General features: G+C 54.2%; 9 protein-coding genes and 1 pseudogene across 16 annotated transcripts in view; 5 read left to right on the forward strand and 5 right to left on the reverse strand.

The window, feature by feature from the left end:
• Positions 1 to 6,550, forward strand: part of PLAT (plasminogen activator, tissue type) — a 7,302-nt gene extending 752 nt beyond the window's left edge. Inside the window, exons 3-13 of one of the 3 annotated variants that reach the window (XM_010212791.2) lie at positions 305 to 436; positions 595 to 708; positions 1,031 to 1,205; positions 1,622 to 1,713; positions 1,971 to 2,145; positions 2,512 to 2,597; positions 2,966 to 3,161; positions 3,617 to 3,753; positions 3,844 to 3,984; positions 5,368 to 5,516; positions 6,363 to 6,550. In XM_010212791.2, coding sequence (XP_010211093.2) covers positions 305 to 436; positions 595 to 708; positions 1,031 to 1,205; positions 1,622 to 1,713; positions 1,971 to 2,145; positions 2,512 to 2,597; positions 2,966 to 3,161; positions 3,617 to 3,753; positions 3,844 to 3,984; positions 5,368 to 5,516; positions 6,363 to 6,521 — 1,556 coding nt within the window. In that variant the 3' untranslated portion in view covers positions 6,522 to 6,550. The remainder of the gene's footprint in view (positions 1 to 304; positions 437 to 594; positions 709 to 1,030; positions 1,206 to 1,621; positions 1,714 to 1,970; positions 2,146 to 2,511; positions 2,598 to 2,965; positions 3,162 to 3,616; positions 3,754 to 3,843; positions 3,985 to 5,367; positions 5,517 to 6,362) is intronic. The other 2 variants (XM_088521456.1, XM_088521457.1) reach the window with 2 other exon arrangements.
• A 3,267-nt stretch (positions 6,551 to 9,817) lies between these two features.
• Positions 9,818 to 15,746, reverse strand: AP3M2 (adaptor related protein complex 3 subunit mu 2). The gene is made up of 8 exons (XM_010212793.2): positions 15,438 to 15,746; positions 14,057 to 14,228; positions 13,547 to 13,684; positions 12,939 to 13,024; positions 12,277 to 12,410; positions 11,252 to 11,459; positions 10,793 to 10,937; positions 9,818 to 10,383 (listed from the first exon to the last, which is right to left on the reverse strand). The coding sequence occupies exons 1-8, from the start codon at positions 15,708 to 15,710 to the stop codon at positions 10,283 to 10,285; spliced, it is 1,257 nt and encodes a 418-aa protein (XP_010211095.2). The 5' UTR covers positions 15,711 to 15,746; the 3' UTR covers positions 9,818 to 10,282.
• A 2,483-nt stretch (positions 15,747 to 18,229) lies between these two features.
• Positions 18,230 to 46,249, forward strand: KAT6A (lysine acetyltransferase 6A). The gene is made up of 18 exons (XM_088521448.1): positions 18,230 to 18,331; positions 19,848 to 19,897; positions 20,011 to 20,781; positions 30,894 to 31,002; positions 31,341 to 31,456; positions 31,694 to 31,775; positions 32,237 to 32,372; positions 33,323 to 33,636; positions 33,926 to 34,044; positions 34,508 to 34,623; positions 35,087 to 35,228; positions 35,362 to 35,523; positions 35,919 to 36,012; positions 36,984 to 37,215; positions 37,630 to 37,840; positions 38,854 to 39,540; positions 39,772 to 40,084; positions 43,620 to 46,249. The coding sequence occupies exons 3-18, from the start codon at positions 20,179 to 20,181 to the stop codon at positions 46,202 to 46,204; spliced, it is 6,021 nt and encodes a 2,006-aa protein (XP_088377574.1). The 5' UTR covers positions 18,230 to 18,331; positions 19,848 to 19,897; positions 20,011 to 20,178; the 3' UTR covers positions 46,205 to 46,249.
• Positions 46,250 to 52,811: 6,562 nt separating this feature from the next.
• Positions 52,812 to 86,872, forward strand: ANK1 (ankyrin 1). Of its 2 annotated transcripts, none has more exons than XM_088521449.1 (43): positions 52,812 to 52,949; positions 68,758 to 68,859; positions 71,336 to 71,434; positions 71,773 to 71,871; positions 71,998 to 72,096; positions 72,171 to 72,356; positions 72,437 to 72,535; positions 72,707 to 72,805; positions 73,070 to 73,168; positions 73,276 to 73,473; positions 73,557 to 73,655; positions 73,857 to 73,955; positions 74,178 to 74,276; positions 74,403 to 74,600; positions 74,710 to 74,808; positions 74,891 to 74,989; positions 75,128 to 75,325; positions 75,410 to 75,508; positions 75,782 to 75,880; positions 76,076 to 76,174; positions 76,263 to 76,355; positions 76,492 to 76,564; positions 76,814 to 76,837; positions 77,287 to 77,389; positions 77,551 to 77,689; positions 78,222 to 78,319; positions 78,411 to 78,635; positions 78,748 to 78,902; positions 78,997 to 79,208; positions 79,282 to 79,486; positions 79,621 to 79,717; positions 79,956 to 80,184; positions 80,333 to 80,458; positions 80,545 to 80,664; positions 80,867 to 80,951; positions 81,219 to 81,293; positions 81,512 to 81,643; positions 81,910 to 82,056; positions 83,290 to 83,845; positions 84,475 to 84,751; positions 85,834 to 85,917; positions 86,389 to 86,556; positions 86,736 to 86,872. In XM_088521449.1, the coding sequence occupies exons 1-43, from the start codon at positions 52,824 to 52,826 to the stop codon at positions 86,832 to 86,834; spliced, it is 5,916 nt and encodes a 1,971-aa protein (XP_088377575.1). In that variant the 5' UTR covers positions 52,812 to 52,823; the 3' UTR covers positions 86,835 to 86,872. The 2 variants fall into 2 exon arrangements, with proteins under 2 accessions (XP_088377575.1, XP_088377576.1); XM_088521450.1 differs by lacking the exon at positions 52,812 to 52,949 and adding an exon at positions 63,158 to 63,199.
• Positions 86,873 to 89,494: 2,622 nt separating this feature from the next.
• NKX6-3 (NK6 homeobox 3) lies at positions 89,495 to 91,147 on the forward strand. The gene is made up of 3 exons (XM_088521435.1): positions 89,495 to 89,915; positions 90,684 to 90,853; positions 90,923 to 91,147. Exons 1-3 carry the CDS (start codon positions 89,555 to 89,557, stop codon positions 91,145 to 91,147), a joined length of 756 nt encoding a protein of 251 aa, XP_088377561.1. The 5' UTR covers positions 89,495 to 89,554.
• Positions 91,148 to 95,539: 4,392 nt separating this feature from the next.
• On the reverse strand, positions 95,540 to 100,238 carry GPAT4 (glycerol-3-phosphate acyltransferase 4). Its single transcript, XM_088521434.1, has 12 exons — positions 100,058 to 100,238; positions 98,559 to 98,628; positions 98,050 to 98,347; positions 97,560 to 97,634; positions 97,307 to 97,396; positions 97,116 to 97,209; positions 96,929 to 97,044; positions 96,722 to 96,777; positions 96,439 to 96,524; positions 96,218 to 96,346; positions 96,068 to 96,147; positions 95,540 to 95,771 (listed from the first exon to the last, which is right to left on the reverse strand). Exons 1-12 carry the CDS (start codon positions 100,220 to 100,222, stop codon positions 95,663 to 95,665), a joined length of 1,368 nt encoding a protein of 455 aa, XP_088377560.1. The 5' UTR covers positions 100,223 to 100,238; the 3' UTR covers positions 95,540 to 95,662.
• Positions 100,239 to 102,923: 2,685 nt separating this feature from the next.
• On the reverse strand, positions 102,924 to 103,745 carry LOC104574821 (protein phosphatase 1 regulatory subunit 3C pseudogene; annotated as a pseudogene).
• On the reverse strand, positions 103,736 to 109,068 carry GINS4 (GINS complex subunit 4). Of its 2 annotated transcripts, none has more exons than XM_088521437.1 (8): positions 108,948 to 109,068; positions 108,758 to 108,844; positions 108,429 to 108,542; positions 107,870 to 107,967; positions 107,447 to 107,535; positions 107,011 to 107,101; positions 106,808 to 106,909; positions 103,736 to 103,773 (listed from the first exon to the last, which is right to left on the reverse strand). In XM_088521437.1, the coding sequence occupies exons 1-7, from the start codon at positions 109,056 to 109,058 to the stop codon at positions 106,813 to 106,815; spliced, it is 687 nt and encodes a 228-aa protein (XP_088377563.1). In that variant the 5' UTR covers positions 109,059 to 109,068; the 3' UTR covers positions 103,736 to 103,773; positions 106,808 to 106,812. The 2 variants fall into 2 exon arrangements, with proteins under 2 accessions (XP_088377563.1, XP_088377562.1); XM_088521436.1 differs by having other exon boundaries at positions 106,799 to 106,909.
• Positions 109,069 to 110,354: 1,286 nt separating this feature from the next.
• Positions 110,355 to 112,741, reverse strand: GOLGA7 (golgin A7). 4 transcript variants are annotated; one of them, XM_010222126.2, is made up of 5 exons: positions 112,602 to 112,741; positions 111,840 to 111,992; positions 111,399 to 111,500; positions 111,167 to 111,230; positions 110,355 to 110,530 (listed from the first exon to the last, which is right to left on the reverse strand). In XM_010222126.2, the coding sequence occupies exons 1-4, from the start codon at positions 112,710 to 112,712 to the stop codon at positions 111,183 to 111,185; spliced, it is 414 nt and encodes a 137-aa protein (XP_010220428.2). In that variant the 5' UTR covers positions 112,713 to 112,741; the 3' UTR covers positions 110,355 to 110,530; positions 111,167 to 111,182. The 4 variants fall into 4 exon arrangements, with proteins under 4 accessions (XP_010220428.2, XP_088377567.1, XP_088377566.1 ...); XM_088521441.1 differs by having other exon boundaries at positions 110,355 to 110,527; positions 112,602 to 112,729; XM_088521440.1 differs by having other exon boundaries at positions 110,355 to 110,527; positions 111,167 to 111,259; positions 111,366 to 111,500; positions 112,602 to 112,729.
• Positions 112,742 to 117,177: 4,436 nt separating this feature from the next.
• Positions 117,178 to 121,196, forward strand: SFRP1 (secreted frizzled related protein 1). Its single transcript, XM_088521407.1, has 3 exons — positions 117,178 to 117,694; positions 118,892 to 118,969; positions 120,838 to 121,196. The coding sequence occupies exons 1-3, from the start codon at positions 117,178 to 117,180 to the stop codon at positions 121,158 to 121,160; spliced, it is 918 nt and encodes a 305-aa protein (XP_088377533.1). The 3' UTR covers positions 121,161 to 121,196.
• Positions 121,197 to 121,896: the final 700 nt, after the last annotated feature.

Raw genomic sequence — 121,896 nt, forward strand, 5'->3', positions numbered from 1 at the left:
TGAGCATGGGGGACAGAGGAGACAAAACAGAGGAATATTAATACCTCGCACCACTCAGAATGAAGTTTCCCCTCTCCCTTTAATTCAAAGACCAAAGAGGCTGTGAATAGCAGAATTGTGCATCCAGCAGCTTAGCAGTAAGACAGAAGCGACAGGTCTGCTCTGGCAAGACAAAAAGCTGGCCCAGTAGATAGATACTGGCCGATCCTGGATCCTCCTCTCCTGGAAAGAGAGATGTCTTCCTTTGCTCAGCCGTTTCTGTTCCAGGAATCTCTAAAAGAGGCTTCCCTGTCTCCGATTACAGCCATTTGCACAGACCACTCATCTGGAGAGATTTACCAGCACAGGGGGACCTGGCTGAGACTCTCAGGGAGCAGAATAGAATACTGTAGGTGTGACAGCGGTTGGAGTCGCTGCCACAGCGTGCCCATCAGAGGTGAGTACGGAGCGAGTGCTGCACTAAAAAGGACTGTAAACACAGGATAACAACGAGTAGGCAGGGCAAAACAGAACAGAGCTCTCAGGAGGAGAGAGATGGATGCGTGTGTTGCTCCTGCGCAGACTAATGCATTTCCTGGCTTCTCTGCTCCACAGACTGCACTAGAAACAAATGCTTCAACGGAGGACAGTGTTCCCAGGCGTATTACTCCCCCCAGCTCTTCGTTTGCCAGTGCCGCCAAGGCTTCTCGGGGAAGCAGTGTGAAACAGGTGACTATATAGATCCCATACGATCTCCTCCTAGGTGGCCATGCTGCTGGCTTTGGTTCTAGTGTAGAGGGAAGAGATCTTCAGAAGATGCTTCTGTTCTGGAGCTAATTCTGCTAAGAATGCATTAAAAGGACAGTTGCTGGTGTTTCTTGCTAAAGCTTTAAATTTTGGAGCTGAGGACTTTTGTGCTTGTTTACAATCTGTCACACAAAGTGTTTTCAGTGACTGTATGAGACACCTGGGAGCTCATTTTAAACAGAGGAAAGGGAAAGAGAGTTTGGGATGATGGCCTTTTAGTGACATTTTGTTCCCTTCTGTTCAGACACTGCAGTTAAGTGCTACCAAGACACTGGAGCAACATACAGGGGCACATGGAGCACAACGAAGAGCGGGGCTGAATGCTTAAACTGGAATACGAATGGACTGAGGGACTGGAAGTACAGCGGCCAAAGAGAGGACGCTGCTGAGCTGGGACTGGGCAACCACAACTACTGCAGGTGAGGGACTGATGGCACCGCAGGGTCCCCTGCCTGGAGCACAAGGCCCAGGAAGGGCTTGAGCACTGGTGAAAGCACCGGCAATTGCAACTGCTCGCTCCTTCTCTGTGCCTAGAACTCCCTTTGGAAGCCAGTTTCCTCCCAACTCTGCCTGCTCCTCTGGAGGCTCAAAACACTTTCTAAAATATACTGTTTCCTGCACACGAACTAAACTGCAAATAAGCTCTTCCTTCCTGCTCCTGCCTGTCTCATCCTCATCTCCCTGTACTCCACACTTAAAATAGTAAGGGACATTATTTCTCATGGCTCAGTCTACCTTCCTCCTGCATGGCAGGATCAAGCTATTGAAGGAGATGGCACCCCTGGAACTAATACTGAGAGCCTCCTAATAATACAAACTCTTGTAACTCTTGCAGAAACCCCGATGAGGACTCCAAACCTTGGTGCTACATCTACAAAGGGGGAAAGTACAGCTGGGAATATTGCAGTGTGCCTTCCTGTTCAAAAGGTACGTGCAGAGAGACAGGGAAAGGACATTAGAGACTCCCCCCTTCACTGCATTTTTCAGAATTCTCTGTGGACTTGTTCTATTGCTGTCATTTGAAAATGCTGAACAATGTTCAAGTTAAACACTGTTTAAACTTTTAATATTTATGACACAGACAGAAATGAGAATAGCTGATCTAGAGCTGTCTCAACACAAATTACAATAGGAAGAGCTGACAGTCGTGTTTTATCAGTTAACGTGCAACTTTCTTATTGAAGTTGGGAACATCAACTGCAGAGCTGGAAGAGGCACAGATTACAGAGGCAGCCACAGTGTCACCAGCTCTGGAGCTACCTGTTTGAGGTGGAATTCTCGAATCCTTGCCAACAAATTATATACCGCTTGGAGAAGAGATGCTTACCAGCTGGGCCTTGGTAGTCACAATTTCTGCCGGTATGTAGGCAGTTATAGTATGAATTTTATATATACATATATGTGGTGTGTGTGTGTGTGTATGCATAGAGTTCCCTGGGGTACTCTTGAGGCAGAGTTCTGGCCTTTTATATGAATTACTAAAGCGCAGGAAACGCAGTAGTGCTGGGAATGAAGCTCAGTGCCACTAGGGCAAGTGAAATGAAGATGAGTATCTATGTTTCTCCCTAACACCAGCTGCCACAGATGCAAATTACACATGTTGCTAGTGCCCATCTCCAGGAAGATCTAAAATGGTGCATTCGATCTCAGTCCCCACTTTAGTTGGGTATCTCCTTCTCCCCAGACCTGATAATGCAACTAGCTTTTCTTGTTCCTGTGCTGCAGGAATCCTGACAATGACAGCAAGCCTTGGTGCCATGTGCTGAAAGGAAACCAGCTCACCTGGGAGTTCTGCAACGTGCCTACTTGCTGTAAGAAACCTAGTGCTCCTGCTTCATCCCTTTCCTTAAGGCACTACTGCCCTGCATGTCCTGCATGTTCAACTCAAGCCTCTTACAGAAAAATAAGAACTGCAGAAAGGCTTCCTGGGGTTAGAAAGGGATTCTGTGGTTTGGCTCTCGGAGAAGAGCCTTTCCCTCTGCCAGCAAAGATGACTGCAGAATTGGGAATGGAGAGAAAAGGCAGGGCTTCCTTGCTGTGGTTTGCAGAACACAGTACTAGTTTCCTAGGAAAGAGGAACAAGTCAGATCCTGCGAAGTTCATGCCAGGCTTACTCAGCACGCACTGATAACTGACCGACTTTTCACGCGAAGCCTTTTTTGGGGTTTGTCACCCACAGCCACCTGCGGCTTAAGGCAGCGCCGCGTCCGCCAATTCCGGATCCAGGGCGGCTCCCGCGCGGACATCGCCGCTCACCCCTGGCAAGCTGCCATCTTCGTCAGGTACCGCCGCGCGCCCGGCGAGCACTTCCTCTGCGGGGGAATCCTCATCGGCTCCTGCTGGGTGCTCTCAGCGGCTCACTGCTTTCAGGACGGGTGAGTGAAAAACTCAGCGCTGCCTGCAGGGAAGAGCGGGAGAATGGAAGCACCTGGCACAGCCTTGGTGGAAGGATGAGGCTTGGATAACATATTTGGCTTAAGTCATACAGTAAAAAGATAATCAAGCCTGATGAATGTTGTATGTAGGCATTTACTGGGCGAACTAGGTGGGTGGCATTAGGATACCTCAGCAGGATAGCAAACTGCATAAAGCAGAAGTCTGCCAGCACAGAATGCAGAGCTGTCAAACTCGAGGGCAGGAAGGGTCTGACGGAGGAGCTCTGTCCTGATTGCTGTAAGCAATTTGTCTGTTTGGAGGACTAATAAGACACCCGAGGTCAATCTGTCCTGTAGTAAGAGTCCTAAATTGGAGGAGGTGAAGCTCCAACAGCATCTTCAAAGGAAGGATTCACTTCAGTGCTAGAAGAACACTAACCTCTTTTGTTCTTCAGCTTCAGTGCAAGTCAGCTGAAGATTGTGCTGGGCAGGAATTCTCGAGCAACTCCTGAGGAGAACGAACAAAAATTTGAAGTGAAGAGATACACCATGCATCCAAAATTTGACTCCGAAAACTTTGACAATGATATTGGTAAGAATTCCTCTGACCTGATGACTAGGAAGGTTGTGGTTGGCCCAAGCTTGTTGTTAAATCATGGGGTTTTCTTTATTAACTCTTCAGCTCTGCTGCAGTTGAAGTCGGACGCGGAGGAATGCGCTGCTGAGACGAACGTTGTCCGGGCTGCCTGCCTGCCCACACCAGAACTGCAGCTGCCCGACTGGACCGAATGCGAGATCTCTGGTTATGGCAAAGATGAGGAGTGTAAGTACAGATGCAATTTGCTCCAAGTTTACCTCCCTGCTCAAGAATTTATGTCTCTAGTGTTGCCAAATGTATGATCCCTTAAATATGGTATGGATCTTAATGAGCACTGCAAAAGGAACATCCACAAGAGCAATTGTTTCTGTAAGTTATTTCACCTATCTGAGTTCTGTCAGCTGCGTGGGCTAGCACAGTTTCCTCGACACTCTCCAATAGTAGAAAGATTGCAGAAGGTGAATTGGATAAGAGGCATATTCTTGCTGTCAAATGTTTAGGTATTGTCATTCTGCTGCAAATCCATTTTGCCAGGGTTTCCTGCACTGTACAATTGCAGATTGTTGTATTATTATACAAGATTCATAAGCTGTGCAGTAATTGGCAAAGAAAAGCTGAAGTCAGTCAGAAGCTGAAAAGCTGAACCATCCCAATTATATAGAGGCCAGCTGCTTATTAAATGAGTTAATAAAAAGCTAAGTAATGAATAGGGAGAAAAAACCTGAAAGTACACACAGATCAGCCTATATAAAGAAGACACTGCCACATTCTACTAATTTATTTTTATGTTTTCTAAATTGTAAACTCCTTGATGCAAGGACTTTAGTTGTGAAGTATCCACTGTAAAATGGAAACCTAATCATGAGTTGAACTCCTTTCAGGTTTTTGGAATAGACTCAAAGATGTAACATTAAAAATAGCATAAATTGTTTTTTAAGTGTTGGAAGTAGCTCATCTTCAGCCGTGCTTACAGTGAACACATGATAAACTATCTGAGAGGGGAAGGATGCCGCAATTATAATTCAAAAGTAGACAGAAAAAACAACAAGCCTGCCAACTTTGAGCTTTGTGCAGCTGCACAGCAAAATAAAGCCAAGCTCCCCCCACCCCCCAAAAAGCCATTTCAGTCCAGCGCAGCACAAGACTGCATTCCTGTCCAGTTACAACGTTTTCTATGCCACGAGACTTTGCTATACACAGAACGTCTGTTTTTGAAAGATCTTTCTACTAGACTGCTCTCTTTTCATACAGTTTGTGATTTTTCCAAGGCATTTCCCATGATTTTATGTAGATTGCTCAAACTGTACAAAGTACTCTCGGAGAAACTCACCAGTCACAGGCTGCAAAAGCCTCTCGAACAGTTAAGCTCGTGCAGTTTTGACCGTGTAGCTAATTTAAAGAAGCAATGCTCTTTCAACTGGATTTCAAGTTCTTCTCAAGTAACAAAGCAGAACCCCCATGGATTAAAAAGACCCTTTGGAAAGGAAATAGGAGTTATCTTTCTCCCAATCCCCACCCTGCTACTCGTGTGTCCTCTCCCCGAACCCATCAACAGGAAAACGGAAGCTGAACTTCAAAATTCAAAACGTATATTAATTTCCCTTCCAGTTTCTCCCTTTTACTCAGAGCATTTGAAGGAGGGTCACGTCAGACTGTTTCCAGCCAGGCGGTGCACAACACAGCATCTGGACAACCGGACAGTTACAGAGAACATGTTGTGCGCCGGAGACACGAGGAACCTTGATGATGCCTGCAAGGTGAACCCAATTCCGTTTGCCTTTTATTTCCAATTCTAGACTTGACAGGTCAAGCTAATCAAGCAAAAAAGACTCAGAAATAAAATTAATGAAGCCAAATGATAGGCTACACGCAAGTTCTAGTAGACTTCTGTTTAACAAAATAGCATTGATGGCTTCTCTCTGATTTTTTTTTTCCTCTTTCCACCCCCTGTAGCTGGGAAAACAGGCCACACTTGACCAAAACAATCCAGGACAATACAGATCAAAAATCTCAAATATAGGAAATGCCGCAAAACCAAGTAGGAAACTCCACCTCATCAGGGTTTCCTAATATTCTCTCTTAGTGAGCACATAAAACATACAGCATGAGATCCTGTAAGAGGAAAGGGGTGCTGCTGTATTGAAAAGCAAAGAACTGAACAAGCTGTGACATGAGAAACAGGAGGGCACACATTCTACTGTCACACCTAAAGCAAAGATCAACATTTTTCCAGTTTCAACAGCTCTTTAATAATTATACTTGCATATTACTCACAGCAATATGAAGTATTCTGGACCTTTAGAGTTTAAACAAGGATATTTCTCGGTTTGCTCCTAACGTCTCACCTAAATTTCCTAACACCTGAGCACCAGGCAGTTGGAAAGTGATAATTTTGGTTCTCTTCCCTGATATTGAAGGGGATCACTAAAGATTCTGTCTGGAATACAAAAGTGCTGCTATCAAGAACACTGCAAACTGCTGTCTCCTGATGCATACCACATATGATATTTGTCTGGACATTGTAGATGACATCTAGAGCATCCTTAGAGCCAGTGAGAAAAGGAAACAAGGGAGATTCTTACTAACCTGCTGCTTCTCTGCAGGGTGACTCTGGAGGGCCGCTGGTCTGCATGAAGGACGAGCGCATGTATCTGATCGGCATCGTCAGCTGGGGAATAGGCTGCGGCCGCAAGGACATGCCCGGCGTTTATACAAACGTGACTCGCTACCTCGACTGGATTCAGGACAACACCAAACCCTGAGGACAAAAAACAAACTCTCCAAAGTCTCACGGCCGCATGTCCTTGTGGATCCCCTTGGGAAACAATTTTCTGCCTCTCTAGAGCAGACTGGCAAGACTTGAACACTATGTAGTGTGTTCTGAAACACACAGGCATAGGTCTTCCAGAACACGGGCCTAGGGCAGAACGGGACGTATTTCACAAATAATTGGTTATCATTTAAATTATTTCCCCCAAACCCCTCTCTAGCTTTGGCTGTTTCTGTTTGGGTCTCTCAGCAAAAAGAACACACTTGTCTAATATTATAAACACACTGCAAGGTCACTTTTGTAGGAAAAAAAAGGTTTTATGTATTTATTTACACAATCCTGAAAGAATATTTTACACTCTACAGACATTTTAAGTTTTCTGTGCTTGTTTTGTTCTTTGGTGTTATTTTCCTTCTTGTTTAACAGCAAAACTTCTACCACTGCGAGAACTGACAAGCCTGAACTTGTCTACCAAAACATATAAATCTACATTGACCCACTTTAGATCTGTAATTTTCTTAATACATCAATGGATTTGTTAATAAAGGTGTCATTTCTTATTTGGCTGTAAAGGTGGAAGACATTCCAATCTGGATCAAACTTGTTCTCATACCATGCTACTTTGGTTATTATCTACAGGGCAGAGCAACTGGCCAGTGCAATGACAGCAGGCTCAGGCCTGCTAGATTTACATGCACAACTAGAGAGCAAGGTGAATTATACTCAGCTGGATTTATCCTTAACAGGAATCAGGACAATTAATCAGGATCTCAATAATTAATATTGAACAATGCTTACTTGCATGGCAATTGTAATGCAATGCTAAGGGGTATTTAGACAGCCACTAAGAGTTAGGCCTCTTAATAAAAGATTTTTTTTTCAATTATTAAAATGAGGAAAAGAAGGTGTGACTGCCCTTTTACAAAGGGAAGAGTGGACATGGAGGCTACAAAAGGAATTTAGCTTCAGTATGAGTCACATTAGCTGGAAAGCTGATCTATTTTGGAAAACTCAGCATGTGTTTACTTTTATAACTGTAGGAAGCTCTCTGATGATCTGCTAGAACAGCCCTTAATCAAACAGAAGTCTATACAATAAATAAATATGTGCAAGGGATTTGGTAAGGCTCCTCAGCACTTCCTCAAATGAGGACTCTAAATATCAACTTTAAATCTTTTAGGGAGTGGTTTATGTCTATCTACCAGCCTGCAAAGGAACCACACCTCTTCATCCCTGTTTTTGTAATAGATTCCTCATCTGGGAGATTGACCAAATCTCAGTTCAGTAACAAGATCTAATGCTCTTCAGACTTACTTTAACATCTTGCATTTCACTTCTTAAAAGTTCCTGGCACCGAGTTCTAGCATATTTGAGTAATCTTGGAAGTATTACACAGTTATCTGCTTGTTTATTCAGTGCATTCTCTCCCTCTCCTCCCTGCCTCAACGTGAACATCCTCAAGTCCCTCTCTACCACATCAGCTTTCAGATACCTGATAAGGCCACATCCAGACTCTCCAAATCTACATGCAAACATCTGCATTTATTGCAACTAAAGTAGCCAGCTGCACCTCACATCGCCCTCCAAAATTCCTTAAATCAAGTTCTACCAAGTTAGCTCATTCAAGTCACCTCCTACTCTTCCCTTCTGTGCTATGGGAATTTGCAGTCATTCATTTCAGATTAAGATTTATAAAGTTATATTTATATATTTTATCATGAGACAGACATCCTTATGCATATAGAACCCTTCAAAATTGAGTAACATTAAGTCACCTCTGCAAGAGAAAAAGTTATTTTACAAAACAAAGCAAAAAAGCCAAAGGGCAATATCAGTACTTGAGGAACAGGAAGGTAAGGAGGTGTTTCTATGTCTTCATGATTAAAGCACGGCCTTCAGCCTGCTGCTAAAATCCCTACCTAATAAACAAAAGCAGTTCATCTACATTTCTAAAGACATAGTTTCACAGAAGTTCTAGGAAGAGTTCAGCGTTGCTTCTGGAAGCATTAAGAATTATTTTAAGAAAACAAGTTCAGTTTTTGCAGAAAGAAAAGTATCCTCAGGCTTGTAATTTCCATTGCATAACCATATTCACCTCCCTATGGCACCCACTACTCAAGGTTCAGGAGACAGGATTTACCTTTATCCTTGAATACCAACTGTGCATCTTGTAAACCCCACACAAATCACTGAAATGACACAGGGGACAGGTAAAAATGAATTTTATTGATGCCCTGCTCAAAGGTAATATTTGCAACAAACATGCCCAGCACAAAGGCCACCTGCAGTGGCATTCAGCAGTTGCACTGGAACCTGCAATCATGGAATTGAGATGCCACCCACCTGCTGCAAATATCCATCACACGCAAACCAGAATATGTGTTATCCGTCATGCTGTTCTGTTCACAAGCACAAACTACACATGCTGAACTCCACAGCCACCTCACAGACGCTGTAGTTTCATGCACAGCAGCTTACGGACAGGTTGTGCTACCACAAAAATAAACACAATGGCATCTAGTGGCCAAAGAGCACATTACAGACAATATGGAACAGCACATAGGCCTTTCACTTTGTAGTTTTGCTGTACAGAGAGAGACGGAGCACAGACCGAGATGGGCAGATGCAGCAGCATCTCCTACAGAAGAGATGGCCCTAGGGAAAAATCCAGTGTAGGCTACAATTCACCTGCATAGCAGCTGACTGAGAAAGGAAGGAGAATGAGGTAGGACAGCCAAAACAAACAAACAAACAAACAAACAAACAAAAAAACCCCACACAGGTAGCAGGACACAGTTATCTCATATAAAGACAGCAGTGAGCAGAAGAACAGCAGTATCACCCTCATCCCTAAAAGGCAGGCAGAGGCAAAAAGAGGTTCTAAACGTTACTAGGAACATCATCAGCTGCCTCAGCTTCGGTTTCCATCAGTGCTATGATTCCATGTTTGTTCTTTACAACCTATGGCTTTTCTCTGACCCCCTGAAAGAAGCTACAAGAAACCCCATACCAATTATCAAGCAAAAATATGAGGCAGAATTGTATTCAGAGATCCTCACCCATTAGTTACAAAATAATTTGTGCTTCTGCTAGCTCTTCATAGGATATTATATTAAGATTTTGATGAGTTTCCAGACTATCCCCCAGAGATACTTAGATTATTTAACAAAGAGGATTTCTGAAATCTCCAGACATTCATTCCTTCCCTTCCTCCCTCTGGGGCACCCTACACAATCTAACTTTCCACTTCTTCAGGCTCCTTGCAGCAGAACGGCCAGTTGAGCACCCTGCCTGCAGGGACTTTAGCTCTCCAAGCTCCCAGGGAAGGAGAGGAGCCAGTGCCACATCATCACACCAAGGTGAGCTTTAAGGAAGTTCAACTTTATGTCAGCTGCATAGAGGATGAAAGCCAACAAAAACATAAGGAACAGATGTAAATGGAGTGAATCCCTAGAATTTCCTTGAAGACAGCAAAGTGAAGGTGATACAGGCTTGCACATCTGACTCACTAATCCCAAGGGACCTGAACATCTCTCCCATTTGCCACTGCTCTATTTCAGATGCAGTTAGGGACGAGATATTTCAGGTCAGCCCTGCTTTTCCCTGCTCCCCAGCACCCCAAGCATTGGCTCTCCAGCAGATGCTAGTAGAGAGAAGGGAGAACCCCTGAATGCGTGGTGGTGGGGAGAGGTTGCATTCAACAGCTAGGAATAAGACAGAGAGGAAAGTGTTCTTCCTCACTATGAGGCTCCTCTAGGTTCGGACTTGGAACTTGCCAGCTTTAGTCATGTATTTTATCCCCTTGAAGGGCTTGTACTTCTCCCCATACATGTCCAAGCGATTCACCTTCAGTCCTAAAAGCAAACAAAGACAGTGTGAGACCAAGAGCTGCCACAACGCTGACAAGCCTTCAGAATAAAGGAGCAGAAAAGCCATGCTAGAGGCATAAAACACATAGGGGAAGTTTTAGCAAGCAGAAAATGGAATAGAGAAAAGCTGGCAAATGCAAGTGGTCATCAGCATTCTTCACAAACACATTCCTATTCTAAAAATTATTTAGTGGGCAGCAAGCAAGAAATTCAGGAGGAAATGGGCAGGCTGTTTTACAAAGCAATAGAGAGAACAACAAACCTGTATATGGTTCTATAAACACATTTCAGACAAACCATACTTCAAAGGGCAAGCACAGCTACATCAGCTACTTGCTCATCAGCACATGGACACAGCACAAAACATTCATCTTCTCCACCTAACACCACTTACCAGATATAGCCAGCTGCTGAATTTTAAACTGCAAGTTAATGGTGGGATTCTCATCAGGCTTGGATGCCCCAGCTTGAAGACTCATTGTCCCTTTCAAGCTTGGCAGCTTCTGGGGGTTTATTTTCCCAACATCCCATGAGAGCAACTTCAAGGACAGAAAATCCAGCAGTGAAACACAGGAATGTAACAACACCCTCTGGAGAGGGCTGCCCTTCCAATGACAGTGTTTAACATTTCCCTAAACAAAGTGTTTGTCTCAGTATCCTCTCCTCTATATTGGATAGACAGCACCCCTTCCTCCTTCGAAAGGAGATTGGGGGCCTCTGCTTCAGCGACAGCACACCCTTAAGGAGGCTTCTCTGCCTCCTTAGTTCTCTCTCTCTCTTTCTATGAAGCTCCCCCCCATATCTATCATATTGCTGAAAGGTTAAAATTTCTTATTTCACTTATTCTTTTCACCTTTGTAACTGGATCGAACACGTGTGTTCCCTGTGACGGTGTGAGGCTCATGTTTAAGACACCTTTTGGCATCTGGCTGGAGACCATCACTCCCTCTATGGTCTTTCCCATGGTCTGCTTGGGTCCCACAGTGATCTCGAAGCGTCCCAGTGAGCTGCCATCACGGAAGCTTATGTTGTGTTTAACGTAGACAGGAATTGCCACAAGACTGGAATAAAAGTAAAAACTAAGAAAACAGCACCCTTACGAATCCTTCCCTTCACTTTTCCTGATGCAGCCCGTGCCACGTTCCACACTGAAAACTGCACACAACAATCTCTGCAAAAGGAGAAAGTTAACCTATGCTGATTTTGGTGTTAATTACACCTTTTTAGCATGATTTTTATGTCCTAATTTTCTATTTTACATCACAGGAAGGGTTAAGGACTTTCAGTAGAGCAGAAGATCAAAAGAGGTGGAATCCTCTTGCACGTTACAACCAAACTAGCAAGTAGTTTCAGATAGTACATGTGTCTGCTTTAAATTGGATTTCTTTTACTGCTTTTCACCTACTTGAAATACATATGATAGAATCTAACCAAGTGTTTTAGAATCTATAACCCAAACTGCTAATGGCTAGACAGTTTCTGGGATGTGTGTATGCAAACAATTGGCAAAAAATATAGTTCTATTAAAAGACACATCCAAAAATAACTGTATTACAGAATTATCTCATCTTTTTTTTTTTTTTTGAAAAAAAAAAAGTAAGCATAGAAAATCAGCAGGCTGGTAACTTCCTACTGCCTAATTAATTCCTGCCTTAATTCATTCACCTGCTATCGGACTTCAAATTGATGGCAAAACTTACAAAATGACTGCTCCTAACAAGAAGAAAGCAGGCATTTTTAAAATGAGAAAGTGAAAATTATCATGCACTTCTACTTCAATTGGCAAAGAAAGCCACCTAACCTATACTAGCAATTCCTTCTTTTCCCAGCCAAGAAGATCCAAATTACAGAATTTGCAGCATTAAATTCACCACTTACTTCTGAGCGCTGACATGATAGGACAACAAGCGAAAATTCCCATCAGGTGGAATGAAGGAGAGTATTCGCTCTGATTCCCAGCGCTTAAAACGCACGCATGGATGAAAACTGACATCATCCAGCAATCGGGGGTTCTGAAATAAGAGAAGAGCACGAAGTTGAACAAAGCAGTATTAGTTACAATAATCTTTCTCCTCAGCTTCCATGCATGAACTGTATACCACTCAATACCCTCTATCCGGTTGAAGGTGCATACATTAAGATATGTTAAACTACTTCATGTTGCCACGTCTGTGCAACAACTATACTCAAAATACTCTATGATATTTGAACAAATTTAGTCGTGTCAAATAATTACATTGATGAATACTCATGGAAAGATATTCCTTTAGCATATATGTATTAACATCACTTTATATCAGAAATTTATCACGTGAACAGTACTTTTAAACAAAGCATCCAAAATAAAACCCTTCGGCTCAAAGTTGCTGAAGTTCACTAGGAGCTTTCAGTCCCAGTCCTTTCCTCCTTTGGAAGATCTAGGTTCTGATAAACTGGAAACTATCTCAGTGAAACAAAAATCCTAGTAGCAGGATTGGGAAAAGCCATTAAAGATATCTGAGCAAAATCACAGTATATTATGCCCCTTCTTTAAGCTTTACCATAAAGGACAGTGTAAGGTCTGGCATGCCAGTCAGCTTGACACAAGCATCAATCACCCCTTGGATTTCAGCAGTAATTGTGGACCCTGCAAATATAAACAAAGGAGGTTATATGAGCCTGAACAAAACTCATCAGGACATGAAAAAGATACCAAGGCAAGGGGGAGAAAATCTAACACCTTTATGTGGCTGTTCAATGTTTTTTTCACTCCTAATCACTTCTAGCGAAGACGCATACAAACAACCGCTGTCATCAGCAACATCCATTTTGATTACCAATGCCCAAAGATCCCAATTATAATAAGATTAAGAAACACTGAAACTAAGAGAATAGCCCCAGGAGACAGACTACTCACTCTCTAAATTTCCCATATAGAATTACATGCAAAAAAATCTCATCAATGGTCAAAGGAAAAGGACCAAGTCCATTTCTTGATGCTTCACTAACATACCTGACTAAATAGCAGCTACAGTTGGCAAGACCCTGGAGGAAAAACAGGCAAAGAACTTCCCATATTTGAGGAGAAAGCAACTCCTTGGCAAACCTTCTTTCTTCAAGCACTATCAGAACAGGCTTCTCTAGTCTTAGGTAGAAGCAACTTCCATACCTGACTTGTCAATGATTGCATCTATCTCCTCAATCACATCAAAATATGCTTCGTTGTTGGTGTATTTCACACCAGTACGTCTCCAAGGCACCACTGAGAGCTGTCCAGTGGGGAGCTGGTCACCCACATTTGTGCTTCCTAGGAAAGGAGAGGTGATCAGAAAAAAAACACAAGTGTCAGCCAGTGCTCCAGGAGTCATCCCGGGCCTCATCTAACTAAGCTGCAATTAATTCCAGTGAAGTACAGGAAGGAGTTACTTCAAACAAACGAGCACAAACAAAACAAAATCCCATTCATCCAGGTAGTCGCATCATGGCTATAAGTAGAAATATAGTCTGTGTATTCAATGGTTTTATTTTTGATAAAGAGATGCAAACAGTACTGGCACTGGGACAAGTCCAAAAGCAAGGCATTGTCACAGAAGATCTAGCTGTGCTGAATTTCAGAGGCTATCAGGCAACACAGATTCTTGCCTTGACCCCAGCTTATCTGCTTTTTGTTTCCCTGTACCTGTGATGGTGTTGACAACTGTTCGCAGGATAGTGGGAGGTTTTATCAGCTCCTTGAGAATATTAGATTCCGTTGCCAATGGAAAGCCATTGTCGAGCATTTCCTCCAGTACCTCATAAACCACCACAACATTGTCCTTGATCATCACCTCTGAACAGATCCCAAAATAATCCTGTGCAAAAGAAATAATTACTCAACAACTTCTAGAAGCTGAAAAGCCCTTCTGATCATTTACTGTTCTGCTACATAGGAACGGCCAAGTCTCTGTTAGGAGGAGGTGAAATAACTCTGAAACTCCACATATCCATGGAAGTCCATTAAGCAGACTGAGCACTCCACCAGATGTGTACTAAGTTCTAAGCATATTTCCACCACGGCCCTTGCAAGCTGGCAAATTAGCGCATCATTACATGTTCCTATTTTCTCTCTATAAAAAGGACTCTCTCTTACAGCTAAGAGACTTTTTAAAATTAGCGCTCACAAAATGGCTCGGGTGCAACCAATTAAGCAGCAGCATTAATATAAAAAGCTTATTTCCTTCACTCATTACTCTGACTTGCGTATACTGATGCATTTTATTAGAACCCAGTATTAAACACACAGCCATCCTCATTTGCTCTAGTCTTTACCTGCAGGATTTTCAATATCTTAACTGCGCAGCACCAGCATCTCCTGTTCAAAGCTTTCTATTTAGTTTTGTTATAGTGCAAAACACTGTGCAGTGTTTTTGTGTTCCCTTTACTCTAGAGGGACTTTGTGCACCTTTCTGGAGAAAACAAAACAAAACAACCTGATTTCACTCAAAACATTTAATCCAAAGGCTCAGTGGGGCATGAGATCTTTAGAGCAACCTAAAAAAAAAAATGAGTGGGTCTCACCAACAGAAAGGCAAACTTAAGATCTCCTTGGGTTTGGACTCTGACATTAAATGAATGAGTTGATTCACTCCCCGTATGCCATGGAAACCACTCAGAACCTACATCCACATGCCAGACTAGCATGCGGAAGCAAAGCTCACATGACGCTCTTTTTTTTGACCAAAGCCCATACTTCTTGAATTCTGGCAGGCTGTTGGTCACAGGACACTCTACAGCCTACACAACCCTGTTAACAGCCAACCGAGACCAGACTCCTCGCTAGTTGCCCAGACTGACCTGCAGTCATGTCAAGATGACATGCAGGGGACTGTGGTTGCTCTGAGGCAACTCTTGTGACTCGCTTCTTTAGGGGAAAAAGAAAAATTACTGTAGATCAATCCTGCATGTGAGAGGGAGTTATTAAAGAGCAGGAAATAAGAAAAGAGAAAACCAAGCACCAGGCGCTCCTGTTCTCCTCTATAGAGAAGCCCTGGCCGGGGGCTTTTCCCGCCTCGCAGGCGCACCTGGAAGGTGTCGACGACGCGGTGCAGGAACTCAATGACGAAGAGCGGCGGCACCTCGCTCTGGATGACAGCCACGAAGAAGATCTTGTGGCGGTAGACGCTGAGGAGGTAGTGGTGCGGCGTGGGGATGACGGGAGGCACATTCTCCGCCTCCGAGGCCCTCTCCTGCGCCTCGAAGAAGTAGTCGCAGACGGAGCGGCTCACGACGCTCTTCCAGTGCTTCTCCAGGAAGATGTCGCCGGCGGCGTTGATGAGGAACAGGCTGTGGATCATGATGGCGGCGCCGCGGCAGCGCCCTCGCCTCAGCGCTGCGCCCCGCCCGCCGCGCGCACGAGCCCCTCAGCACCCCGCAGGGCGGGCGCTAGCAGCGAGCGCTGATTGGCTGACCCACTAACGGAGGCTTCCTATTGAGCGCGCAGAGGCGCGGGGGCGATGACGCGCCGCAAGCCGACGCTGTTCTCGGCTCCCATTGGAGGCGCTGCACGTCACTCAACGCCCCAACGGGGTGGGGCAACGCGCGTCACTCCTCCCTCCTGGCCCCCCTCCCGCATTTTAGCTCCTGATTTTTGTCCGTGAGGAGACCCGAGTCCTTCGGGCCCTTTAACCACCGAGAGCAGAAAATTCTCGCGTCAGAATGCAGAGAAAAAAGAAAAAGTACAGCTTAAAGTTTGTATTTCATTTTGCATTTATGTTTTCTGACGACTTCTCCCTATATATATATGTTGGTTTATTCTGACATCACCTTTTTACCCCCACTTTATTTAAGGTATTAGATGAGTCAACGTGTGTCAAAACAGATTTTTACTATGATGGGAAAGAACACAGGAGAAATGACCCGTTATAAAATCACCTTTAACAGTCATGAATTGTATCAAATGCATTTATAAAAATAAAGCAGCAAAAACTGTTTTAAAACATCTTTAATTCTAGTTAAAGTAATGGATTATACAATTAAGATCAGGATACCAGCCATTTATGGCAGTATTTTATATTTTTAAAGCATTTTACCTGGTGTTTTAGTGTTAATAGTGTTTTCTCATGAAACACTATTCAGGCTTGGCTGTATTACACATTGCTTAAAGAACTGCCATGTCTTTCTGGCTGCTTACACTCCTCATCAAAAATGTGAATATTCCCTCAGTTCCTGATGTTGTTGATTCTGTAGCTTTCTTCTGGTAACATCATTTTTTTTTTTAGCCTTCCGGAATGTTGGTTCTGAGGCAAGAGCAACCATAGACCAATAAATTGTTTGTGTCCACCAAAGTTAAAAGTTGTTGAGGGAAGAGAGGGAATACATGTTTCTTCAAAAAATTTATGAAAAAGTAATCACGAGAGATAATTTGTCAAAGTCCTTTGAGCAGTTCTGACCTTTAAAGAGTTCCCGTGTAGCTGGGACACTGCTCTGAAGTTTAAACTTTTTCAAAAAAAAAGAAAAAGAAAAAAAAAACACAACACTATTTTCCTGGCAACTGCAGAGAGTAATTTGCAGTTATGTGGCTGTTTACTCCTACAGAAATGCTGCCTGGCTGCTTCCAAACCGTTAGCACAAAGATCATATTTTTGTTCAGAAACTGAATAAATGCTTTTCTCCACAGTGGCTCATTACAAAGTGGAAAATAAAAGGAGAACGTTGCAGCTGATGCTGCCAGTGGAGGATTTTGCAGCGCTGGATAACTCAGCAGCAGCCTCAGAGCAGCTCAGTGTACCCTCCCCTGCAGGTACACAACCCCCTGGGAAGCCCGGGTACAGTCAAAGAACCACGTTACAAAACGGTGTTGCCAAACTGCACCCTGTCTTTACGATAAAACAATTCCTTACCATCTGTAGTTGGCCATATGCAGGAATCCTGATGATTTAGCTGTCAGCCTGTGCTGTGAAAATAAAAAAAGAGGGTGAGTAGAAGAAAACAGGCTATTTTTTATGTGTAAAGTACCGTGCAACATCTATTAATTTTGCAAGGGTGCTAATAATAACCTACTGTGAATGCTGAGACAGAAAGCAGTTTATAGGCTGATGCTCTAAGGAATGCAGGAAGTTGCATTGCGCTGTTATATAGTGAATATTCCCAACACTTGCTACGCTTACTTGTATCTTCTGTTTAAGTTATACCTATATCTTCATGAACTTTTATGAATTTAGCACCACAGCCTCCCCATTTACCGTCCTAGAGGCCACACAGCTCTGAATTTTGGAGGTGAGGGAAGAGGTGGGAGAGGTGTCGGGCACCTCCAACAGTCCTGAACCCACATCGTCCTCAATGGCCCAAGCAGTAAGTGACCAAAAACTTACTTCTTATCAAAAAGTCTGTTGTGTTAGAAGAAGCCCATGTCAATATTTCATACTGAAAAGTCTGTCGTGTTAGAAATCTATCTCAAAAGAGTTCCTCTTGCTCAGCAAATGAACCTTTGGTGACCAAGTTTATTAGTTCTGTCTGAATATCCCTTTGGATTTTTTAACGTTCTTTCCAAAATTAAAGCGACGCAAACACGACGTTTAACACAATACTTACACCATAGCTCTCCTGCAACCCAGCGGCGAAAACTGCCTCTCCAGCGCGCAGGTGGAAGCAGAGCTGGAAAGAAAGGCTCAAGAGATTACGGTTAATGGGATTATCGCGATCCGCGCTGCTATTTTAGCCCAATATCGCGGCCGGGGAGCGGGGCGGCTCGCGCTTCCCGCCGCGGCCCCGGCGCTCTCCCCGCGGCCGCCTCAGCGGCGGCGCCCGCCGCGCTCTTCCCCGCGCGCGCCCGCCCGCCCGCCGCGGGCTCTTCCCCTCGCGCGCCCCACCTCCCCCCGCTCCGCAGCGCTCCGGACCCAAGATGGCCGCCGTGTCAGTCTGGGGCTTCGCCGCCGTCCGGCCTCGGCCGCCCGCTCCTCGCCGCCCGCGGGCCTCGGTGAGTGGCGCCGCCTCGGCGGGGCCGCGCCGCCTCGGCGGGGGCGCGCGGCGGGCGGGCGGCGCCGTGGCGGGGGAGGCCCCGGCGGGCGCTCCAGGCTCGCGGCCTGCTCCGGCCCCGCCGCCGCTCTGCGCCAGGCCCGGCGCGGCCGCCCGCCCGCCCGCTCGCGCTGGGCCTGCGGGCGGGCGGCGCGGATGGCGCGGGCGGCGCAGGCCGCCGCGCCGCGCTCGGCCGCCGGCCGCGCCGCCGAGGCGGGCGCGGGCCCCGCCGCGGGGAGCCGGGGGGCGGCCGCGCGGGCTGCGCCGCCTTCGCCGGGGCCTCCCCGCAGCGGCTCCCGGCAACGCGGCGGCGGATGGGGCCGAGCGGCGGCAGGTGCGGGCCGCGCGGGGAGCCCGCGGCGCCGCCTGCGGGCCCGGGCCCGGCGGGCGGTTGCGTAACGACCGGGGGGGGCCCCGAGCCGCGGCCGCCCCCGGAGCCGGCGCCTCCGGCCCCGCGCTCCCCGCCGCGGTGCCCGGGCAGCAGCCGCGGCGCCGCCGGCCCTCCCGCCGAGCGCGTTTCGCGTGCGGGGAGATTCGCCGGCGCTTCCTCGAAAGCAGGAGCGCCGGAGCGCCGTGTTGACAACTTAACTCCGAGCTGAAACTTCCCTCCTAAGAAGCCTTTATTCCTGTAAACAGTTTATAAATCCTCCAGGGTTAGCGTGCCTCCACTGTGGAGCTGTGGCCTGGTGTATTAGCACGAGCAGAAAAAGCAGCCCCCCCCCTATTTCTTTCTTTCTTTCTTCCAAAGACAGCGAAGTAGAGCCTGGGAGCCATCTGCACCTTTAGTTAGTGGTGACACAAACGTCCCCCCTTCATTGTGTATGGTCACTTGTTACTTTGTCCCCAAGTGTTCTCAGTTTGTCTTGCCTGTGGAAGATTGCACTGTTGTGTTCTTTTTGTCTATGGTTTCTGGAAGTGGAATGTTTAATTACAATCTCGAGTTGTGTTCTTTCTTTTCCCTGTGGTGTTTTTTTTTTTTTTTTTTTTTTTTTCTCCCCTTGATGGAACAACTGTCATAGCTTTTCTTAGCAGGAGGGACCCAGACCTATGATTACGTTCCTGGAAGAGTTCTGAAAGTTTCCCCCTTGCTGTTTGCTCAGGGCTCTTGACAATTTCTGCTCCTTTCCATTTAAATTCTGGGTATTGTCTTCAGTATACAAAAATTGTGAGAGCGGCTGCTTTTTAAAAATCCGTGAATTTGTTTCCCCTCCTTCCCCCATTAATGTAGGTTATGGTCATCTAATTCTGCACTGAGTTTTATGTTGAGTGACTTCTGATCCTTATTTTTTCCTCTCCACTACAATGTATTGATTTAGTTATTTCAAGTTGTGTTTGATTTGCATTAAATATATAACCTTAGCTATATACAGTGTTTTAGAACTGGGATAGTGGATGAAAAACTCTGTCTTTGGTGACTTATTGTAGGCTTTTTTATGATTATTTATTCTTTGGAAATGACTCTTGTTGTTTTCTTCCAGGCTTAATGCTACAGTTACTCTGACTGTGAGTGTAAAGACCCAAAGTTGAGGTGAGATGTGCTGAAATCTTTGTATCTTTGTGGGAAAACTTCCTCTGAAGCTGTTACGGGATTTCCTAGAAAGAATGAGGAAACTTATAATTCTTTTGCTTTCTTCTCTTCAGTGTGAAAACAATTCATGTTTGAGAAAGGAGGAGTAATTCAGGACAGAAAACGTGTATGCTATGGTTAACTGTTTCCCATCATCCGAGAATCTGTTTTCCCACGGTGTGAAACTTATTCAGCATCGGGATAAAGGATAACGACTCTATGGATATACAGAATTCTTCACCATGGTAAAACTCGCCAACCCCCTGTATACGGAGTGGATTTTGGAGGCGATCAAAAAGGTAAAGAAACAAAAACAGCGTCCTTCAGAGGAGAGGATATGCAATGCAGTATCTTCATCACACGGTTTGGACCGCAAAACTGTTCTGGAACAGTTAGAGTTGAGTGTTAAGGATGGAACTATTTTAAAAGTCTCCAACAAAGGTCTCAATTCCTACAAGGATCCTGATAATCCTGGGAGAATAGCACTTCCAAAGCCTCGCAACCATGGAAAGTTGGATGGTAAACCAAACGTGGACTGGAATAAACTTATCAAACGCGCCATCGAGGGCTTGGCCGAGTCTAGTGGCTCGTCCTTGAAGAACATCGAGCGCTTTCTGAAGGGGCAGAAAGATGTGTCTGCGTTGTTTGGAGGTAGCGCTGCCTCCATTTTCCACCAGCAATTAAGATTAGCCGTCAAGCGTGCGGTTGGCCATGGGAGGCTGCTCAAAGATGGACCTCTGTATCAGCTCAACACTAAGGCAACCACTAATGCTGACGGGAAGGAGAGCTGCGAGTCTCTTTCCTGTCTCCCTCCAGTGTGTCTCCTTCCCCACGAAAAGGATAAGGTAAGACCCCATTTGCACCGGGTTTTTCTTGGGGTTGATTAAATGCATCAATACGGAGTTACAATTTGAGGTTGTTTTGTTTATGTTGCGCCTTTTGAGTTCAAAATACGCTTTGAGGATCCTCCTCCCTCCAAATTTCTGACCAGGACCAAAGGAAACTTAATGGGTGAAAACCTGCACTTTGGAAACTGCAGATGACCTAGTAGGGGGAATTTAATGCTTATGTTTCTCTACGATGGAATTGAATAGATGATGAGAGACGTATTATATTAGCAAAGCACGGGAAGTTATCGTTCACACTTTAAGCTGAGGTGGATTTGCAAATCAGACTTGAGCTCATCTTATTTTCACACTTTTATCTGACTGCCAGCTCAGCTTCTTATCTGAATGTGGATAACGTGGTGGAGCTGTGATTAGCAGTTAGGGCCTAATACTGTGTCAGAGGCTTTCTGCATTAACAGTAAAAAAAACAAAAAACAAAAAAACAAAAAACAAAAAAAAAAACCCAAATTGGTCTCTATCACAGTACGGATTTGTTGTATAATATGAAGAAAACATACTTAAGATATAGCAGGTAAAATGAGGACTGAAATCGGGGGTGGCGGAGAGCAAAGAAGTGTTGGAATGAGCGTTCGTGAACTTCTCCTCTTCTGCGTGCACTGCAACCTTTGGGTGTGGTTCATGAGAAAAAATAAAACATTTTGCTATTGTTTTCTCTTATGCTTTTTTTTTTTCTTCCTGACATCTTTTTTTGCGTGTGAAAGATCTTTTACTCCCCACCACAACCCTGAGATCAAGTTGTCTGAGTGAAACTGATACCCACTCAGTATCTTTCCTGTCTCTGCTGCTGTGGAAGTAAAGCTGAAGTCTGTTCTTTGTTTATTAATTTGACTAAGTTCTTGGTAGTTCACACCTCTGCATTACAAGTCCAGGATTTGTGGAACATTAAAATTTTGTCAGTCCATGATACTTGATATATTTTCCAGCCATAATGCAGACTTTTTGTTGGAAATAACCTCCTTGGTGCTCAGTTCAAGTGTGCACTGCTGATGCTTTTTCGATCAGCTTTGCTTTCCCAGAGAGAGTTTATTGTAGTTTATTAAAGTTTGAAAACTTAAGTACTGTAGCAATCTTCCTAAAAAATCTACAAAGCTGCTATATCACTAGTAAAGGTTCTTTTGTACTTTAATTTTGGGAGCACTGCAGTGGACGCAGTATTTACTAGCTACAGTCATGTATTGTGGACTGTTGGGATTTAAGATTAAATGTTACTATACTGAAAGTATATTCAGAAAGTATGTTCATAAGCTGACTATTCTGTCAGCTTCTTGCATCCTTTTCTAAGGGCTCTGACTACATATGTTTCTTACCGACTGCTCCAGCAATATAGGTACCCAAACTGGTAAAGTCATAAAATGGTATAAAAACAGCTTGTAAACAAGCCTGGCACATGTGGCAACTGGCTTGAGAGTGGTGGTAACAGTGGAAAATATTAGCTCTGCATATTATTATTTCCACATTATGTTTCACAGCCTATCCAGTCTTTTCGTAGCGTGCCAAAATTTAGGACCTCTGTGTGTGTAAATGCACATATATATATTTTCCTCCTGTTCCATTCATGTTTTCTTCATCCTAAGATGGGGTATGTCAAGTGGTGAATGATAGTATGGGGTACCATATACATAGCCAAAACATTTATCTGGGTGCCAAACACATACCGTGCAGCATTTATTTTCTTGGATGCTCGAGAATGGCGTGCGTTTTTTTTTTTTTTTTTTTTTTTTTTTTTTTTTTTTTTTTCTGTTCCATTGGACTCGCACTGTGTGGGTTCTTCAGGAGAGTGGTAATGATCTTAACTTGGATTTTTAGACCAATCTTAGCATCTGTATCAGCATAACAGCAGCCTCCCAAAACTGTGAACAAGAAAAATGTCATTATGACTTGTGAAGTTCAGTTTTAGTATTGCGTAGTCTTTGGTCCTTAAAATCTATTCAACAACTCTCATGCTTTCATATGATGCAAATTTGGGATCCTCAAAAGACTAATATTTTCCTGTTTAAATACAGCTTCCGCTGAGCTGCAGGTGCTCACCTGGCAGTGCTTGATAGTAGTGTTAGTTTTGCCCAGATGCCTGAAAACAAATATTCAACCCTGAGTATTCTCCCTTTTATTATGATTAGTTTGCAAGAAGTCTATGCAAGTTGTAGCCTTAAGCTTTGCACATAAAATAAATGTAAAGAAAAACCCAAAGAACCAAAAACCACCACCACCTCCATTTTTTTTTCCATGCTTAGTAAATCTTCCTTTCTTCAAAAGCCTTCATGCCTCTGTGTTCTCTGTTGCAGCAGTCAGTGCCAAAGAGCCTGGCAAGTTGTCGTGGATTCCCTGCCTGATGCCGTAGTGGCATGTTGTTGACAGTAAGATTTTCAGATCCTGAGTTTAGAAACACTGGTGGGGTTAAAGCAAGCAAAAAAAAAAATAAATAAAAACAACAACACTGGTGATGGGCTGAGCTCATTGCTGGAATTTGGTTATCCATTAAGTCCAGCGGTAGCAAAAAAGGAGTTCTCTGCTTCAGTTTTAAGTACTGTATGTGCTTTTACTCATGCATGGGCTTTTGGGAAGTGTGGCCTTTTCTTCAGTTTCCTGTAGTTTAGAAGCTAAAATAGGAAATGTAGTTAAGAGCTATTTTTACCTTCCTTGTGACGTCCTGGGCCAAACGCTGGAATTTAATTTGATATTGTTTGCGTGGTAGGTGACAGACTGATGGGATCCGTGATGTTATCCCCTCTGGTGGAAAGGGAGGAGGTGGATGGGGGGTGGCCAAACTGTTGCAATAACTAGGAGTGAATAGAGATTGTGCTGAAATTGTAATGAAAGAGAACAGCCGATTGCCACCTCTTGATTGAGTATCAGGCAAGAACTAACCCTTCAACAAATCCAGCATCCTTCAGTGGTGTTTTGTTTTCCTCCCATATCTGTAGGGAATGAGCAATACTGTACAGTACTCTAAAATAATGTAATTGTGCTATTACAGACCACTTTCTATAGCAAAGCTCTGATTAAATATACATGACAGATTTCTTTAAAGTGTAACTATCACTTTTATTTCATGTGCAATTAATCTACTTGCAGAGTGAAATATTTTTTTTCCTGGAATTCATTTCTGTAGGTTAGCCCTTGTTCAGAGGATCACTTTTATTCCTTGAAAACTCTTTGCTGTTCTCGAAATCATGACTTATAATGAATGCCATGGGTCTTTAGATAGAACAAAATCAGTAGTCAACAGTGTTTGAGCATGTACTGGGTATTAGGGTGTGTTAGAGAATAGAAAGCCTTAACAGAAGGGTGTGCAGAAAAAAAATGTGGGACATTTTGTGGGACATTTCCCTGCTGCTTGATTAGACTCGCCTTTTCACTGGTCATGTTGTTGCTCGTGGTTTGGGTGGCTACCGTAGGGACGATTTAGGGACTGATTTTTTGCTGCCAACACCTTGCACCTCTGCCAGGGGTTATTGTGGCTGTTGCACAGGCAGTACAAGCGCCTGTTGCTTCCCAGCAGCTGCAGATTGTAGCTCCGTGTGTTTGTGTCAAATGAAGTGGGTGGTTTTGCGCTTTGTGTAGCAAAAGGCTACAGGTATTGGAGGGAAGAAGCCTTCCTGGTGGGGCAGGGGACATCAGAGGGCAGTAGCCTCTTCAATCAGCCCCGTTGTGGCTTGGTTGCCCACGTTTGAGTCTGCCATGCAACCTGCTGTGCCTATATTTTACCAACATCACCCCCACTTCTCTTTCTTGGCTTACCTTCTGGCATCAAAAGTTGTATTTGCAAGATAATAAAGACTGATTTCTCTCGTTTATGGTCACTTAGTCTCAAATACCCTATCCATTGAAAGCAAGGAAAGTAAATGATGTTATATTGACTTATGGCTATCAAACACATCTGTTTAATTGTGAGAAACGGCTCCCGCAGCTCCATGCTGCATCTTTAGCAGCCCAGGGAAAGGATTACAATGCACGAATGGAGCTTGGAGCAGAAATGTGGAAATAGGGTCTCTGTGCAGTCTGTATCCTCCTTTAGAACTGTTTACCTGCGTCTCAAACTTGTGTTATGTGGTGGTCCTTCTAGAAGGAAGAACGCAGGCTCAATTTGAATCCCAGTTGTAGACACAAACCAATGGAGATGGAGAATATTTTAATAAAAACCTTGGCAAACTGTTATCTTGCCAATATAGATTTTTTTTTGAGAAATGCAAAAATTGTTATCCTGCCAGTGCCAGAATATGATGTGCTACTACCCTATATATTCTCTTTATTCACTGCAAACAAAGATAGTAATGACAAGTAACAAATAGGCCACACGAATAGTAAATTTGATTGCTATGTAAGACATTTTTCCTGAATTACTGCAACTAACTAACTACTTAGTGCTATTAAATATTTAATACAGTATTATTGCAATCCAATAATAGTACAATACTAAAATATAACCATATTTAGTACTGTTTAAAGAGATGTTTTGTTTTATATTATTGTCAGGAGCTAGGCAGTAGTAAGATGCAGGTGTTAAGTTTACAGTTTTTTTTTTTTTTTTTTTTTACAAAATAAATAATAGTGAGCTATTTCCAACTGGACTCTCCAAACTTAATATTACCACAGTTATGGTAAATCAGCTAAGAAGAAGAAACAAAAAAGAAACATGTTTCAAAAGAAGCATTGAAATAGTTGCTGTGCATGGTAGATGTTTCAAAATCATTTGAAGTGGGATCTCAGGGCAAAGAATAAGACTTTTTGATAATTGATTTCAATTTGAGCCCTTTCCCGTTGCTGGTAAGGAAGGGATTTGTAGATTGGATTGTTTTGGGTGGATCCAAACCTGAAGGATCTGCAAGCAGAGCTCTGTAATTATACTTGGAGAGCTCACCCTTGCTCTCCAAGGTGCTTTTCCAGCATTAGCTCCGTGCTGGAATAGGATTAGGATCCACACTCTTCCAGATGGATCCTTGGAAGACCAGACTGCACTTCCCTGTCTAAAAAGCCATGGTCAAGAGCAGATGGGCTCCGTCTGTATCCGGGCATTTGTGGAACCCCAAGTGCTGAAGAATTGCCCTGAGCTTGAGTCGCTTGATTAGTGAACACTTAAATGAAGCGGTTCATAGTAACAGACTCTAAGTGGGCTGTCAGGGTTACTGTCATGGTCAGCTGTGAACGGATGCTATAAGGCCATGCATTTGGGGGGAAAATGCACCAGAGAGGCCAAGAGGAGGTCTGGCAGAGTCTGGAATATTGGGAATAAAAAAATAAAAATAATTACAGTGGAAAGACATCAGATGTCACTGGGACAGAACAACTCTGCGGTGTACGAGTGGGGAGGAAGTGTTTGTAACCACACGCTCCGACACAGCTTCGGTAGCAATATAGGATCCGAGTCTTTAATGACATGAAACTGGTCCAATGTGTTGGCTGCATCCCCGCTGTTAGCGCTTTCTGTCCTGGAGGCTGTTGGCAGATACGGAATGACACATCTCAGAAGTGTGGTTAATAAAGGAACCTTATTTATTGCAGAGCTTTAAAATATGGTCAGGCTGGGAGGGTGCATGGAGAGCATTGTTAAATAAACAACAGCCTGGTTCCAGTGTTAGCTTAGTTATATAACAGGGGTGAAAAAACAGCCAAGAAGGACAATATTTAATTTTTTCCCTGCCCTTCTTCCAGTTATGTTTGATGCAATGCCCTTTTTTTCCTGCTATCACATTTTTTTTTAAGCCATCATGGTGGAAGAAAAAAAGTTAAAAATGCATTCATATTAAATGAAGTAATACCTTTTTATTATTATTATTCAGGAGAGGATTTATTTCCCAGATTTTCTATTGATTGATATTTAGTCTTTATTTTAAGAAGGTGGAACCTGTGCGTGACACTGCTGATTCCTTTGACCTCTGTGGAGTATGTGGGTTGATAGGGGTTATTGCTACTTGTCTCTTTAAAGGGTTGCAAACTAAATTGATCCTAATGAGCTTTAATAAGTCCTGTTAGTTTTAATTCCAGCTCTGCAGGCCTTCTCCTTACCTATTGTGTAAATTGGGCTTCAACTTGCCTGTTCTCTCATGCTTTTCTAGCTATGTGAAGGCTTTTCCTTGGAACTAAACTAATATGGATTCATGCCTTGGTGGGAAAACTGTAGTCCCCTGCTAGTTTGACCACCCAAAAATCTGTCTGTCTTTTGCTCCTTGTTGCTGTTGTGGTTAACCTGAACCCATGGTGAGATTTGAAATGAGAGAAACCCCAAAGTACTGACCCTCATGCAGGAAACAGAATCCCACAGGGAACATATTCCCTTGCTTTGAGTCACTTTTGTGGAACAGTTAGCTAGTCTGTGGGCCTGTGTATTAGTGAACTACACCTTAAAATACTGTTTTTTTCCAAGCTTGTTGCTATGAAGATCCATGAATCACCAGGACTTTAAATTGTCAGTGCCTCAGTCAGTTCACCGGATTCTTAAAAATCAGATAGAACGAATTATGAATCTTGTTATATAGCTAAATATCTGCATAAGTGTTAAAAAGTGATAAGAGTTTTTCCTCTTTGGGAATCTTTGCTTTTAAATCTCAGTATGCACAAATTGAATGAGCAATCCATCTCCAATTTCTGATAAGGAAAATGGGAATTATAATTCAAAACATAAAATCACCTTTGCTTCTTGCTTTCTCTTAATTTATTAAATTTTCCAATCTTTATTTTTAAGAGAAATCTTTAAGAGAAAAAAAATGTTGCAGTGATCTCAGGAAAAAAACTAGATGCCTTTGGTGGAAAAAGCTTTATCTGGGCCTGTTTGGGTTTGTGCCAGACTCGCTGTTGCAGCCTGTGTCCGATGGAAGAATGTTCCGTGCCGGCTGTCCGGGGAAGAGGAATTGCTCTTGGAGCCTTTGTGCCATTCCACGTATTAATGAGGAGTGTGCATCAGGAGCATGAGACTCTGTTAAACCTTTCTGGTTTGTTTATGTTTTTCCCAATTAATTAAATCTAGCTTTCTAGGTGCTTGCAAAACCTTCTGCTAGATAAAACCTCCCTTTTGGAACTGAAAGTTGCTTCTTTTCTGCGCAAAGCAGAAGTATCGCGGCCTGCAGGCCGTGCCCCGTGGGAGGAGCTCAGCTTTCAGCTTGGTGTTTTCGCTTGGTTCCATGGGTGTGTTTTGCTCCCGCAGCTGTGGAAGTCTCGCTTGGAAATATTATTGCATCCAGCATTGTGATGGGGTCATCTTTGGCTCATAAGATAACATTGATTGCGTTATTGCAAATTAGCAAACCGGGCTAAAGTAGTTAGTTCCAGGAGAGAGTGTGAAGGAGGCAGGTTTGGGTAAGAAAACTCAGTCACTTTGAACTGCCAGGTTCCTGAATTGGGGGTCAAATGACATGGATTTTTTTAAGCTGCAAATGAAGGAATTTGAGTCTTCCTCCGTATGTTACCCCCTGCCCTGCAGGGTGCAGTTTTGTTGCCCTGGAGCATGTAGGGGACGGATAGCGCATTCCGATTACCAGCGACTGCCGGTGGGATGGCGTTCCTGGGACTTTGGAAGAGTTTCCTACCTCAAGCTTCCTGAATCCAGAAGGCTGCAAAGCAGGATTGGTCAAAAGTGGAAACGAACTGAAATGTTTAGTATTTATTTCCTTCCCTTTGCTTTCTCATAGTCTTTGTAGTTGCTTTTAGGGGGGGCACAATCTGTAAATCTGTACAGCACGTTGCGTTTCTAGACATCCTTTGTATAGTAACAGCATGTGCCGAGAGGCTGGCAGCCTCCGAGCCTGTCATTCCCATTCGCTCCGACTCCCTCCCTCCCTGGATCTGGTGACATTACATAGATGGATGTGCTTGCGAGAAAAACAGCAGAAGGAGTTGAATGCCTGCCAAAAATTTGCAGTATGAAACCGAGCTGGCTGCTTCCAGTCTTGTTTTCCCGGATCTCTCATTGTGTGCTTGCGTTCTTCGCTTGCCAGGATGTTCTTTGCTGAACAAACACCCCAGCAGTGAGATCTCTCCATCCTCAGCGTAACACCGGCTCCCACAGCAGCTCTGCGTCGGGACTACCCTTATCCCTCCTTTCTCAACTATCCTAATTTATTCAGTTGCTCTAAAACGTTTTTTTTTCCAGCTACTAGTGTCTTATTCCATATTTTCCCTAATTGGAGCTGGTTTGTTTTATGAAAGCAGTTGGGTATTTGTTTACAGCTTCAGAAGGGGTAAACACAGGAAACAGTCAAGCTGTGAAGGATAAAATCTTCTTGTCCTTTTGAAGCTAAACTCTATCTACCCGGTAGGTCTCCAATAGCATAGCTGCAAAGTTTGTCTAAAATTAATGCAGAAATTGAAACCTTTTGCATATAAACTGCTAGTGCACTTTATTCTCCATGACTTGTATATGGGCCTGTAGGCCATAGTTACTCCTACCTCTTTAAGCCAAGTAAAAGGTGTTTTACATTACAACCAGTGAAGCAAAATCCTAGAAGTCCCCGTGGCGCTATAAGGAGCGGCAATTCTGAGAGTATTGCTGCAATTTGCTTATTTGCTTATTGGAATATCCCTCAGTAAAATGATCAGCTGCCTCGCAGTGCACAACTGCTTAAAGTTTTCCCTCGGAGTCAAGCTGGTGAAAGACAAAAGAACTCTCATCATAGCAGTTAACACCCAGTTTTAGTACACACACACACAGATGAATGAAAGTAGCTGAAATGACGGTGAAGTCGATGCTTTTAAGATGATTATTGGTATCCAGAAATGTCTCCTGTTACTCCTGAAGTGCAGCTGTGCCCCATTTTATTATATGAATGAATTGCATAAAATTGGTAGCAAATTCAAGTCCATAGAAATGTGCTAGTCTCATCAAACTGTATCAAGCAGTACTACTGACCAAAGAGTTTAGTACATTTAACATAATTTAAATGAAAGCTTGGACCAGGAGGGAGGCTTTTTTGCTTCCTTCTGTTACTCTAAATATTTAATAAGTGTTCTTATCTGTAAATAAGAATAATGGTGCTGATATGTGGGTAATCGAAAGAAAATAAAGATACTGTTCTTGTGGGAAGGATCAAGGTTAATTAAAAATAACTTGTTGTGAGGCATAATAAACACAAGAGGAGACTGCAGGTAAGGAGCCAAGGGAATGGGAATGCTTCTGAGAATGTAAAAGGCGGAAATAACTCCCCAAATCATGATTCCAAGGAAAATAAAGCACTGACGGGCCCTGAATACACAATTTTACCCCAGTAATGCTTTTACTGCCTGCCAGCAGCTGGCTGTAGGGCATCCAGGGCACAAGCAGGGACCAAAGTCATAAACATCACCGGGGATTTACCCAAAAGCTAAGTAAGGCAAACACAGGATGAGGGATTTTAGGCTTTCTTTCCAAGATAGTCGTTCCACAGTGCATACCTTAATTTTGAAATAGTCTTCTGAGAAATTTCTAAGGTGTTTCTTCTGGTTGCTTCCATCTAGTGGATGTTTTGAAGAATATAACTCAGTCCATAAGTGTACAGCATCCATGCCTTCTTGCAAGCTATGTTATTGCGGTGTAAAACAGGCTGATTTCTGGGGAAAAACAATATTCTGGGTATAACTGCATTGCTTAGCCAGAACGAGGATTTCTAGACGTTCTCTGGCATATGCTTATGTTCAGTAATTAGCCATACATGTGCATGGGATTGCATAGTTCCATCTATCTTTGTTCCTAAACTGGGAAGTTATGGACTTGTTTTAGGAAAATACAGGCTTGGATTAGAGGCAACATGCTAGATTAGGAAATACAACACCAAATGTTAGTCAGTTAGTTCATCAATAGCCATTTTAAAGCTACTCCATTTGTTTCATTCATTACTTTTCTGGAGAGGCTGTTGTAGAATTTAATTTAAAAGCTTCCTGTGTATCCCAGTACACTTGGCTGCTTAGTGGATTGTTTGCTGTTTTGTTAATATTGCGCCTCATCTAAAGCACCTCTTTTCCCTTCCTTGTGTTTAAGCCCCCTGACTTTTTTTTTTTTTTTTTTTTTTTAATAGATAACATCCAAGCAGCAGAAGAAAAATGCTGAATACTAAACAGCATCTTTTTCCGCTTTTCTTTTATAGCCAGTGGCAGAGCCCATTCCAATCTGCAGTTTCTGCCTTGGTACAAAGGAACAAAATCGAGAGAAGAAACCTGAAGAGCTCATCTCTTGTGCTGACTGCGGCAACAGCGGTAGGTGACCACAGGGACTAAAACATTTGAGTAGTAGATAGTAAATAATACTAATAAATAGTAAAACTATTTGACACAATGGTCAAGTGTAGTGACTAGTTTTGACCCATACATATGAGGAGTGTGTATCTGTGACATATAATACACTTAGGAGCTCAATCTCATGCTTCTAGGTGGACACAATTAAGTTAAACTTAACATGCAAATAGTTCATTGGGCTCCTGGGGATTTTCTTAAGAGTGCAGTAATGATGACCAGTTTTATCATATCACACTGTTTGTAAGTGTTAGCAACACTCAAATAATTTTGCTATTATTTTTTGTCATCTTTTTCAATAGGTCATCCATCCTGTTTGAAGTTTTCTCCCGAGTTAACAGTGCGAGTGAAAGCCTTGCGATGGCAATGCATCGAGTGCAAAACGTGCAGCTCCTGTCGAGATCAGGGCAAGAACGCGGTGAGTTTACTAGGCCATGGCCTAGAATGCCAACCGTGTGGATCTGTTAAAACAGGAAATTGTGGAAACGCAGTGTGGAAACAAACAGAAGCTGCAAATATTTATGTCTGCTAGTCTTTCTGTGAAATATGGTGCTGTATCTGTGTTTTAAGAAGCAATGTTCTCTGAAATGGTGACAAATTAATGGAGGGCTTGATGCAGATCTCAAGACAGATGATTTTTCTCTTTGTTCCACAGGATAACATGCTATTTTGTGACTCATGCGACCGTGGCTTTCACATGGAGTGCTGTGACCCCCCTCTTACCAGGATGCCAAAAGGTGAGGACTTTGTCATGAAAGGGATAATTAAGGATGATGTTGGAAGAGATTGGTGAGTGGAAATTGTACAATAACGTGTTCTGGAATATAACCAAACTTCTCTCTCCCTTCAGATAGGGATCAGGTTATTTGTGGAGGATTCTCCTTAGCTGGAAAAAAATTCCTCTAGGAGATGGTTGGATGTAGTGCATCCTTAAGCAGAATATGTGACTGATACTGCTGGATTATATGTGATTTTTCATGTGTGTGGTACAGGTGATAATCAGGGCCTGTGAGACTTCTTCTGACCTTTTTGTTGTTGTTGCTGGAAGGCCTGTGTTCCCTAGGATCTGAAATTCTCTTTTCATGCTACAGATCCCTAGGATCTGAAATTCTCTTTTCATGCTACAGATCCCTAGGATCTGAAATGCTCTTTTATCCTGTTGCATCCAGCGATGATCCAGTGCGTTGTGTCTTTGCAGGTATGTGGATATGTCAGATATGTCGACCACGGAAGAAAGGAAGGAAACTTTTACACAAGAAGGCAGCACAGATAAAACGGCGATATACAAACCCAATAGGACGTCCCAAAAATAGGTTAAAGAACCAAAACACGACGTAAGTCTCTTATAAAGAGGAGTAAATTGTGTCATTTTTGTAGGATAGCAGGTGTTTCTGAAGTCTTATCTGTTCTCTGGAAGAAAATTTCTTTTGCAATGAGGAGCTTTTCGTTATTCCTTAATGTAGAAGGTAACTTCTGAAGAGTGCAGTCAAAAAAAGAGCTTTTTCTCAGTGCTTCTTTGTAACTGTATTTTTGACTCATTGTAGTAATTTACTATTTAATTCTGAATTGTACTTTTAACAATTAGATTTTTTTTTTTTGCTGTTAGATTGAGGCTCTTCTGCCAGGTGGCTGCTTTTCCTGACATAGCTGTTTTTATTTTGCATTTTCCTAAGAATTATTATTGATGGTAAAGAAGCTAAATAATCTGAAGCTCCCGAGGCTGCAGTTTAATATGTTCAATCTGACACTGCTGCCAACAGATATTTGTCCCTTCCGTTGCTTATAGCCCCACGTTTCTAAACTTGCACAGCCCTCCACATGGGGAAATCTGTGGTTTTTTCGAGGCTGTTGTGGAGGGTTTGCATTAGGGTTTGGCCAGGGGAAATTGTTTGTATTACTTCTCAGCCAGAGCATTTTCTTGAGTTATGGAGTACTTGTCATGTAGCACTGTTCACAGAGCAGGCAAGGAAATGACCAAGGAGCGTGCCACAACAACCTCTGCTTTGGGCATCAAGCCAGCTTAGAGTATTGAGCCAACACTTGATTCTAAGGAGCACCAGCAGAGATACTCTGCAAAAGGTCTTACGAGGTTTAATGGCTGAAAAAGTAGAGTAGACTTTTAAAATTTCTAGTATTAAATCCAATACATTCTGCTCTTAATTTATCCTAAATTAATTGCACATAATGCTCAGTGTGTGGGGAAAGGTGCTAGCCCACTGTGCAGCTTAGAAGACCCCGCTTTGCCAAAGCATCTGAACGTATCTTTCCTCTTCTGATCCTTCAGATCAAAAGGCCCCTTCAGCAAAGTTCGAACTGGCCCTGGTCGGGGTCGGAAGCGAAAGATCACCCTATCCAGCCAGTCAGCTTCCTCAGAAGGAGGATACCTGGAGCAGACGGATGTCTTGGACTTCTGCAGAGATGGCAGCACCACCTTGAAGTTTAACAAGAAAACCAAAGGGCTCATAGATGGCCTTACTAAATTCTTCACTCCCTCCCCTGATGGACGGAAAGCTCGGGGGGAAGTGGTGGACTATTCTCAGCAATACAGGATCAGGAAAAAGGGTACCAGGAAATCCAGCACTTCAGAATGGCCCACAGGTAAAGATTTTTCACCTTGCCAATGTTTAAGATATCCTCCACTCCAGTGTTCAAAGCCTAGGATATCAAAATGACTGGAATTGGCAGAAGTTAGGAAGTTGGAGCTGGAATTAACACTCAAATGCAGCGATCGCTCATGGCTCTGCAGGCCATTTCTTGAGTGAGAACAAACTGTCCTGGCTTTGGCAGTGGCAGAGTAACTGAACACGTCTAAATTTAATTGCTGCTATACCAAAAAAGAAAAAAATATATATAAATGGTAAATGAAACATCTTTCTCTTATTTACAGACAATCAGGATGGCTGGGATGGAAAACAGGAAAACGAGGAGCGTTTCTTTGGGAGCCAGGATGTCTTAACTGAAAAAGACATGGAGCTGTTCAGAGATATTCAGGAGCAAGCATTGCAGGTACAGTCAGATTTTCAGTATACTAAATAGGTACTTGACCTGACAAATAAAAATACCAAGGGAAAAAAACTCCGGGTGAGTCAGTCCATCAAGGACTAAAGAATTTTGTTTTTGCTGGTTGAGAGTAGTGAAGAACTGACCTCATGAGAAACGAAGGTAATATAAGAGTACTTCACATCAAGTACTTTCCTTTTGGAGGGGAAAGGGTTAGCCAGGGTTTGGACCTGGTGCAGGTAGTAAGTTGTAACTGCTGAGACCTTTGGCTGACTGCTGAAATATCCTGATTATCCTCCGAGTAAGAATAGAAGGAAACATGAATCACTCTGGCTCCATTTGGAGCTCTTGAGTTAAGTATTACAGCAGGAGATTACTGTTCCTTTTTGCCTCTAAATAAAGTTCCTTAGAGCATATATGCCTTCTCACAAAAAAATAAAAATACCTATTTTTTTTTCCCCTCATACAGAAAGTAGGGGTGACTGGGCCTCCTGATCCGCAAGTCCGCTGCCCTTCTGTCATCGAATTTGGCAAGTATGAAATCCAGACCTGGTACTCCTCCCCATATCCACAGGAGTACTCAAGGTAGGACTGAACACTGCTCTCCTTTATTCTACTTCTAATGGTCTTGAAAAAAGGGGCATCAATTCCCAAGCTACAGTATGTAATTGGAGTTAAATCAGAAAATATTGGGACACTTATGTACTATATTGACTTATTTAACTACTGTATCCATAGTTTGGATATAAAATGATTCTATAGCTAAAAGCAACAACAAACCCAAACTAAACCAAAAAAATTATGACTTGTTGTCATGCCTATTCTTGGGTATAGGGATTGGGAGTTTCCTTATAGAGTAAGTAAATGCTGTGGCTATAAGTATTGAAGTGTTTATTATATATTTATTTTAAAGCTTTTTTTATCACATGTTTAATTTCAGTAGATACTAGGTTTGTTTTCATCAAGTTCTGTATCCGCAGAACTTGGAAGTTGTATGCAAAAGAATGTTATTTTGAGCTTTGGTATTTATTTATTTCTTTACTTACAGGCTACCCAAGCTGTATCTTTGTGAATTCTGTCTAAAATACATGAAAAGCAGAACTATTCTCCAGCAGCATATGAAAAAATGTGGCTGGTTTCATCCTCCAGCCAATGAAATTTACCGAAAAAACAATGTTTCAGTCTTTGAGGTAAGTTAGGAAAATGAGATGTTACCTTTGGTGTTGAAGTCATGTTAGAAGCTTCAGAGCTACACGGGTACTCAGATAAAGCAGGTCCTTGCATGACAGCAAATGAAATGACATTTTTCTTCATTTCCATAAGGTCGATGGCAATGTCAGCACTATTTACTGCCAGAATTTGTGCTTGTTAGCCAAACTCTTCCTGGACCATAAGACCCTCTACTACGACGTGGAGCCATTTCTTTTCTACGTGCTGACACAGAATGATGTCAAGGGCTGTCACCTTGTTGGCTACTTCTCCAAGGCAAGTATTAGAGTAATTTGGACTTTTTTTTTTTAATGTTCAGAACAGCAGATCTGAGAAAATATATTCCTTTGTTACGATTTTAAATCTGCAATACTTAAAGATTCACTGTAATACTGTAATATAGCCCATGTCCTTTACGGTAGTGGGTCTAAGTGGAAGGTAGTTAATGTCAGTCTCATTTGTTTTGTTTTCCTGAACTAGTGGTTTTAATGATGGTAACGGATTTGATACTGTTCTACCTTTTCTATTGCAGCCTTTCCTCTTGACTTTGGCTTTCATTTTCACTTTCTGCCATAAAAGTATTTATGCCCTTGCACAGAAAAACTTCTCCTGCTTCTCACTGGTCTTTTGTTTTTAAAATCCGCTTCTTTTTTTTCTTGCTTTTCCAACAGGAGAAACACTGCCAACAGAAGTACAATGTTTCCTGTATAATGATTCTTCCACAATACCAGCGTAAGGGCTATGGCAGATTCCTAATTGACTTCAGTAAGGATCTCTTTCTTCCCTTTTTTTGGTCTTTGTCTCTTTGTCTTAAATAAAAGGTTAACCATGGAAAAGGTTATATGTATTTTATAATTAAAAGCATCTCAATACAAAGGATGTGAAAACTCACAAAATCATGTTAACTTATAACTTCTTCTTTGGTAGAAGACTTAAATTCTGAAGACAAATTGCCTTTTTTTCTGTAATTTTCATGTTCATTGTGCAAACACCTTGTTGTGGAAACCATAGATATGCTACTGTAGCGTGTTTAGCAGAAGCTTGCCTTCTGTACATAGTTCTTGCTACAAAAAATCAAATCTATCCCGTCTGAAACCTTCAGCAGCTAAATTTAAACTGAATGCGTGTCTTTAAGCAAGACACTCACTTTGAGTCTTTTTGATTTAGCCTTTGAGACTAACAAGAACAGCTATTTTTAGGCTCTAAATGCTTGGACCATTCTGAGATTCATACATGCATTTCAGTGACTTCCCTGGAAAACTTATCACTGCTTTCAAATCTTTTACTATTTTCTAAAACCACAATAGCCCCTCGCTGTCAGAAAGGCCAGATTTCTTTTGAATGACTTAATGTCTACAGGGGCAGAATTGAAAAGTTAAGTATATTCAGAAGACCCTCTGCTGGTTCTGTACTTCCTTGCACAGTGTCTTTGGAGCGGGTCTTAAGGTGCTTTTGTGTCGTTACAGTTTCAAGGTAGGCAAGTGCTGCCATCTCGTGGCATTGCCCATAGCTAAGGGCAGGGTAGTTTAGAAATCTCTTATCATTGAAAAACAGATATTTGAAGTGATAAAATGTTGGCCTGGTCATGCAGTGCATCCTTCAAAACCGTAATATATATATATTTGTAAGTAGCATTCAGAAAATTTCTGGAAAAAAAATGTCTGCGTAGAAGTGCAGTGACAAGAGATAGCTGGATGTGTCCGTTTTGTGAAACCTTTTTTCTTGGGTTCCTTTAGGCTACCTACTTTCAAAGCGTGAGGGTCAAGCAGGATCACCAGAGAAGCCCCTGTCAGATCTGGGGCGGCTCTCGTACATGGCTTACTGGAAAAGTGTAATTTTGGAGTGCCTTTATCATCAACGTGACAAGCAATTAAGCATCAAGAAGCTGAGTAAGCTGACTGGAATCTGTCCTCAAGATATCACTTCCACTCTGCACCACCTGCGAATGCTTGATTTCCGTAGTGATCAGTGAGTACAGTAGCTCTGTTGTTTCCACATCCCGTTCCACTCACGTAACTGCTGTTCATCACCTTTAGATTAAGCTTGTCCCTTGCTCAGGTGGTGTACTGCCTGTCCAATTAATGTACAGCAAAGCTGAAGGTCTGCAGATGAACGTTACCTATCTAAGGATAATGGCATCACCATTAACAAGAAATGGAAAGATTTTTCGTAACATTTTCTCGGTTTTAGGGTGCCTTATCTGTTATTCTGAAGATATAGTGGATTGTAGAACCTTAATGAGTTGGTCCAGTCGCCACTCGCGCAGCCCTGCTTGAGAGTAAACAGATTATTCTTCGTGTCATATTTTCTGTTACATCTCTTTCACCTGATATCATGTGTAGCATATAGTCTGCTCCTAATCAGTGTGTTTTTACTGTTTAGATTTGTGATCATTCGTCGGGAGAAGCTCATTCAGGAACATATGGCAAAGCTTAGAACTAACGTCCGCCCTATAGATGTGGATGCAGAGTGTCTGCGTTGGACACCCGTCATAGTTTCCAACTCGGTTGTCTCTGAGGATGAGGAAGAGGAGACAGAGGATGGGGAGAATGAAGAGCAACAACAGGAGAAGGAAAAAGACCCAGAGGCCAGTGTAAGAGTGAATCCATTTCTTATAAATAGTTTACATTTGGGGCTCTTGTGCTTTCACAGATGATGATAACAAGATTTTGAATGGGAAGCTTGGGCACGTTGTATGGTTGCAAAAAGCTTTGCAGTCACGAGTGGTGTTTACGTCTTGATAGTTTCAGATGAGAAACTAAAATAGGAAAGCGAAGCAATAACTGAAGAAAGGTTTTGTCTGTCTTCACTGTTGCTAGAAAGAGTAAAATACTTCTTTTATATTTAATGCTTTTTTCAAACCAAGCCAAAAAGCAAGCAAATCCAAAATAAAACAGACTAAAGAACCTCTGCACTCAAGAAACCAAATCAAATTACTGAAATGAGTGTAGGTCTGAGAGCACAGAATTGTTCCACAAGTGACAAGTATCATAAATAAAAGCTAGTCAACTAGATGCATTTTTTTTTCCCCAAAAAACAATTTTGTTATGTGTTTTCACCAAGCCAGTAATAGCTTTGATCCTAAATCACCGTATGGAGAGCAGAGCAAATTCCTGCAATACAGGCTGCTATTCTGGAAGGGCTGCCCTCCTTCCTGCATCCAGTGATAAGAACCAAGCAGACTAGTGTTTCTGAGAGGCAAATTGTGCACAGCTGCTGCACGTAAATTAAATTAACCATGCATTGTTACCAAAATAGCTTCAAGAATCTGTCATCTCCCTTTTTCTTGAAAATAACACAAATGCCGTGTTTGGATGTAGCAAGATGTGTCCCCATTCCAGCAGGCCTTTTGATGGCCATTGCTTGAGGTCACCTGTCTGGAAGCTAATTGAGATATGTTACCACTTGGCAAAGGGAAAGAACTGCAGTTGGCACTATTAAAATCTCATTAAGATCAATTTGTTTGTCCTCATTCTTGTAAAAATTTTCTGAGTACACTTTTTTTTAAATTCCTTTTTACTCAGAAGCTTCCACTGAATAGAATTGAGGATAGGCATGTATGCATCAATAGAAAGTGTGAAACTTATTTGTTTTTATTTAAATCAGATGGTAAAATCTGTATCATGGGAGAAGAAAGAGCAAGAGCCTTATTCTCCTCCAGAGAATGAAAAAAAGCCAGACATCGTCGCTCCAGCCAATTCTGCCCGGCCAAACAAGCACATCCTTCCTCTGGATAGTCTTCCTGCCAACAGCCAGCCCTCCCGAAGAGGGCGGTGGAGCCGCAAGGGCAAGAAATTGCGGGAGCCCTTTTGTGAGAAGGAAGCCAAGCTGCCCGTGGAGGAGAAGACAGCGGTCGCCAGCGGCCGCTGCAGCGAGTGCGAGGAGAAATCGGCAGCCTCGCGAGGCCGCTGCAGCGAATGCGAGGAGAAATCGGCAGCCTTGCAGGGAAGATGCGGCGAATGCGAGGAGAAATCCCCGATTGCCCGGGGCCGCTATGCTGAAGAGGAGGAAAAATCTGCAGTTTCCCCGGGGCAGTACAGCAAAGGTGAGAAATCGGCGGCGCCCCGGCGGCGGTACAGCGAGGGGATGGAGAGGTGGAGAGGGCAGCTCAAGAAGAGCCCCGAGCCGCTCAAGTGCAGGTTCTCCGAGGACTGCGACAGGTTATCCCGCCGCTACAGCGACAGCAGCCTGCTGAGGTGCTTCAGCGAAAGCAGCGAGGAGGAGGAGGATGAGCCCGTGAGCCCTCGGTCCAACTCTCCACCGGTTCTCACCAAGCCAACGTTAAAACGAAAGGTGTGTGCTTGCTTGCTGCTTTTTTTCTTTTTCCCCCTTTTTCTTTTGTCTCTATTGCGTTGTACTTGACACCCTTCTAATTGAAGGCAGGTTTTCTCTGATTCCTGGATTCCAGAAGGGAGCCGTCTAATTCACTGCTGTCCTCAGCACTTCATGTTTTAGCTTAGCAGTGTTTTTATTTCAGCTATGCATGATAAAAAAGTGTTCTCTTCTCCCACTTTCCCCTTTCAGAAACCGATTCTTCATCGGAAGAGGCGAGTCCGCAAGCGCAAGCACCACAACAGCAGCGTTGTCACCGAAACCATCTCCGAGACCACAGAAGTGCTCGACGAACCCTTTGAGGACTCGGACTCTGAACGACCAATGCCCCGGTTGGAGCCCACCTTTGAGATTGAGGAGGAGGAAGAGGAGGAAGAGGAGGAGGAGGAGAATGAACTTTTGCCTGGTGGATACTTTCGGCACTTACCCCCACAAGACACCCTCAGGCGCAGACCTTCTTCCAAGAGCAAGTCCAAAGATGAGGAGGAGTCTGATGACACTAATGGTATGTTTGATGGTATGTAGTGGAAAGTTTGATAAGGCTGCATCAGTGTCAGGTGATAATAGCTAATGATGGAAGAAGTTGCTTACCTTGCTTTGTAACTTCCACCTGAAATACAGGGTTAGGCATAAACCACCAGTCAAACTAGCCTAAAATATCCTAAAGTCTCACAGAAACATGGTGCTTGTGTTTAACCATCTCAGCAACCATGAGCTACTAACAGGTCATTTTCAGATTCAGCTTTTCCGGCGAAATTGATGTCTGTGGTTGTGGAAGAGGTTACACAGCAGAGTCATTTTACAGCAATACAGCAGAAATGAATCAAAGGAGCCCTCAGATTCCCCCAGCAAAGACAAATAATAAATGATCTCATTCGGGATAATGTTCTTCATCAAATTGCATGCCCCTCCTCTCAACTCTTCATATCTCTGTAAAGATATCTGAACCTTCAATTCATAAAATAACCAGTTCAAAACAAGTATTTTTATTTAGAGTGCACTGAAGATGCAAAATAAACATCTGTCTTTCTGATATTCCATTAGTAATCTTCCTTATTCTGTTACTGCTCAATACATCCTGTTCCCAAGAGAACTTCTTGATGGCCTGCGTAGTGCAAGGCGAGCAGCCAAGTAAAATTAGAGAACTGTATGAGAAAGATGTATGGAGATCTTATCCCCTTATAAGTGATTGTTACTGGAACCCATTCATTAATTTATGGCTTTCAAATGACCCTTGGTTAGCAGAAGAGAATTTTTTTTTCTCTAAAGATGCTTGGTTCTGAAAATTCATTTAGCATCAGTTAACCTTAAATCCTCATCGTAATATATAGCTATGTAAGGTGAGTGCAATCACATGTCATGCAGCATTAAGTTTGCTGCTCAGTGAAACTTTGTCTCCAGTCAACATATACTGTATTTCTGTTTTGTTAATTCTGTTTTTAGCAGTTTATTCATGAGGTATATACGGTACTCCTGCTCTGTTAATAAGATATTTTTTTGATTCTCAAATCATATGGTGTCTGTTTCCTTTTTAGGCCTTTGACACAGATGCCTTTACACAACTTGTGTATATTTGGTTTTTTTTTTTTTTTTTTTTTTAAAAAAAAACTTTATTAATATATAAGTTTACTTTTGCTTCAGAAATTTGCTTGTATTTTTGTTGTTTTTCTGGTTTTACCTGTAAGTTTTACCCCAAATGGGAAAACTGTAAGGATTTTCTCTGCAAGCTTAACTCTATGCACTCTTTTAGCCAAGTCATCTGGATGAGCACGTGGGTACCTCCGCATCCTTGGAAACAAGGTGGATGAGATTGAGTGGCGATAAAATCCATAGTCCTTTGCAAGGACAGTCAACTGCATATGATAAAAAATGCATTATTATAAGCTTACCATCATAAAATCACTGATTTTTGGTTTGTATTCGTATAAAAACATATTTAAATATTTAAATTAATCCTTGAGAGGGCAGATAAAAAGCATGGGATCTTTACCAAGGAGATACTAAAGGCCGTTCCTCTGTAGTAGACTGCAAATGTGAAAGAGGGGGGTTGAGTGTTTTGCTCTAACAAATGCTGTGAAGATAATATTTTCTTCTGCCTGCCTAATGATATTCTGGCTTGGGCAGATACTTTTTAATTCATGTTCCAGATACTGGATTTATGGATGACTTCAAGGGCTTGTTGCACTCTGAGCTTAGTGTTTGTTTTGGGTTCATTTCCAATAGCATTTCAGTGGAAAGTGGTTACCTTCTTTTTCTTTTTTTAAATGACTAACTGTGGATAAACTTGCTCCTACGAATGTTGCTTCACTTCTGGCTACTCACAACCCTGTTGATTCTCATTCGTGTCATAAACTTGAGTAAAGGGCAAGAGTAGCTCAGTTCATCTTTGATCATTTTTTAAGAAGTGTTTGTGGGCTACTTGGGCTGGATATTACTCAGTTTTTCTTTGGTTGAATTCTCTGCATAAGTGTGCATTTAACAACAGGTCTTCTTACATTAATGCTTGGAAATCAGCAACATTTTTTATGGTGGAAGAGCAGAAATGTGACTATATCTGCACTGAATTGGGGGGAAGTTTGATTTTATATCAAATACTTGATTTGATATTTGATTTTTTATATATATATATTTGATTTTATATTTATATAGTGGGATGACCTGGCTACCCATCCACCCATTATTCTGACATCGATCCTGATTTAAATAGTAGGATGCCGGATGTGTGACTAAGTGAAGAGCCAAGGGATGGTTATTTATTTAATACAACTGAACACTGGTTTGTGAAGAATAGGTCTTGTCAGGCAATACCATATATTTTGTAAGCTTAAAGGTTGGTTAATATGGGTAATTGATGTCACAGTATTTTGTGAGGTGTTTGACTTTTCAGTTTAATTAAATGGTTTTGATTAAATGTTACAGAATCAAGCTAGTACCTATTAAATTAATGACATGGTAAACAAGGAGTAATTGAGCAGCTTCTTATTCTTTGGGGTGCAAAGAGAGTGGCTGGGGTGGTGTGTGTGGTCTTTAATCTATAAAATAGCATTAAGGTATCAGCTGAGAGGAAATTTGGGCCTGGGTGAATGGAGGGCACTGCCATAGTTTTGGAGAGAGCGTTTGAGGGGTCGTGTCCAGCTGAGAATGATTCCTTATCTCCAAACCAAGGAGACTCTGATGATCCTTTAATATATGAAGAGGAAATCACAGGAGGGTAGGCACATTCTGTCCTCTTTAGCTACTACTACTGTCCTTACTCAATTATTTACATTTGGTACAAGTACTGATAGCCTGAGATGGCTCAAAGAATGGCTGATTTAAGGCATTGGCAAATGTTTAAGTGATAGATTCAAGGCAATCAGCTCCGGAAAAAGGCTGACTTGACAAGCTTACAAATTACTTGTGCTGGAACTGGTTTTTGATAGGAAAGATTCTCTGCCTAGCAGATAAAATTTAATCCAAAATCATATTACGAAAATAAGGCAGGAGTTCAGATGGCAAGCTGTAAATATTTACCATGACATGAAAGTCAGATAAGAAGTGAATTCAACTACCTTTTAATGTTTGCTCAGATACAAAACACTTTGCTGCCAAATTGAGGCATCTCTATTTCTGATGGCATTTGAAAATGTAAGGCATGACAAAAAGCTGAAATATTTCTTTTCTGAACCTAATGCATGAAATACAGATCTCTAAATATAAGCCTGCTTTTATTGTAACTTCATGGATTCCCCTACCTTGGAACACTGTCATTTGTGGGTATATTGTGTAAATAACACTTGCATTGCGTGGTGAGTCTTCCCAGGACTTCATTGTGTTGCCTATGTTTAATTTGGGATGTATGCAGTTCGGTTTTGTTCTTTGCAAATGAAACATGTCATGTGATTGCTAACCTTGATACTTATTGTTAACCCTTTCCAGAATTCCCTAAGCTGTTATTGGTCTGTGAAGCTGATAAACATGATGGGATACTTGGGAAAGCTTCCATGAATGCTCAGGTAGAATAAAATATTTGATCTATGTTTTTCTGTCTGTGTTTTCAGGCACCCCGACCTTGAAACCGTTGTCTGTGCTGAGAAAATGTGAAGAAAACGATTCTTCACTGGAACCTGATACTTCTACACCCATGAAAAAGAAGAAGGGATGGCCAAAGGGCAAGAGTCGAAAACCAGTCCACTGGAAGAAAAGACCTGGTCGAAAACCAGGCTTCAAACTGAACCGGGAAAAAGTGATACCATCAGTTCAGGGTGAAGAAGTTGATGCAGTGGGAGCTGGCTCAAAAACAGGGCGTAAACCCAAACTGTCAGATACAGAGAACAGTGCTGAGCAGAAAGAAGAGTTGCCCCTTACTGAGGAAAGGAAAGATGATGATGTGAATATGGAAGCAGAAGAGGTGGGAGAGGGGGAAGAGGAAGATACGACCAGCAGTGAAGTAAGGGCAGTTTCTCCTGTGGACAGCAGCAGCAGTCCAGCCCCAGAGGCTAAAGAGCCTGAAATAGAGGAGGAGGTGGAGGAGAAGCCGCGGGTTTCGGAAGAACAAAGGCAATCGGAGGAAGAACAGCAAGAACTAGAAGAACCTGAGCATGACCACGAGGAAGAGGATGAAGTCGCAGTAGTGGCGAATCAGAATGAAGACCATGATGCTGATGATGAAGATGATGGTCATGTGGAGTCCCTGAAGAAGAAGGAGTTGGAGGAACAGCCTGTGAGGGAAGGGGTGAAGGAGGAGCCCGACGTGCAAGAGTGTTTTTTAGAAACAAGCATATCAAGCAGTAGAGAGGAGGCAAAAGGAAAAGATGAACCCGAGGCAGATTCGGAGGAAGAACAGGCTTCGAATGAGACATCGGTGGGGTCAGAGCATGTCCCTGGGTCTGAGGATGATCACGAAGAAGAGCAGAGTAATAAAGAAGGGCTAATTGAGTTAAAGGAAGAAGAGGAGATTCCTCATAGTGAACTAGATCTCGAAACTGTCCAAGCTGTCCAGTCCTTGACGCAGGAGGAGAGCAATGAGCACGATGTAGCCTACCAGGACTGTGAAGAGACCCTCGCAGCGTGCCAGACTCTGCAGAGTTACACCCAGACGGAGGAGGATCCCCAGATATCCATGGTTGAGGATTGCCAGGCCTCGGAGCACAACAGTCCCATATCCTCCGTTCAGTCCCACCCCAGCCAGTCCGTGCGGTCCGTGAGCAGCCCCAGCGTGCCCGCCCTGGAGAGCAGCTACACCCAGATCAGTCCCGAGCAAGGATCCCTGTCCGCGCCCTCTATGCAGAACATGGAGACCAGCCCCATGATGGATGTGCCTTCCGTATCGGACCACTCTCAGCAGGTGGTGGATAGCGGCTTCAGCGACCTTGGGAGCATCGAGAGCACCACGGAGAATTACGAGAACCCCAGCAGCTACGACTCCACCATGGGAGGCAGCATTTGTGGGAACAACTCTTCCCAGAGCAGCTGCTCCTACGGAGGGTTGTCCTCTTCCAGCAGCCTCACGCAGAACAGCTGCGTGGTCACGCAGCAGATGGCCAACATGGGCAGCAGTTGCAGCATGATGCAGCAGAGCAGCGTCCAGCCCGCGGCCAACTGCAACATCAAGTCCCCGCAGAGCTGCGTGGTGGAAAGACCTCCCAGCAACCAGCAGCCCGCGGCCCAAGCGCAGCAGCCGCCGCCGCCGCCGCAGCAGCCGCAGCCGCCGCCGCCGCAGCAGCAGCCGCCGCTGTCGCAGTGCAGCATGAACAACAGCTTCACGCCGGCGCCCATGATCATGGAAATACCCGAGTCGGGAAGCACTGGGAACATCAGTATCTACGAGAGGATCCCAGGGGATTTTGGGGCCGGGAGCTATTCGCAGCCGTCGGCCACGTTCAGCTTGGCCAAGCTGCAGCAGCTGACCAACACCATTATGGACCCTCATGCCATGCCTTATAGCCATTCTCCTGCCGTGACTTCCTATGCAACCAGTGTTTCCCTGTCCAACACGGGCTTGGCCCAGCTGGCCCCCTCGCACCCGCTGGCCGGCACCCCGCAAGCACAAGCCACCATGACGCCGCCGCCCAACCTGGCGTCCACCACCATGAACCTCACGTCGCCGCTGCTGCAGTGCAACATGTCGGCCACCAACATCGGCATCCCGCACACGCAGCGCCTGCAGGGCCAGATGCCCGTCAAGGGCCACATCTCCATCCGCTCCAAGTCGGCGCCGCTGCCCGCGGCCAGCGCGCACCAGCAGCAGCTCTACGGGCGCAGCCCGCCCGCCGTGGCCATGCAGGCCGGCCCGCGGGCGCTGGCCGTGCAGCGCGGCATGAACATGGGCGTCAACCTCATGCCCACGGCGCCCTACAACGTCAACTCCATGAACATGAACACGCTCAACGCCATGAACAGCTACCGCATGACGCAGCCCATGATGAACAGCAGCTACCACAGCAACCCGGCCTACATGAACCAGACGGCGCAGTATCCTATGCAGATGCAGATGGGGATGATGGGGAGCCAGGCCTACACGCAGCAGCCTATGCAGCCAAACCCCCACGGCAACATGATGTACACGGGGCCCTCCCACCACAGCTACATGAACGCGGCCGGCGTGCCCAAGCAGTCCCTCAACGGCCCCTACATGCGGAGATGAGCGAGGCGCCAACCCGCCACCTAAACACACAAAAAAAGACTTAAATATATATAAATAAAGGAACCTTTTATACTGACGAACCAGAGGAAAAAAAAAACACAAAAAAAACGGACCTTTTTCCAGTTAAAATATTGCTGTAGATTTAGAGGGATTTTCTTTTTTTCTTTTCTTTTTTTTTTTTTTAAGGAAGCCTGGTCTTTTTTTTTGTTTGTTTTGTTTTGTTCTGGGTTTTTGTTCTCTTCACAATCCTGAAGCATTTTACAGCTAAAATCATTTACAACTGTTTTTTAGGGGGGAAAACATGCACAAAGTCTTTTCATAATTTAAAAGAGCCTTACTTTGACCACTTGGACATACTATGTGCAGCAGCAAAAGCATCTTTCTAATTTTTTTTTTTTCTTTTTCCAATGGATGTTCTTCTCCCTCTCCCGTGTCCCTCCGTAAGCAGCCCCGAGCGCTGCGGTCACGTCCAGTGTCTGAAATCCCGAAGGGCAGCAGCTCTTCCCTCAAAACCCCACCTTCATTTTCTACTTCTAGCAGGAGGCACTTATTGGGAGACTCAGAAGGGGACACGGAGGATAAAGGAAGCTCTTTATTTCTACAAGTCAGGAAAAAGATAGCTTTTTTTCTTTCATTATTCGCTTTCCCCGTCTCCCTCGCCCTCAGTGAAATTTGGAGTTACGTGTAAACAATAAATTCTATTCACACTGGTGTTTCTGTAGATGAAATTAATTGAAATAGCCTGTATGTTTCATTCTGAAAGTATAATGTGACTTTTAAACGATCCCCTTCACCGATCCCCTTCACAGGGCCGCGCGTCCCCTCACCGATCCGGTGGGAGCGTCTCCGGAGAGAGCCGTGGATAGGGCCGGTGCAGCGAGGAGGAGCAGGGGCTTCCTGCCGTTAGGGTAAGAAAGGGGCTGCGGGCTCTCGTTCTGGCGAACGGCTCTAACGCCGAAATCCCCAATTTGCTTTTCCTTGGAAAAGCCGAGGGTTTGGGGTGCCTTGGAGTCGGGCTGAGCCCAAGGGCGGCCCTTCCCGCTTGGAAATCCCCCTGGATTTCGTTACGTGCCCCTTCTTGCAGGGTCAGCTCTGTTTTCAGCGACTCGGGGAGGAGGTTGCGGTGTCCTCGTCGCTCTTCCATTCCCGGTGTCCTCCAGGAAGCTGCCGCTTCCTGGGATGCTCCTGCTTCAGCTCCGCAGGGCCGGGGAGGGAATTGGCGCCCCGAGCACCGAGCCGCGTTTTCCTGGGTTTTACTGCATAATCCCAAAATCCCATTCACTTTTTTTTTTGGCTCCGCCGCTCTATGGAAGAGAGGGCACGTCACCCCCTGCAAAAAGGGACAGCATCATCCACCCCGTAATGTAAAGTTCTCTGTTTTCCCTTGTTGTTGTAGGTGAAGTAGAAATGCAGACCCATTAATAAGACTAATCCCTTTTTGTTTTTAAACCAAACGAATCCAAATGAAAGCTGGGGTTTCTTCAGATGCACTAAAACAGACTTTCCTCCAATAACTGCTAACCATAAAAAAGCAGAATACAAAGGACTTCCACTTTTTTTTTTTTTTTTTTTCAATTTTCTTCGTGTCCTTTCCGAGCATGTACAAGGCTGTGTAGGACCCCCCTCTCCCTCTGTATATACGATCCCAGTTCCAAGTCGCCCCCGTAGCGAGCGCGCCGCGCTGCCCTCTCCTTTCTAGATCTTCAGCTGTGTCGCTGCTTCCCGGTTGCTGGAAGGGGGAACAGGTTGGGATCGGGGTCCGAGACGGGAGGAGAAGCCGCTGAAACTAGGGCCGTGACTTTAGGTTGTTTGCCGTTTGGTTTGGTTTTGTATTATTATTATTATTTTTTTTAATCAATTGGGCAGCTCCCTTTTCCACAAGCCTTTGTGACTGTAGAACTATTGTAGAAAAAAAAGTTCTTTTCTATATATAAAAAGAAATTATCCAACGCAGTAATATTGGTACCTACCATTTTTTCACTTCTGTTTAAAAAAAAAAAAAATGTATTTTTAGCAAGATAACTTGGGTAATCTTCTAAAAGAAATTAAAAAAAAATCTCACTGTTAGTGACTTTGATGCCTTTTAAAATAAGAGCTTTTTTCATTTCATTCCATCTTTAAAATTTTTTATCTTTGTTGTAGAATATTAAAAACTATTTTAAGAAAGATTAAAAATTCTCTTTAAAGAGAGATCTCTAGAGTGTGTGAATAGGAGCTCCAGATGCCTCTAAAAGCCGCATGTACAAATGAAGCTGAGTCTATTCCTGTCTGTTTATATTTGCTTTTCCTGTTTTGTAACCTCTTTGTACTTTGTTCATGGTGACTTGTAAGCTAAGGGGAAGGGGGTGCCTAGATGCCTTTGTAATTCTCCATGTCATGCGCTCCTGGCCGCGTGGTCTCCCTTCCTCTCCTTGTATGTAATATCACTTTTTTTTCCCCTTTCTAGCAAGTACTTTCAAAAGAACTCTGTACATTTTAACATAAAAAAAATAAATTATGTTGAGCCATTTTGGAGGCCTGTTGTGCATGAGGGTTTTTGTTTTGTTCCTCGCTTGGGCACCGAGCTCTTCCACCCCTGTCCGGGCTTGGGAATTCGCCGCCTTTTTGCTCCGGAAGAGGAGCGGGATGCGGGTGCGCGGTCCTGGGGGTCACCTGGCTCCTCACAACACACAGATTTAAAATTATAACAGCAAAAAGCACCGAAGGCTTCTCCAGAAACCGCTAAGTTCTGCTCTGCAGGATCAGCCAAAAACTGAAGGTAGCCCCGTTAGCTGTTTTTATCACCATTTGTTTGTAACATCATCTTGAGAGTTTTGACTTGTGTGCTAAAAAAATCCTCTCAAAAAGTATATTTTAAGCTTCCCCCCCTTTTCAGGTTGCTTTTTGATCTCGAAAATTAGCTCTTTGAGTAGGAGAACGGGAGTTTTTGCACGGCAAAGTTACCTGCAGCTTTAAGGCAGAACTGGATCAGGCGTGAGCTTTAAATAAATAATATTGTCCTGTTCTGCTGCTTCTTCTGCGACCTCTTAGGGTTTGCTTGCAGGCTTTTTTTTATTATTTTTTTCCTTCTAAAAAAGTTTCATTTTCAGAACACTCATTGGAAGGAGTGTTCCAGTTGTGGTGGGTTTATCAGCAAAGTTTCATTTTTAGGATACAAGATGGGATTCGGAAATAAAATACCACTTGAAAGAGAGTGGAAATGGCCTTGATTTCTAGAATGGAGGTGGGGAATGATTAAATACTGTAGGATTCTGGTAATTCTGTTGCTTTGGATAGCTGAAAATGGTCATAGCAAATCACTTCAGTGAGATGACAGCATTCTGGCAAAATGCTTGTTTTATAGACTATTTTTGGGGGGGAGAAAGAAGAATTCCTCTACATGGAACAGCACCTAATGACCTTGCTCGTCCGGGTGATGCTTTTCCTAATGGTCCCCTGTCACTTGCCATTTGTCCCCCCTTGCCAATTAGATTCCATTGCAGAATCTTTTGGGCAGAGTTATTTTTGTGTCCGAAAAGGTCATGATAAATTTGTTTTGAAGGAAAAAGTGGTAAATAGGATGTTTGCCTCTCTGTTTCTCTATATAGCTTTTACGTTTGCCCATGAAGAACAAGCAGCAAGAAATGATCCATAAAGCGATTTTTTTCCTTTTTTTTCCAGTTCTAAATGTTTCCTGAGCAACCACTTCAAACAAGGCAGCGGTCACTGCTGGAGAACGAAGAAATGGTGAGTTAGGGGTAAGATTTTTTAAGAGTTTTAGCAGGTAGTGATGGTTGGACTTGCTGATCTTGAAGGTTGTTCCTACCCGAAATGATTCTACGCTTCTGAGTGGGATTAGCAGCCCCTTTCCCACCCGTCCTTCCCTATATCCTTGCTCCCTTCTAGAATAGCACGGAGCAGGTAGCAGAAGGCAGGTCAAGCACTCCGTGGCTTGGAGCATCACGTTTGCAGCCCTGCAGGAGGCACCCGAAATAGCTCTCTCCGTGCGTAGGGCACCAAGATCTAATTCTAGTCAACGCGGTCGCACAAACCGAGCTGTCAGGATCCAAGACAGATGTTTCGAGCGCTGCCGGTGACTCAGACGCTCCGTTAGCTGCTCAGGGAGCTAAACATAACTTCAAACACCAGGTCCTGCTGGGCCGGCGGGGCTGGGTGCGGAGCTCCCTGCGGATAAAATCCTCCCCGGCACCGGGAGGGTGGCGGAGGGTGAAGCACCTTGCAGAACTCGGGCTGCAGTTGCCATTGCGAGTGATGGGAACTGCTTGGCCAGGCAGCAAGAGGTCTGGAGGGGGTGCTAGGAAGTCTGAGGACAAAAACGCTGGAAATGGGTCTCTTTGGGGGCCGTCGTGGCCGTCCTCGATCGTCTCCCTGTGCCTCCAGCTGTGAGCAGGGACCTAAAGGAGAACAGACCAATTCTGTGCCTTAGATCCAGTTTGAACCCGGGGCTCCCGGGATTCCTGACATCCTCCGCTGCTTGGAGGATGGATCAGGAGGTCTTTTTGTTTGTGCAATAACCTGCATGTAGGGTGAGACCCACTTTGCATCGGCAGCTCTCTCCACCTGCGGGGACGGGGCTTGTGCTCTCTCTGCAAATCGTCTCCTTTATGGTTGCTGCAAGCTCACGTGCATCCATCTGGGCTCCCCCGAGCCCTACTAAGCTCCTTAATAATAATAATAATTTCTCCCCGTAGCAGTGTTTAAAACTCCACCCTTCGCGTTGATTAAATGCCCCAGTTCCTTTACGATGCCGTGTTTTTCTGAGCAAAACAGACCCGTGTCTGCAGGTAAATGGGTGCCGGCAGCTCCCAGGTTGGCTGTGATGGAGCTTTAATGAGTCAACACAAGGGCTGGGGTTCAAATTCACCCAGTTCTTGCTCCCTCGGTGGGACTGAACCTCTTTGGGTGTCACCAATGGGGTGTCCAGACGTTGTCCCCTGGCTCCATGCGCTTTGGTGCCTCTTTTCCCAACTCCTTTGTTGTTGTTGTGCTGGCTTTGCTCCGGTTTATGGGGAATTAAGAGGTGTAGGAGGAGGCAGCCCCCAGACACTGGTGAGGATTGCTAGGGGGAAGCCTTTGCATGGCGCAGAACTTGGTTTCATTCCTGAATTCCCTCCTTGGAAAAACCAGGGAATAGCAGGGAAGGGATTCCCAGCGAGCGGAGGAACTCGAACCCAGAAGGAAGGAGCTCACCCCGTGTTAGAGTTAATTGCAACAAATAATTTGCTGCCCATGTGTGTAGATTAGGGACTTCATTTTCCTTCTCCTGCTCAGTCCCTTTCTTGCTGGCCCTGCAAACTGGTCACACATAAGAGGCAGCTCCAGCTCCTCCCTGCAGAATGTCTCATTGTGCAGCTTTTATTAAGTTTCCTAATATTTTTGCACGAGCATTCCCAAGATTGTGCTATATAAAGTGTGCAGCTTTGTCTACTCTTAAGTGTATTGTTTATTCATAGGGATACAGTCCGCAGGACTCAAGTTGTCCTTGGAATAACCCTTTGCACTTGCACAAGCACTGGATTTCCTTTCCCTCATTCTTTATAGGACCTCAAAAGCCTCCCTATATACTCTCACACATCACACACTATAAAAGCTATACAGATATCTTTTCCTTTTTTATTTTTTTTCTGTTTTTTTTTATTTTTTTATTTTTTTTCTAGCCCTCTTCTTGGTCTGTGCATGGAGCGAGGGAAGCAGAGGAAGCTCCAAGAGGGTAATATGCAGGAAAATATGCAGGAAAACTTATTCCAAAGAGCCTCTTGGATAGAATAGTGACCTATGCAGTCTGGGTGGCAAAGGCTGCATCTCTAAGCACCTGCCAGCTGAGTAGTTGCTGAGAAACAGCTGTTAATGGTCCATGTTTTGGCAGCAAAAGGGCCCGTTTTGGTTCAGAATTAGGCAGGCCCCACAGAAAAGGGCAATCGGGGCCGGGCAGGTGAAGGGTGCCCGGATTCCTGCCCGTGCGCATCCCGGCTCCCGCCTGCAGCGAGATCCCTCCCCTCGGCTCCGCGGAGGGATGCGCGGCGGGGAGGTCGCTGCCGCTCCGCTCCGTTCCGCTCTGTTCCGTTCTGCTCCGCTCCGGCAGCGCCGGGCGCGGGTGCTGCCGCCCGCCCGCTCCAGCGGCTCCGCGTTTCCCCCCTGGAAAGGCGCCGCCGCCGCCGCCCGCGATGCGGCTGCCGCGCTGAGATGCGCGCGGGGATGCGCGCGGCTCCGCAGCGCTGCGCGGCTCCGCCGCCGGGATGCAGGGCGGGATGAGCCGCGCCGGCCTCCGCCGCCGCTCCGGCCTCGCCGGGCGCTGATTCCCGGGAGCTGCTTCTCCCGCTGCGGCTGAGCATCCTCCGGCGCCCCGTCCCGCCAGCAGCATCCCGTGTGCCGGGGCTGCTGCAATGGTGCGCGGAGCCGCCGGAGCAGCTGGATTCGGGATTACCGCTGGCTCATAGCGCTGTCCTGGGCTCCCTCTGGCAAGCGGCTCGTGGCACCCGCGGCACCCGCTGCCCTTTGGGGCTCACGGGCTGCTCTCCAGCCTCCTGCGGCTTCGCGCGCGCCCGGCAGCGCCTGAGCAGGAGGAAGGGACTTTGGTGGGCAGGCGGGAGCCCCGGGGACAGCGGCAGCCTCGCCAGCCATGGCTCAAGCCGCGAAACAGCTGAAGAAAATCAAAGACATCGAGGCTCAGGCTCTGCAGGAGCAGAAGGAGAAGGAAGAATCCAACCGCAAGCGCAGGAACCGCTCTCGGGACCGGAAGAAAAAGGTAAGCGGCATCAGGGCAGGCATCCGTACATCCTGGTTCCCGTGCATCCTTATGCCCAGATCCCCGTGCGTCCTTGCACCCCCATTCCCGTGCGTCCTTGCACCCCCATTCCCGTGCGTCCTTGCACCCCCATTCCCGTGCATCCTTGCACCCGGATCCCCGCGCATCCTTGCACCCAGATCCCCGCGCATCCTTGCATCAGATGCCCGTGCATCGTTATATCCAGCTCTCTCTGCCTGGCAGGGGGCAGGAAGGGGGGCCAATGCCCTGTGCAGGTCTCTGTGCTTCACTCTGCCGAGCAGAGGACGACTTTGGGGGGCAGCAACCGGCTCTTTGCCCCGCTTGGAGACGGGGGGAAGGAGGAGGGTGAAGGGGGGAGGAAGGCAAAGCTTCCCCACGGCAGCTGCGGAGTCTCGCTCAGCTCCGAGTCGAGCCTTTAATAACCTGCTGGTAACAGATTTATTTGCCGAGATAAAATATCTGGTTTCTCTCGAGCAGGGTGTTTTTCTCATCACGGGGTCTAGGGATGTATGTGCTGTCCCAGAACACTGGGATTTGGGGATTTCATCCCCTTTCTTGCTTGCTTTGCTTGGCTTTGAGGGGAAAAACAACAGTGTGTGCGTGTGTGTTGGTGCCCGCAAGGTGCCTGTGGCTCCTCGCATGGAAGGTGCTAGAGAGGGCATCCTATTGCCTGGGATGGACCCGCGCCGTGGCACAACGGAGGAAGCTGGAAAAGCACTGAATAAACCCAGAAGAGGTTTTCCCGGGATGGATTTTATAGCTACGGGCAAGGAGATATAGATGAAGTGCTGCTGGGATTAGCTCGGAATTGATCTTTAGCTGCCCCTTCCCCAGCAATGAAGCCCCCCAAGCGCTTTAGCCCGTGAGTCTCCTCGTTAGCATCCCCTGGGGCTGCCAAACGCATTTGAATTTGTTTTTCTTTTATTGTAATTTGTGCTACAGCAGCTGCGGGGGGTTCATGTGGGCTAGTCTGGGTGGACTGAAAGCAGTGGGTTCCTCCAGCCGTGCCCGGCTCCTGTCCCTTGCTTTGCAATGCGGGCGGACAGGCTCTCCGGGGCAGAAACTGTTAATTTGGTTAATCCGGCACGTCCGGATCTCGATTTATGGCCGATCTCGCCGTGCGCCGCCACTGCAATGCACTTTGTGTTGATGCCGGCGAAGCAGCGTGTGATCCAAGGGGATGCTCCCATGAAACGGAGCCGAAGGAAGGAGACGATGTCCCCAGAATGAGTTTCTTTCCATCCTGGGAAGCTGATGCTGTGCCCTGGGGCACGGGTTTGGCATCCTTTGGCGTTTCTGGCCGTTTTGGTGTGGTTTTATGTGCCCCCTCGCTGCCTCGTGCAGCAGTGTTGAATCCTGCAGTCCTTTTTGCCCTGTTATATCCGGAGGCAACGAGTTCTGCTACTTAATCCTGCGCTGCCCCAAAACCTTCTCCTTGGGACCAGGGTTATATTTGTTGCCTTTTTTAGTTTCCATGGCAATTCCCTGGCTTTTTTTGGCGAAAACGAAGCAAGCACCTGACTGACCTTGTCCTTGTCCCTGTCGTGTCCCTATCGCTCGTGTCCCCGGCACGGGGACGGTCCATGCACATAACCTTGGCTCTGCTCCTGTGCTCCCCATCCCATCCGAGGCGGACGATGGGAGCTCGGGGGTCATTTCCCGGGATCCGTGTCCGGGATACAGGGACTCGTGTTCCACACGACGCGTTGGTGGCAGGCGTGACAGAGCAGGCAGAGTATGAATTAAATAACACAAGTTCCTGCTACTGGAGAACTTGCCAAGCAGCGTCTAGGACGGCTCCTCACTCCAAATCTAGAGGAGTTTTTGTATTTCCCCTCCTTATGAAACCCGTTGCGTCGGGAGGGTTGCTTCAGATAAGGGAGACAAGCGATATTCGGAGGAGAGGAGAGGCAGAGAGAGGCTTTTGTGCTGGGCAGAAACTCTGGGGGAGGAGGTTTGCCGGATGGAGTGACAGGATGGAGCAAGCGGAGCTTAGCGACTATTTCTCTCCTTCATCATGAACTTTCATTAGGAAAAACAGTGAACATAAGTGTTGGCTTTCAGAAGAAAGCCTAGTTTGAGGTGAGCTGGGTGATGCCAGATGGACATTGAGGGTGCTCGTTATTTATTCTATTTATTTTTTTGCATAAAAGACCTTTTGCTGCCTTAGAGAGAACAGGCTTTGGCCCCAGAGCCACGAGGCGAAGGAGCAGCGATGCACCCCGAAACGCAGGGACCGCAGCGGCCACGCAGGGTGACGGCGCTGGAGCCTGGGGCGAGCGGGAGCTCTGCTGCTTTCCAAGCTCCGGATCCAGGCGGAATCCAGACAATTCCACCAGGGTTATGCAAGAAGCACATGAGGAATTGGGGTGAGATGAGGAGAGGCTACCAGGGCCATGTCCGTGCTTGCCTTTGCAAGGGCCATCACCAAGCAGCCGCCTTCAGAGATGGCACAGGAGAGCAATGGGCAGGAGAGGGAAGGATTTCAGCAGCCCTGGGCTGCAGAGAGCTCAGAACATCCCCAGGAGCAGCCAAAATTGCTCCTGCCCGGCCTGGGCTTGGCTGGGCCCCAGGGCGAAGCAGGCAGCACTGCGGATGCTGGAGCAGGGGGAGCCAAGAGCTTTTCCTGGCTGCTCTCGCAGCCTTGGACTTGGATCTCGGAGTCGCTTCTGGCTGTGCCCACAGAAGAGCAGGGAATTGGAGTCCTCAAGAGCTCGGGAAGAGCAGAGGAGGGAAAGACAGCGGGAGACCCGTGGGGTCAGTAGCCCCATTAGCTGATCCTGCATCGAGGAGCACCCGGGAGGAGAAGCAGTACAGGAAAAAGGGCTACTGAGGTGCCAGGGTGGTGGTTTCTTTGCAGGCCCCTTCCCATGGAAGTGAATGATGCCAGGGAGAGGGGACATGGGGCACGGGGACAGCCAAAGCCTTTGAGACTCGGCAATCTCGCGTTTCCACGGGCTTGCAGAAAGCATTTTGCAACCCAAAGGGCTGTGTTAAGGATTTTTTTTCCACGGTTTCTGCATGCATTGGACCCCAGGCAGCCCTGGGCTGTTGTGTCTGCCGTGCCACAAACCCCCTGCTCGCTGGGCCGGTCTCGCTGTGCCCCGGCCCCCTCGTGCTCCCTGCGACCCGGGGCCGCTCCATGGGGACACAAGGTGACCGTGACCCCCCCGGCCCTGCCAAGGTTGTCAGGGACACAAGTCCCAGCGGGACTCGGGGGGTGACGTCAGCCGGCTGCACCCTGGGGAGGTCCAGGCCTGTGTCTCCAGCAGATTAATCAATATGTAGCCGGCGTTCCAGGCTGCATGTGGCCCGGGCATGTGCGGGGAGGGAGACGGCCCCGGCATCGGGCTGCTCTCCACGCTCCTTTGCGCCGGGGCCGAGGATGCTGCTGCCAGGAATAATCCTGAATTATTCAGGCAGCGGCGCCTAAGACGCCCTGGGTGACCCCCAGCAGACAACGGGGTGTTGGAACGGGAATGGGAATGTTTGAAACCTTGGAAAGGGGACGGCAAGGCCCCGCGAGCGCCCTGCGCGTTCGCTGCCGGAGCGGGCTGGGGTGCGCTGCAGCGGAGGCCCCCGAGTTGCAGCCGAGATCAAAGGAAAGCAGCTTTGGAGAGCGCTAAAATTAGAAGTTTAGTCTGAATTATGCTAATTTGGTTTAATTGTCTAAGTGTGTCAAGGTTCTTCATAAACGCGCTGCTCTGGGCTGGCCCGGGGAAGAGGCGGCGTCGCGGGGAGCGCGATGGAGGGGTGGCCGGAGCGTGTCCAGCGTCCCTGTCCTGCTTGCAGCTCTGCATCCAGGCCTCAAAACGCCATCCGGAGCCCTGTGAACATTCCCATTTGCCGGCGGTGGCTGAACCGCGTCACGCTTGGAGCCCCAGGGCTGCCGACAGCAGCAAAATCCAATCTGCCTTCCTACCCGCGAAGCGAATTTTGCTGAGTAGCCGCAACATTAAGCCCGAGCCGTGCATTTCCATGCAGGAGCAGGGGGGCTCCGATAAATCTGGGGCTTATCGCAGCCTGCGCGGCCGCTAGCGGAAAAATCTCCGGCAGCAGCAACGCGGCAGGTATCCACCGAGCGGCTTTCGGGCGGCGGAGGCAGCGAATGCAGCAGCAGGACAGCGTTTGGAAAACAGATGAGGTTGCTATATTTATACGGAGACGAGAGGAGAGGGAAGGAGAGCGTGCACGCGCGCGTCCGCGCGCCCAGGTCACCCAGGAGCCTCCCGTTTAAGCAGAAAGGTGCTGCAGGAAGAGGAAAAGTGGAAATCAAGGCTGTAGTTGTGTCCCGCAACACAATATTGGGCTATTTCAGGGCTTGTAGGATGGGTCCATGTGCGTCTGTTGGGCCTCTTATCTGGGAACCGGGAGGTGAAACCTTTTGCCTCTATAATCTATAAACTGTTATATAAACTGTACTAGGTCTTTAACGTGTGATGATCCCCTCAAAGGAACTGGTAGTAATCGCACATTTCACGGTGCTGTTTGACCAGATATCCAAGGTTTCCAGATATCCTTGGGGAAACTCAGTGCGTTTGGGGTCTATTCAGTCCCACCGCGATGCCCTGCCTGGAATAGGGAGCGTCGCAGCTTTCCCGGGACTTGCTGCCTACGGCACAAACCCCAGACTAGGATGATCGCTAGGAAAACACGCTGTGCGATTGCTCCATGGAGATCCCGTTCCAGCTCCGTCCCCGTGTCACCGGGCCCCTTCGTGGACCTGGCGGCAGACGGATCTCGGCCATCCTTGTGTCCTTAAAACGTCCAACATTTGTGTCCTTAAAAAGGGTTTTTTCCTCCCCCTCCTCCGTTTCTCTTGTGGATGGAAGCGCTCAAGCTGGCAGTGACTATGGGAGGAGGGGATGATGCTCCAGCGAGCTCTCATTAAGGGACAACTTCTCTAATTGGCTTTTGATGTCGGGCTGGATTTCAGTGTGCCCGAGGGGAGGTTATGGATCTGCTTCCCGTCTTCCCTTTCCACAATTCCCTTCTGCGCTCGGTGTCTTTGGCAGGGGGGTGTTTCGGATTTAGGGCCAGAGACCTGAGCATCACCTGGTACCTGGTATCTGCTGCCCATCAATAGCCACGTGGGCAAAAAAAACCCTTTTTGATGCATGGGAACTTATCCCTGTCCCTGAGACACGTGGCAGCACATAGCCAACGATGGCAGCACCTCCAAAGGCTGCAGGGGCAAAGCAGGGGGAAATTCATCCTCTTTTATTTATAAAAATATATAAAGAACTTGAGGAAACCACAAGAGGAGCTGATTAATGGGGTTCTCTGCTGTTTCATTCCTTTCAGGCACGCACAGCCAGGGGATTTGCTGTAAAACAAGGGCTTGGGCTGCCCCACAGCCCCATGGAAAAGGAGGGAACCCGGAGGGTTTGAGGGGAGGTATCCAGCAGCTCCTGCAGCTGCTTCCTTGCATTCCCTTTGGGATTTTAGCGGGGATTGAGGTGCTCCCGTCCCTTGGCGTGGCCGCCGGGGTCGCTCCCCCTCGCTCGTGACGCGGCCGCGGCCGTCGGCGGCGCCGGGCGATCCCGGCGGGCTGCGGCGGCCCCTTCCCGCGGTTCCGCAACCTGTTTGTCCTGTGGAGCCTCTTCCTGCTCCTCCTGCCGCTCCGGTGACGCAGCGGGACGCGGGCCGTGCCGCGCCACGTGCCGCTCCGCTCCGCTGCGTTTCAGCAGCCCTGCCCGGCCCCGTTAACCGCTCCGTGGCCGCGCGCTCGCCGGAGCAGCCTCTGATTTCGGGACCGTTCAGTGCAGGGGGCACTTTCTATTATTTTTTATTGATTATTTATTAACGGCCCAAATCGGCTGGCAAAGCAGCAGCTTGTCCGATGTGGAATCTCATGCTAAGTGCGTGAGCGGCAGCGCGGGGGCAGCGGGATGGGGATGGCCGGGGTGCTCTTAGGGGCCAGGAGACCAAGGCAGAGCCAATAGGGACCACTTGGGGGTCTCCTCTTGCTCCCTGGGTGCGAGTTGCAGCCTCTGAAGGCCCCGGCGCGATGCCCTGCAACGCGGAGCGGGATGTTGGGATGGGAGCGAGAGCGTTGGCTCCGCCACCGGCAAGAACAAGTTCCCCGGCATCTGCAGCAGGGAACGGGGACCAGAAAGCACCAGCTCGGGGGTCACAGCACGTCCTGGGAGGCCGGGGAAGCCAAGGGGCCAGCTCTGAGAGCAGCCCATTCCTTGTCCCTGTGTCCCAACACTCCCAGCTGGGAATGACAGGGATCTCCCACCTTCCAGGCAGACTGGGAAAGGTGGGAGTCCCGGGGCTTTGAGGAGACCTCTGATTCCCGGCTTAGGACGATCCATGGAGGCCGGTGCTGCGGTTCCTCCTCCCTCTCCCATCACGGAGTCCCGTTGGCTCCTGGCGGGCGGATTCGCGATCCCGGTGCCGCCAGGTCCTCTCCGTATCGGCATCGCTGCATCCGTCCGTGGCAACCGCCTTCCCTTGCTCATGGAGACCCCGCTCCTCTGCTCCGAGGTGAAACACCGGATTCGTTCTCCGGGGCCAAAGCATTCCGGTGCTCCAGACGAGACCAGGGAAAAGTGCTGATGCTGGGAGAGATAAAGCAGTGGCTCTGCCTCGATTCTCGGAGCAGCAGCGAGGCTCCTGCTGGGTCAGTGGGGCTCTGTCCTCGCTCCTCTCCTGCAGCACCATGCTCAGCAGTGCCAGTGTTTCTGGGACTCTGCTTCCCTCATCCAGGCGCATCTTATGTAATTCAATTAAACCTTTGGAAAAGCTACTATGAGATGAAATCATCCTAAATGCTGAGCGGCGGGAGCAAGGGCTGTGGGCATACAACAGAAATGTGCACGTCTCTTCTGAATCATTCATTCATTATCCTTCGCTGGAACTCGTGAGGTTTAAGATTGCAAGTGGATTATTTTTTTTTCCCTGCCAAACGGGTTTTCGGAACATTGCAGGAATTGGAGAAAGGTGCAGGCTGCTGCCCCGAGCGGGTTCAGTGCTGCGGGCCGGGTTCTTGAGCAGGGTTTGTGTCGTGTTGTCCAGGTGTGCTGGAGAAATGAAGAAATGAGCAGCAACAGGGGGTGGATGTGCAGCAAGGAAGCATTTGGCCCCTGCATTTGGCTCAGCAAGGCCATGGGAAATGCACAGGATTCTCAGTCCGCGAGGGCTCGGACTCTGCTGGAAGGAGCAGGAATGCGGTTGCTCTCCAGGCCTCAGGGCATGAACTTTTCCCCTTGGATCCAGCCTTTAGGAATAGCGAAGGCTGCAGGATGGCGAAGCTGGGATTGCCCTTGCCGAGCTGCTCCCTGCACGTTTCCCAGCAGCCGGGTCCGAAGGGGCGGCCGCGGCGCAGCGAGCCGGGGCTTTGCGGCGGCTCCTGCCGCTCTCCGGAGCCGCGGAGCAGACGGCTCCGCGCGGAGCCGCGTGCCAGGCGGGAGCGCGCGCCCATCTGCTCGCGCAGGATGCCCGTCTGCGCCGCCGCCAGGCACGCGCCGCGGCCAAGGCACCGGCATCGCTGCATCCCAGGATGCTCGAGCGGGGTCAGGCGGATCCGCGATCTCTCCTTTTGCAGCAGGGATCAATAGGTGGGATCAGCACCAGCATCGCCGCATCCCAGGATGCTCGAGCGGGGTCAGGCGGATCGGCGATCCCTCTGTTGCAGCAGGGATCAATAGATGGGATCGGCACCGGCATCACCGCGTCCCGGGATGCCTGAGCAGGGCCGGACAGATCCACAATCCCTCTATTGCAGCAGGGATCAATAGATGGGATCGGTACCGACATCGCCGCATCCCGGGATGAACGAGCGGGGTCAGGTGGGTCCACGATCCCTCCGTTGCAGCAGAGATCAATAGATGGGATCAGCACCGGCATCACCGCGTCCCGGGATGCCCGAGCGCAGCCGCGCGGATCCGCGATCCCTCCATTGCAGCAGGGATCAATAGATGGGATCTGCACCGGCATCGCTGCATCCCGGGATGCCCGAGCGCGCCGGGCGGATCCGCGATCCCTCTGTTGCAGCAGGGATCAATAGATGGGATCGGCACCGGCATCGCTGCATCCCGGGATGCCCGAGCGCAGCCGCGCGGATCCATGATCCCTCCGTTGCAGCAGGGATCAATAGGAGGGATCGGCACCGGCATCGCCGCATCCCGGGGTGCCCAAGCGGGATCAGGTGGATCCCTGATCTCTCCGTTGCAGCAGGGATCAATAGATGGGATCGATTAAGTGCAGGCCCATGGGAGTCTTAAGCCTTCCAGGCTGGCAGCTGCCGAGGGAAGGAGGAACTTGCAGCATAAGCAGGACTTAAGTAACGATTTGCCCTTGACCCCTGCTGGGGGCACCGTGCCAAACCCCGACTTACCCGTTTTTTTCCCCGATTTGGGATTTTTTGGCGATTCAGGCTGAGCTAGGGGATACTGTTTGCTCCCAGGATTGGCCAATCCATCGGTTTTCCTGCTGGTTGTCATCTGTGCCATGCTGCCGGCTGCTGTTTTTTCGGAGTGGTTTGTGTAGAAGAACTTATAAATTGGCACTTTTTTCCCTCTCTTCTTGCTCCATAAGGGAGTTGGGGCAAGCAGGGATAGAGCAAGGGCTGGAAAATCCATGCGCAGAAAACCTCTGCCCCTCTCCGTGCCACTGCACAGCTCCTCTTCCATCAGAAAGCTCGGGAGCAGATGCCGGAGGGGACAGAGATTTCACACGCTGTCCCTGCTGCTGTCCCTGCTGCTCACGGCTGATGATTCCAGCACTTTGGAAGCCGAGGGCTGTCACGGGGAGAGCAAGTCTGCAAGAATCAGCTGCCCTCGTTCCCATCCCGCCTCCCTCCTCGTGTGCAGCCGCGTCCCGTTACCCGTGCCCGGGCAGCAGCGGAATTGCTAAGGGCATAAATAATTCCGCCGCTGCCGCTGACTCAGCCGGAACGCGGCATCCGCGTGTCCGGGGGCGGCAGCGGGTCGGGCCGAGCGGGGCCACCCGGGTCCTGCTGCCCGCAGCCCTCGATCCCTCCGGCGAAAGGAAAAGAGCAGCTGAGGATGGACTGGCAGCCGGGAGCGGAGCCGCCGGTGCCCAGGGATCCCGTCTCTGGTTACGCGGGAGATAACAGCGCAGAAGAAGGAGCCGCGCATTCCTGGGCGGCCACATCAGCTGAAGGCTTTTCCTAAGGCTCCCGGGGAAAGGTCAGGGGCAGAACTCTGTGTCTTGGAGGGAACAAAACTCTTTGTAGCCGCAGGAGACGTTTTCCTCGCCGGCCTCCTCCTCCTCGTGGTTTCGCTCTGCTCAACAGCTCTGTCTGCAGCGGCCAAGGGGACTCATTGATTTGGGGGTGCTCAGTCCTGTCCCAAAGCTATTCCATATTTTTTTCCCCTTGTGTTCAATAGCTCTTATGTCGCCCGACCCCAAGGAAACGGGGAGCTCTGCTGGCGAAGCCCCCCGGAGCCCTCGGGGTGCCCGAGGCGGCGCGCGCGGTTCTGCACCGTGACTTTGCTCTTTCCTTGAGCGCTTCCTTGCAAACCCGTCCTCTCCGGCTCGCTCCGAGCGAGCTCCGGGTTGGCTTTGGTGGGAGCAGGACGACACCGGCCTGTGGCCTTTAGGGTGACGTTCCCAGACACCATGAGGGAGAAGCCAGGCTGGAAAATCTTAGGGAAGTGCTGAGGAACAGCCCGGGAACTCCATCTTCCGAGGTGTTTTAGTGGAGATGGAACGAGCTCTTGGGATTTCGAGCTCCGGATTCATTACGGGTGTGTTCATTAACAAGAGCTCTTAGTGCACCGGGGTCACCACCGCGTTGCCGCCGTCCCCACGGCTCTGCTCCCTGTTTCCCTCACTCGGGCAAGGTGCAGCTTGGGACTTATACACTAAATATCCAAGGGGCCCCAGACTTCCCGGGAAGTTCTGAATTGCACTGGGCAAAGGGAAGGTGTTTTCCTTATGCCGAGGTAAGGATTCCACTTTGCTCTAATGTTGGCATTCACCCAGTTATTAAAAAACACCTCTACATAATGCAAAGCATTTTTCTATCCCAACAGGTTGTCCTGTTCTCCTTTTTTCCCCCCTTTTTCCGCCTCCCAGCTGGTACCAGCTTTCCCAGCGGCGTGCTGGGCTGTTTTGTAGGAATTCCTATGAGCAATCGGTGTGACTCCTTGCGTGTCTTTCAGAGAGGGCATGCACCCGCCACTGTGGACCCCTTGCCTTCTTGCTGCAAGCAAGGATCTCCCGAAGGGATGCTGGAGCAGGAGTCTGCTGCGCAGGTAGAAGGGGGGAAAGCGGCGCGTTCCTTGCGTTGCCGGAGGCGCCGGGCCCTGCAAAGGGCCTGGGGCTGCTGCCACGAGCCCCCGTTTGCCACTTCGGTCCCTTGTCAGGGTCCCCAAGCTTTGGGCCGGCGCTGGCGTTAGCCGCCCCCCGGCCCCGCATGCACCAAGCGGGGGACAGCAGTGGCACCGTGTCCCGCCTCCCCCGGGTCCCCCGGTGCGGGGGACACCCGTAATCAGCGGCGCCCAGGCAGGCGCGTCCCCTGCGCGCGGCGATAGCGCCCGGCGCCGCCGCTGATAACCGGCCCCGGCGCCGCGCGCCGGCACTCGCGGCGCCCCGGCCGCCTCCTGCAGCCATGGCCTGTCCGCGCTGCCTCAGGGTGAGTATCCCGGGAGCCGCAGGGCCGCCAGGAGGGACGGGAGCCCTCGGGGACCCCAGCGTGGTCCGCAGGGAACAGCCCCTTCCACCCCGGAGCGGCAGGGAAAACGGGCCGGAGGACGGCGGGAAGGGCTTGCTGCCCTTCCACAGTCCCGCACAGCGCGCACCTCCGTCCTCCTCAGCGCCGCTTTGCTGGGAGATGGGAGGCACCTCCCAGCACCGGGGTGTTTTTTGGGCTCTATTCTAATGGTAAGTGCTGGTTTTTGGGGTCGCCGCGTCCTTTTCTACCCAGCAAAGCGCTGCGCCAGGCGCCCGGGACGGCGTTTCCTCCTGGTCACGGTGCTGCTCCGGCTTTCTTGAGGCACCGGTGGCTCTGCTGCCACCGTTCCCGCTTGCACGTCAGCGCCGGGGCCCGGCCGGCGGGAATACGCGACTCCGGGGGCTTTTTCCTTGCAGTGCTTCCTTCCCTGCATGGCTTCTGCAGGATGCAACCCAGGCGCTGGCCGGGCTGAGCGCTGCTAGCTCCCCATCGATGGCTGAGGATGAGGAGGGGATGAGGCAGGCTGCAAAATTCAGGAGCAAGCCTGAAAAAGAGGAGGACCTTCCTCCGCAGGCAGCAGGTCGGGCTCTGGCAGCATTTGGGGCCTCCAAGGGCTCTGCTTTTCCCTCCTGCTTGAGCCCTGCCTGCTCCAGCCTCCTGAGCATCCCCTGCCCGCTGAGCTACGTCGTGATCCAGGGAAAAAAGGTGCATTAGGGAACAGGGCAATGAAATGGGGCAGTCGCCTCTCGACTGCATCTCTCTACCCAGCTACAAACCTATTTTGTTGCAAGAAGAGGTTTGGTGTCTGAGCGACAGGCTCTGGCGTATTGTCTTCAGTGGCAGCCGATATACTTTCGGGTGAGGTTAAAAATAGCTTTTCTTTTTATTTTTTCAGGATGTGCAGAGAGCAGAGGCTCCTGCTCACATCCAAGGCGAGCGGCAGCTTCCCGCTGCGCGCCGGCCCGGGTACAGGGGATGGGGGGAGATGCTCTCAGGACACGAACGTGCTCAGCGGGCACCGCTCGGTGCTGTCACCACCAGTGACACCCCAGAGCCACCCCGCTTGTTAAAATAGGTGCAAAAAACGGGGTTCCCCAAGGCTGGTTGCTCTGTGTTATGTAACGATGGGGGTTGGTGCATGAGAAAGGATCCGGGGTGGCGACTGCACTTGGAAAGCTGCCCCTTCCTCAATACTTGCCAAGCACCTGAGATGCCACCGTCCCTGCAAGCCCAGAGCCCCTTGCTTGGTGTTTTCCCACCGTGTGCTGAGCTCTCCCCCAGCTCCCATGGACGTGAGCAGATCCTCGTGTTCCCGCATGTTTTGATTCCCTGCCGGAGGTGGCTCGGTCCCTCCTCGCCTTGCAGTCCCGGGGCTCCCTGGGGAGCACAGGGCCTTGTGACAGTCAGGGGAGCGTGGTGGCCCCGTGAGATGTCACTACATGTGAAACAGGGACACGCGGCAGGTGGCCTCTGCTTGCCGCTGCCTTGACTTTTGCAAGTCCTGTTAAGTAAGAGCTGTCCCTGCACCATATAGGCCAGGGACGAGGACAACGACCGGGTAGTACCCGGGGGTTCGGATTCATCCTTTGATCCGACAAGCTTTCCCGGTGCTCCTGCTCTTCCCTTTCATCTGCGCTCGCCGGAGCTGCCCGCTGGCCTCTCCTCCGTGTTCCCGTGCCCCAGGCCCTGCTCTCCGGAGGCGCCGGGCTCTGCCGGATCCTTTCTTCTCCCCAGCAGGCAGGAACCTGCCGCAGGGTTGTATTTTCTGCGCCTGGGACTGCTGGGAGTGCCGAATTTTTGTGCATACGGAGAGGGGAAAAAGCTCTGGCAAGGCAAACGCGGTGCGAGTTCTGTTTCTGAGCATTCTGGCTTGAAACCCTGCTTCGGTGGCCCGATGTCCTTAGGGAGACCCTCGAGGACATCTCTTTTAATCTTGGCAGCCAGTGTGTTTGCAGGGCTGACATATTCTCCCCATCTGAAAAGTAATGTGCGTTATTGCCTGCTGATCTGGAGGTTTGTAGGGGCTCCGGCTCCCGGGGAGCCCCTGGGATCTGGCTTGGACAGTTGTGTCCAGCCTCGGTCGGGTGCCCAGAGCAGCCGGTGGCTTCCTGGCCGTGCCGGGGCTCCGCTGGCGACCGCCGCGTGCCAACGTCGCTGCTTGTCCCCTGCTCCTGCCCTCCACGGGCCCCTGGCCCAGCCTGGCCTGCAGGATGCCCCGGCCAGCTTGGTTCCGGGCGCATCCCGGGAAAACGCGGCCTGCTCTGCATCCCCGATGGAGAGCTCATGGAGAGTCCCCTTGGCTGCGGGGACGGTGTCAACCCCACGGAGCACCCGCAAGCTCCGTGGCCACGGGGGTGACTCCAGCCTGGGAAGCCCCCGTGTGCCCGGCCTTGCAGGGGAGATGCCAGCGCTTGGCTCCTCGCGCGTCTTAGTGGCTCCAGTGAGACCAGCCTGCGTTTCCGAGCTCTTTTTTTGTTTGTTTTTCGCTTGGGAATCATCAACATCCAGCATTTAGCGGCATGTGCGGGACGGCTCCGCGGGGCCGATAAACACGTCTGCCTCCCGCAGCAGCACCGGGGCTGGTGAGATCCTCCCTGCCCTTATCGGCGCGGGGCAGAGGGGGCTCCTCCCTGGGCGGGAGCGGCTCTGCCGGGGCAGATTAGAGCAGGACCACGGCCAGGAGACCAGCAGAGGATTGCGGAGCTGCAGAAACCCACCCGCAGCTGGTTGGTTTCCCAAAAAGGGAGATTCGGGCAGCAATTTCCCTTTGCACGTTGCTTTAGATGCAGCCACGACACAAGGGGCTCCACAGCGTCCCGGGGGTTTATTTTGGGGGGAAGGGGAGCCAGGGCCGCGTGTGGCAGCGGTGACGCTTTGCGGAGCAGGGCTGCACGAGCAGGGCGGCATCTGTGACTCGGGATGGAGGAAGCCTCGAATTAGGGCAAGGAGGGAGACAAGGGAAAATCTGGATTGTCAGGAGACAAGGAGTGCAGTTTCCTGAAAGAAAAGAAAGGGAAGGAGACTAGAAGCACAGCCTGATGTGCCCTGTTTTGGTTTGTACTTTAGATAGTCTTGAAGCACTTTGCAAATGACAAACCGGGGGCTTTTCCCCCTGGGAATGGCTGGGAACAGCATGCTGCCCCCTCATGGCACCTGCGTGGGGGATGCAAGGGGCAAATGAGGGCAAGAAGGGCAGTTTGTCTTCTCCCCTGGGAATCACTCCTTCCTGGAAAAATTGCTAGGAAGGCAAAGGAGAAGAGAAACACGGTGAGCACCAAAGGCAGGAAAACCACTGGCCGCGTGCCACGTGGGTGCCCGGGTGCGCGTTTGGGTTGGCGCGTGCCGTGCCGGCTGCGCGGGCATCCTTCGACGTGCGCATCCCGCGTGCGGAGGGCGTCTCCGGTTCCGGCTCTTGCAGCTTCCTTTGGGTGCAACGTGGGAGGCGCCGGGGTCCCAGCTCAGTCCCCCTGGCTGATCGAGTGCCCCAGTGACAGGTCGGCGGTGGCGCTTGGTGTCAGCAGGGTTTACAGACCGATTTCCTCGGTTGTTACCACATGAGATCGTCTCTGGCCGCACGCGCGGCCTTCCCACTTGGATCTGGTGCCCTGCAGTGCTCCATGCATCCCCGATCCCGCGGAGCAGGAGGGCGCCTGGTCCTGGGCCCCCAAATCCAGCTGTGCTCTCCCGGCTCCCAAAATCCAGAGGACTGGGGGCACCTGGGGTTACCCGGGGGGTTCCGAGGGGCAGCTCGTCTCCGCTCTTCCCAAGGTGGCACCTGCATTCCCGGGCGGCTCCCTGCGCTTGGCAGCCGTCATCTGCTTTCCGGAGGTGGCTGAGGATTAAATATCCCGTCTGACACAGTAATGGAGAGAAAATGAACAAATTCCATTAGCGGCTGGCGATCCCTCCAGGGTCCGCGCCGGAGCGAGGAGAGGGAGCCTGTATTTTTAGCCAGAATGCAATGTAACGTACTGGCTCTCTCAAAGCTGGGGAGTAGATAACCAAGGAGGGGGAGAGGGGACGCCGGGCTCAGGTTTCAGCCCGAGTGCCGGACTATGGCAGCACGAAAGGGCAGGTCCGGTCCAGACGTTGCTGTGAGTACACAACGCGCTTCTTGGCGCCCCGAGAGACCTCCCCTTGCTTTTCTGCTTGCTTTGTGCCTGTGGGCTCCGCTGCCGGGCGCGCCGGGGCTTCGGGAGCCCCTTTGCTGCCGGAGCCCGTGGGGTTCACCCTGTTTAACCGTCCCCGGGCGTCCCGGGCGCCGGGAGGAGCTGGCTGAGCTGCGCTTGGAGCTCCCGGGGCTGCAGCCGAGCGCAGCCGCCTGCCCGGGATGCGGAGGCTTCGCAAGCGCCGCGCTTGGGAAAGCCCTTCGCATCGACCGTCCTCGCCGCGGCCCCCGGCGCCGCGCGCGCCGCCAGCCCCTGCAGCCGGGCCGGGGCCACGCTCCGTGTCCGGGCTCTTCCCGGGGCTCTGCCGGGGGTGGGAGCAAGCGACAGGAGCAGGGCAGGAGGCAGGCGGAGAGCAGCGCCCCGCGTCCTGCCCCATTGCCCCCGTGCAATGAGCGGCGCTGGGGACAGGGGCGGCGGGTGACGCCGCGGTGCCCTCCCGCTATCCCGCCTTGCTGCTTCCAGCGCCTTTCCCAAGAGCTTATATCCCGGCACGGGCAGCACGAGGGGGTTTCTGGCTCCCTAGCGGGGTCTCCTCACGGGGCAGGCGCAGGGAGCTGCTGTCTGGGGATGCTCCCGCTGCCGTGTGATGTTCCGGAGGGTCCAGGGACACGTCCTGGCGGCGCGTGGCATCGCCACGAGGCTGTCCCTGCGCTCGCAGCCCCGGGCGAGGGATGTGCAGGCCGGCGTGCAGCCGGGCTGCCGCTCTGCAGGCGCTGCAGAATCGGGGATTTAGCCCTGCTGCTGCGGCGAGAGGACCCGCTGCATCTCCCCGCGGGGTTAAACGGGAACACGAAGCAATCCGGTGTTCCTGGCTGGGGACACCATGAGAAGGAGCATCCCTATAGCCCCCCTTCCCGTCCTCGGAGAGCCAGGTCGGGTGGGAGCCCTTGAGGAGGCAGGAGGTTCCTGCTGGGGACGAACGAGGTGGCTCCGAATCTCACCATTTTTCTTCCTTTTTCCCTCCTAAAAGGCCGATGCTGCAACCAGTTTCCTGAGAGCTGCGAGATCCGGGAACCTGGACAAAGCCCTGGACCACCTCAGGAATGGGGTAGATATTAACACGTGCAACCAGGTAGGTGAAGCCCGCGGGGGCTCCGCGCTAGCCCGTGTGCGTCTGGGCCGCGCTGCGGCTGGTGGCCGCATCCCTCCTTGGCGCCCTGGTCCTGCGAGGACGCGCAGAGCGGGTGGCAGTGCAGGGAGCAGCACAAGGTCTAGGATGCAGTGGGATTCATCCGGGGGGCTGTTCCCTTGGCTTGCAGGGGTTTTGCTGCAGATGGGACGTGTTTGCAGACGGGGGAGGCTCCGGCTCAGCAGGGCACACGGGCTGGCTGCTTTAGGAGCATGAGCGACGCCGGCGGGGCTGGCTCAGCGGAGCCCAAATGTCCCTTCACCTCCCTCAGCACCCAGCCCTGCAGCCAGGCAGGGTCTGTTCCGGCTGATGGAAGCGCTGCAGTGGCTGGTGCGGTTACTGCAGACAGGTCCTTCCTGGAAACGTCTCCGTCTCCTCTGCGAGCGGCGCGGCCGTGCGGATGCTGAGCTTTCCAAGCCTCTGGGGCGCACTGCAGCTTGAGTTCTGCTCTCTGGGGCGCGGGAAGAGCTTTGGAGGAAGATCAAGAGCTGCTGAGCTGTTTCTCCTCACTATGTTGTCTGAATTATTAATGTGTATTATCAGCACTGATGGAATTGTAGAGGCTCCTACCATCAGGCTATGCAGGATTTAAGCCAGAGGGGCCTTGCAGGGAGAAGTAGTAGAGAATTTTCAGCTTTGCAGTCCTTTGAAGATGAGGTTATGGCTCCTGTATGCAGGACAGGCTCTAAGCCCATCACCATCGTGCATTTACGTGTGGTTTGCAAGGAGGAGAAGCCAGGCGATGTGCTGGGCTGCAGGACTCCCCTGGACTCAGCACCAACCACATCACCCGCTCGCACCAAGCTCAGAGGCAGGCAGGATCTCCCACGCTTTATTTTGGAATAAAGAGCTGCTCTTGCCCTGAGCTCTCACGGGGCAGCAGAAGCTGGAGATGGCATTGAACACCCTGGCGGGTGTTCAGCCTTCCTTCACACGTGTCCTTGCACTGGTTCCTGCCATCTTGCAGTGGTTAGATGGCACTTTGGGGTTTCCACCTGAGGAATATCAGACCTGTGGGAAAGGTCCAACCTCACATGTCCTGTATAGAATAAAGAGGGATATATGTGGTCAGACCTATCCCACAGGCCCTGTATTCTTGCACAAATGCAGAGACCTTGACATGCCATCTGATCTTCATCCTGCGAGCTCATCCTTGTCATTGCTGGCACCTGCATCCTCGTCATCATCCACCTCTCACGTCTCACGCTCCCATCTCGCGCAAAGCCCCATCGCTTGTGTCTTCGTTTCTGGCACGGGCAGCCAGAAACTGGGAGTTTTGGGAAGCGTTTGCAGCCTTCAGGGAGGGCAATGCAGCACCTTGGAAATGAGGGCACGTCCTGGGGACGTGTTGGGTCAGATGAGCTGTCAAGCCCAAGGAAACATCCAAAACAGCTTGCAATGTTCCTGAAGCAGAAAGATGACAGGAAACAGGCTTCTGCAAACACGGTGCTTGTGTTGCCAGCAAATAATCATTCCTTGCAGGTTTTTGGGATGCAAAAGGTTATTTAGGGACTCTCTTGCGTAAAAGGACGTATGAGAGAGAGGTGGAAAACCCTTTTTTCCAGTGTGAGAGGCCGCTCTTGAAGCTGTTGGAGGTGCGGCTGGGCTGGTGCAGGAGCCCCCCGGGCTCTTGCTGCTCCCCTGCCCGTGTGCAGGTGGGATTGAAGCATCTCGGTGTCCTTCCAGGCATTGCAGCGACAGGGACAGATGGCTGGGAGGTGGGGTATGCACGGGGCAGGCGGCTCTGCGCTGCGTGACAGAGCTCCACAGGCTGAGCGAGCTGAGTGCATCCACCTGGGAGCAGTGAGACAGGCGGGAAGTATCCCATGGGGGTGGAAAAGTGTCACCTGAAATTGCCTGTGAGGGTCCAACCTCTTCCCCAACACGTATCCCAGCTCCTTGCCTCTGGATGGGGAAGAGCTTGCCGTAGGTAGCAGAGGAGAAGCTGTCCCAGCTGCACTGGCTGGGGATGCTGGCGGGTCCTGTCCGTCCATCTGCACTTGGTGTTCAGGAAAAGGGGGGCTAAGCTGGGGAACACACAGAAATGTCCCTGGGAAGCCACTCGCTGCAGTTCTCTGTGTGTGAGTGTGAAACTGGAAGGCCTGCAGGTGCTCAGTTCTGGCGCATCCTCGCTCTGTGCTTCAGACTGCACGAGCAGCACTACGGGCAGCCGTCGATGAGGGGGGCACTGACACCCCCAGGGAAGCCCCTTTTGCAAAGGCAGGAGCTGGAGGGCCCTGGAGGTGCCACGGGGAGCTCGGGGACGGGTCACAGCGGAGGCCGGGGGGTTGCAGCGATGCCATCCCTAGGGAGCAGCCCTAGGCGGCATCCGGGGCTCCAGCAGCCTGTGCCAGGCAGGACGCGGCTCGACGGGCGCCGCGCGCGGCTAACGCCGCCCTCCCGCCTCCGCTCCCTCCAGAACGGGCTCAACGCTCTGCACCTGGCCTCCAAGGAGGGCCACGTGAAGATGGTGACGGAGCTGCTGCACAAGGAGATCGTGCTGGAGACGACGACCAAGGTGAGCGGAGGGAGGCTCGTGCCCTTGCTCGCCGCCCCGCCGCGCGCACCGGCAGGAGCCGCGTGGCGAATTGCACCGCAAGCCGCGCTCCAGAAATAATGAATACTTGTCACCTTGCATCAGCGCGGCTCGGGGACGAGCAGGACGGAGGCACTGGCGGGAGGGAGCCGCGCGTGGGAGGGAGCCCCTGTCTCTGCTTTCCAGCCTGTTTTGCGTGGCTAGCGAATGCGGCTGGAGGCTACCTGCTCTGTGGCCCCTGTGGGGTGCATGGTCCCAGCAGCTCTGCTTGCACCAGCGCTTTTCCTCAGCATCACGTTCTGCCTCCCGGTGTCTTTCAGAAGGGGAACACAGCCCTGCACATCGCTGCCCTGGCTGGACAGGACAAAGTGGTCCAGGAACTGGTGAACTATGGGGCCAACGTCAACGCGCAGTCTCAGGTAGGGGATCCGGGCTGCTCCTGCTCCGATTCCTGGAAGAGCGTGAGCAAGCGGAGAGGGGAAGGATGGGGAAAGGAGCACGGTTTCTTGGCTGCTCGTGTTGACACCGTGGCTCTGTGTTTGCAGAAAGGCTTCACCCCCCTCTACATGGCAGCACAGGAAAACCACCTGGAAGTTGTCAAGTTCCTGCTGGAAAACGGAGCCAACCAGAACGTGGCGACGGAGGTGAGGCCCGGGGGAACCCGGGGTGCCGCGCGGGCCCGCGCGCCCTGCTCCGCTCACCCGCCTCTCCCGGGCAGGACGGCTTCACGCCGCTGGCCGTGGCTCTGCAGCAGGGCCACGAGAACGTGGTGGCTCACCTCATCAACTACGGCACCAAGGGCAAGGTGCGCCTGCCCGCCCTGCACATCGCGGCGCGCAACGACGACACGCGCACGGCCGCCGTGCTGCTGCAGAACGACCCCAACGCCGACGTCCTCTCCAAGGTGGCCACGTCCGCCCGTGCCGCCGCCGCCACCCTCGCCGTGTGTGTTTGGCTGGTCTGATCCCTCCTTCTTTCCCCCAGACCGGGTTCACCCCGCTGCACATTGCGGCCCACTACGAGAACCTCAATGTGGCCCAGCTGCTGCTGAACCGCGGAGCCAGCGTCAACTTCACGCCCCAGGTGAGCGCAGGGGGTGGCGGATGCTGCTCCGGCAGCGGGGACGGGAGCGGAGCCTCCCCTCTGCTCCCGGCGGGACCATGCGGAAAGCGCTGGGCCGAGGACCTGCCCGTAACACCCAGTGGGGAAAGGGAAGGGCTGCTCCCGCTCCCAGCTGCTCCTTCCTCCCGGCAGAACGGCATCACGCCGCTGCACATCGCCTCCCGCCGCGGGAACATCATCATGGTGCGGCTGCTGCTGGACCGCGGGGCCCACATCGAGACAAGGACCAAGGTGAGGGCGGCTCCGCCAGGGGAGCAGAGCCCCCGGCCCGCGCGAACGTGTCCCTTGCTGCGCGACGGCACGTCCTTGGTGGCCAAAGGACAGTGCTCGGGGTGCGCAGAGATGAGAGGAGGCTGCATGGCTGCTGTGCCCCATGGGAGGCTCTTGGGAAGCCACCACGTCCCCCTGCATCCCTAGGGTGCCCTGCCCTGGGTTCCCCCCACCACGGTGCTCGCGTGGCCCACAGTGACACCCCGGTGCCACCTCTCCCCCCAGGACGAGCTGACTCCTCTGCACTGCGCAGCCCGCAACGGCCACGTGCGGATCGCGGAGATCCTGCTGGACCACGGCGCTCCCATCCAAGCCAAAACCAAGGTGGTTTGCCCTTGGCGTGAGGTCCCGGGGCGTGGCGAGCCCCGAGCGGCCGCTCGGCGCCGCGGGGACGCAGGCGCAGCATTTGCGAGCGCGCTCCCCGCTTGCAGAACGGGCTGTCGCCGATGCACATGGCGGCGCAGGGCGACCACGTGGACTGCGTGCACCTGCTCCTGCAGTACGACGCCGACATCGACGACATCACCCTGGACCACCTCACGCCGCTGCACGTGGCCGCGCACTGCGGGCACCACCGCGTGGCCAAGCTGCTGCTGGAGAAGGGCGCCAAGCCCAACTCCCGGGCCCTGGTGAGCCCCGGCGGGTGGGATCGGGCAGCGGGATGCGCTCCCAGGGGATGACCCCCTTGCCCGCTGCATCTCTCCCTGTGCAGAACGGCTTCACGCCGCTGCATATCGCCTGCAAGAAGAAGCACACCCGGGTGATGGAGCTGCTGCTGAAGATGGGGGCCTCCATCGACGCCGTCACGGAGGTAAGCGGGGCTGTGATGCAGCGCCCGCGTCTCCTGCCACCACCCGTGGGGAGCCTGACGACCTTCCAGCGCCCTCCTCCTTGGAGCTTAGAGCTTCTTTGAGCCCCAGGGCTCCTCTGCACTGCCCTGCAGGGCTGCCGGGGGGCTATGGACGAGATCCTCAGCCTCCCCCTTGCTCTCGGGTCCTCTCTCCCCGCACAGTCCGGCCTGACGCCGCTGCACGTGGCCGCCTTCATGGGGCACCTGCCGATCGTCAAGACCCTGCTGCAGCGTGGAGCGTCCCCCAACGTGTCCAACGTGGTGAGTCCAAGCCCGACCGGGCTGCGGGGGGCTCCTCGTGGCGGGGTGCAGCAGACGGGGAGTCCCGGTGTCCCCGGTCTCCTGGGCAGTCCTTGGTGGACCTCCCCTTTAGGGTCCATGGCAAGGTGGGGACAGCGTTCCGCCACCCTTGGGGACCTGAATGGTGGCAGGAAGGCATCTGCTCTGCAGAGGCCTCATGGCTTTATTTTCTCCTTGATGCAGAAGGTGGAGACACCCCTACACATGGCGGCCAGAGCAGGGCACACGGACGTGGCAAAGTATCTGCTGCAGAACCAAGCCAAAGTGAATGCCAAGGCTAAGGTAGGTGCAAAGACCTTGGGAGCTGGTTCCCTTGCTGTTGTGGCCCTTCCTGCTGGGAATAGGACCGGAGCTCCCTGTCCCGAGGCTGCTTCGGGATCTACCAACCGCGTGCCGCTTTGCTCCCAGGACGACCAGACCCCTCTGCACTGCGCCGCGCGCATCGGCCACACCAGCATGGTGACACTGCTGCTGGAGAGCGGCGCCAACCCCGACCTGGCCACGACGGCCGGCCACACGCCGCTGCACATCACCTCCAAAGAGGGCCACGTGGACACGGCGCTGGCCCTGCTCGAGAAGGGCGCCTCGCAGACCTGCATGACCAAGGTAGCCTCGCGTGGCCCGCGGACGGGGCCGCCTCCTCCCTGCCCGTGCACGTGGCGGTCCTCGTCTCGCCGGCCCTGTGCCCCCTGTGACGGGCTCCCTTTCTCCCCAGAAAGGATTTACCCCTCTGCACGTTGCAGCCAAGTACGGGAAGGTGGACGTGGCGGAGCTGCTCCTGGCGCGGGATGCTCACCCCAACGCCGCGGGGAAGGTGAGCGCTGCTCCCGCGGCTGCGCAGGAGCGGGATGGCCACAGCCTCCATCTCACTTCTCCCTGCTCCTACCCCTTCCCAGAACGGCCTGACGCCCCTGCACGTGGCCGTGCACCACAACAACCTGGAGATTGTCAAGCTGCTGCTTCCCAAGGGCAGCTCCCCGCACAGCCCGGCCTGGGTAAGGCTGCACGGGGCATCACGGGGTGCATGGGGACGGGTCCTCCCTCTGTGCCGAGGAGGTGGTTTGGCTGCAGAGCTGCTTTGGAGAGGCAGGAAGGCACCTGAGCCCCGCGCGACGGCTCCTCTCTCCTTGCAGAACGGCTACACGCCGCTGCACATCGCGGCCAAGCAGAACCAGATGGAGGTGGCCAGCAGCTTGCTGCAATACGGAGCTTCTGCAAACGCCGAGTCCCTGCAGGGAGTCACCCCCCTGCACCTGGCTTCCCAGGAGGGCCACGCGGACATGGTGACACTGCTCTTCTCCAAGCAGGCCAACGGCAACCTTGGCAACAAGGTAACTTGCGCTTTGCCAGGACATCTTAGTAGACAGCCACAGTGGTGGCATCGCCACTGAGCCCGTGACCTCCTCCTTCTGCAGAGTGGCCTGACTCCTCTCCACCTCGTGGCCCAAGAGGGGCATGTACCGGTTGCTGATGTTCTGGTGAAACATGGAGTCGCAGTGGATGCCACAACCAGGGTAAGTTGGAGGGTCGACCCTGATGGAGGGTGCAAATGCGTGGAGGAATCGCATCTCGGGCTCCCTCCGAGAGCAGCCTTGCTCTCCTGTCCCTCTGTGCAAGGCTCTTCCCTCGCTCAGGCATTCCTTCCCATGCTGTCTGCATCACGGGAATGCTTCTTGTCCACTCCCTGCTGCATCCCTGGGCGCAGCGCGGTGTCCATGGGATCAGCACACCAAGCCGGGGTGGCAGAAAGCGCGGACGAGAATGCCCTGACTTGCCTTGTCTTTCAGATGGGCTACACCCCGCTGCACGTGGCTAGCCACTACGGGAACATCAAGCTGGTGAAGTTCTTGCTGCAGCACCAGGCTGACGTCAACGCCAAGACGAAGGTACAGAGACGGCTCCGAGGCCCCTTGAGCAGCACCTGAGGGGTGGTGGGGAAGGCTCAGGCTGCCCCTGCTCCTTTGCTCCGAGCCCTTCGCTCCGCATGGTCGGGAGCACCCTTTGTGCTCCAGGCCTGTGGGCCTTCCTGTGGTGGCACGGAGCCCTGGAGGTGACAGCAGCCCCGTGTGTCCCCCCTGTAGCTGGGCTACACCCCCCTGCACCAAGCGGCGCAGCAGGGCCACACCGACATCGTGACGCTGCTGCTGAAGCACGGTGCATCTCCCAACGAGATCAGCACGGTGAGCAGGGCTCTCGCTTGCCCCGGGACGAGCTTGGGCGCCCTCCCGATGCGGCTGCAGCGGCCCCATGTCCCGTCTCCTTGCGCAGAACGGCACCACCCCTCTGGCCATTGCAAAGCGTCTCGGCTACATTTCGGTCACGGACGTGCTGAAGACCGTCACGGAGGAAACTGGCATCCCGGTGAGTGCCTGGAGGGATGCCGGGAGCCAGGAGAACATGGCCAAGCTCCAGTGTGGGAGCCCAGGCCCATGTGAAGCTGATGCCCGCAGGGCTGGGCAGCATCTGAGCTTGCTCCGACTCCCCTCTGCTCTTGCAGTCAGTTGGTGAAAAGCATCGCATGAGCTTCCCAGAGACGGTGGATGAGATCCTGGATGTGTCAGAGGATGAAGGTGAGGGGTGGGACCTGGGAACACGCTGGGGTCCTTGGGGGAGCTGAGTGGCCCTGTTGGGTCAAGAACCCACGAACCTCTTGGTGGCACCTCCTGGCCCACAACCTTCCCCGGCACTGTGCAAGAGTCCACGACTCCGTGCAGGTGCCGTGCCCCGGCCTTGCAGAGCACCCGGCAGGGCCCGTCCGCGTGCGGAGCCCTCGCGCTCCCTCCGGCAGCACCTCACCTTTGCCTCTTCTTACTTTGCAGGCACTGCTCATGTCACTCTGATGGGTATGAAACGTGTGTCCCCACAACCCTGGCTCAATGGCCCATCTCACCCCCACAGCCACTAACCCATCCGCACGCCACATCCATCTGCTGAGTCGCGCTGCGCCGCGGCGCCGGCCCCGCCATCTCCGCCCGTCCATGTCTGTGCTGCTCGCTGTGATGTGACTGCATGAACGGGGCTGTCCCTCCGTGTCCCCTGCCCGCCCCCGGCTCTGCCGAGCGCTGGTGCCGCTCCACAACCGCCCTCGGCCCTTCTGGGCGAGGGTGCCAATGCTGGGGGGGGTCCTCCATGCTGCCCATCACCCTGGCGCCAGTTCCGTGCTTTGGGCAGAGCTGGCAAAGCTGGGCGAGCTCCCAGGGCTCGGCAGATGCTACCGGCTCCATCCCGGAGTGGGGGACCGGTGCTCCCCGTGCTCCTACCCTCGGTGTCTCAGCGCACCTCTTGCTTGCAGAGGAGGAGCTGCTCGTGCCCAAGACCAAGCCGGCCGAGGCCAGGGAGCAGGAGGGCAAGAGGGAGCTGCTGGAGCTGGTGACCGAGACCACCCAGGAGCAAAAGTACGAGGACCCACCGGGCGGCGAGGGGGGACGTCTGCAGCAAGGAGTCTGAAACCCAGGATCCCTGGATTTCAGTTCGCTGCCGATTCCCTGGGTGATGGAAAAGGGGGCTTGTCTGAGGGTCCCTCTTTGAGTGACCACCACTGTCCTCTCCCGCGCAGTGCGGAGTCTCCAGCTGTCCCACCGGCGCCACCTGAAACGGTGGTGACCAGAGCTGAGGAGCCGGAGCAGGGGGGATCCGCGGAGGCGGAGGGCGAGCAAGCGAGCCTGTGGCAGGCGCCCTCGGTGTCCCCACAGGAGGTGAGCACCACGCACGGCGCTGTGGGGAGCGCGGGCGCCGTGTCGCGACGTCCTCACGTGGCAGCGTGTCACGAGCTCCTCATGTGGTACCATGTCACGAGCTCCTCACATGGCGCCCTGTCGTGAGCTCCTCACATGGCACCATGTCATGAACTCCTCACATGGCGCCGTGTCACGAGCTCCTCACATGGAACCATGTCGTGAGCTCCTCACATGTCCCCTTGTCGTGAGCTCCTCACATGGCACCATGTCATGAACTCCTCACATGGCGCCGTGTCACGAGCTCCTCACATGGAACCATGCTGTGAGCTCCTCACATGTCCCCCTGTCGTGAGCTCCTCACATGGCACCATGTCATGAACTCCTCACATGGCGCCCTGTCATGAGCTCCTCACATGGCACCGTGTCGCGAGCTCCCCACGCGGCGCCATGTCGTGAGCTCCTCACATGGTGCCATGTCGCGAGCTCCCCACGCGGCGCCATGTCGCGGGTGGCCCGTGAGGAGCTGCCTCAAGCCGCCCGTGTCACGCAGCCCTCCAAGGAGTTCGACGAGGACTCGCTCATCCCCAGCAGCCCCGCCACGGAGACCTCGGACAACATCAGCCCCGTGGCCAGCCCCGTGCACACAGGGTGAGCGCCCAGCCCCTCACGGCCGGCCATGGCGGCGGTGGCGGCGCCTCGCGGGGCTGCAGCTCCCCGTCCTGTGCTGCCCTCTCCACAGGTTCCTCGTGAGCTTCATGGTGGACGCGCGCGGTGGCTCCATGCGGGGCAGCCGGCACCACGGGCTGCGCGTGGTGGTGCCGCCGCGCAGCTGCGCCGCGCCGACCCGCATCACCTGCCGCCTCGTGAAGCCGCAGAAGCTGCCGGCGCCGCCGCCGCTCGCCGAGGAGGAAGGCCTGGCCAGCCGCATCATCGCCCTGGGGCCCGCGGGCGCGCAGTTCCTGAGGTGAGGACACGTCCCCAACCTCCCTCCATGGAGATGCAGAGCGGGATGGCCATGTCCCCTCGGCTGGCTCCATCCCGGGCTCGCTGTCACCGTGTCGCGGTGCCGCCCGCAGCCCGGTGATGGTGGAGATCCCGCACTTCGCGTCGTGCGGGCGCGGGGACCGCGAGCTCGTGGTGCTGCGCAGCGAGAACGGCTCCGTGTGGAAGGAGCACCGCAACCGCTACGAGGACAGCTACCTGGAGCAGCTGCTCCACGGCATGGATGAGGGTGAGCGGGACGGCGCGTGGCGGCATGGGGACGCTGGCCATGGTGGCTGCTCGCAATAGGGACCCTGATCCCGGTCGCTGTGCTGCTCTTGCAGAGCTGGAGAGCCAGGAGGAGCTGGAGAAGAAAAGGATCTGCCGCATCATCACCACAGATTTCCCTCTCTACTTCGTGGTCATGTCTCGGATTTGCCAGGACTGCGACCTCATCGGCCCTGAGGGAGGGTGTCTGAAAAGCACGCTGGTGCCCATGGTGCAGGCCACCTTCCCGGAGACTGCCGTCACCAAGAGGGTCAAGCTGGCCCTGCAGGTGAGCCCGGGGGGCTGGAGGCCAGCTGGGCTCCTGCCCAAGAGCCCTGACACCTGCCCCGTGCTGCCCACAGGCGCAGCCCGTGCCCGACGAGCTGGTGACCAAGCTGCTGGGGAACCAGGCCACCTTCAGCCCCATCGTCACGGTGGAGCCACGGCGGAGGAAATTCCACCGGCCCATCGGCCTCCGCATCCCGCTGCCTCCGTCCTGGAAGGACAGCCCCCGGGACAGCGGCGAGGGAGACACCACCAGCCTGCGCCTGCTCTGCAGCGTCATCGGTGAGGATGCACGGCACTAAAACGGGGTCAGGCTGGTGGCCAAGGTGGGATGCAGCTCCTGGGACCTAAGCAGGTCCCAGCAGGGGGGACTCCAGGAGGGAAGACATCTTGCTCACCCTTGCTTTCTGCTGCAGGAGGGACAGCCCAAGCTCAGTGGGAAGATATAACGGGCACCACAAAGCTGGTCTATGCCAATGAGTGTGCCAACTTTACCACCAACGTGTCTGCCAGGTGAGCCACGGGCGGCCAGGGGGTACCAGGAATTGAGGCCATCCCAGGGTGCAGCCTCTGTGCTCACAGTCGCTGCCACATTCACATGTGTTGGGCAGGGGGACAAGAGCCTTGAGCGTGCGGGCTGCCTCCGTATGCCTGGGGACACACGTGTGACATGCACCCAGGCTGGGGACAGCTCTCTTGGTGCCCCTGGCCTGGCCGTCCCTGCAGTTTCTCTGACCCGGCCCTCCCGCAGGTTCTGGCTGGCAGACTGCCCACGCACAGCTGAGGCCGTGCACTTTGCCACCACGCTGTACAAGGAGCTGACAGCCGTGCCCTACATGGCCAAATTTGTGGTGTTTGCCAAGATGAACGATGCGCGGGAAGGCCGGCTGCGCTGCTACTGCATGACCGATGACAAGGTCGACAAGACTTTGGAGCAGCATGAGAACTTCACAGAGGTGGCCCGCAGCCGTGACATTGAGGTATGTCCCCCCGCAGCGTGACGACTGCCCGGTGAGGGGGGACTGATGCCTGCAGGGCCTGGCCCTGATCCAGGGAATCTGGGGATTACCTGTCCCCATCCAGCACTGGCAGCAAAAGGGCTGAGCCTGTTTCCTGCTCCCCTGCCAGGTGGTGGAGGGGATGCCTCTACACGTGGAGCTTTCGGGCAACCTGGTGCCTATCAGGAAGGCCGCGCAGCCACGCACCTTCCTCTTCCAGTCCTTCCGGGAGAACCGGCTCGCCATCCCCATCAAGGTAAGGGCAATTCCCGGGGCCGAGCTGCAGAGCGGTCCCTGCTCCTGCCCTGCACGGGCCCCTCTGAGCTGGCTCTTTCCGTGCAGGTGCGGGACAGCAGCCGGGAAGCTAGCGGCTCCCTGTCCTTCCTGCGCAAGGCCATGAAGTACGAGGACCTGCAGCATGTCCTCTGCCACCTGAACATCACTATACCGCCCTGCACCAAGGTCAGTGCCGTTCTGGGACTTGTGGGATGAGGCAGGAGGCCCTTTCCCTCCCACGGGCACAGGGAATGGCCCTTGCCGGGCACCTTTCCTTCCCCAGCGGCTCCGGGTGGCTGTGCTGCTTTGGGAGAAGCGGCGCTGTCGGGGCAGAGCTGCTGCCCCATCTCTGCAGGCTGGTAACCCCTTGCTCTGTGCCCTCGAGCAGGGCAGCGGCAGCGAGGAGCGGAGGAGGACGCTGACGCCGCTGGCTCTGCGGGAGCGATACAGCATCCTCAGCGAGAGCAGCCTCGGTACGGCACCCGCGGGCCTCTCCGTGCCCCCCTCGCCCGCTCCCGGGGGTAGGGATGCCCAGGCCACGTGAAAAGGCTGATCCTGTCACACCCACAAGCTAGGGCAGGTTCCCTTTCCCTAGTGCCTTCCTCCGCCCTGCCCTGGGGTGCCCTGCAAGGCAAGTGCAATGCCCATAAGTCTGCGCAGAGCCCTGGCAGCCCCGCTACCTCCCGCCCTGGTGCAGGGCCCCGCGCAGCTGAAGCTGGGGCTTCCCTCTGCCCACGCAGGCTCGCTGAGCAGCACGGACAGGGCGGACCAGAAGATGGTCGATATAGCGGAGCAGCTGGGCCTCAGCTGGGCAGGTGAGTTGACACTGCAAGACTCACGCACGAGACTCCTCCAAAACCAGGCACTTTGGAAGGCTGGAAACATGCCCAGCTCCTGCAGCTTCTGCTGTGCCTGGCTGGGTGCTGTGTCCGCTGGGTCCGGCTGAGCCCCTCACAACATCCTGAGCCTTTTCGTCTCGGGAGCCGGCGGCGGGTGCCGGAGCGTGGTGCTTAGATGTGGTGTCTTCCCCCAGAACTGGCCCGCGAGCTGCAGTTTGGGGTGGAGGACATCAACAGGATACGAGTGGAGAACCCCAACTCCCTGCTGGAGCAGAGCATGGCTTTACTCAACCTCTGGGTCAGCCGCGAGGGCAAGAACGCCAAGAGTGAGTACCCGCCGTGCCCGGTGCCAGTCCTGCTGCCGGGGGCTGCCCAGGGCGGCCGATGGGCCCAGCAGTGCCCGATCCTGCTCTCTGGGAGCACCTGGGGCAGGTGCCCTGAGCGGGGCTCTGCCGGGTGGGCGTGCGGGGCCTCCCAGCAGTGTGTGCGCTCGTGGCGTGCTCCGGCGCGCAGCACAGGGCCCCGGCTGGCCTTGGGGGGACGTTTCACGCTCCCCCCTGCCTGCCTTGCCCACCCCGACTTCCCCCCGCAGTCGAGAGCCTCTACACGGCGCTGAGGAACATCGACCGCAGCGAGATCGTGAGCACGCTGGAGGGCTCCGGGCGGCAGAGCCGCAGCCACAAGGGCAGCTGGCGCTACACGGACAGGGACTATTCCCTCTCGCCCTCCCAGATGAATGGTGAGTCCTGGGTGCCCGCCAGGACGGGGGAGCCCCAGGAGAGCTCCGAGGTGGCCCGTGCCCACCGGCGCAGGCAGACGGATGCAGCCGCTGTGCCAGGCTCAGGTGGAAATCCGCCTTCTCTGGAGCTCTCCGGGCAGGACAGACACTAATGCGTCCTCATCCCGACTGCCGGGGAGGAGGGATGTCCCTGGACGTGGCCTGGGTTGTGCCGAGGCGCCCTGGGGCGGGCTCAGCTGCAGCGTGCGACCCCCGAGCAGGGGTGGGCACTGCCTCGTGCCGCTCCTGCTCATCGCTCTCTCCCCTTCTTCTGTGCTCTCTCAAACACGCCACGCAGCGCCATCAGGTGTGGGCACTTCCGTGGGTCACTTCTTGCCACTTCTCTCCTCTGAGCTCATCCTGGCCTCTCCTTCTCTCATCCTCCTCCGCTGCCTGTCTCCACTGTCTCCACCTCAGCTGAGCCCTCCGGGAGCCGCGTCCAGCTCCGGCGACCGCGTGGCACGAGGGACTGTCCCGTGCATGGCTGTGCGGCCCCGCAGCAGCCCCCGGCCACCTCCTCCCGCCTCCGCTCTGCCCCGGCGCTTCCCAGTGCATCCCCCTGCATGGCTTGCTTCCCATGGGAACAGCTCCCCCGCATTCCATGGCTGCCGCTGGCCATTCCCGCCTGCCTGCGCAGCAGGACAGGTCTCGGCGGTGAAAACGTGGCCCGGGGCTGGCAAAGCCCCTGCCTGGGTGGCAGTGCCACGTTGTGCGCCGAGGCTGTCTGCTCTGCCTCAAGCAAGGACCTGGTGGCTACTGGTAGCCCTGGAGACTCAGCCAGGCTTGTAGGCATGTGCCAGGGCCCCGAGCAGCAGCGCCCACCCCGGTGCTCCGCTGCACCGTGCGGGAGGGTGAGCTCCCATGGTGGGTGCCCGCGAGCTCCAGGCCAGCACGTGGCAGCTGGGGTGGCCGGGCAGCCTCTGCCCACCCCAGACGGTGCCCTTAGCACCCTGGGGCTTGCCCAGCTTGGAGCTGGTGCTCGGAGGGGTCATTGTGGTGCTTGCGTGGGCAAGAGGGACCGTGCAAAGGCCACCGCTGCCGCCAGCCACCCTGGCCAGGCGGGGAGCAGCGTGGCCAGGAAAATGCTGTCCCCAGGGCAGGCTCCCGCTCCGAGGCTGCTCCCCTTCGCCCAGCTGCGCTTGGGTGCGCGGGGGAGACGGCCGCTGGAGATGTCGCCTCTGTCTGCCCATGTAGGTTGTGCTTCGCTGCAGGACGAGCTGCTGTCCCCTGCCTCCCTGCATTACACACTGCCGTCCCCGCTGCGTGCCGACCAGTACTGGAATGAGGTGGCCATCATGGATGCCATCCCCATGGCTGCCACCGAGCAGGACGCCCTGATGGAGATGTCCGACATGCAGGTGTGGTCCTCGGGGCTCACGCCGTCACTGGTGACTGCTGAGGACTCCTCTCTGGAGTGCAGCAAGGCCGAGGACTCGGATGCCACAAGCGAAGGCCGATTCCCGGGTCAGCCCCTGGCAGACGCGCATGGCCCAGACCACCTGGGCTCCATGGACCTGGTTGAGGATGACACAGTGGACTCAGATGCCATGAACGGCCTGATTGACCTGCTAGAGCAGGAGGAGGGTCAGAGGCCAGAGGGGAAGACGCCAGCCGGTGACCGCCAGCCGCGGACGGACGCGGAGGAGGACGCGGAGAGTGAAGTCTCTCTCGTTTCAGTTCAGCAGAAGGTGCAAGCCCGGATCACGGCATCGCCTACTGTGAGCCACATTGCTGAGAAGAGTGACGGCAGGTACTGCGGCCCGGGGTGCCGGCGAGGCCGTGGGAGGGGAGCGGAGCTGCGTCCACAGCTATTGCCCCGTGCTGGGCCAGCTGCAGGCATCTCCCAGCCTGGCTCGCTCCTGAGGGGCTCCGGAGCCCGCGCTCCTGCGCGCAGGCAGTGGCTGAGCCCCTGGCACCTCTCTGGAGATGCTCTGCGGGGCTCCTCGCAGAGCCCGTGCAGCCACCCAGGCCCCATACGTAGGGCAGAGCCAGCTCAGCTCGTGCCACCTCCTGCCGTGCTCTTGGTGGCACCGACCCCGCTGCGGTCCCCAGCAGAGCCTGCTGGTGCAGGAGGCTGCCTTAGACCCCATTGCACGCCACGGTGCAGGGCCCAGAGAGAGCCGGGGGACAGGCAGGGAGCATGAGGACAGGAGGTGCCTCTGCATCTCGTTCTGCTTTTTGGGGGGAGGAGGTGCCTTTGCACCTCATCCTGCTTTTTTCCAGGCCCTGGATGCGCTGGGAGGCCGCGCGGACGGAGCCGGGGGCGCGCGGGGGCGAGAGGCAGGCTGGTGCTCCGCGGCGCAGCGAGTGCGCGGCCAAGCTGACTGCCTCTCTCTCTCTGTCTCTCTCTCCCTGTCCCTGTCCCTCTCCGGTGCCCAGGCTGAGGGACTGGAATGCAGAAGGCTCCTTTATCTCCTGCCTACAGGACCTGACAGCGGGCTCCTGGCAGGAGGGGGTCACCCACGGGCTGCGCCTGACACACACTACGGCCGCCGGGGTGCGGGGCCAGGAGCAGGAGCAGGTCCTGGTGCCAGGCGTGGAGCCCATGCGGATCAGCTCCGCAGAGGACAGCGACTGGCAGCCGCAGCGCCCCGCGGGCCAGCCCTTCGGCCGCTGGCAGCAGGACACCGAGAGCAGCTTCCTTGGGCAGAGGAGGGTAAGAGCCAGGAGAGCTGGACCACGGCAGACGGACGCCGCGCGGGCAGCCCCGTCGTGAGCCGACCTGGGCTGCGAGAGTGGAGGTGTCCTGGCAAGCCGCCCGCCCCCGGCCTCCGCCGGGGCCTCTCCGGCCCAGAATAGCCGGGTTCGCGCCGCGCGCGAGCGCCTGCGCTCCATTTATAACCGCGCCGCCACCCTGCTCGCTGCCTAATAGAGCCTCTCCCTCGGCCCCCGGCCAAGAGCTGCCGGCCCCGGGCGCAGCGTGCCCAGAAATAGAGCTGCCCCGGGGGCCAAGCCGGGCGCCCTGCCACAGCGCCAGAGCCCTGGGCGAGGGACAGGGTGCCACATGTTGGTGTCACACGTTGGTGTCACACGTTGGCTGCTGCTCCGCTCGGCAGTGTCGCTCGCGATGCCCGGGGCCCTGGAGCTCCGCCGAGGGCTGAGCTTGCCCCGGGCGCTGCGCTGAGGCCGCACGTGCAATCAGAGCTGGGCTTGTGGGGAGAGGGGGACGGGGCTGTCCCCACTGCTGGCGGTGACCGCGCGGCGCTGTCACCTCTGACAGCACAGGCAGAAGCGAGAGCAAAGGACACCCCAGCTGGTGCCCCCTCCGCCCGCGGGCAGCTGATCCGCGCGGCTCGAGTTACGGCCGCTCGCTCGCGCGCGGGGCAGCGCGCCGGGGGGCTCCGCGGGGCCATGGCAGGGGTCTGAGCGGCGGGCCGGGCGCCGGGGGCCGCCGGGCGGCATGTGGGCTTTCCTGGCGCAGCTGCTGATCGTCCTGGTGCTGCTGGCCTTCTTCCTGGTCAGCTGCCAGAACGTGCTGCACATCGCCCGGGGCTCCGTGCGCTTCCTGCTCCGGCACGCTCACCGCGAGCTGGACAAGGAGCTCGGGGAGCGCCAGGGGCTGGCGGACGACGAGGAGTCGTTCTCCACCAGGGTGGTCCGCCGGCGCGTCCTCGTGAAGGTATCGGGAAGGGGCGGAAGCGCCGGCAGGAGGACGGTGGGCACTGGGTGCACGTCAGCGAGTTGTCCCAGTGCAGAGGGACCCCCTTGAGACACCCCCCTGTCCCTGTCTTGCTGCAGGGGAACGAAGTCCTCAATGTGCCTGGAGAGCAGGTGACGGAGGAGCAGTTCACCGATGACGAAGGCAATATCGTCACCAAGAAGGTGAGTGGCCGGGGCATGGGGCTGGCAGTGGGTGCTGCTGGGGACAGTGACGGCGCCGCTCCAGCTGGATGGGGCACAGGGTGCAGGATGCAGGGCATGGGACGCAGGGCGCAGGAGGCAGGATGCAGGATGCGGGGTAAGAGATGTGGTGCAGGATGCACCATGCAGGATCGGGGTGCAGGATGCGGGATGTGGGATGTGGGATGCAGGGTAAGGGATGCAGGGCATGGGACGCAGGGTGCAGGATACAGGACGCAGGGTAAGGGATGTGGTGCAGGATGCACCATGCAGGATCGGGATGCAGGATGCAGGCTGCAGGCTGTGGGATGCGCCATGCAGGATGCACCATGCAGGATCGGGATGCAGGATGCAGGATAAGGGATGTGGTGCAGGATGCACCATGCGGGATGCGGTGCTGGCGCTGTGCCCGGCCGCGCCGCAGCCGGTGACGCCCCGGCCCCGCTCGCGCAGGTCATCCGGAAGGTGGTGCGGCACCTGGGCCCCGGCGCCGCGGACGGCGCGCGGGAGCGCGAGGAGCTGCTCCTGGAGGGCTCCCTGCCGGACACCCGTGACCTGGAGGCCGAGGCCGACCACTTCATGAAATACGCCGGCCTCCACCGGGATGCTCTGGGGGCCAAGGTACGGCGCGGCGCGCAGCCGCCCTGGCCTCTCTCCTGTCCTTCCTCCTCTCCTGTCGCGCCTCTTGCTCAGTGTCTTCTGCCACCTGACTCTGCCTTTCCTTCTCCTGTCCTCTCCTGTCTCTCCGTCCGTCCGTCCGCCGGGCTGCGCGCCGCCTCCTGCCCCTGCGGCTCGCTCAGGAGGAGGTGCGAGGCCGCGTGCCGAAACTGGAGGTCTCCGGGGGCAGGATGGGCGCTCACGTAGTGAAACGCGCCAGCCTCAAAAGGGGGAAGCAGTGACCCCCTCCAAGGGCCTCTTTGGAGGTAACCTGCGCTCTCCCTCCCGGCCTGCGCCCGGGGCCGCCGCGCGTCCCCTCCAGGACAGAGCTGTCCCCTTCCCGCGCATGCAGGAGCAGCACGAGAGGCGGCACGAGAGGGCGGCAGCGAGGCGGGCTGCGCGGGAGGCCGTGCCCGTTGCCCGCTCCTCTCTCCCGGGCGCCTGGCACGTTGCCCCTGTCCCCACATGGCCGCTGCCCCTGTCCCCGCGCCGGCCGTGCTCTTGCCGCTCGGCCCTGCGCACGCGAGCAGGTGGCAGGACACGGGCCTGCAACGTCCCCACGGCCACCCGCCGGGCTGTGCAGGAGCCAGGGGCAGCCCTCGAAGCCCCGCTGTGCTCGCAGTCCCCGTGCGGGCCGTGCGCTCGGCTCCGCTCGCCGCCGGTGACGCCGCGTCTCTCTGTGTCCCTCCAGGACGTCACCTCGACACCGAAGCACTGAACGCCCCCATGTCCTGACCCACACTGCGACGAGGAGAGAGGAGCGGAGCGCGCGGAGGGCAGCAGGGCCGGCTGTACGTGTTTCTATAGGCTAATGGCATGATTTCCGTACGAGACAAAACTCCCCGCCCTACTCGCATGACCGACCGACTGCCGACGCATGAGCTACAGTACTTAACGCCGACGGAGCCGCCTCCGTCGCCGCCGCGCGGCCCCAGCCGGGCCGGCCGCACGCGCCGGGGGCAGGAGCGCCCGCGTGCGCCCGCGCGGCCCCGGGCCCCCGGCACGTGCGACGTCCCCGCTCAGGGCAGGGCTCTGGCCGGAGCGCTGAGCTCGTTGCTTGTGTTGAAAGCGCAACCTGTACAGCGATCAGCCTCGTGTATACGAACCAATAAATACTATGCAAACCCCCAGGGACGCTCGGCGCCCAGATCCCGCCTCGGGCTCCGGCCGGGGTGAAGCTGGAGGTGCTCGGGGACGGAGCGGCAGCGCGAGGGCTCCGCGGGGTCCCTTGTCCCCCCGCTAGGGCACCGGGCCCGACGCTGCTGGCCCTGCAACCGGGGGCTGCAGCGGGAATGGGCAGCGCTGCCGCGCGCTCCGGCTGCGGCTCCGGCCGCTCTGGGGGGCCGCGTGCGAGCAGTCCCCGTGCCACGGCCCCTGGCTCCGTCCGAAACCGGGCCCGGCACGTTTGCAGCCCGGGAGCCCAATCCGGTGGCCACGGAGCTGCTTGGCAAGGTGGTGGGCCAAGAGGAAGCGAAGCCAAGAGCCAACTGAATCCCAGAGTTGGAGCCCCATCCATCCCTCCATCCATCCCTCCATCCGTGCATCCCCCTTGCCGAACGCAACCCGTTCCCCCCTCGACCCGCCGCTCCCGCCGCCGATAGCAGCGCCGTAGAGCCGTGCGCGGGTCCCCGCTTCGGCCTCGCGTGCTCCGTAGGGAATGTGCTGTGCTGCCCGCGCGCCGGGCAGCGGCCGCGGCTCCGCTTTGCGCTCCCACCGCTCGTAGGGCTGCCCCGGGGCGCCGTGCCCGCCCGGAGCCGCGGGAATACCGCGGGCTGCGCACTAGACGCTTCCTAGAAGTTTCTCCAAGTTACTTTCTGTTCATTTTTTTAATCGTTATGGAAACGAGCCTTTTGGATCTCCCTGTCTTAGCCCCGGATGTATAGATCATTTCCCTGTACACCAGCTACCAGACTACGGATTAATAAAGAAAATGACACCGGCCGCGTCTCGCGTCTGCTTCCTGGGGGCTGGAGAGGGGTGCAGGGCGCCCAGGGAGGGTCTCCCTTGTCCCACCGCGTGGAAGGGGACGGGATGACGCTCCCGATGCCCACGGAGCCGGGGAAGGGGCGGCCCATGCGGAGCATTGGCGCTCCATGCGCTTCTGCTGGTGCCCGCGCGGGGAATGCGCGAGCACGAGCGCCATGCGAATGGGGGTGGCACTGCATGTCCCATGGGGATAACAGCCTGTGTCCCACGGAGATGACACTGCGTGTCCTGGGGTGGGGTGGGGGGTGGCACTGTGTGTCCCATGGGGATGGCACTGCACGTCCCATGAGGATGACACTGTGGCCCCCAGGGGGATGACGCTGTGTCCCACATAGAGGTGACACTGCGTGTCCCATGGGGATAGCACGCGTGTCCCATGGGGATAACACTGCACGTCCCATTGGGATGGCACTGTGTGTCCCATGAGGATGACACTGTGTCCCCAATGGGGATGGCACGGCGGGTCCCATGGGGCTGTTCCATCAGCGCCCAGTTCCCGTCCCATCCCATCCCGTCCCATCTGTCTGTCCATCCATCCCGTCCCATCCCGTCCCATCCCGTCCCGTCCTGTCCCGTCCCGTCCGTCCGTCCGTCACCGCGCGCTCTGCCGCGTCCCCAGCGCCGCCAGCTTTCAAAGGGCAATTTGTCTGTCCCCAGCCAATCCTGGGCTGGCCCCACGGCACAGCCAATAGCAGGCCAGCCCGCGACAAGCCGGCCAATGAGAGCGCGGCCTGCAAGCTGGCCAGCCAATGGGGGCCGCCTATTCTAATGGGCCCCGTCTTTATCAGAGAAATGTCCCCGTGCCCAAGCCCAAGTTGAGGCTCCGGCGCCGGTGGCACCCGGGACCGGTGCCGCCCGCGCCAGCCCGACGGGGCCACCGCGGTGGCAGTGCCGGCGGCGCCGGGGCGGCCGCGCAGCCCCGAGGCGCCGGGGATGGGCGTCAGTGCGCAGGGCGTCGGGATCTAGCACCAGCGCCATGGAGGCCAACGTGCCCGGCGCCTTCCTGCTCAACGGGCCTCCCTTCGGCGAGGCCAAGGCGCCCGTGTGCCAGTACGCGGTGCAGGGCTCCTTCTACAAGCTGGCGGCACCCGCGCTGCCCGCCGGGACCCCGCACGGCATCTCCGACATCCTGGGGCGCCCGGCGGCCGCGGCCCCCGCCGGCCTCCTGCCCGGCTACCCGCACTCCGGAGCCTTCGGCGGCCTCGGCGCCCAGGGCGTCTACTACGGCCCCCAGGTGGGCGCCTTCCCCAAGGCCGGCAGCGACCTGGTGCCGCGGGCTCGGAGCTGCTGGGCCGAGGCCGCCCCGGAGTGGCGCGGCGGGCGGCCCTGCGGCGGCCGTAAGTACGGGGCGCCGCGGCGGGACACGGGGACACGGCCCGGGAAGGGGCGCGGGAGGCTCCTCCTGGTGGGAACGGGGCCGGCGCCGGGATTAACTCTTTACTTGGCCGGACGGGAGGGATGAAGGGCCGGGATGGTGGCGGCGCTGCAGGGAGTCGCGTCCCAGCCCCGTCCCGGAGCCTGAGGCTGCTCCAGGAGTCCCACTTAGGGACTGGGGCTGCTCCGAGCACCAGCTCCAGCGGGGCCGGGATGGGGACAGGTTGCTGGGACCTCCATGCCGGGTGGACTGACCTAGGGAGGGGGCGCTCGGTGCCGGGGCTGGCTGTGGAGCAGGATGCGGAGCAGGATGTAGAGCAGGATGCAGAATGGGATGGGGAGAGGGATGTGGTGTGGTATGTGGAGCGGGATGGGGAGCGGAATGGGGAGCAGGATGCAAAGAGGGATGCGGAAGGGGATGTGGAGTGGGATGAGGAGTGGGATGTGGAGCGGGATGCAGAGGGATGTGGAGCGGGATGAGGAGCAGCATGAGGAGAGGGATGCAGAGTCGGATGAGGAGTAGGATGCAGAACAGAATGCGGAGCGGGATGCAGAGCAGGCTGAGAAGCAGGATGCAGAGGGGGATGAGGAGCAGAATGCAGAGTGGGATGTGGAGCGGGATACGGAGCAAGATGCCGAGTGGGATGCAGAGCGGGATGCAGAGCAGGATGCAGAGCAGGCTGAGGAGCGCGATGCGGAGCGGGATGCGGCACTCACGGCGGCTCCCGCAGCCCCGGCGCACCTCGCCGAGGGGCTGCACAAGAAGAAGCACACGCGTCCCACCTTCACGGGCCACCAGATCTTCGCGCTGGAGAAGACGTTCGAGCAGACCAAGTACCTGGCGGGGCCGGAGCGCGCCCGGCTCGCGTATTCCCTCGGCATGACCGAGTCGCAGGTGAAGGTGAGTTCGCGCCGGCGGGACCGGCCGGCGCCGGGCGCTGCGGCTGACGGTGCCGCTGCTGGGCTCCAGGTTTGGTTCCAGAACCGTCGGACCAAGTGGAGGAAGAAGAGCGCCCTGGAGCCTTCGTCCTCCTCGCAGCGGGCCGGGGGCGGCGAGCGGGCGGCCTCGGAGCCCGAGGACGACGAGTACAACAAGCCCCTGGATCCCGACTCGGATGACGAGAAGATCCGGCTGCTGCTGCGGAAGCACCGCGCCGCCTTCTCCGCGCTGGGCCTGGGATCGCCCAGCGGCTGAGCAGCGCCCGGGGGGACATCCCTGACCCCGGGAGCCATTCCTGGTCCCGGGGAGCCATCCGTGATCCCGGGAGCCAGCCCTGATATCCCAGGATCCATCCTTGGCCCTGGGAGCCATTCCTGGTCCCAGGGAGCCATTCCTGGTTCCGGGGAGACGTTCCTGATCCTGCGGAGCCATCCGTGATCCCGGGAGACATCCCTGATATCCCAGGATCCATCCTTGGCCCTGGAGAGCCATCCCTGGCCCTGGGAGCCATTCCTGGTCCCGGGGAGCTGTTCCTGATCCTGAGGAGCCTTCCATGATCCCGGGAGCCATCCCTGATATCCCAGGATCCATCCCTGGCCCTGGGAGCCATTCCTGGCCCTGGGGAGCCATCCATGATCCCTGGGGAGCCATCCTGGGTCTCAGGAGACATCCGTTGTCCTGGGGAGCCATTCCTGATCCTGGGAGCCATTGCCGATCCTTGGCAGCCCTCCCTGATCCCGGGATTCATCCTTGGTCCTGGGGAGCCCTTCCCTGATCCCAGGAGACGTCTCTGATCCTGGGGAGCAATCCCGGGTCCCTGGAGCCATTCCTGATCCTGGGAGCCATCCTCGGTTCTGAGGAGCCATCCCTGATCCCAAGAGCCATCCCAGAGCCTGAGGACCCATCTCTGGCCCCAGGAGCCATCTCTGATCTTAGGGAGCCCTCCCTGATCCAGAAGCCAACCCTGATCCTTGGGCATCCCTGGTCGCAGGAGCCACCCCTGCTCCTGGGGAGCAATCACAAATCCCGGAGCCATTCCCAGTCCTGCCGAGCCATCCCTGATCCCGGGAGGAGGACGGAGGCCGCGTCCCTCGTCCCGGGAGCACCGCGCGCGGCTCAAATAAAGGTCCCATCCCCATCCGAGTGCCGAGTTTCATGGAGCGGGAGCGCGTGGGACCGGCACGGGCGAGCGGGGGGCAGTGCCACGAGGCGCCGGCACCCGCGGGAGCTGCCGCTTCCAAAGTCCCTCGTCGGGGCCTCCCGCAGGAACCGATTAGCGGCGAATAAATATCATTTATCTTGGCGGCCCATTCACCTGTCGGGGCCGCGCGATTGATGCCGCCTCCATAGCGCCAATGTTTGCGCCCGGGAATGGGGCCTTGGGGCTGCCCGCAGCGCCGGATCGGAGTGAGCCGGGTCGGAGCGAGCCGGGTCGGAGCCGGGTTGGAGCGGGCCGTGCCAGGCTTCCCAGCGTCGGGAATCCCATAGGGGTAACGCGCCTGCAGCTCCGCTCCCAAGGGACAAATCCCGGGGAGGGCAGAGCGGTGGCCGCGCGGTGCCGGATCCCGCGGTTGGCGGCGCCGCGGGAGAAGGGCCGAGCTGCCGCCGGGATATTTTTTTTGACATTTTCTCCGCTGCCCGGCGCCGCTGACAATTTTTAATGTACTAACCGCCTGGTCCAGTGAGCTGATTAATTGGCGCGGTGGCGATCAATACAAAACAGAAAATTAAAACAATTTTAAAGTGATTAAGTAGTTTAACACCTGTCCGATGCCACGTCAGGGCCGGGAGACAAATAAAGCAGGTGGCAAAGGGCCCGTGGCAGCCCCAGAGTGACAAATCGCAGCTGCGGCCGGGCCGCCAGCTCTGCCCGCTCCGCTCCTGCAGGAGAGCGGAGATCCCGGAGCGGCGGAGCTGGGGCTGAAACATGGGGAGAGCGTGGGGCATCGCGCACCCCTGCACCGAGCACCCTTGCACCAAGCACCTTTGCACTGCGTGCTTTGTGACATGCACCTTGCATGGCGAACCCTTGCACCAAGCCCCTTGTACCGTGCAACTTTGCACCAGTGTGCACTCTTGCACTGTGAAACCTTGCACTGTGCACCCTTGCACCATTACCCCTTGCACCGTGCACACCTGCACTGCACACCCTTGCCCCGTGCACCTTGTACAGTGAAACCTTGCACTGTTCACCCGTGCAACACACACCTTGGGTTGTGCACCCTTGCACTGCACTCTTGCACCATGTCCTCCTGCAACATGCACCTTGCACCAAGAACCCTTGCAAGGCACCCCCTTGCACCTTGCAGCCTTGCACTGCACACCCTTGCACCGTGTATCCTTGCACTGTTTACCCTTGCCACATGCAACAAGCACCCTTGCACCGTGCAACCTCGCAGCATGCAACTTGCACCGTGCACCCTTGCACCAGGAAACCTTGCACCGTGCACCTTGCACGTGCACCCTGACCGCATGCACCGTGCACCCTTGCACCGTGCACCTTGCACGTGCACCCTGACCGCATGCAACATGCACCGCACACCCTTGCACCAGGAAACCTTGCACCGTGCACCTTGCACGTGCACCCTGACCACATGCAACATGCACCATGCAGCCTTGCATCAGGAAACCTTGCACCGTGCACCTTGCATGTGCACCCTGACCACATGCAACATGCACCACGCACCCTTGCACCAGGAAACCTTGCACCGTGCACCTTGCACATGCACCCTGACCACATGCACTGTGCACCACGCACCCTTGCACCAGGAAGCCTTCCACCGTGCACCTTGCACGTGCACCCTGACCACATGCAACATGCACCGTGCACCCCTGCACCAGGAAACCTTGCACCGTGCACCTTGCACGTGCACCCTGACCACGTGCACTGTGCACCACGCACCCTTGCACCAGGAAACCTTGCACCGTGCACCTTGCACGTGCACCCTGACTGCCTGCACCGCGCACCCTTGCACCCTGCGTCCTTGCACTGCACCCGTGCTCAGCGCATGCCGGCGCTCGCAGCTGCCTCCTCGCGGCCGCGGGAACCAGGTCGGTCCGATCGGCAGCAGCCGGGCCGGCCTGGCAGGCAGATGGATGGCAGCCCCGCTTCAATTCCACATCGCTTCTCCCCCAGACAAACCCCGTCGGATTTTCATAAATCAAAGCGCCACGCTGTTTAATAAAAATTTATTGACTTACAAGTGATTATTTATCAAAAGGCCATTAATAGCGGCCCGGGGAATGATGTGCTCCTGGGTGGTGCAAGGAGACTAATAGCAAATCGATGCCGGCAGCCGGGCTGAATGCATATGAGAGCCCCCGGCCCCCGCGGGCGGCCGGGCGGCCGCTGCCGGCGCCCCCCCCGGTTATTTATCGCTTACAAATGAAATGATCGATACTTTTAATCTAGAGCGAAATTTATTAACTTTCCCATCGGAGAGAGATGTATTGACCGGGAGGGGGACGGAGGTGAGATGGATGTTGCATCCTCATCCGCCCGGTATCCACTGCCCCGGAGCAGCCGGGCTGATTCCTGCCCCGGATCGGCGACCGGAGCGAGGGCGGTAATGGGAAACTGGGATCTGACGGCAGCGATTTCGCGGCGGCTCCGGATTTCTCCCGTCTGGATGTTGACGGTGACGGTGGGAGCGGAGCCGCGGTGTTTGCGTAGCCAACGCGGCTCCGCGGGCGCACGCAAGGAACGAAAGGGAATCGATGAAATATGGAAATATTCCCCAGAATTGCGCTTTAACAGATCGCTTCGATTACTGCGCTATGTCTAACAGATTTTGTTATTATTTTGTAACTCCAAAACTAAAACAAACCAAGAGAACATTAAATAATACTAAAACCTCTATTTGACATAGCACAGTAATGGCACAAAATACAAGGTAACTAGTAAACGGAGGTTAGGGCAAGGTTTTGGCCTCTGTTTTGCTGTAGGAAAATTAAAATTGGAATTAAAGACAAGCAGGAGGGAGACTACCTTGGCTCTTGTGCATTTAAAGTTCCTTAAGCAGACGAGTGGTCCTAACCTGAGCAGTAGCAGATGTTTCTGCTACGTTTAATGCGTTGCCTCCTCCTCGTGCAGGTGACACAACAGGGAACAGCGTTTGCAGCAGGGCCAGCAGAAACCCTAACGGGAGGGGAAGAGGGGGTGAGAGCACAAGGGTAAATGGGGAATCCGGGTCACCACCTGTCCTGGGCTCCTGCACGCCACTGGGAAGAGCCCGGCATGCTGCAATTCCAGAGGCTTCCAAGGAGATTGATCCCCCCCTGCTTGAGGGTCTCCAGGAAAGAGGCTGTCACGGAGCTGCTGGAGAAGCAATGGGTTAGGTCAAGACAGGACAGGACGACGGCAGAAGAGGGAGGATTTTTCCTCATGGAAGTGACGCTGGAAAGGGCCGCGTCCCGTTCCCGAGGGTTTTACGCCGCCGACGCGAGAGGCGCAGGCTCGGGAAGGCTCCCTGGCTTCTCCCGCACACCGGATCCGCACACGAGCCCTATCCCGGGCGCGCAAACACCGTACGCAACAGCCGACACCAGAAGTGTTTCATTTAATATTGCCCCTGCAAGAGGCTTCACTGTAACAGTAACAAGAAGGCAAATTTGCCAAGAGCTGCCCAGGGCCCCTGAAGGCCCCCAGGCAGCAAAAGTGCCTCCAGGGACAAAAGCCAGAGGACGGAGGAGCGAGTCCGAGCGGCTCCGGAGTAGCCACAGTCCGAGGAGCCGCTCCGGATGCGGCCCCGGCGCGGGGCTGCTGCCGGCTCACGAGCGGCTCCGGTCTTCGTGGTTGCCTACAATCATTTTGCTGTAGAGTTTCTGTTGTTCCTCCTTGAACGTGTCCTTCACCTTCTCCCTCTTCAGGCCTCCATCCCTGGGGAAAGAGTTTTGTGGTCACAAGAGCAAAATCTTCCCCCTGCGCCGCTGCTTCCCGGCCTCGGCACCCCGCTGCAAGCTGGGGGCACAGAACGAGGCCCTGGGGCCCAAAACACACGACATAAGCCAAAAATTTGGTCCTAACTCCAGAGGAGAGCGGACTCCACTCCAGTGGAGCTCGGAGGAACGATCTATCTCTGCCTCCCCACCAGTTTAGTCTGCCCGAGAGCCAAACTTTGCACCGCAGCAAAGCAGCACCCACTGGGAGCCAGGACCGAGGAGGAAGGGACCCACCAGAGCAGATCCACGAGGCCTCCCTGCCTGGCGATGGCCGACTTCACGCGGTTGGCAAACTGCACGGCGTCCTCCTCGGGCTGCGGGAAAGAGGAGCCGGAGCAAAGCGGGAAGAGGGAGCAGCTCCGGGGCCCATTCCCGCCTCCTCACCTGCCGGGTCATCGGGGGCAGGTACCAGACGCTGCAAACGATGGCCCAGCTGGTCATCATGCGCAGGAGGTAGGTGACCATGCCGTACTTGCTGCTGTTCCAAAAGGCGTCTCCGAACTGCGGGTCGTACTGCGGAGACGGGAGAGCTCGTGGAATGCGGGAATTGCGCTCGCACGCAGCAGAGGGCTGCTCGTGCCCTGGGAATATTTGCCTTCTCCTACCTTAATGGCTACGGGATAAACGGTGGCTCCGATCTCGAAGCTTCCCTTCTTGAACATCATCACGGACGTGTTGTTGATGCAGGTGCCTGCAAGAGGTGAGCACCATCCCCTCAACTTCCCTTTCCAAGGCAGTTCGAGTTGGAGCTACACAACGAGCTCTTAAAACACATCATGGCCCCTGCCTTGGGAAGGGTCTCAAGGCCCTCGGCTGCACAAGAAGGGCAGTAATGGAGAGCAGGAGCTGCCTCCACGTGCCCTTTCCCCTGGGGGCTCCACAACTCACCTTCGGGGAAGATCAGGATGGGCAGTTTGCTCTTGTCCTGGACGTGCTCTGTCAGCCTGGAGCGAAGAGAGCTGCTGATGAGCAGTGCTCAGGGCACCCTGCAGCCCCTGGGGACCACCTGGGCACAGGGGACAGTGCCCAAAGCCCCCAGCAGCCACGAGGGGAGGCGGTTTCCTCACCCCGGCTCCCAGCCCTCCCCTGCGGCACCTTTTGGCGACGAGGTGACGATCCTTGACTTCGGAGCGCTCGAACCAGACGTGGGGACAGGCCTTGACCATGGCTCTCTGGATGACGCCCATGAGGCCTCCGTGGATCTGTCCCACCTGGAGAGGGCGAGGAGCAGCGGGTCACGGGCGCCGGGGCCGCGGCGCGGGCGGGCGCGCGCGGGGCTCACCATGGCGTAGTAGCCATCGCTGGCCAGGATGATCACGTCGATGGGGGACGTGTGGTTGGCCACGCAGATGCCGCCGTTCCGCGGTCGGTTTTCCCTAGATGTGAAAACACGGGCAGAGATGAGGAGGAGGGAGCGAGCGCGAGGCCTGCGGGCGGCACAGCACGGAGCATCCGATGGGAACGTGGCCTTACCGGTCGTGGTAGGTGATGATGGCGGTGAGGGCGCGCACGCAGATGCGGTAGCACATGAGGTGGACGTGTCTGCTCAGGAACTCCTTGCACCTGCAGCACAGAGACCATGCTGGGCGCTCAGAGCAGCAAGATCCAGCTTGGATTTCACCTCGCCTCATGCAAACACCTCCCGTGCTGGGTTTTGCTGTCAGCTTGCGAGCACCGACCCGTAAGAGAATCAAACTTGGGCCTTTTCCCTCCAAGACCAACTCACCTTCCATTTGGCAAATATCCCACCACTGTGGTACCGGTCACCAACAAGCTGATGCCAGTAAAGGCCAGGGCTATCCTGCAGAGAGAGCCAAGTCACACGCTGGCAAAGCCAGGCCACAGGCCCTGCGGATGCAGCAGCCTGATCACACCGAATCCCAGAATGGTTGGGGTTGGAAGGGACCTCTAGGGATCATCTAGACCAGCCCCCTGCTCAGCAGGGACACCTGGAGCACGGGGCACAGGGTGGCATCCAGGCAGGTTTGAAGATCTCCAGAGAAGGAGACTCCACAGGGCTCTGTCACCCTCACAGTGAAGTTCTTCCTCACATGGAGATGGAACTGCCTGGGTTTCTACTTACACCCGTTACCCCTTGTCCTGTCACTGGCCACCACCAAGAAGTGTTCGATGGTGCTGAGCAGAGGCCGGGGTGCCCGGGGAGCAGCTCTTCCCTCCACACTCACCTGAGGGGCAGCTCTTCCCTCCACACTCACCTGAGGGGCAGCAGGAAGCAGTAGCGGATGAGCATGCCCAGGCCCCAGAGCACCGTGAGGCGCAGGCTGATGTACTGGAAGTTGTAGTTGGTCCTGCTGAGGAGGTTCCAGGACTCCAGCTCTTCCGCCGAAAACCTCTTGGTCACTTCATCGTCCATGATGGTCTCAATGCCTTTGCGGCAGAAGTAGAAGATATCGGAGAGCTCGAACTCGGGAGCGTCCAGGGCTTTGCCGCTGCCGCTCCGGCGGATCTCCTTGATCTCCTCTTCCAGCGACGTGGGCTCCTTTGCAATGATCCCTGCAAGAGAGCTCCCAGCTCGGTGACTTGTCCCCAGAGGCAGCTACAAGCCCGGACCCTTGTCCCCACAGGGCCCCCTCCCTTTCTCCATGCCCATCCATGCCTAGGGAGGTACAAACCAGCCCTCCCACCAATCCCGAGGGAAGGAATTCCCTGTTCCCATCTCCCGTGAGGCCTCCTGGGCTCCACACGCGCCCAGCCCGGCTCTCACCGTTGACGTAGGGCTTGTAGAGCGGGTGGTTCTTCTCCTTGGCGCCGCGCTCTATCCTCAGCGTCGCCCACTGCAAGAGACGCGCGCGGGTCAGCGGCACCCCGGGAACCCGCAGCCTCCGCTCCAGCTTCCAGCGGGAGCACGGCTCCGGAGCCTCCGGAAAAAGAGCGCGGGAGGGACCGAGAAATGAGTAACGCGGGAGCAGGGACGGGGCTGGGAAGCGGTTTGAGCAGCAGGGGCTGGTGACGGTCACACAGGGGACAGATGGTGGCCAGGAAAGCCCCAGTGGGCACCCATGTGTGTCCTGTGCTGCACGGCAGAGCCCCGGAGGGGAGAAACCCCAGGCAGATCCGGAGGAGACGGCACAGCAGCACGTCCTGCTCCTCCGTGTCCTCTAGGCTCGGCTGCGCCTGGAATGCGGGTGCCACTGGAGTGCCCAGATGGACCTTGTCACCTGCGTGTGTCCCGCTGGCGGCACCGCAGCGTGGGGAGATCACGGGGCTGGCACTGCTTTGCAGTTCGCATTTCTTCCAAGCTCCTACCAAAGGCTGTTTTCAGGCTGCCACTAAAAGACGATCTCACGAGGAGATGGGATCTTTCCTCTCCCTGATTCAGGTAACGGCTGCCACTGCTGCTCTTCCCCCAAAATGCAATTTTGAACCATTAAACTGCACAATTAGAACTTTTCTTCCACGTCAGCCACTAAACCGTGTTAATGAAGCACCTCACTAAGCCCCATGTGTTTCCATTCACAGCTCACGTTTTCGGGAGGAACCAGAAAGACCCGAACACTGGGAGCTCTCACAGGGAAGTCCAGACCTGTTCTGACAACAGCATCTGCACCACAAATCCTTTAGTACCTTGAATTCTACATCTAGGAACGTGAAACTTCCCTATAAAGCACAGGGTAGGTCTTAAACTTTCCTTTTCCTTGGGCTGTCAGGGTGGGCTGGCAGAGTCCCATTTCTTGGGCCTTTGGCTAAAGTTCTGGTCTCCCCAGAGACTTGAGCCGGGAAAGGTCCCGGCTGGGAACAGCCCAGCAAACCAGGAGAATGGTGTAGCCCGACCTGGAAAATTCCACTTGGTTTCCCCGGGCCGAGAGGGCTGCCGGACTCGGCAGGGAGCTCGGGGATAAAAACAGGCATGGAGAGCACTGCTCCTGGCCACGCATCGCCGGGGCTGCTGCTTCTGCTTCTCCCAGACAGCTCTCCAAGATAAGCAGCCCTCGGAGCGCGGCCCATCCACACCCTGGGCTTCCTTTCCTATCCAGCTGCAACTCTCTGCTTTGCCCGGGACATCGACCCATCCAAGCAGCCGCTTTCTTGCAACAGAGCTATTGAAAATCCTTGCAGATTTACTAACAACGGGGGCAAAACGGCCCCTGAGCAGAGGGCTGCACCAGGCTGAGGTGCCTGCGTGGGCCACCAGCCATCGCTGGCACCTCCAGGTGCCACCTCCAAGCCAACCTTCTCCTTGCAAATTCGGCCAACGCGACTTACCTGGAAAATCTTTAGCAACGTTTTCATGTAAACCTTGCGGATGCCGAAGGAGACTCCAAAAATGGCTGGCACAATGATGAAAACCAGGAGCAGAGTGAAGAGGACAGTTAAGGAAATGCCCAGCAGGTTAACGACCAGGCTGTCAAAAGGGAGCAGGAGGAACATGGTGAAGGGCCGGGCAAGGCTGGGCCCTGCCACCCGCGGCCGCAGCGGAAGGCAGTGCCTAGGCAGTCCTGCTGTCGTGCAGCAACAGTCTCACACGTGCACCGAGTCTGCAGCCGCTCAGAGACCCCATTCCAAAGTTCACATCCTTTGGGGGCTCCGGGGAATGCGGGAAGATCAGGGAGAGCCGCTCGGCAAACGGGCACGGCTGGGCGCCCTGCGGGGTTCAGACACGGCGCCGAGGAGCGCGAGGAAGGTGGAAAATGTACGTGGGTTCCTCCGTGGATCCGGGAAGCCTCCGTGCGAGCCGGGGGTCTCCCGAGGTGCCGCCGGGCAAGTCCTGGCGCGGAGAAGCCGGTAGAAGCCCCGTGCGGCCGCTGGGAACATGCAGAGTCTCCTCACGGGGACAAGGTGGAGTCCATCCCTGCGCCGGCATTGGAGGAGCCCGAGGGAGTTGGCGCTTCCAGGAGCTGTCACTGCTTTTTCCACGAGGCCGCGGGCGCCGGCGCGGATCCTCTCATGACGCCCGCACTGGGTTAATTCCGGCCGCTCCCGCACCCGCTCCCACTGTCCAGGCGCAAGGGACGCGAGCGACGGCGACGTCCTTGGGAAGCTCCCGAGCGGAGCGGCGTCCTGGCACGCGAGGCGCTCACCTGCCAGCCAGCCCTGCCACACAGGACACAGAATGCCGGTCACGCAGGTCACAGGGACGTCACCCCCGGGGACGGCGCGCTAGGGCGGAGGGCGCAGCCGGCGCTGCCGCCCCACGTTCCCGGCTTGGATCGGGCGCCCGCAACGGGAAGACGCTGCCGGTCTCTGTCCGCAGCTCCCAGCAGAGGAGCGGATGGAGCGACGGGAAACCCTTCCTACCGCCCCGGATCTTATCGCGTCCCTCTCATCCCAGAGGAATCTCCAAGTGCCGGTACCCGGATTCCTGGGGAGGAATCATTTCCTCCGCCAGCGCACGGGCACCTCCTGGGTGCGGTTCCGCGGCTGCTGCACCCCGGCAGCTTCCCAAACAGCTCCCGGCGGGAAATTAGCCCAAGGGGAGAATTCCTGGGCATGATTAAGCCAAGGGAGAACTTGCCAGGGCCCCGGCGTTAGCCAAAGGTCAAAGCCTGGCACCTGGGCAGGTGACACGTGGGACAGCGTGGGGACAACCGAGACCGGCCGCAAGAGCCAGGTCTGATAAGGGGAGACCCCCCCCCCAGTGTCACCAGGCACCGTCCCAAGGGTTCAGGGACCCGTGTGGGCTGGTACGAGGCTGGCACGCGTCACACGGGCCACTGCGAGCCTGGCATGTCCCCTGAGGGCCACTACGAGCCTGGCATGTCCCCAGCAGGCCGGAACGAGGCTGGCACGTGCCCGTGTGACGCTGGCACATGCCCACCAGCTGGCACGGCGCTGGCGTGTCCCTCGTGGGGCCATGGAGCCTGGGACAGGGCTGGCACGTGCCCCCGGGCCCGCACGAAGCCGGTATGGGCCCCGCGGGCCGATACGGGGCTGGCACGTGTCCCCTGTCCCCGTAGGAGGGTGACACGTGTCCCCTGGCCCCGCACGAGGATGCCCGGAGGAAGCGGCTCCGCTCCCCGCAGGGCGGCCCGTGTCCCAGCCGGGGCCGCCAACCGACTGGTCGGACCGGCCCGGGGCTCCATTAGCGCGTGTCACCCGCCGTGTCACCCGCCCGGGGCCCGGCGCGCCGGGGGAGGAGCCGCGGGCGGGTCGAGCCCGCCGGGAGCCGCGGCGGGGCACGGAGCGAGGGGCCCGGGGCCGCGGCGCTGACGCAGCCGGCGCCACCGCGGAGGGGGCGCCGGGGGCCGCGTAGGCCGCACGGCGGGGCCCGCGCGTTAACGGTCTGTGGAGCGGAGGGCGGCGGAGGTGGGGGGGAAGCGGCGGGAGGGCGGAACGGGGAACCGGAGCGGGGGGGGGGAACCGCGCCCGAACCGGGCCGGGCCCGCACTCACCTGCCGCCGCCGGCCCCGCCCCCGCCACGTGCCGTGCGCGCCGCCGCGCCGTGCGTGCTGACGTCACCGCGGGGCCGCGCCCGGGGCCCGCGCTGCGCCCACGGCGCCGCCAGGTGGCGCCGCAGTGCGCGGAGCCCGCGCGCCCCGCCCCCCCACCCGGTACCGCCCCCCCGGTACCGCCCCCCCCGGTACCGCCCCCCCCGGTACCCGCAGCAGAGGCGGAGCCAGCGCACGAACCACTGCACTTTATTAGGGAGCCGCTACAGCACCGAACCGGGGCGGGAAAACGGGGGGAGCTCCCCCCAGGCCGCGGGACGGGGCGGCTGCACCCGGCGCTCATCCCATGGGAAGTCAGAGGGATGCGGAGGCCGTGGCTGGAGGGGGAATGTGGGAGATGCTCCCGCTTGAGGTGCCGCCGCTGCCCCAGGACATGGACACGCAGGGATGGGACAGGGCCGCTCCTGTCCCCATCCCCAACAAGGCACTTGGCCGCATGGGTCCTCCCTCGCGTGCCCTCCTCCTCCTGCATTGTGCCATGGGAGCCTAGAACCAGGAACGACGACGGGAAGCAGCTTCCCGCCTCTAAGGTGGGAGCCAGCGCAGGAGAAGCTGCCAGGAGCTGCTGAGCAGGGACACAGAGGAGCTAAAAGGGCAAACAGCACTGGCTGCTTGTCCCCGCTTCAGGTCCCTCGCATGCAGGCAGGATGCAGAGGGAATCGCCTCCCACTATTCCATGTTTCCTACCAATAGGGCCCCCCCGAGTGCTGCCGGTGGGAAAGGACGAGGCCGGCGGCGCGCGAGGCCGGGGAGACGGCGGAGGCGGCGCCTGCCGCGCACACGCGGTAGTTCCTGCCGTGGTTGTTGTCCCAGTGCGTCGCCTGCCCGCACTGAAAGGAGATGCAGAACTCGATGGCGCGGCGGTGGCCCGACGGCTTGGGCAGCGTGAGCTCGAAGGAGAAGGTGTCGGTGTCGGCCGAGCTGTAGGGGCTGTGCAGGTACTGGCAGGAGACGTCACGGAAGCTCCTCCAGCCATCAAAGGTGACGCGCACCAGCACTTTCTTCTCGTACTCGATGTTTTTGACCTTCACTGTCCCCGACAGCGCACGGTCCTGGATCAGGCAGTTCTCCAGGCAGACCAGGTTGCTGTGCAGGCGGCTGCGGAAAGCCACGTAGTCCACGGGGGGCTGAGAGAAGTCCAGCACGTACCTGCAGGGCTGCGGGTCGCGCGACCGGGATCGGAAGCCAGCGAGGTCCGAGAGGACGTGCTGCAGGTCGCACAGGTCCTCCTCGATCTTGGAGAAGAAGCGCACGGCGGTGAGCGAGAAGCCCTTCATGTCGGCGAACACCACCCGCTTCTTCTTCTGACCCTTGGAGCTCTTGGCGCTCTCCCGCCACTCGGGCTCCGGCTCAGCGCTCGGCTTCTGGTTGAGGCAGGAGCGCAGGGGCTTGCGCGCCCGCCCGCCCCGCAGCTCCTCGTAGGAGTTGAGCAGCTTGCGGATGGGAGGAGAGTGGCTCAGGCAGAGCCGCACGGCCAGGTCCACGGGCACGGCCGGGGGCGCCATGGCCCGCGCGCTCAGCACCTGGAAAAGCCTAAGGGAGACGAGAGCGCGTGAGCAGCGGGATTCGGGCCCGGCGCGAAGCCCCCCCGGCCCCGCACTCACTCGCCGCAGCTCATGGCCCCGTCCCGCTCCCGCCGCCTCCAAGTCCTCAATGGAGCCCTGCGAGCGCGCCCGCGGCCGGGACACTCGCGCGGCAGCCAATCACCGCCGTCGCCACGCCCCCCGAGGGGCCCCGCGGCCAATGGGAGCTCGCGCTGCTGCCTCAAACCCCGCCCCCCCACTGCTTTGGCGCGGGAGCTGCGGGAAACTAACAAAAATACACTCCAAAGTGCGACAATTTTCGGTGCTTTCACAAAAATAACCCAAACTACTAGGGGTTCCTAACAGAAATGCACCCACAAGCGTGACAAGTTTGGGTGCTTTCTGCAAAAATAACCCAAACTACTTGGCTTTCCTCCTCTACAGTGATCATCCACGCACTCATTCCAGCTATCCCAACGGGAAAACCACCCTGGCTCCAGGTACAAAACCAATTCCATCCGTTTCCACCCGTTTCCTTGCCCTGGAGAAGAAATTCAGCGACACCAGAGCAGGCACAAGGTGTCCCCAAGCCGCCAAACCACCTTCACTGGCTGCTTACGTGTGACTCCCTGACAGAAAGGACTGTCACCTAAATCAGATCACCCTGCCCTGTACTCCCTGCTAATCTCTCCAGAGCTGTCTAGCTATTTACGTTAAGCAGACCTGATTTTTCCTGCTGACAGCACAGATCTTCATCAGCTCCTGACACAACCCATCTATCCATAGGGTTTTCCAGCGGCTATGCTGGGGTGTCTGCAACGCGATGCACAGAGCGCAGGAAAGGGTCTGAATTTGGGGCTCCATTGGCAGGTCAGCAGAAAAAGCGGCAGGGGTGACAACGCTGGACAGTCCCCTAGTGTCACCAGGGGCTGGGTGGCACCTCTGGGTGCCCAGATTACACGATGGATTTTCGTGTAAACCTTGATGCTAAGGGGGGACAGTGTCTGCATTACTAGAGGAATCACACGTGCTCACGGTCACACACAAGGTACAAGGTGACGAGTCCCTTTGCAGCAGCTCTCAGGTTGAAAACAGCTGAGCTCTACCTGTTGCTGAGAACTGTCTGCTCATGGCATGCTCCACGACTGGCAGGAGGAGAGCGGATGCGGTGCGGGCTCGGCGCCCGTGCCCTCTCCGTGACCGCTTTCACCCTCTCCTACTTTGTCTTTCGAGCTAATCGCTCGCTAAAGCCAAGCTCTCTGTTGCAGGGAGGGGACACAGGGCAGCCCGACACCTACACCAGACCCCAAGTAAGCTGGAAAAGGTGCTCCCAGGATGTGTCTTTCCTCCCTAATAACCACTTCCAAAAATCTTGCTGAAACAGAGCCTGGTGTCAAGTGCCCCTTCATCCTACCCTGCCTGGGATGGTTGCAGGGATGAGCCCCGAGCGGAGCAAAGATCCAGCATCCAGGACAGCGCACGGGCTCCTCACGCCGCTGCTGACACGCGAGTATCGGATAAGCCGCCTGGACACTCGTTGAGTCCGACTAAATAAGGCCAAGGAGAAAGTCTGCTGGCCGTGCCTCATCCGCGTTCTCCGAGCGGCTCTTCCATTCCTGCAGCAGCGGATTAACGGTGACTTTGGCTACAGTCACCTCTGCGGAGCCGCTCGGGAGGGGGAGGCAGCGCAGGGCCCCCGCCGCCCTCGCTTGGGGCTGCACAGAGGTGTGTGCTACTGATTCCTGAGGATTAAACCCGCCTTCCTCTTACTGTCTATACTTAAAAGAATCTTCTTTAGCTAACTGGATTCATTAGGAACGCTATAAACCACACATGCAAAGCCACTCGCGCTGCATGACGCACTGCGGCACCTCTGCCTCCCCTCACCTGGTGGGGACAGGGGAGCTCATCCCAGGAGCCCGGGCTGCTCCACGGGGCAGGGACACCCTGTCCTGAAGGAAAAAGAGCCACCGGCTGCCCAGTTTTGTGGCACAGGCAGAATAAAGTTTGTGTAGCTTGCGGCACAAGTCATTCCGTCCCCCAAGACGCACCTTTGCCCTGGGGAGCACAAGTTTGGCACAGGAAACACCAAAGGCGAGTAGAAATCCTGAATTCCAAAGCTCACGGCTACCTCCTAAATGATACTGTCAGGGATGCAAAGGGAACACGCTTGGCAAGCTCCCCATCCTGCCTTCCAACTCCAGGTAATAAGCAAGTGCAGAGCAACCCACAGGTCACCCTGCTCTGCTTACCTGGGACGTCCTTTTTGCTGTACCTGAGCTGCTGTTTCCACCCTCCTATCATTCCCAAGCCTTCCTGCTCTTTGGGTGTGAATCAAGATTTGCTCTGCAAGCAAATACCTCCATGTGTGTTTTTCTTTTTTTAATCTTTGCTCAATACATCATGTGGAAAAGGCAGCGCAGAAGAACGCCCTAATTCACCTCGGAGCCACAGGGCACTTGCACAACAGCCGCAGTTGCACAGCCCCCGCGACAAGATCGAAGCTTTGGGGACAGGGTGGGTTACACAGCACACCCTTCTTGTCATGCTTCCCACCCGACTGCCTGCTTTAAAGGACAGGGCTAAACTGGGGCAGGAAGGAACACAGGCAGCTTCAGGCTGAAGCAGAGAACACCCTGCTATTTGCAAGGGCAGGGGAGGAGGGCGACATCCGCTGTCGGAGCAGGCCGGGAGCTGCAGAGCCGGGATCCGCTTGTCCTCCCCGGGCACTCCGAGGGCTGCGACACAGCCTGCCCGCCCACGGGAGCACGAAGACGAAGGCGCCCGCCCGCGTTCCAGGAACAACAGAAACCACCCAGAGCCCCACGGGACGCGGGGGCAGAGAGCCCCGCGGCGCTACCAGCGAGCAGGCCGCTCTGCCGGGTTCAACCCGCTTTCCCCCGGGTTGAACACCCCGCTGCTCGGCCAGCGCTGCCCGTTGTCACCCCCCGGCACTAGCGGGTGCTGCCACCTCCCGGCTCCCGCGCTGCGCTGTCACCCTGTCACACCGCGAGCTGTCACCCGGCAGCGCTTACCCCACGCACGGCCCTCAGATGAGCTGCACGGCGCCCGAGGCCACCAGCGGGGCGATGGTTTTGTAGCGGATCAGGTGCTGCGAGCCCTCCTCCAGGTCAATCGTGTACTCCCTGCAGGGGACAGAGGCCACTGAAGCTGCGGCTCCTTTTTCGCTTTCACACTTCGGCTTTGTATTTCCACAAAGCACAAGGGCACCGCAGGACCCACCTACCTCTGCTCATCAGTCTCTGGCTCCACCAGGATGTTCTCCTGTCTCTCCAACACCCTCAGGAATACAAAGGAATCCAGGTTGGGCTTTGGAACTGCAGAGGGAATGGATTCAGAGCAGAAACATCCAGCTAGGCTCTTCTGCAGGACCCTGAGCTGCGGCTAGGAGCAACGAACTTGGGGCCAATAAAAGGAATATTAGAGGCTTCCGATCAGATGCAGCTGGCACTGCCCAGCATACAATGACACTGAATGGCAGTGACCAACGTGGCCCTCTGCCAGCAGCACCAAGCCACGTTCCACACAGATATGACACTGTCACGTGTGTCCTACCAAGCTCCAGTAGAAGGACAAGGATGTACACTTTGTGGTCTCAAGAGCATTCCCCAAACACCCATAGCCGTAATCTTCCAGTTATCCTGGAGTCTGGATGTACTCACCTGATTTTAGGAGAGACACTTTCTGCAGGTTGGGCGGCATATGTTTTAGGGCTGCGTTTTTCAGGTAAGTTTCTGTGTTTGCCATGTACCTGAAATGCACAATTGGAGCAACTATTGGTTTAATCAAAAACAAATACACTGATAGAATATTGACTGAGAATACCAGTAAGCGACATCTCCTGGTCTTACAGGCATGGCCAAAGACCAGCCTAGCTGCTTCCCTTGGCTACCAGTCTAGGCCCTCGGGGTGTTAACAGACTAAATAGAAAGATTATTTTATTTTGACACTTTCCTTGACCTTAAGGAAAGTTCTTGGTGAGGTTCCTGATTCCTACTGCAACCCAATACTCTATTCAGCATAATGTAACAGGGAGCTCTAGAAATCTGTGCAAAGAAAGCGAGACACATTCAAAACCTACTCACTCTTTAGCAAAGGCAAACTCCTCCGGTGACAGGATGGAAGGCTCCCCTTCTGCTCGAGACTTCTCCTTCTCCAGGACATGGGGGAAAAACTTCTCAATCTGGAATTGGAAAAAAAATTGCAGACTGAAACAGAACTCTCTAGGAGTCTGCATCGGAAAGCCCCTTCTCCTCAGCAAGAAGTTTTCCCTCAGAGAAGTGCACAGCGGCATGCGGTACCCTCAGGCCTGCCCAAACACCTGAGTTTGAATTAATGACATGTTCAGCTAAGGTCCCCAAGGCACACGGCCATGCCTGTATGTGGCAGGACCCACACAGGATATACAGGAGCTCAGCTGTGCCATCCTGTGCCCACAGAGGGTCACAAAACACTCATGGCAATACTGCAATTCCACTCATTCACAGGAGAACAGGGTGCCCAGGGAAAGAATTTCCATGAACCATACTTGAGAGAGAGGGGGCTTTAACGGAGGGTCTTTACTGAAGTAGGAGGCATTGCACAGGTGGAGAAATCACTTCCAAAGCCCCCTCTTCGTCCTCACTGCAGCCCAGCAAGCATTACCTTCACAAGCCGACACCTCAGGTAGCTGCTGAGCACATAACGGATCCTCTCAATCTCCATGTGGTGGACGCTGACCTTCAAGTCTCCCTTCTTGGCCCGCTTCAAGTTTGCCTCCTGCAAAGACAAAATAAATGGTTCAAATGCCCAACAGCAAGAAATGCAGAGAAAGGGTGCACAGAGAGAGGCTGCGGCTGCTTTTAGTGACACAGAGGTCCCCGGAGCTCTGCTGCATCTCTCTCTGCGACCTGCTCTGGGGACAGCAGTGCAGGAGGAGGCCCGGTGTGAGGCTGCTGTGCAAGGGCCCAGGCAAGGGGTCCCACGGTGCCTACCATGTGGTCCAGCTGCTCCACCACGCACTCGATGATCTCGGGCTTGCTCTCCAGCAGCTCCGGGGCGAACTTCTCATTGAGCCAGGCCTGAGGGAAAGGGGAGCAGGGAGGGGGGACAAACACTGTAAGCGGCAGCTCGACCCCAGGCCCAGCTCCCCACCCCGCCCTCTCCTCGGCGGCTCTCCCCTACCTGCTCCAGGCTGCGGATGAGCTGCGCCGGGGTGAGCACCAGCTCCTCGCTGCCGCCATCCGAGTCCGTCGCCTCCGTCGCCATCCCCGTCCCCTCAGCGCCCGCCGCCATCTCCCGCCAACCGCCACGCGCATGCGCCGCGCGGCCCCTCCCCGCTCAGCCCCCCCCTCCGGCGCATGCGCGCCCCGCCCACAGCCCCCCTCCATGACATGGCGGCGGGGCGCGGCCTCCCGCCAAGCGTGACAGGAACCGACGCGCCCCCAAAACGCACAAGTTTTGCTCATTTTTGCTCATTTTTTTAATCCCTCAACGGCCACCGGCGTGGCCCCTCGCTGCAGGGCAGCGCTCCCAAAGACGCCAGCGACGCGGTTTAAGAAAAAATTTACTGATCCATTGATACTTCTGCAAAGTATTGCAACAGATGTGGAAGGCAAACACCGTTTACAGTTTAGAAAACAAAAATTCCATACAATTAAAATGTTAAATCTCAAAAACAAAACAAAAAAAGTGGCTGAGAGATAAGCCTGGAATTTCAGATCCAGTATTAGCACCTACAGTATCACCAAAAGCCAAAACACTCCAACTATTCTGCACGTTTTCTTATTTTCCTCAATTCTTGAATTCCTTTCACAATTCAACGATGGTCTAGAGAGCCTTAGTTTGATAAAAAATATTAAGCCAACTTGGTTTGTGGGATGTTTACACTTGCGGGTATTGCTGAGGAATGTCTATGCATGGGAGATGCTAAATAATGCACAGTTCTACTTTTCAACAGTTTGCCAGCATCTTGCACAACACCTAACGACTTGTCAAATCAACATTTTTTCCTATAAATTATATATAATAAATCCATAAACAGTTTTACATTTCACATATTAAATTTAGGGTAGGGATTATGTTCATTGGTTCAGCATCCATTTTATTGTACTTAACTGTTTCATGAATGAAAAAATAGACCTTCTCTTCTGACAAGCACAGACAGATGCAATAACAGCACAGATATGGTAGTAGCAAAGAACCCAGTATTAAACTCTAGCTATTTCTCCCCCTTCTAGTAACAGCAAAAGCATTAAAAAACAAGAAACACTCTGCCCTTTAGCTTTCAATGAGAATCAGCACAGGAAACTTAAAAAAATGCTCAGTGCCTTGAGTCACTTCTTGCCAGCCAGAGGCACTGCGCATCCCTCCAGTACCGAGCTGAAGGAAAGGCCTCGTTCCTGGAAAACTCTCAACTCTGACTTGCAGCTTTTCAAGCCCGACTGATGGACAGAAAGGTTCAACAATTACGGAGGAACAGCGCTGCGCTCCTGTCTAGGGTTAGGCTTCTTTTGGGTTAAGCGCCCAATTTCTTTCAAGCAGCTTTATCGCTTTTTCTTCAAAAGCCAAAATGATCCCATTGCTTAGAAGTTTGCTCAAAAAATGGATGCTGACCAGCTGGGAGGTCACCCCATGCGGAGTCGAGTTTTAGGAAGTTAGTCCTTGTAGTAGATGGCACTGTGGATCTGGCAGCAGAGAGAGGAATGATACTCTAAAGTAGGAGGTAGGGAAGCTTTGATACCGCAAGTCCATTGCTGAGCCATCTGCTAGAAAACAAAAGTTTCACAACATTAGAAATTGTAATTGCAAAAAAAAAAAAAAAAAAAAAAAAAAAAAAACACACACACCCACACACAAAAAATCCCCATACATAAATCTTCACATATCTATATTCTGTTCTTTCATAAAGAAAGTAGCAGGAAAGGTAGAGATCAGGTGCTATAAGGTTATCAGGAACTGAAGCCAGCACACTGGATTTCATTTGTGCAACAAAATAAAAATGCACCCCTTTATTTCTATGTTCCTTTCTGCCCAACAGGCATAAACACTTTCAAATCTTTCTGGACACACTACCAACAACCTAGAATACCACCACCCCAGAATATCTAAAACAAAAGTGTCAGTTGGAAGTTTCAGCTTTTCACAATCAAGACCTGTATTTCATTAACATTAAATCTGGTATCATCTGAACTTCATTATTACTCAGTGGCAAACTGCCAACTATTACTTTTTTTTTTCCCACCTTTAACTGGTATTTGAAAACCTAATCCACATAAGATTTATTTTGAAAGATTTTGATTACGTGAAGTGATTGACTAAACATTTTCTCTTGGCAGGACAGATTCTATCCCTCTGAGAATACAGGAACAGGTTTGGAACATGTAATATGAAGTTGTCAATACCTGACACTCCACAGTTTTATCTTCCACTGCTCATAGCTCTGTCTTCATAAATGGTAATTTCAATCTGCAGAGAAATGCTGTTAGGGAAACGTACTATAAAAAGGTTATGAAAACAAACAAACAAAAAAACCCAGTAAGATACTAAAACTATAAAATGTCACTCTGAGATAAAATGGCAGTATTTCTAAGATGGACAAACCAGTGCACAGCTGAAGAAACCACTAAAGGATACAACTCTTAATCCTCTCTCAATAGGGTCTGTCAGAAGGAGGCCCTGAGGAGCGTAGATCTTCTCATTCTGTTCCTGAATGAACTTTGCAATTTTCTTTAGAACCTGGTAATAGAAAAACACAGGGGTCAGTTTCTTGATCAGCTTTTACGGCATTAAAATAAGAGGCCCAGAGGAGCCTAACATCACAACGCCAGGTTTTATCGCTCGCTGAAACTGCACAATTCTTCTGGAATTTCAAACACAAGGGATCATTCTACATATTAGTCAAATTTGGTTAAGTAAAGAGGCTTTTTCTACATGTAAAATAATTCGCAGTATGAGCTGGTATCAATATGAAACTGTAAAAACAGTAAAAATCACAGAAAACCCACCAGGAACAAATCCTTAATTGAAATTTAGGGAATAAACTGCCTTCCAAGCACTAAAGCAAACGGCACTTACCTTTTCATAATGCGTTTCCATGCACAGGAAGATGGTGTAGGCGGTCAGACAGGCCAGGCACCCTTCCAGGTAGGACTGGCCTCCGAGTTTTTCGGCTTCTGCATAAAGGTTATTCAGAGTTCGGACGGTCTCTTCAAACTGCTGCCTGTCAATCTGCAAAAAGCAACTTTATCAGTCGTGCCCTGCACACCTCGTGCTCACAGGTATCCTCAGGTCTCCACCTTCCTTTTTGGCTTACTCCTATTTCCAAACTTTGTCAGAAACGTCCCCCACAAGCAGCTAAAATGGGCACTATGTTTAAAGGTAGAGTCCGAAGGACACCTTGGATTACTTGTGGACCTGTGGCTCTTTGGTAAATACCCACTAAGCGATCAGAGCAAGTCTGAGTTCCAGACAGACGTGAACACAAAGGAACGAGGGACAACAGGGGACTCCCTCGAAGTGCAAATCGCATAAAGAAACAAAAGCCAAGTGCAGAACTCGGGAGGCCGCTGGGTCCCCAGGGTGACAACGGCGGCTCTGTCCTCGCTGTGGCGACGGGTGCGTTTTACTGAAGTGCCCAAGATCCAGGGCAGCGCAAGACAGGGACGTTCCCAAAACCGCGAAAAAAGAGGAATTTTCAAGATTTTTTCACACCTCGGGTGGGACAAGCGCCCCCAACGCTGGGCGCGAGGCTCTCGGCGGAGCCCGCTGGGCCGCAGCGTTACCCGGGGGAGGCCCGAGCCGCTGCTGGGGGGGACCCGGTGCCGCCGCCCGCCTTACCCGGTTCTCCAGCTCGGCCGGGAACTTGCTCTGGAACTGGCAGCGGGTGCCGCCGCTGTAGTCGCGCTGGATGAAGACCTTGCCGGACACGGGCGCCTGCTGCGGCCTCATGGCGCCGCCGCTCCCGGTGCCGGCCCGCGCCCCCCGCCCCCGCCTCCCTCACGGCCGTCGCGAAAGCGGCGGCGCCGCTGCGGGCCCGAGAAAAGGCGGAAGCGCCCGCTCTGCGCATGCGCCTCCCTCCGCGGGCGGGGACCCTCCGCGCATGCGCGGTGTATCTCCCCCCCCCCCCGCGCCCCGCTTGGTACAGCCCGCCCCCCCTACGTCAGCACGGTACAGTCCCGCCCACAAGGAGGGACTCGAGCCCCCCTCCCGCCCCGCGTTCCCCCGAAGGTCGCGGGTTCGATTCCTACGCCCGGCTCCCAAGCCCAGTGTGACGTCACGGCGCTATCCCAGGAGCCCGATCACAGAATCCCAGAATGGCTGAGGTTGGAAGGGACCTCTAGAGATCATCCAGTCCAACCCCTGCTCCAGCAGGGACACCCAGAGCATGGGGCACACGGTGGCATCCAGGCAGGCTTGGAAGATCTCCAGAGATATCCCACGGGGTTCTTTTTTTTAGGTGCATATAAAATCCTCCCGGAAAAAGCTTGATTCAGTTACGGTTACACTAGATTGCATAAAAATGTTTTTGAAAATACATGTTTTCAGGGTGCCTGAGATCCCCCTGGACCCCCCACTGGCCCCAGGGAAGGAGAAATGGATGGGAGCGGGGTCGAGATGTGCACCCCAAAACCAGGGAAACGGTGGCACCGGAAAATGGGGGATCACCTGGGATGGAGCATTTCAGAATATGGTCCTGGTTGGCACTGGCTCTAGCAGAGCCTGCTGCCACCAGGAGCTTTTCCCGGGAAGGAGTTCCCTCTATTTTAAGTCATTAAAGCAGAAAAAAAAAAAAAAAAAAAAGAGAATCTTAGGAAATGCTTGAACCGATTAGGTGCTCTTAGGAGCTAAGGAGCTAAACAAATGCAAAGCAATTCCCCCCTCCCAGCCCCTCGTGCTGCTGGAGAAGCTGGAGAATGTAATCTCATTTCCAAACACACAATTAGGGAAAATAAAAGAAAAAGAAAAAGAAAAAGAAAAAGAAAAAGAAAAGAAAAGAAAAGAAAAGAAAAGAAAAGAAAAGAAAAGAAAAGAAAAGAAAAGAAAAGAATAATTAATTTCTGCTTCCTCATGCAAATCCGCTGACCAATCATTTAGGGATCAGGAGCAATTCCGCTTCTTGTGCAAATTCCAGACTGAAGGCATGAAAAAAAAAAAAAAGGAGAGTGAATGGATTTACTTTTCTAAGAAGCAACGTTAACAAAGGTCCCATTTTCCGCGGTTATGTGCCTGGCCAGACAGCCCTCGCTGACAAGCTCTCAAAAAAACATGTGTTGGCCCCGTTGAAAAGGCCCCAGTGTTGACGGGCGGACAATGGAAGTGACAAATTGTCCCATTGTCCCCATCGGGGTGAGCGGGGCTCTGGGATAATTGCGGAGCAGGGGGAGGAAAAGCGGCAGGGCGGGAGACAGGATGGACCCGGACGGGACCGACCCCGTCCCGGTGACCGACCCCGTCTGGCAGCCCCCGAGTGCTGCTGGTACCGTCTGTCCCCGTGTCCCGTACAAGCTCCAGGCCACCCTTGGTGGGACACGGAGCATCCCTCCGGAGCATCCCGAGCCCGGGGAGCCCCTTGGCCTCATGGAAACCCCACGGGGCGAGGACGCGGCGTGCGCGGCCCCGGTAATTCGAAGCAGATGAGCGCTGGGCCGAGCGCTGCAGACTCAGTGCCCCGAGCTCGCCGCCGTTACCTTGAGGCTCGCCAGAGCTCTCCTGCAAGGGTTATTTACGGCCAAGTCATAAATAGCTCTTATGGATTTTCTCCATCAATCGGGAAAATGGATTAGGTGGGGAAAAATTTATGCACTTGAGGTTGGGGCATGCGGTTTCTCAGGCGAGGAGGAGGAGGGCTGTGCTGTGAGCTTGGGCTTGCCTAGCGAATTCCCTCCCGCAAATGGTTTGGACGGGGGGGACGGAGCAGGGAGGCTCGTCCTTAAATCCCTCCGCAACCTCTATAAGCAGGAGCTGGAGGTTGCATCAATGATTGACCAGACGGGTCCGCCGCACTACCGGCTTGTAAACAGACTTTAATGGCCGGCTGTAAATCCAGGCGGTAGCCGGGCCGGCTTCGTCTCCGTCGGACGCGCTCGGGGCTCCGCATCGCTTGGCTTCGAGCTCCGCCGGCTCTGCAATCGCGCGTGCAAATCCAAGAGGCAAAGTCCTCGAGGTCAAAACGATGCGGATGTCAGCGGAGGTTTCCGGCCGGCGGCTTTTCCGCGAGCCTGGACGCGCGCGCTCCGGCGGGTGCCCCCGGCGCCTCCGCGCGCTCGCACGGGACCCGCTTTTGTTAATCGCTGGAGCGCAGCGTCATTAGCGAGGAGCGCGGCGCGCGCACAAAGGGGAACCTGCCAAATTACTAATAAGCAGAAACTCCATCCATCTTAATGAGGCGGCGTTAAGAAAATAGCAGCCTGGAATATCCACCCAGGGGCTTCGGTGCTTGCTCATTCGCGTTAGAAAGCAGCGCGGAGCCCCGTGCCAACGTTCTTCTTCACGTGGTTTCTTTATGCTTTCGCAAATCATTAAGCATGAAAAAGGTAAATAAATGTCTGGAGGGCTCAGAAAATAAATGATTAGGGGGAAGAGAAACATCTGGCCTCTTCGCGAGGGGAAAAACAACTTGAGAAATCACAGGGCCCAGGCTCTCTTCTCCACAGAGGGTGATGCAGGGTGCTCCATGGGGATGTGGAGCTCCTGCTTGCTAGCGATGCCCGTTATGGGTGAATTGGGGGAAAATTATAACCCCATTTATGCCCTGGCCATGCACCCCACGGCCCGGCTTGCAGCCCTCCGTCTGCTGCACCTGGTGCAGGCGGCGCGGAGCTTCCTGCTGTGCCGTAACGCAGCGAGTTATTACCCGCTAAATATTTATAAATCCTGTAAATATTTGCTGTCAGCTCTCGGCAGGGATTAGGGCCAGGCGGGCACGCGCTGGAGGCCGCATCGCCCTTGCCGAGGTAGCACGGGAGCAAACGCTCCGCCGTGGGATTTGGGCAGGGAATTCGGCGCTGGCTGGAAGCGGTGTCCGCGGCCGGGCTTGGTGCTGCCGCTCATGCACGAAAGCCGCTCGCTTGGCACAAATCAGCTCAGGTCGCCGGCTTTGTTCACCGGGAATGCAGGGCATTCCTTTATCCCAAGCTTTTTTCCCCGTCCCCATCTTGCGCGCTTAGCCCTGATGCTCCCAGCGCGCTGCTCAACCTTGAATAAAAAAGATTGCGGGATGGCCAAGCCAAACAAGCCGGATGGCCCGTTGCCACTCGGAAAATGAGAGGCCCGGAGACTTCCTTAGGCTCCTGCGACTGAGAAGGGGGAGTTTCTTGCTGGAGCACCGGGAAGGAGGCAGCTCTGGAGAACTCACCAGCGCGCTCAAGGAGGCCATGGAAACCCGCTGGGGTGCTGGGTTATCCTATGAGCTGCAGGAAACCCGGGATGCCCGAGGATCATGTGCATGCTGGAGCCCATTGGGATGCACGGGGGTTTATCCCGAGATTGTCCTGATCCTGCTGCTCGCGAGGGGCCGATGGTGAACAGAGCATCGAGGCCAGTTTGCTGGAGCGCGATACCTCTTTAAGACACAGACCTACTCTTTCGCTCTTTTTTTTTTTTTTTCCCCTCAAATACCATAGTTTTCTTTGGAATTTGTCCATAGGGAAATGAGGGCTGCAGGGTCCAGCGCAGGTTCTCAGAAACGTTTTGCAACCTTGGAAAAAAAAAAAAAAAAGAAAAAGAAACGCGGCAGGAGCCGGGGAGGGAACCGGGGCCTCCCAGGAGCCTCCCGGGGAAGGGGGGAGGCCCGGGGCGGCCCCGACGGCGCTTGAGGGGCTCGGGGGCCGCTTGGGGCCGCGTTGCCCGGGGTGGGGGGCGCAGACCGGGGGCCGGGGCCGCCCCCGCGCGGCGCCGTCGGGCCGGGGGCGGGGGCGGGTTGGGGGGCGGCCGGGTCGGATCGGGATTGGCTCCGACGGCCGTGATTGACAGCGGGGACGCCTCCCTGATTGGCTGCGGGCTGCTCAGAAACCCGTGGCGCGGCGGGGACCGGGGACCGGGAATCGGGATCGCGATCGGGACCGGGACCGGGAGAGGAGCGGGGCCGGAGCGCGCTGAGCCCCGCGGGCGCCGTCGGGGCGCCGCGAAACGTCCCGGGGCGGCGGCAGCGGGCGGAGCGCGCAGGAGCGCGCGGAGCCTCCGAGCGCCGTCGGGGCCCCCGGGAGCGTCTCGGAGCGGCGGGCGGAGCGCGCAGGAGCCCGCAGAGCCCCGCGGGCAGCGCCGGGGCTCCCGGGAGCGTCTCGGAGCAGCGACGGCGGCGGGCGGAGGGCGCAGGAGCCCGCAGAGCCCCGCGAGCGCTGCCGTGGGCCCCGGGGAGCATCTCGGAGCGTCGGTGCCGTCGGGGCGGTCGCGGGGAGCCCCGGCGGGCGCAGACATGGGGCGGGCGCCGCGGGCGCTGCTGGCGCTGGCCGCGGCGCTGCTGGCGCGCGGCGGCGGCGCGAGCGAGTACGACTACGTGAGCTACCAGTCGGACGTGGGGCCCTACGGCGGCGGGCGCTTCTACGCCAAGCCCCGCCAGTGCGTGGCCATCCCCGCCGACCTGCGGCTCTGCCACGGCGTGGGCTACGACAAGATGGTGCTGCCCAACCTGCTGGAGCACGAGAGCATGGGCGAGGTGAAGCACCAGGCGAGCAGCTGGGTGCCGCTGCTCAACAAGAACTGCCACATGGGCACGCAGGTCTTCCTGTGCTCGCTCTTCGCGCCCGTGTGCCTCGAGCGGCCCGTGTACCCGTGCCGCTGGCTCTGCGAGGCCGTGCGCGACGCCTGCGAGCCCGTCATGCAGTTCTTCGGCTTCTTCTGGCCCGACATGCTCAAGTGCGACCAGTTCCCCCAGGACGACGTCTGCATCGCCATGACGGCGCCCAACGCCACCGAGGTCGCCAGGCCCAAAGGTAGGGCTGGGCGGGATACGCGTGCGGGAATGCGGGATGGGGCTCCCTGCCAGCTCGCTGATCCCGACACCGCCAGCCCGCCTGGCATCCCTAGTATCTGCTAAGAAACCAAGCGGTTCGCGTTTGTGCGTTTATTATGTTCAGCAAGGCTGTTTGGCGCTTGCTTGGCTGCTTTGCAGCGAGCTGCAGCGCGCGGTGCTCAAAACTTTTAAAGCGAGCGGGCAGGGAGCGCGTCCGTGGCGTTCCCTGCCATGGGACGCAGCGAACGGCTGCACAAGCGCGCGGGCTCCCCACGGCTCACGCGTGCCCCGCGCTCGCTGCGGGGAGCCCTTTGTATTCAAGGGGGCTCCCCGCGAGCTTAGCCCCTTGGTTGGCACCGCTGGGCCCACCTTGCGCTTGGGATGTGGACAAGGATAGCTCTGCGCCGGCTTCGGAGCGCGCTTGCAGCACCAATCCGTGAAGCCAGGCAAGGCGGCGCACGAAGCATCGTGGCCGCTCGCGCAGTGCAAGCACTGTGTCTTATGTCTTGTGCGCTCTTAAGTGAGCTATATTAGTTTGCAAAGACGCTCGCAGAAAGCGAGTCTGTAAAATCTTCACCAAAGCGAGTGCTCCGGGGTGCTCGCTCTTTTTTTTTCCCCCCATTAACACCTTGAAATTGGAATTTGTTGCTGCCTCTCCGAGAGCTGACCTGCAAATTCCTTTCTGCTTAAGCACGGGCGGTGAAGCCTGCAGGCCCCCCGGGATGCACCGGGAGAGCCTCAGATTAATTCGGCATTACGCATTCCTGCCCCTGCCCCCGGAGGAAGCCGGAGCCGGGGGGAAAAGCCGGAGCTGGGCAGAGGTTGCAAAGCTGCTGAGTGCAAAGTCAGAGCTTGGGGTATCGGGGGCTGCAGGGACTTGGGCGCTTCCAGGGGACGGTGGCAGCACCCGCTGGGAACGCCACCTGGAAAACGCATCCCGGAGGGTAACCCTGGAGCAAGCACAGGACTCCCAGAGCAAATAAATGTCCCTGTCAGGAGCCCGGATCCGCCTCTGTGCTGCTGGGTGGTCTCTGCTCCAGCTGGAGCCGGGAGCTTGGGAGCCGTTTCCTGCTCTCGGGATGGCACGAGCTTCCCTGCCGCCGTGGATCGCAGGATGCGCCGGCCGTGGGGACACCCGCGCGCTGCAGCCCACCCCGTCCTCTGCTCTGCCCCGCAGGAACCACCGTGTGCCCCCCGTGCGACAACGAGATGAAGGCGGAGGCCATCGTGGAGCACCTCTGCGCCAGCGAGTTCGGTAAGGGGCACGTGCCCGGATGCTCTTCCCAGGGCTCTCCCGTCCATCCGGGTGCTCCGGAGCGGGCCGGGGGCCGCGGCGGTGGCCCGGTGGCCAGTGTGCCTCTAGATGTCAGTGTTGGCTCGCGGACACGTGGGCACGGGAGCGTGCGGCAGGAAAAGCGCACAGAGCAAAATTGGCTTTCTTGGATCAAACCCTGGAGTAACCGGCTTTGACATCCTTGCCGGGTGCAGAACTTCCCGGCAAGGTGATTAGGTGTCACCCGAGCAAGGTGTGCATTCCTTGGGGATTAGTGCTCCGGTGGCCCCTTGCTCCCGGCGGGAAGCACTCCCGAGCGCGCTGCGGGCTTGGCACACTTGGGATCCCCGGAAAAGGCTTCTTCCCATAGGAAAAGCAGTGCCGCTGCGATGCCTTCCCGGGGACATCCATCGTGTCCGGAGGACGGACGAGCAGGCGGCACTGTCGGGCGAGGGCTGGAAGGGAGAGGGAATTGGGGCCGCGCGCTTGGCGCGCCGGGACGTTACGCAAGCGAGCGGCGGCGGAGGCCAAACCAGAGGCATCCTCGGCGGCGAGCTCGCAACGTGGGGCTTGCCGAGAAGACTGCGGCGCCGGCGCCCGGCGGGCAGGAATGTTTCCTGGCAGCTCCCGGGAGCTCGGAATGCCGGAGAGCCCGGCTGGTGCCGCGTCCCGGGGCGCCGGATGCGGGCGCTGGGGATGGCGCCGGGAGTCGCATCCGCTCTGCGCAAGTGGAGTCCGGCGCTTCCAGCCATTGTGAGGACTCGGCATCAGGCTCTGTGCCCTGGATCCGCAAGGATCCGAGGGGCGGCTTTATTTTTAACTGCGCCGGAGCGCTCACTGGGGCCGAGATTCCTCCCATTCCTCTGTCTTCCCACTGCTGCCTTCTTTTTGTCTTGGAAAGAGGAGCCCAGATGCAGGCGAGAGGGGCACAGCTGGTGGCCGTAGCGCTGATCCGTCCCCATGCCGGGACATCCTCATGTTCCTGCTTTGTCCCTGGAATACAGAGCGGGGGGAAAAGCTCCCTTGCAGCTCCATGGGTTTTGGACCTGTCACACGCATCCCTGTGCCCGGTGCATCCCTGGCACGGCTTGGCTGCGCATGAAGGGGGGATCCCGCCGGCACACAGGGAATCCCATCCTGGCGGCCCTTGCTCCAGTGAGCTCCGATGAAAAGCAGAACTGGCTGTGACGACCCCGAACTCGCTCCTCTCTCACTCTTTCCTGGTGGTTTTATTTATTGTTTCTGCCCCTTCTCCAGGCTCCAAGCGGATCCGGTGGAACAGGCTCCGGCTGCGCGGGAGCCCGTGCTGCAATCAATACTCGCTGTTTATTTTTCCCCTTGACTGACAGTTCCTTGCCGGCAGCCTTCTCCCGTTACAGCCCTAATGCGTCTCCTGGCAGCTTTCCTTCTCCGAACGCTTTTCCAGGGGCAACGGGGCCGGGGGAGCAGCCGTGGGCTCACGTTTAGCTCCTCAACACCCCGAATTTGGGAAGCAGCTGGAAAACTTTGCCAGGGCGGTCGCTGCACCATGGAGCAGGAGCAAGTCCGAAGGAAACTCCCAAATCATGGAAATATGTTAGTGATTTCGGGCCATGTGTGTTTCCCCCCCCAAACAAGGCAAAGCCAAATGGCACAGAAGCGATGCTTTAATGCACAACATATTTTCATCGTTTTTTCCCCCTATACACTAAATTCCCCTTCATGGTCATGGCAAAGGAACATTTCTTTTTGGAAATCCAGGTTGTGATTCGCTTGGAGAGAAATCTGTTCCGTGGAAGTGGGGCGGGATGGGGTGCGGATGAAGATTGCTTGGGAATCACCTTTTCCCTCCCCTCCGCCTTGTCTTTCAGCTCTCAAGATGACCATAAAGGAAGTGAAGAAGGAGAACGGGGATAAAATGATCGTCCCGAGGAAGAGGAAGGCCCTGAAGCTGGGACCCATCAGGAAGAAGAACCTCAAGAAGCTCGTGCTTTTCCTCAAAAACGGAGCCGACTGCCCTTGCCACCAGCTGGACAACCTGGGCCACCACTTCCTCATCATGGGCCGCCAGGTGAAGACCCAGTACCTGCTCACGGCCATCTACAAGTGGGACAAGAAAAACAAGGAGTTCAAGAAGTTCATGAAGAAGATGAAGTCTCCCGACTGCCCCACGTTCCCCTCTGTCTTCAAGTGACCTGGACCTGGCGCGGACCCGGACACGGCGGCTCCGCTCCCGCTGGGGCTGCCCTGGCCCCATCACTTCGAGCTGTCTATTTTAGCGCTTTCCTTTGCAAATCCCGGCCTTCCCGCTCCCCCGAGCCGGCATTTCCCGGCATGCCGGCGTGCCATGGGTGTGATGAGTTCATGCTGGTCACCAGTTCTGCTCCACCTGCGACATCCAAAGACCTGTAGCCGTAAGGACGTGCAGATTGAGTTAAATATCAATGACCAAGAGGGGCAGGACCAGGGCTGTGATGTTGCCCATGGGAGAGACCCCTCAAGACCTCGCAGCCCTAGAGTGATCCCTGCTGATCCAGAGCCAGCGCCTCATCCTGCATCCCTGTCCCCATCCCACTCTCGGCACTAATGACACTGCCCTGCCTCGGTCCCGGGTTGGGGACACGGTGGAGCCACCGGCTCCGGTGCCTCCTCTCCCTCCAGATACAAAAACCCCGTCGCTTCCTCCTCCTCTTCCTCCATGTGCACAAAAGCCTCAGATACTGTGAGAACGCTCAGCACCGTTTCCATTTTCGACCAGCGAACTTTGGCCTGTTCCCAACTATTTTAGCAGTTGGTTTTGATGCTAGGACTTAACGTTTCCTTTCCAGTCTAATAGGGGTTCTTTATTTCTCTGCTTTCCTTCCCATGTATCGATACTTACTTAACTAAAATTGCTGAATTACTCGATTACAATGTGATTCCCCCTTCCC

Source organism: Tinamus guttatus, unplaced genomic scaffold (assembly GCF_059628265.1).
Source record: "Tinamus guttatus ecotype Peru unplaced genomic scaffold, ASM5962826v1 Tinamus_guttatus_pri_ptg000123l, whole genome shotgun sequence".
Classification (NCBI taxonomy): domain Eukaryota; kingdom Metazoa; phylum Chordata; class Aves; order Tinamiformes; family Tinamidae; genus Tinamus; species Tinamus guttatus.

What these genes read in the sequence shown, in the direction of transcription:
- AP3M2 (XM_010212793.2), bottom strand. Translation starts at nt 15,710, where the DNA reads ATGATCCACAGCCTGTTCCTCATCAACGCCGCCGGCGACATCTTCCTG. An exon ending in AGTTGTCAACACCATCACAG is followed by an intron (nt 13,685 to 14,056) that starts GTACAGGGAAAC and finishes CTCCTTTCCTAG; the next exon opens with GAAGCACAAATGTGGGTGAC. An exon ending in ACCTTACACTGTCCTTTATG is followed by an intron (nt 12,411 to 12,938) that starts GTAAAGCTTAAA and finishes CTCTTATTTCAG; the next exon opens with AACCCCCGATTGCTGGATGA.
- KAT6A (XM_088521448.1), top strand. Translation starts at nt 20,179, where the DNA reads ATGGTAAAACTCGCCAACCCCCTGTATACGGAGTGGATTTTGGAGGCG. An exon ending in TCTTACCAGGATGCCAAAAG is followed by an intron (nt 31,776 to 32,236) that starts GTGAGGACTTTG and finishes GTGTCTTTGCAG; the next exon opens with GTATGTGGATATGTCAGATA. An exon ending in TATCCACAGGAGTACTCAAG is followed by an intron (nt 34,624 to 35,086) that starts GTAGGACTGAAC and finishes CTTTACTTACAG; the next exon opens with GCTACCCAAGCTGTATCTTT.
- ANK1 (XM_088521449.1), top strand. Translation starts at nt 52,824, where the DNA reads ATGGCTCAAGCCGCGAAACAGCTGAAGAAAATCAAAGACATCGAGGCT. An exon ending in ACATCGAGACAAGGACCAAG is followed by an intron (nt 72,806 to 73,069) that starts GTGAGGGCGGCT and finishes CTCTCCCCCCAG; the next exon opens with GACGAGCTGACTCCTCTGCA. An exon ending in AGCCCAACTCCCGGGCCCTG is followed by an intron (nt 73,474 to 73,556) that starts GTGAGCCCCGGC and finishes CTCCCTGTGCAG; the next exon opens with AACGGCTTCACGCCGCTGCA.
- NKX6-3 (XM_088521435.1), top strand. Translation starts at nt 89,555, where the DNA reads ATGGAGGCCAACGTGCCCGGCGCCTTCCTGCTCAACGGGCCTCCCTTC. An exon ending in CGGGCGGCCCTGCGGCGGCC is followed by an intron (nt 89,916 to 90,683) that starts GTAAGTACGGGG and finishes CGGCTCCCGCAG; the next exon opens with CCCCGGCGCACCTCGCCGAG. An exon ending in TGACCGAGTCGCAGGTGAAG is followed by an intron (nt 90,854 to 90,922) that starts GTGAGTTCGCGC and finishes GCTGGGCTCCAG; the next exon opens with GTTTGGTTCCAGAACCGTCG.
- GPAT4 (XM_088521434.1), bottom strand. Translation starts at nt 100,222, where the DNA reads ATGTTCCTCCTGCTCCCTTTTGACAGCCTGGTCGTTAACCTGCTGGGC. An exon ending in TGCTTCCTGCTGCCCCTCAG is followed by an intron (nt 97,635 to 98,049) that starts GTGAGTGTGGAG and finishes CTCTCTCTGCAG; the next exon opens with GATAGCCCTGGCCTTTACTG. An exon ending in TGCCCCCGATGACCCGGCAG is followed by an intron (nt 96,148 to 96,217) that starts GTGAGGAGGCGG and finishes TCTTTCCCGCAG; the next exon opens with CCCGAGGAGGACGCCGTGCA.
- GINS4 (XM_088521437.1), bottom strand. Translation starts at nt 109,058, where the DNA reads ATGGCGGCGGGCGCTGAGGGGACGGGGATGGCGACGGAGGCGACGGAC. An exon ending in GAGTTTGCCTTTGCTAAAGA is followed by an intron (nt 107,536 to 107,869) that starts GTGAGTAGGTTT and finishes TGTGCATTTCAG; the next exon opens with GTACATGGCAAACACAGAAA. An exon ending in AGTGTCTCTCCTAAAATCAG is followed by an intron (nt 107,102 to 107,446) that starts GTGAGTACATCC and finishes TTCCCTCTGCAG; the next exon opens with TTCCAAAGCCCAACCTGGAT.
- GOLGA7 (XM_088521440.1), bottom strand. Translation starts at nt 112,712, where the DNA reads ATGAGGCCGCAGCAGGCGCCCGTGTCCGGCAAGGTCTTCATCCAGCGC. An exon ending in CGGCCGAGCTGGAGAACCGG is followed by an intron (nt 111,993 to 112,601) that starts GTAAGGCGGGCG and finishes TGCTTTTTGCAG; the next exon opens with ATTGACAGGCAGCAGTTTGA. An exon ending in GTTTCTTCAGCTGTGCACTG is followed by an intron (nt 111,260 to 111,365) that starts GTTTGTCCATCT and finishes ACCTTTTTATAG; the next exon opens with TACGTTTCCCTAACAGCATT.
- SFRP1 (XM_088521407.1), top strand. Translation starts at nt 117,178, where the DNA reads ATGGGGCGGGCGCCGCGGGCGCTGCTGGCGCTGGCCGCGGCGCTGCTG. An exon ending in CGAGGTCGCCAGGCCCAAAG is followed by an intron (nt 117,695 to 118,891) that starts GTAGGGCTGGGC and finishes TCTGCCCCGCAG; the next exon opens with GAACCACCGTGTGCCCCCCG. An exon ending in CCTCTGCGCCAGCGAGTTCG is followed by an intron (nt 118,970 to 120,837) that starts GTAAGGGGCACG and finishes CTTGTCTTTCAG; the next exon opens with CTCTCAAGATGACCATAAAG.